At 34.9% G+C, this 118,579-nt stretch overlaps 12 protein-coding genes across 16 annotated transcripts; 8 read left to right on the top strand and 4 right to left on the bottom strand.

Annotated features, from left to right (window-relative positions):
- The first annotated feature begins 4,569 nt into the window (after window positions 1–4,569).
- On the top strand, window positions 4,570–20,957 carry LOC113395242 (O-acyltransferase like protein-like). The gene is made up of 12 exons (XM_064218176.1): window positions 4,570–4,718; window positions 8,504–8,640; window positions 9,950–10,262; window positions 12,440–12,551; window positions 13,143–13,230; window positions 14,332–14,507; window positions 14,999–15,184; window positions 16,252–16,431; window positions 16,592–16,742; window positions 17,043–17,220; window positions 18,438–18,580; window positions 20,532–20,957. The coding sequence occupies exons 1-12, from the start codon at window positions 4,661–4,663 to the stop codon at window positions 20,640–20,642; spliced, it is 1,833 nt and encodes a 610-aa protein (XP_064074246.1). The 5' UTR covers window positions 4,570–4,660; the 3' UTR covers window positions 20,643–20,957.
- Window positions 20,958–23,065: 2,108 nt separating this feature from the next.
- LOC113395230 (uncharacterized) lies at window positions 23,066–35,052 on the top strand. 2 transcript variants are annotated; one of them, XM_064218179.1, is made up of 9 exons: window positions 23,066–23,396; window positions 30,880–30,942; window positions 31,823–31,989; window positions 32,169–32,289; window positions 32,480–32,601; window positions 32,690–33,160; window positions 33,248–33,419; window positions 33,547–33,633; window positions 34,126–35,050. In XM_064218179.1, the coding sequence occupies exons 1-9, from the start codon at window positions 23,220–23,222 to the stop codon at window positions 34,216–34,218; spliced, it is 1,473 nt and encodes a 490-aa protein (XP_064074249.1). In that variant the 5' UTR covers window positions 23,066–23,219; the 3' UTR covers window positions 34,219–35,050. The 2 variants fall into 2 exon arrangements, with proteins under 2 accessions (XP_064074249.1, XP_064074248.1); XM_064218178.1 differs by lacking the exon at window positions 23,066–23,396 and adding an exon at window positions 26,810–27,107 and having other exon boundaries at window positions 34,126–35,052.
- Window positions 35,053–38,745: 3,693 nt separating this feature from the next.
- On the top strand, window positions 38,746–43,950 carry LOC113395231 (peroxisome assembly protein 12). Of its 2 annotated transcripts, none has more exons than XM_064218292.1 (7): window positions 38,746–39,015; window positions 39,354–39,462; window positions 40,530–40,727; window positions 41,204–41,430; window positions 41,950–42,094; window positions 42,191–42,270; window positions 42,773–43,950. In XM_064218292.1, the coding sequence occupies exons 1-7, from the start codon at window positions 38,896–38,898 to the stop codon at window positions 42,932–42,934; spliced, it is 1,041 nt and encodes a 346-aa protein (XP_064074362.1). In that variant the 5' UTR covers window positions 38,746–38,895; the 3' UTR covers window positions 42,935–43,950. The 2 variants fall into 2 exon arrangements, with proteins under 2 accessions (XP_064074362.1, XP_026488585.2); XM_026632800.2 differs by having other exon boundaries at window positions 40,530–40,732; window positions 42,773–43,948.
- A 397-nt stretch (window positions 43,951–44,347) lies between these two features.
- LOC113395234 (poxin-like) lies at window positions 44,348–101,392 on the bottom strand. Its single transcript, XM_064218295.1, has 5 exons — window positions 101,381–101,392; window positions 47,933–48,085; window positions 45,670–45,783; window positions 45,129–45,320; window positions 44,348–45,011 (listed from the first exon to the last, which is right to left on the bottom strand). Exons 2-5 carry the CDS (start codon window positions 48,074–48,076, stop codon window positions 44,736–44,738), a joined length of 726 nt encoding a protein of 241 aa, XP_064074365.1. The 5' UTR covers window positions 48,077–48,085; window positions 101,381–101,392; the 3' UTR covers window positions 44,348–44,735.
- On the bottom strand, window positions 50,994–52,962 carry LOC113395236 (protein GUCD1). Its single transcript, XM_026632804.2, has 5 exons — window positions 52,823–52,962; window positions 52,382–52,574; window positions 51,665–51,749; window positions 51,369–51,556; window positions 50,994–51,202 (listed from the first exon to the last, which is right to left on the bottom strand). The coding sequence occupies exons 1-5, from the start codon at window positions 52,839–52,841 to the stop codon at window positions 51,013–51,015; spliced, it is 675 nt and encodes a 224-aa protein (XP_026488589.1). The 5' UTR covers window positions 52,842–52,962; the 3' UTR covers window positions 50,994–51,012.
- Window positions 53,353–55,897, top strand: LOC113395232 (2-methoxy-6-polyprenyl-1,4-benzoquinol methylase, mitochondrial). Its single transcript, XM_026632801.2, has 7 exons — window positions 53,353–53,665; window positions 53,807–53,956; window positions 54,092–54,221; window positions 54,369–54,504; window positions 54,677–54,765; window positions 55,367–55,478; window positions 55,719–55,897. The coding sequence occupies exons 1-7, from the start codon at window positions 53,494–53,496 to the stop codon at window positions 55,818–55,820; spliced, it is 891 nt and encodes a 296-aa protein (XP_026488586.2). The 5' UTR covers window positions 53,353–53,493; the 3' UTR covers window positions 55,821–55,897.
- On the bottom strand, window positions 55,862–60,873 carry Sf2 (Splicing factor 2). The gene is made up of 6 exons (XM_026632802.2): window positions 60,513–60,873; window positions 59,073–59,286; window positions 58,363–58,509; window positions 57,898–57,968; window positions 57,674–57,825; window positions 55,862–57,026 (listed from the first exon to the last, which is right to left on the bottom strand). The coding sequence occupies exons 1-5, from the start codon at window positions 60,689–60,691 to the stop codon at window positions 57,693–57,695; spliced, it is 744 nt and encodes a 247-aa protein (XP_026488587.1). The 5' UTR covers window positions 60,692–60,873; the 3' UTR covers window positions 55,862–57,026; window positions 57,674–57,692.
- LOC113395237 (dynein light chain 2, cytoplasmic) lies at window positions 61,194–63,312 on the top strand. 2 transcript variants are annotated; one of them, XM_026632805.2, is made up of 3 exons: window positions 61,194–61,352; window positions 62,148–62,268; window positions 62,579–63,312. In XM_026632805.2, exons 2-3 carry the CDS (start codon window positions 62,161–62,163, stop codon window positions 62,738–62,740), a joined length of 270 nt encoding a protein of 89 aa, XP_026488590.1. In that variant the 5' UTR covers window positions 61,194–61,352; window positions 62,148–62,160; the 3' UTR covers window positions 62,741–63,312. The 2 variants fall into 2 exon arrangements, with proteins under 2 accessions (XP_026488590.1, XP_064074315.1); XM_064218245.1 differs by lacking the exon at window positions 61,194–61,352 and adding an exon at window positions 61,894–62,076.
- Window positions 71,223–78,029, top strand: LOC113395229 (phenoloxidase subunit 1). Its single transcript, XM_026632797.2, has 14 exons — window positions 71,223–71,295; window positions 72,134–72,251; window positions 73,076–73,268; window positions 73,705–73,807; window positions 74,080–74,200; window positions 74,503–74,708; window positions 74,830–74,958; window positions 75,094–75,217; window positions 75,294–75,458; window positions 75,667–75,795; window positions 75,964–76,142; window positions 76,435–76,580; window positions 76,789–77,024; window positions 77,199–78,029. The coding sequence occupies exons 2-14, from the start codon at window positions 72,141–72,143 to the stop codon at window positions 77,409–77,411; spliced, it is 2,055 nt and encodes a 684-aa protein (XP_026488582.1). The 5' UTR covers window positions 71,223–71,295; window positions 72,134–72,140; the 3' UTR covers window positions 77,412–78,029.
- LOC113395244 (very long chain fatty acid elongase AAEL008004-like) lies at window positions 84,144–101,952 on the top strand. The gene is made up of 7 exons (XM_064218293.1): window positions 84,144–84,236; window positions 90,411–90,485; window positions 91,319–91,509; window positions 93,265–93,405; window positions 98,576–98,681; window positions 100,800–100,933; window positions 101,728–101,952. The coding sequence occupies exons 2-7, from the start codon at window positions 90,425–90,427 to the stop codon at window positions 101,890–101,892; spliced, it is 798 nt and encodes a 265-aa protein (XP_064074363.1). The 5' UTR covers window positions 84,144–84,236; window positions 90,411–90,424; the 3' UTR covers window positions 101,893–101,952.
- A 1,611-nt stretch (window positions 101,953–103,563) lies between these two features.
- LOC113395240 (splicing factor ESS-2 homolog) lies at window positions 103,564–106,213 on the top strand. Of its 2 annotated transcripts, XM_026632808.2 has the most exons (8): window positions 103,564–103,842; window positions 103,952–104,105; window positions 104,226–104,366; window positions 104,657–104,850; window positions 104,929–105,099; window positions 105,290–105,483; window positions 105,565–105,687; window positions 105,853–106,213. In XM_026632808.2, the coding sequence occupies exons 1-8, from the start codon at window positions 103,684–103,686 to the stop codon at window positions 106,175–106,177; spliced, it is 1,461 nt and encodes a 486-aa protein (XP_026488593.2). In that variant the 5' UTR covers window positions 103,564–103,683; the 3' UTR covers window positions 106,178–106,213. The 2 variants fall into 2 exon arrangements, with proteins under 2 accessions (XP_026488593.2, XP_064074386.1); XM_064218316.1 differs by lacking the exon at window positions 105,565–105,687.
- A 1,848-nt stretch (window positions 106,214–108,061) lies between these two features.
- Window positions 108,062–117,875, bottom strand: LOC113395222 (uncharacterized). The gene is made up of 6 exons (XM_026632789.2): window positions 117,685–117,875; window positions 114,644–114,764; window positions 111,712–111,918; window positions 110,654–110,890; window positions 108,953–109,239; window positions 108,062–108,712 (listed from the first exon to the last, which is right to left on the bottom strand). Exons 1-6 carry the CDS (start codon window positions 117,695–117,697, stop codon window positions 108,309–108,311), a joined length of 1,269 nt encoding a protein of 422 aa, XP_026488574.1. The 5' UTR covers window positions 117,698–117,875; the 3' UTR covers window positions 108,062–108,308.
- Between the last annotated feature and the right edge of the window lie 704 nt (window positions 117,876–118,579).

Below are 118,579 nucleotides of genomic sequence, written 5' to 3' on the forward strand. Positions count from 1 at the left end.
TTTTTACTGAGCATGTAGTTTTCGGTTAGCTTCATCATGTATTTTCAAGTCACCATGTGCGCACGCATCATAAAAATTCACTCTCAATATTTTATTTATTTGGGAAGCCAACATACAAGCCATATACAAAGTGTCTAATTCTACATATATATCCAGTCTTAAAAAATATTACCATGTAAGAAAACTCATAACTCATCATGTAAGACAAAAAACAAAAAAAAGTAAAGAAACAGACAAAAAATACTACTGTGCTTATTAAAGAACAAATAAATGACATAAAACAAAAATAAAAAAACTAATTAAAATTATAAAGTAAACGTCTAAGAAAAAAAATACATTATAGGAAAAAACAAAGAACAAATATAAATACCTCTTATAGCAAATACAACAGTGACATGAAAATAGTTATGGTTATGGTAAAAAATATTTCTTTAATTTATTTTTAAAATTCAATTCAGTGTTACCAAATGTATCAATATCGGCTATTTAAAAATGGAATTATAGGTTTTTATAGCCCTGTATAAAGGAGCAGATTTGCCTAAATTCGTTTTAGTATTCCTATATTGAAAAGTTTGTTTATGCTTATTTTAGGCTGTTGCATTTTTCCTCGGTACGGCCAACATGATTTAACTCAATAACGCAGAACAATCCATACGTCCGTTTAAAATTTATGTAATAGACAAAGGTCCATCATGTCTCTGCGATTGAATAGTGAAATCATCTTGTAAAAGTGTAACTGATCTTTGTAACTTTTAGTGCAATTAAATTATGATAAAATAAATTTAAATTATTTACCATAACACAAACACACTAAGTCGAGATATGAACCATTCGAGCAACAAAAAATACGATATAGTCTGATGTGCAGATTTAATTTATATATTATCTCTTATTGTTTTTTTGTCTTTAATTTTGGATTGGTTTGTTCTCTTTTTGTATCCGTTATCACAGGATATCTGATGGTTTTGTATATTATTTATTATTTTTTGCGAAATGTAAACTAATAAAAAAACTTCGTGAATTATCGTAAATATTATTTTTCTAATGAAACAGGAAAATGATACTTATAACAAATTTATATAACTAATTTAGGTTCGGTGCCACAGGCAAAAATTAAAATTAAATTATAAATCTTACAGACGCATAAGCCAAGAACGTAAATTTAAACGTAAATTTATTATAAATTTTATAAATAATGAACGTGAAAAATTTAATGCGTAGTAATTAATATTGGAAAAAAAATAATGTAATAATTAAACTTTAACTGCTAACCGTGACGCCGCCACTAGCTACGGCGTTGTAATCAATGTGACCTCGACAAAATTTCATCATCGCCAAAAACTTATGTTAAATATTTTCTCCTAAAATAGCGTTGCCTAATTTTGATTCAGCTTCACATTTATGGTCTTAACAACAGATTTGCCTAAAAAATATGTGTGATAAGACTGTAGGGATCAACTTTTTTCAATATGAGAAGTTACGGATTATACAAATATTCCAAGAGGATATCATTGGTAAAGTTAATTTCTGGAAAATAAAACTACAGCCTGATAAAAAAACATAATCTAAATAATACAAATATTAAGATTGAGACCAAAGGCAAGAACACAAAACAAAACGTCAATGACGAATTTATATTTAAAAATAATAATAATAGATGTACTTATTTCATGAAAGATGTGCAATTTCTTTGTTTCTTCAAATTATGATGATGCCGATATCCCCGTGACTGACTTCGGTCACAGCCATTCTCAACGCGAGGCAGATCTCGCAAGACGGTTGCATCTCTACTTGCAATGACCACGAAATCTTCTTTATTAGGCATCTCTCCACCCAATGTTGTCGCATTTGGCTTATTACAAGGTTGCAATCACTTTGTTCGAAATGTTTGATCTCGCTTGCTAAGCTCAATTATTGACCTTTTTAAGGAAAGCTTACAAAAACATACGAGTATTTAAATGATTTTATATGATTATTATAATTATAAAATTTATGGGTTACACTTATCAAAATGGCCTATCGCCGTAAGTCGATTGTCGCGTAAAATGTTCTCTCGTGCACATACAATGATTATCACTGATTTTATCAAAGTGATCAATGCTACTGTGAATATACATAATATTGTTGTAAATATACTGTGACGCAACAGTAAGTATTCCTACTTTGTTAAAACATCCCGAAGAGAGTCTCTAGCTCCAATGTTATAAATAGACCGGATTGCTCTCTTTTGTAAAATAAAAACAGATTCAATATCTGCAGCGTTACCCCACAGTAATATGCCATATGACATAATACTGTGACAATAACCAAAATATACCAGACGAGCGGTATCGATATCAGTTAGTTGTCTAACTTTTCTAACCGCGTATGCTGCGGAGCTGAGTCTTCCTATCACGGATGATAAATGAGGAATCCACTGAAGTTTGGAATCCAATGCTATTCCCAAAAAAACCGTAGTATCATATCATCAGGCTACATCAAGACGGCCACCATTTAAAGATATATTATAATTTTTCTTTCTAACATTGGGTAGGGTAAAAACTACACAGGTTGTTTTTTGAGCATTCAAAACTAAATTATTTACTGTAAACCAATCGTGTATCTGTGATAATGCACCGCATGTTCACATCGTCATCGTCATCGTGAATCGCACCAGCTTTACATACATATCAAAAGTTATATCGTCTATAAGTATCAGAGTGAGAATGGGCGTCAAATATAAATACTTTTTTTTTAATTTAAATTGATAGGCAGACTGGCAAATAGATAACTTATTTGTAAGCGGTCATAACCGCTTAATAATATTAACAATAATTAATAGGACGCACCAAACTATCTTTCTAAGCCTGAGAGGTATGTTATAATATTTGACTTTTGTTAAAGTTTTATTTAAATTGTAAGGTGGAGTGTACAAACTAAGTGATCTGATTGCGTAAATGGAATAAAAATTTTAAATTGATGTTTTGTATGTTGTTCTTAAGATTAATTTAATGATTTGAACATCATGAAAAAAACGATTACGTAGTTATTATTAAAAACAATAACAACAAAAACTGGAATACTTATTGTAAACCTCTTAATACAACTAATGATTCAATAAATGTAATTACAGCTATTTCTTATTTAACGTAATGCAAACTACTTCACAGTTAGAATATACTTAAAATGTTAAGAAAAAAAACCGAAAGTTATTGTGAAAATAATAACAAAAATTGTATAATAAATGTATATATTAATAATAAAATAAGATCAGCATAGATGCTCAATCACAGATCACCTCCACCTCATTTTGCTTGGGGGTGATCCGTAGTCTCGTCTCCCAGCTGAACGAAAGCCAGCCCCCCATGACATTTATGCTGCCGAGCCTGTTTTCTTGACTTTAAATTTTTTCAATTTAAACTAAATGATAAAAATATACAACTCCTTATTAAACTAAGTCAAAACAATCCCGGAAACCGATTCGTATTACATATGAAGCGAACTTGTTTAGTTTTTTCTGATACGCGTACGAAGGTACAAACGTACAATCATTAACAATTCTGTTCAGAAAATTCTTAATATAATAAAATAAAATAAAAAAGTTAAAATACAATTCCACTTGTCTCCGTTGTGTATAATGTATTAAATTAAAGAACAAGTATTTTAAAAATAATTTTGCCATTCGCAATGTCCGTTACACTCTGTAGGAAAGTACAATGTATCAGTTACGCTGAGTCCTTGCCCTCGACACCGGCATTTTTTAAATTCTATTACGAAGGTGGTATTTGTTTTGCTCTTTTATATTTTATTGTTGTTATGGTTGGTGAAATAATCACATTCTATTATAATTTAGTGTTTGATGATACTTATTTTACATTTCGCCGAACGTTTCGCCAGAATCGGGCCCGACGTGGTCACGAGCTGACCACGTTTAACACTACCACGTGATTGTTTGAATACGTAAGTATTCGATTTTTTTAGAATAGCACCTCAATCAAGTATTCATCGCTAATTGATAAAAATAAAAATAATAAATTTACCTTCACTCTACTGGATTCCTATGTCGTTTTTTGTCTAATTAGTTGAGCTGGACACTGGATGTAATTAAATAGATTTTATTAAAGCCTAATTATTTTTATTTATAAAATATAAATATTTTGATACATATAGTTTTAAAATATCACATTGTCGTGAATAAATAAAATCAACGCCTGAATCGAAAGATCGCGAAGATCTACGTTAATCTTAAAAGCCGGTCATTTGAGAGTGGCTCGCACGCGGAGGGTTCCTCACTATTATTTATTCTTTAGGAATTAACAGACATTTTGAACAAATCCCTGAATTCATAGTTATTTTAATGTTAGGCTTCGTATTATCAAAGATAGTGTTTAATTTTGGTATACTTTCTTAAATATATTTTAATATAATTTACATATTAAACTTCCTACCAACCACATATTAAATTTATTCAATTACGCTATATATCCGTGAGGTGGTTAACTGTGTTTGCATTTCAGTTTCAAACAGAGGCGATATTGTCAAGTTCCGTTTTGTCATCGTGTTTACGGAACCCTAATAAAGGATCGCAACTATATCATGGGCACAGGCTTATAACTTGAACACAATTATACTGTCACTAGTGTCTAGTAATCTGTCCGTGACTGTGGTCAGTGCCGGCGTGATGGTGTCGCGACTGTTGTGTTTCTTGTGCGTGCTGGTGGCAGTTACAGGGATCACAGGTAACATTACCTCATACCATCAATTGCACATTCACGTCAATAACACGTGATTAATTACTTTTTGTATCGCGTTCAAATTTGGATACTAAGTATATAGTTGTTACATTATAAGTGATAACTTAGTAAATCACCATAAAATCCATCAATTTAATCTTTCAGTAACAATTTTAATTACACGCGTGCAATCGTAGCAGTTTACAAATGCAATACTTTTATCGGAAAGTTTCCTCCAGAAGACGGCAGCACCGCTAAAGACGAATTAATGGGACGTATTTAGTATTTTTCATGAGCTGGGGTTTATCAACTGCTGCTGTTATTTAATTATCAATAATTACTATGATGATTGCTTTGTTTGTTTCGTCATCTTTGTAAGAAGTTCATTCTCGTGGGAAAAAAACTGCGATTGTTTTTATTAGTTACATTTCATCAATATCCAATCAATATTTTTGCACCAAAGCGTAACGGTTTCATCTTGGCAATCCAAAATCCATTACCGTTTCTGAAAGTAATATCTCAAACCTGCAAAGGTCCGGCGGGATTATTGTATTAGAACGTCGGCGTCGTAGATGCGCTCTTTTATTTCTATATTTCCACGAACACCTGTCGTATCATAAAATATTATTATTATTATAACAGAGGATAAATAAGTTTAATTTTATACGTTTTTTTTTAAGAGTTAGTTACCTTTTTGAGTTCCTTGACGATTCTTCTTGAATGGATCTACATATCGAACTAGCGGTAGCTTAAGGTACAGTGGTAGCTTCGTTTTTTTTCATTTAGGTAAGCGGACGGGATAATGGACCTGATGGTCGGATGGCGCTATAAAAATATTAACCATTCCATACATCGCCAATGTGCCATCAACTTCGGGAGTTAAGACGTTATATCCCTTGGTCCTCATAGTTAAACTGGCTCACTTACCATTCAAAGTGGAATACAACAGTGCTACGTATTGCTATTTGGGGGTAGAATATCTGACGTGGGTAATATCTGGGTATCTGGTATCTACCCAGGCAGGCGTAGACACAAAATCCTACCAGCTAACCTATCGAATTAAAATTAAGTTTAATTTCCTAAATCACTTCGACAGTCATCTGAATTGAATAATATACTATTGGCATTCTGAAATAAAATGTTATATTGTGACGTCACAAATGAATTGAAAAGATGAGAGACGATTGTGCAACCGCTCTTATTGTTCGTTTTTAAAAAACTTCCGATTACAAAAATCTGAGAATTGAAAGAACGTATGACGTCATTTATTAACAAAGTGTTATAATTGATTTATTTTACAAATTATAAGACTATTCGGAAGTGCTAGTGAGTACTTGAATAGAATAAATGTAAATGGATGTCATTAATACAAGAAATATTTAAATATAATAATATGATATGCGTATTGCAGCGTTCCGGCTGTGCGAGTGTCCGTGGACTCGTTTTTAATTTAAAAAAATATGTTTTTTTTTTTTATTATATTATTATGGAATAATATTAAAATATATTGAGTGTACAATAAATAAAAAAAAACAATGTACTCAATTCAATTCGTTGGATTTATTTTACATATAAATAAAAAAAGAAAGAAAACTATATTATTTAATTGAATCTGATAAAAACCTGTGGCTGGAATCTTGTACCGCTGCGTGATATGGTGCTCGGTTAATCTCGTGGATAGAGGCGCAATCGATTGCAAAGTTCTGCCTTATTAGATGTAATTAACGACGCGCATGGGATCAGTTTCTGTTGGAGCTCCAATATTCAAGAGTCAATACCGAGTGCTATCATTTCTACTTTCAAAAGATCGACACTTTAAAAATTTGCCAAAAACAGAAATAAGCATCAGTAATTTGTCTGATTTTCATCGAGGAAATGATGATGGTGGTGATGCTGTCGATGTTGTCACCCGATTTCGGCCACGACAGTCCATCTCGAGTGAGACCAGTCAGCTACGCAGGATATTTTATAGTGCACAAGTGTGTCATATTCCGATGGGACGGTAAACCCGACAGGACCGGAAATGGTTCCGGCGCAAGATCAATGGTTTTACGTGCTTTCCCAGTAAAAACACTCCCATCTTCTAGACTCCGGGCTGTAGCTGAGAATTTTTCGACAGAAAACCCCATTTTATTATTGTTTCCATCTGCTGCCCTATATCTAGCCGCCGAACCAATTTGACCGTGAACTAAGAAATACTGTTATTACACGAAGTTCTGGAACTACATTATAAAGGCCAGTATACAATATAAATACAATATAAACTATATTGTTACTGTTATTACAGCGGAGTCGAAAACATAACTCATTAAACGCACATATTTACTATCTGTGTACTATTGGTATGTGGTCGTGTTTTCACTGCACTGTATAGACGCTGAGAGCTATAATATTCCATCGTTGATGTTTATGTCATTAATATTATTCAGATATAATGATATGAATGACATAAACAAGTAAAATATTACCAATACATTATACAGCAACGTTAAGACGTCTACAAAATTACTGTGTTGAAGTTAGAAAGTTTGTCTATGAATATTCCAGAGCTCTACCTTTGTAAAGAAAGCTTAAAGCTTAATCGGTAAACTTAATTGTAATCGACACACACGCGAAACAATATTATAATAGATAATTATACATATAGATTTATTTTTATCGTCATATTCTCTGATATTATTCTCTAATAATGAGCGTAAAGGCAAATCAGCAAACATTTGTATAAATTTGGGCGCGATAATAGAATAACATAAGCTGCCTCGTAGCTGCAGATCATAAAGCCGCGGGTTCGAATGCCGTTTTTCTGTCAACATATTTTCAGTAGCAGCACGGCAATAGGAATCTTCCTGCCCCACTGAGTAGAGATTAAAGTCCGGTGTTTGCGCTCACACTGACATCACACCGCAGAACATCTCGTTGTTTACTCCCTCGAATGGCTGCCTTAGACGAATTTTTTTAGTTCATTCATTCAACCATTAGCTGTGTTAGTGCCGACTCAAAACTATTCCAACGATTATATCATACAGCCAAGCCAAACGAAATTTTTTATTATTGTATAAAAACAATAATAAATATATAATGCATAATAAATTGTAAAATATGGCATTAAAATAAACCCGCTCAGTTTTTTTCGCCGCTTGTTCTCAAGTCCGAGGTGTTTATTTCCGAACCGGTGGTAGATTTTTTACTAATAGTCAAAAATCGTAAGGAAGTGTAACGCTTCTATATTGAATAAAGATTTTTGACAACGTCTCTGAGGTCGTTTGTTAAAAAAATATTTTTAGGAAACAACTATTAATATTAAATATTCATATTTCACTAACACAATCGACTAATTATGTCAAGCATACAGGTAAACTCACAGATAAACCTGCAAAAATTATTATTTTTATATGGTGGTGGGTAATGGTCACTTGTCAGTAGATTTTTGCCCAAGCCCGCCTCGGCAGTTACCTCCCAATCATCACATACCCTGCCGCCAAGCAGATACGATGATAATAATACGATACGATTGGTGTTACGATTCGTACGATGAGTAAGCCCGTGTAACTGCAGACGCGTACGGGACATAATATCTTGGTTCCTAGCTATTTTCAATTTTGCTCTGTTTATACTTATTTAAGTCCGTTGTGTAAAACGTTCTTTTGTAATTTGAATAATGGACTGGTTTATTTATAAAGTGGTCTGAGGTACTGCGCCAAATTAAAATATATTAAGAAATATAACATCGATACCAAATTGCTAAGAAAATTTCCAATTGAATGTATTAAATCCTGGTTTATTCTTTACAGATGAGCAATACTACTCCATGCCACGGCTCTTCGAGCTGGACGACTACGATGAGTGTCAGGCCTCGCGCGGTGCCTTCTGTGTCGGCTCCTTCCACCTCTCCTCGCAGAAGTACAACCGCCTCCTCAATATGATACAGGTCATATAAGACCATACGTTATATACTTATATACTCTATTCCAAGAGCGAGAAACATAAATAAACGACTTTGATTTTGACTTGACATGACAGGTCGAGTTTTAAATACTGTATGGTATTCATTATGGATTAGTCAAAAAATGGCGTTTTGAAAGTCGGCGAACTTGTTAGATATTACCGGAACGTATATATGTAGCTAAGTAAAGTAGGAGCATGATTTTATGTAATAATATGTTAATCAAGAACTACTTGTTGAGCAAAATATACCACACGTTACCGCTTCTGCCATTGTGACATGTAATACATTTATTTTCTGCAGTGTTGGAATGTTATCATTGAAGCTTAGGGTAGGTTTACTTGTTGTAATAGTCAGTGCTTGTATTCGATAGTACGCAGTAACTTTGTTGAAGACGCGCTTACAATGTTGGATTTGACGGTGAAAGATGGTGTCACGACATGAGACGAAATCTGCATGTTTTTAGGAGAATTTATTATTCCAATTATATTATTATACTTAGTTCTAGTCGAAAAAACGTTGACGTAAATCGAAGGTTCTCGACCTTATATTTTATAAATAACTTTTATTATCTAATAAAAACCCTTATTAAAAATACCAAGCGTGACGGCGATGGAAACAGGTTCAATGTCGTTTTTTATTCTAATATCCTAATAATAACATAACATATTTATGTTTTATTTATCAAAAGCTGACCAACGCTGCTAAAGTACAATCATTAAAAAAAAATTGATCAAAGTTATCTTGCAAAGTCATATACAGAAATATTGTATGATCATTTTCTATCGGTCCGTCTTAACCCAGGGCGCAGGGGGGCAAACAAAAGAGCGCCGCGCATTGGGGCGCCTTGTCGATAATGGTCATAACTAGTAGTGATTTTAAAGTGTTTCTAGAAAACTAGTTGAAAGAAAAGAAATTCGTTATTGATAACATTTTATTTTAAGAAATCGTGTTTGATAAACTTTAATATAATATGTTAATGATCTGTATCTTCAAAACGCAATCTGTTAAGTCGAACATAAGAAATTTACGGACGGTATCAGAATTCACTATCGCGAAACAGTACTTAATACCTACTTTTCGCTGTAATCCGGCATGGCGGGTTATGTGGAGTACAGGTGCATAGCACCTAGATCTCGTACGTGATCTCGCCATTCACAGTGTAATGAAAGGTTAACACTTTAAGTTTCAAGTTGAAATCCGTTTAATTGTTACGCACAAACAAACGTGAAACGAGCCCGTAGCCTGTCCGTATACATGACGCTTTAATATTAAGAAAGGATCAATCTTACAGACCGTCTCTGAAGACAAGCACAAGTTCAACCACACGGTCATCCACCGTGGCTACTGCGTGACCAAGACGTGCGCTCACATCTCTGGCGAATTCCTCCCTGAGATTTTTGAAGAGTGTGTCCACAACCTCACGAAAACGAAATACAAGTTGGACGCGAAACTACTCAACTTGGACAACTGCAAGACCAGCACGAGTTCTCCTAAAATGCCTTTGGATGTATATGATCTCATATTCGCGAGTATCACTGGCCTCATATTAATAGCCAATTTAGTTGGGACAGCATATGAACTACTTCGTAGCTCGGATGATAAACGTATGTTTTTGTTTATATTTTTATATTTATAAGTAAAACCATTCTCACGTAACACTTTTAAAAAACAATCACTAACAAGGATAAATTACGTTATCTTCTGTATTGTTCACTATGATATTATGATATAAGCAAGTCAGTATTGTTATGAAGTACAGTGATATCGGATTCACCTAAATAAATTCATGTATTTTAGCAAACTTATTAATTATATGGTGGGGCGAAATTTCCTTCCTAAATTTAAAGTATTTAACACGTTCAGTGCCTTAAGGGATCACATAACACATTAGGGTCGTTAGCTGCAGTCTGAAATAACGTGTTCTGCAACAATCCCACGGTTTGAATCGACTTAACATTTAATTGACACTAAATATTCTAACAATTTTTTAATTTTTAATTTAAAAATATTTCAAGATATAATAATATATAAAAAAGTAAAGTCGAAAAAAAATTCTCTGAATGTATATATTTTTGTTATATTTCTGAAATAAACTCAAAGATTAACTCAATATGGTTAGGCCTAGAAAGAATGTTCACGATGTTTACTTTTTAAACCATGACATGTTCGGGTAATCCTGTCTCCGTCAGCCGACCCGCGAAAACACGGAAATGCAACGCATTTGAATGACTTCGTTACCTACATTACTTTGCTATTCGTGACTTGAATTAATTTAATTGAAATTAATGTTACATTTATGAAAATTAAAATGATAATAATATGTGATAATGGGATAATAAAGATTGTAAAAGAACTTATAGTTTTACTCAGCGGAATATTTTTTGTTCCTATTACATTTGAATAAAAGGTTATAATCACGATATTTTTTATATAAAAAAAAAACATATAAAAACAGACAATGCATTGAATGTACCTGATGTTTAACTGTTTATTTGTCGTTTTTATTTGTTACGTCAAGCTTACAACATCTGCTTAGTAATTATTAGCATTATGCGATCGTATTTTACTGTCAATTTATTGTTATTAATCCGAGAACACGCAACTGAAGCATGAAGATTGATCTCTACATTAATAATGATATGCATATTATTTTTTTCCTCTTACAATAACATAAAATAAACTTAAAGTTGAGACCATATTTTAAGTATGAAAACACTTGTGTGGAATTACTCGCTCCTCCATTACTCAAATTACAAAAATAATATTTAAAACTATAAGTATAGACTTTTTTTACACAATAACAATACAATGATGATCTAGGATGTTTGTTATTGTTTATTAAACTACACGATTACGAGTTTATGTATTTTTATATCTCACTGGCTGTATTCACAATTAAAAAAAAAATACTTCATATTTTCATTTGTAAATTTAAAAAAATATACAAATGTTGTACACAGTTGGCTACGTATTTAATTTAAGAATAAGTACTGAGTTTCTTGCCGATCTTCTCGGTAGAATCTATAACCCGACCTGGTGATACCAATTTCTTATAATATAGGTTCGCGGACGATCAACACCTGATGATAAGTGATCGCCACCACCCAAAGACATTTTCGCGAATGTATAACATTTTTTACATCGCCAATGCACCGCACATTGCTAAGATGTACACTGGCTCACTCGACTTTCCAAGTGTAAGACAACATATTAAGTATTGTTGTTTGGCAGTAGAGTATTACGCAGGCAAGAAAAAAAAACATTTTTCTCACGCTAGTATTATGCAGATATTAAGAAATAACTCGTACCTTGAAAAAAATTATATTTTTATGATAATAATCAGACTATAACATCATATCGTCGAGGAAGTGAGAATAATATTATGACTGCATCGATACCATCGCGACGAATGGTACTTGGCTTGGGCTCCGTCAGACGTCCGCGTTCAGTTATTTTTATTGTTGTAAGACTTTATATCATATAAACAAATACGCTGTTTACTTAAAAAAGGATCCAACGAAAGAGACTGAACGGGTTTAATGGCTAAATTTTTATACATTGATCGTGTGAGACATATTTTTCAATACTTTTGCTAATTAGATTAGATACTAAAATTGAATTGTGACGATTGCGTTTCACCAAAATATTTCAAACTAAATTCCATTTATTCATTAGTCATTATTACAGACCAGTTGAAGGTTGAACAACTGTATCGAGTGATCTTTATCTCTAATGCATTTTTTTTTGTTTGCTTAAAATACATTTCATTTAATTTTCATAGCAAATCGCTTCCTGATCGCGTGGTCGCTGATAAGTAACTGGAGGCGGCTGACGGCTAACTATGACAAGACAGACTCCCGGTTTGATGCGCTCACGCCGGTGCATGGAATGAAGTAAGACATGCCGTATTTATCTATAATAATGTCGTTATAACCGACTTGCACACGACAGCCAATCTCAAGGGAGACAAGCCAACTATGCAGGACATATTATAGTACGCAAATGTTACATAGGTGCGCCTCTATTTCCTTACTCTCATAATCCGCTGGGACCAACATCCGATACGACCGAGGAGTAGGACCAACTGTTTTACGTCCTTTCCGGAGCACGGGATTTTACACACCTGTAACTTCTCGACTCCCTAAATCTCGGATCCGATGACAATGCTAATAAATGACGGAAAAATACTTAAATGGGCATTACAGTTACCATGTGTTTTAGAATTAAAAAAAAATGCTGGGTAAATAAATTGTTACTGTATGGATGTGATCGCCTCTGGTACTTAACCAGTTATGGTTATTACGTTTTTATGAACAGAATGAGTTATAAAAGTAATCAAAATAACGGCTAAAACCCGAAGACGCAGTGCGCATCGAAGAAGGTTTTAGTATGTATATAATATTAGTGTGTACGCCTTTTATTTCATTAAAACTGATGGCTTTCAAGTTCTTGTAATGAATGTAATTATTTTGTTTTGTTTGCAGAGCGATCACACTCGTTTTTGTGATTCTAGCGCACTCAATCATAGCCCATCACATGACGTATATACACAACCCACGGTTCCTGGAAAAGGTAAGATATTGAGTGATAGCAACTTTATAATTAGATATTTAAGTACGTCATACTCGTATGTATGACGTATTTAAATATCAAATTAGCTTAAATAGCTGTATCTGAGGGTCAATGATAACATTTAAAATCCATTTTGAATACATCAGTCAATATCCTTCTTCTTTCTGAGTAATAAATAAAATTGAAGGTTCGTATTGTTTTCCCTCGCGTTCCTTAACCATTCGTCGGATCGTGATGAAGCTTTTGGTGAGGTATTCTGCGGACGCATGCCGAGGTTGATTTGTTCTTCGAAATAAACGTTTAATGTAGACCCTTATTCTACCCGAAGCCGACGGCACGGGCAGCTAGTTAAATATATATACAGACGACTGGGATTTATATCGTTAGTGGAAAGGGAAAAAGGCTAAAGCGCCAAAACTTTTGAATGAGTTTTAATGTTAAGTAAACAAACCTCATTTCTCAAACCTACTATTCTGGCTATTCTGCTTTGCCTCCACTGACGGTATGTATTATGAATACTTTCTATTCTATTACTTACTGAGAGCGAGTATTAAGATTTGAAGGAGTTATGAACCACTTAGAAAATAAAATCCAAACTCCTTGTCTTTTGGTGGTCAGTACCGGTGGTCGTGTCTGACTGCCACCCACCAGAATATGAGAGTAACGATAAATGCATGAAGATACGTTTATTCCATTTATTCTGTTCCACGGATCGTTTGCTCGTATTTTGTGTGATCCGTACCCATCTTCGCGAACGCGATAACTTATTGTCTTATCGTATGATAAGACAAAAAGTTATCGCGTTAAAAATCAGCATATTTAAACAAACGTTTTACATATAAATTACTCTTATAATCGTTATTATATTAATATTAATGTAAGCATTACTATGAGATTTTTTATACTTTTCCATCTCAGAAATATTTTAACTATTGTAATTTTAAATGTTATTACTAAAATGAATACCTACTAAATCATTATTAAAATGAAAATAAATCAATTTTTTTTAACCACTGGATCTTGTCCTTGTCAATTTAAATTTATAATTAATTTATAATGCTAACATGATTTTATAATTATTCAAGCATGTAAATTACACAGGGAATTACCCATCCCCTATCAATACTCCTTTACAACGGGACCACTGTGGTCCAGACCTTCATCATCCTGTCGTCCTTCCTGCTGGCCTATAATGTGATGCTATCGCTGGATACTGATCCCAAGAAGAAACTGAACATCCAAATATGGGGGCAGATGATACTCCACAGGATCGTGAGGTAGGACGCATTCAGTAAAATGTTGCATCAACAATTGCATAGATACACAGGTGTTATATTATTGTTCATTCTTTCATTTGTATCTTTGTTGTATATTCGTCAAATATATATAAAATAAAGAAGAGGATAAAACAAATACACATCAGTTACATTTTATAAATCTGAAAAACAATAATTAAAAGCATTACACCTGTATATCTCGTTCCGACTGTTGGGACTTCCTGACCTGACCTCCCGAAAGAGAAATTTTGGACACTTTGCCACCATGCATTTAAACTACGTACTGGTGTATAAATGTATTATCTTCACCGTCCTCTACGAGATGCCGTATAGAACGTAAAAGCTATGCCTGTCTGCGATTTACCCGTCTTTGGTTGCAGTCACCGTGTACTACCCAATAAGTCGTCTCTATTCCATCTAACAAATCTAATGATTGACAGTGTAAAAATCATATTACACTGCTTACATTTCAAAGATATTTTCTTTTCCAGGATAATGCCATTGAACATGTTCGTGATGGGTCTGACTGCAACGTGGTGGCGCTTCTCCAGCGACGGTCCGCTCTGGTCCTCGCTGGTGGAGGCGGAGAGCGCACGCTGCCGTCGCAAGTGGTGGACGAATGTACTCTTCATTAATAACCTCGTCGGCCCTGATGATAGATGCCTGATACAGACTTGGTGAGTTACAGACGTGTTAAATATATATGTGAGTTTAAAAGTATTCATCCTTTTTTACTAATAACTATTACTGATTATTCGTCCTCCATAAGAAGACGAAACGTCACACAAACTCAGAACATTGTAGTCATACTATGGTATGTTGGTAAAACCTGAGACTTTGCACACACGCTGCGAGTACCGATGAATTTGATGGTAGGAAATTAAACCAATCTCAACGGGAGTTGGGTTAAATAATATAAATGCGATGAACTGTTTCATACATTACACACATGAGATCACATTTTATACCTTTATTACTATACCAGGTATAAAGTAGGAGATTCTAAAATTATTATTATTATAAATTAAAATTGCGTTTACACAAAAAAACTTTTATTTTACCCTTAACAGGCCGGCGCGGCGTTAGACCGTTGTCTTGCCCGATGTTAACCATCGACACGGTCTACGATGTAGCACGCTTGCATGGGCTTAAAGTGTTATGTAATTATTCAATCCATTCCGAACCGGCTTTATATGTAATGTAGTAAAATCACCAAATAAAAGTGCTTGAAATAATCGTATCACGACTTTTTAAGTTTTTTTTTTTAATTCTAACTTATAATGAACTAGAGATTTTTTATGTTTAAACGAACTAATATAAGAAAGTATCAATTCTTTTTTTGAACCTATTTACGTTGCGTAGCCTAATTATTGAAGAAATTTATAGACAATTATATAACTTCGCACTTCAACCGTTTTAATGTTGTTTGTTTAATAACACATTGTAATACAACCTTGGGAACTATATAAGATGTTAACGTAGCGGCAGCGACACATACTGGAACACCACAATACTAAGTTTTAATGTTTGGCGGTAGTATATGATGAATAGCGATTGAGCTACTTTTAGGTTTGAGATCTCTAAGCGGACCTTTATTGTCCCAATCCTAGTTTGAACACTCCGGGGATTAGTCATTTAGGTTTTATCACAACAATTTTACAGTCCACAGACTAAAGTTTTAAAATAATCTGTGTTGAAACTGTGACGAGAAACTTTATCTTTATGTAGACTTTTTTGTTTTCAGGTTTCTAGCAGTTGACATGCAACTCTACGTAATAACCTCTCTGCTACTTATATTCTTGGCACGAAAACCGCAAATCGCGATAAAAATTCTGGCAAGCCTGTTTGTGATCGCTATAATTGCCAACTACTACTTGGCCTACTACTTGGATCTGAAGTCTATCCTCTTCATTGCTCGTCCCGAGTGAGTCAAATATCTGTTTATTTCAAATACCTTGGAAGTTGAAATGGTATATCCCTTGTGCTTGTAGTAACACTGGCTTTTCGTAATGATAAATCAATCAAATATATATAGCCAAGTTGTTTTAAACTTTTTTGATTAAGAAAATGTTATACGTATGTAGACTCATCCGAGCACAATACACCGGAGTGCCGTCGTTTAACTGGCAGTACGCGGCGGCGTGGGGGAGTCTGCCTGCCGCGCTGCTCGGCCTGCTGCTCGCGTTCCTGCACCGCGCTCTCACCACAAGTGGCTACCAACTCCAACAGAACAAAGTACGTATCCTCGCGAGCCGCTTCAACAAGCAACTGATGAAAGACGCTTGAGAAGAAAATCTGATCACCAGTAGTCTTGTAGAAAGAACTCTTTTAAACACCTTCTGATGATTTTTCGTTTTTTTTTCTATTAGCTATGTACAACATTTTTGTGCAAAATTAAGTGAATTTTTGGAATTTGATAAATAAAACGAGCCACTCAGGCGCTGACAAGCAGCAAAAACGATAAATACTTTTTTTGGAATATGTAAATTCACTATTGCAATGTGTTATCTGCTAATATAATAATTAACGTTGCAGTGCTACCGCGTGCTGTACCGCTTGTCTGTGCCGAGTATTCTGCTATGGATAATGTGCGGATACTTCGTCAGGGACTCATCTTCGAAGACCTTAGTCACGCTCTACACGGCGTTCGACCGGCCCGTCTTCTCCATCATCATGGTCATCGCCATGTTAGGATTCTTCTTAAAAATTGATCGTGAGTATACTCCTTTTAGCTATTTGTGCCTGACTTCAACTAGCCTTGTATAACCCGAACAGATTTTGTATTTCGAATTTCCTAAAATTCCTGTCAGAAATTCGTTTTATGGGGTCAACTCAAATTAAAGGACTAAAATGTTAATGTTCAATTAATTAAAAAGACTCAAAAGAAAAACTTAATGGAATTGTTTACATCTGATGTAGGTAGCTATTACTTACAAAATCATAACACAAACAATATTAAAGTTTATAACAACATTGTGTAACAAATGGATCAGGAAAATAAATAATTATACCGAGGTCAGATTCAGCGTTGCATGAGATGAATCAGAATGCACGATTTTAAATTAACGTAAGACATGTAAATCGGTTCCCAATCAACGAAGATATAGATGACCAATTGACCATATATACATAAACATAAAATTAAATTGATCTTTGTTTTCTTGCAATCGGTCAAAATTAGAATATTGCAAACTTTGATTCACTTATTAAACTACATCAAGTGTTTATAGTTACAATATATCTGATTCGATAACGATCTGAAACGATAAACAAAACGAGATACGCCGGTTTAAATTCCTAGTTAAACCGTCCGGTTAGCTTGTTTTTCAGTTTTTTTATCAACTATTAGTATACAATATAACTCACATACTGCTGCATTCCTTGTACACTGAATAATATGGGTATATAGTATATCACGAAAAAATCTTCTTTGAAATAAAATAAAGTTTTTAGAAAGTTTTGTATAATACGAATACAATAATCTCATAATTATTATAAAGACACGTTATGTCAATGCATTAATCGTTATCGAGATCAATTTCTGTATTTTCCACTTAATAAAAGTCCAAGGATTTTATACGAACTCATTAATATTTTGCGGTTTGATTGCGTGCACCTGATCCAACGTCATCGGCTAGATATGATTCATGAGATTCCACAAATTAGCACAGGAAAATTCAGCGCTATCCAAGCTCCATTGCAATCGTCGGTTGATATACATAGATGTTCATCTCGGCTAGACAGGAATAAGAAATACAGAACATCATTTTTAAGCTTGTTTAGTTTATTTAAATATCACCTTCGTTCGTAGACACTGAAACTGTAAGCAAATAAACAAACTCGCCATCCATTGCTCTGAGATGTAATGTCACTTCTGTAATAACACTGGTCCAAACAGCAGACAACAACACATTCAACTTTATTTTCTAGGTATTTACTGGCAGGTGTTGACTTGGCGGATATGGCAGATCCTTAGCCGAATGTCGCTGTCCGTATTCCTCGTGCACTGGTGTTACAACCTGACATTCCTCGCTATCAAGACGAACCTCGCTCGTGTATCGGTGTTCGAAATTGTAAGTATAAATGTTTTATTTATAAAAGTAATTAACGAAAATATTAAAAAGACAACTAAATCATTTTCAGAGATAGCGTCTTTGTATATACTCAAACAAAACCTTTCGTATTAAGAAGATTAAACTTGAGCCACGACTGCTGATGCAGACCCGTCAATGTAGAAAAATTAAACGTTGGCCTAGAACAGTAGAATTCGGGAAGCGGGGGGAACTTTCGCTCCTCTCAAGAACTTTTGCATTTAGATTCCCAACGACATAAACTAAAATAAAATTGGCCTCTAAGCCTCATCGACTACTAACGAACATTGAGATTAATTAATCTGACATTGATCAACGTAACAGTAACCAAAGCTAGTTCAATTTGTTAATCCTTTTTCTCGGCCGCCGTTGATTGTTTTGCTGTGATTGTTATTTAATGCAGTTTTCCTAAGCATGTTTTCCCTGCCGAATACGAGATAAATTGAGTGAAGCATTCTATCTCCTAGATCGTTGAGTTTTTGCAAATTTCAGTAGAATTTTATCTGCATTGAAATAGTAATAAAATATTCTTGTACCCTTATATCCTTCACTCCTTTTAAGATTACCTACAGCATCGCATATTTTCATTGAAAGACTAAAGTCGTTGTATACTATGTGCTCTAAAGAAATAATATCAGTGGTGATGTCGCCACAAATCCTTCAGATTATTTTTACGAGTCCTACTTACATAATTTATCAAAATCAGCTGAGTCGTTGAGGTTCGTAATATTCGTGCAAATATAGTAAATTAGCCTTGACGATGCCATAGTTGGACAAACGTTTGTCCAAAATTTAATCCTTTATAAATAAAAATTACTATGACTCAAATAATTTTTGAAATGTTTAATAGATGTTTTTCTATTAACATCTTAAGAAGAATATTAGTACTAAATGAATCGATGGTGTTCATAAAAATATTATTCAGCCTTTTATTATTTGTACTTTATGTATTTACGAGTATGCTCCTCTATTTATTTTAAAATAGTGTTCACATTTTTTTTTATATGTTGAACCTTATGATTTTCTGGAAGAAAGCTGTATTAAGCGACAAAGCCGCTTTATTGCACCATTACCCAAAAATGGAGTGTAATATTATCTGATGACAACATTATGATAAAGTAACTGACAGATAGTCTTTCAGTCAGTTTGTTTATCCCGCAATAAATTTTGAATGACTGAATACATTTGGGTGTATGGGGTATTGTTAGAATCTTTACAACACCCTGAGTGACACTGGTCATGAATACATTAATATATTCGTTCATTCCGGGCAGGCGTGTTTTTTAATATTTAAAGTCAAAAATAATAATTTTACAATTCATCTTTTATATGTGTGTAGAATTTAATGAGAAATATCCATATATTTCCTATATTATAATTTGATTTTACACGTGCTGTAAGAATTGACTATAAAGTTCCGCGACATATTCTAGCCCCATTGTCGCGTACTGAGCAATACTAACAAATGCGTTGAATGCGACTGTAGTATTTTCGATGCGATTATTAAAAGCTTTTATTTAACTTCAGGTGTTAGTATGTGTATATCAAATCTTTTAACTGAATTTTAAGCCACTGCCACACAACCGCACCTGAAATTGTGTGTGTGTGTATAAATCTAGTTATATAATATTTTTTGTACTAGGATAGATACAAATAAACTCTTGTATTATAAATAATTTAATAGATATACATATTTTATACGGGACTATAGTTGACACTGTTGCGTACTTTACTAGTACATTCTATAGCGATATTAATCTTATTTTAAAATATTAAACACTACGAGAGGATTAAACCAAATCGTCAGTAACAACATGCATCGAATGTAATTGAGCCACGTGCGTTTGATCCGCAAAAACCGCAGTAGCAGCGTGGTGGAATGGAGCTGCAAACCCTATGTAACCGTGTAAAGTTAATTATTTCTCTGTTTCAGGGCGGACATATCTTCACTTCAATAGTTATGACGTACGTCACGTCTCTGCCACTCTACCTCATGGTGGAAATCCCGGCACAGAAGGTATTACAGACGCTATATACTTCATAGCGTTCATGTAGAACTGCAAGTAGTGATGATAGGATACACCAGCGTAATAATGTTTGTTTTCATAATATTAGTATAAGAGATAAATATGCTGAACAACGACTATAATAATTGTAAATATGTTTTATATAACAGTCTTTAGTTACCGCCCTCTTATCACCGCCAAACGTCAATTTGCATTGCTGTGTAAGGGTGAGTGAGCCAGTGTAATTACAGGCACGAGAGACCTAACATCTTAGTTCCTATGTTTGGTAGCGAGTGTCGATGTAAGTAATATTTTATATTCGTTCGTTGCCGCCTGTGGAAGATTTCAAACTATTCATCTCCCTTTTGACTGTCACTAATCAGTTTTGTAAAATTTTGTTATATAGTTTTATTTTTAAATAATCCTAGTGCATGAACTATGAACTGAGATTTTACTGTATAAATTTACAAATATTTATAATGTATTCGTATATATGTACATAGCTTAAGAATGAATAAAATTAGCAATATATCGAAACCCATCAGACATAAATAGAAATAACAGCATATGAACATTAAATTATAATGTAAAAGTCAAACTTTAAAATATGTTTTATGATAAAAAAACTATATTTTTTGTCACAAGTAAGTATATTTCTTGTGTTTGTCGTCTCATTTTGTTTCATTCATGTTATTAATATTTAATTGTATCAAAAAATAAATAATCGGGCCCATAATAGTTTGACAAAGTACCCGTGATAATGCCGTAAATTGTATCAACTATTTATTATTTTGTTAAAATATAATTTGCCAATGCAACTGTTGTCTGGGTATCTCAATGAAGTATATAATATTAAAGTATTTGTTATTATATTTATACAAGTAGTATTTATTTGTATATTATAAATTTAAAAATCGTTAATGAATTGCAATCCTGTGGCAAAATAGACTTGCCTCATAAATCATAACGTATATAACGTATATAACGTATAGAACGTGTATAAATTAACCTAATTTTGTTTTTTTTTAATTCAACAGCATAAACATTGTGCGATTGATATATTAATTGACGAACTCCGTGGTCGAGTAGTGTGTACACCGGTTTTCATGGGTACGCCACTCCGAGGTCCCGGGTTCGATTCTAATGAAATTTTTCTACATCGACTCGATGTAGAAAAATTTCATTAGTTTTCTATGTTGTCTTGGGTCTGGGTGTTTGTGGTACCGTCATTACTTCTGATTTTCCATAATACAAGTGCTTTATCTACTTACATTGGTATCAGAGTAATGTATGTGATGTTGTCTACTATTTATATTTATATTAATATATTAATGGTGATATTATGGCGTATATTAATAAAAACACGTTAAATAAAGAGCAGTTAGGTTATCATAATTATAGACATAAAATATTATGTAAAACATGAAATATTCTCAGACTGTGATACTATATTTTAGTGTCTAATAAAGTATATCATCGAATATATAATTAAACCATGGTTCTTTGTGTTTCCTTTTTATAATTACAGACGAATAAACCCAAACGACCGATAAAATTTTTGTACCGATTCGCTAACCTAAAATTCATCGTTTTATTATTAGGTAGGTATATCAAAAAATAAAACGATGTAGGTATTATTAGGTAGGTATACCTAATAATATAACCTATATAAAAAATATATTATAGCAAAGTAAGTTTGCATTGGACGGTAGACAGACGGAAATTTTAAACGTCGTAAGTATGGCGTAGGCCTTTGGTTGTATGACTAGTACACTAAATAACAGATTACTTTTTTTTCGATCTATCGATCTTTAAAATTATTTAAAATGAATGATTTGTACCATAAAATGTACCAAAAATAGTTTTATAAGCACTTCTGATTCATCCCGTCCAAAACGTAATGTACGTTTCACACTAATAAAAAGAATAAAAAATTCAGTAGCTATTCTTGTTCAATTATCAAATTACATACAACTATAATTGTAAATTCTGTACGAGTAAAAGTTATGAGAAAAAGAGCCGATTATTATTATCGAATTCAGTCAAGTAACGCCATCTATAATGGATTGCAGAAATACTCTATATAATACTGATCTATATCGTTCCCTTTGTGTTCAAGAGATGTCGTTTTAAGAAATATATATAACAAATCTCTAAGAAATCTATTAATCATCGATTTCTGTACCTCCTATTTTACATTCATATTTTTTTATTATGTTGTACTTTTCTCACTCGGTTTCTAATAAACTTTTCTCTATATTATTAATTTTTGTTTTTAAATTTTAACGAAATTCCCTCATTAATAGAGGACACATTTGACATTTGTTTTAAAGGATTTACCCATATATTTTTTTTCTTTGAAAAGTTTGCTTTGACATTTCTGCTGGGTAACAGATAAAATAGATGTCAGTAAAGTGACCCAGCTGTTTAAGCTGTCATATGATGATACATCGACAAATTGACGTTTGACAATTGACACATCAATCTTGAGCATTTTATCTGTAAATCATTTACCGATTGCACAAATCTGAAAGTGTGTTTTTAATGTCTATAAATATTTAAAAAAAAAACCTCGACAGCTGTCGTCTATTGTGTCAAAAGTGTTTTAGTGAATAATGGGTAATCATAATACGCATGAAAAAAGCGGGACGGAAGGTGGTGGTAGTGGTACTAGTACCCCTAGAGGGTCTACTAGAGGAACTCGATCAGGGTCTAGTGGTGAATTGCAAGGCCAGCAGGAAAAGACTGAGAGCCAGACGACGTCTTTAGTGCCCGTGGAAAAACTCGGCAAGGTAAACACATTCATAATTCATAAAAAAACATCGAATGGAATATTTAATGTTGGTTTTGTTTGACCTTGAATAGTGGTTACGATTTTCGTCAGCGCGAATGATAAGAAAAACAAGCAATTATGGTTTCTAAAATTATAAGTAAGGCACTGTATAAAATGGTCATTATTTTCTATAAAGCGATTCGAGATATTAGCAAATAGGTCTAACAGTACACATCTTATTTACACGAGATTAAAGATACAAAACATTATTTTATAGATAAGATATATCAAGATAATGTATTGTATTAAGTGTGCTGAATATTAAAGGCAAAGAATCCACTAAAACTACATCATAATTGTAAGATTATATATCATTTCCACATGTCAAGACAGTTGACTTACTAATTATGCATTAACATAATATGAAACCTGTAAATTAACCTTATACTTGCATTTAAGTGAAATGTAGCCCTCATTACTAGGCTGATAAAAAAAAAGGTTTGACAACAGTAGACAAACTAATCAATTAGTCAATTGAATGTGGGACATACTGCAAAAGATGAGTGCAGGGTCCTTCTCTTAACTTAATAATCTGATGGGATGTCTTACCTGAAACAATAATATTATATATAATTTTTATTATTATATTCAAAGAACAAAATGAACAAAAGTATAAAGTTTATTTATAATGTATGTTGTCGCTATATGTAAGGAAATAGAATTCTTAAACTTAGTCAAAACATGAACAGTGACTTCAGGAAGGAAATTTATGTTGTTAATGTCATTGCTAATAGCAAAGTGGTTGAATACAATGAACTCATTGAGGTTGGGAAAAAAATCAATGCTGAATAAGGCAATTAGATTATATTTTAATGTATCTTATTTTTATTTTAATATGATATAATGAATTAAATTATTAAACATAATTAATTTCAATTATTTATTCCCTTTGTTTATTAAAAGAATCATGAAAAATATTCATACAAAATCAGATTCAATGTTTTAAATTATTTATTGAAAAACAAATCCCACTGAATTTTCACCGGTTCTTCTTAAGGTATAAGAGGTATCTGTACAAACCTGCAATCAATATTTGAAAATCAATAAGCAAGTGTAAATGCTTCTTTATTGAATAAATATTTTTACTTTGACAGCATTCCAAGAATGGATTAATAAAACTAAGTTAAAATATGCTTTTATACTTTATGTTAACAAGGAATAACTCAAGATCAATGTGCTTGTTCGAGACAGATTCAGAAATGCGGATTGTTCAGTCAATTAGCACACTGTAATACATACAGCCGCTGAGCTGCTAATATAATTATTCACGATGACTGATTTCAATGGCTTACTACATTATTATTAATAAAATCTTATTTTTAAACTTAACACTTATTCACTGGATGTGCAAATCACAGACAGTGTCAGTTTGTTAATGTAACCTATTTTTAGTTAATATGCTATTGCAAGTTACAAAAACAACCATGATTTTAATTTTTCTGTTTACAATGGGTAAAAATTACGAATTGTAAGTAAGTGGATTATAATAGACTATTTCAAATGTTTAAATATTGATGATTCAAAAACTCTTCATTGTGATGTTTACTTGAATAAACTACATTTGATTTGATTTGCACCATTAAGTATTTCATGATAATCTATTAATTATAGCAAATGTTATAGCAAGTTAGAGTTTTTGCATATTTTTTCACTACTATTTTAATTATTTATAGGTAGGTAAATAAATTCACTAGAAACTTATATTCAGGGTAATACGACACATTCTTCATGAGAGGTTTAAGAATAGCATATTTGCAGCCAATATGATGATACCTATTATTCCATTTATTTATAAGTTTATTGCGGGCATAACTATGAAACAGTATTAATACATAAATAATAATAATACATATTATAGATTTATATAATAATTAAATATTTCCTAAATTACAAATTCGTTGAAATAAACTCATGACTAAGACGCCACTGTCTGTCTGTCACCAGGCTGTATCGCTTGAACCGAGATAGTTAGACAGAAAATACTAAGAAACAGAATTAAATCTTATTTTAGGGAACTCCCATACAACAGAAATGTTTTTTTGCAGTTTTAATAGATGGTACGGAAGCCTTCGCGCGCGAGTCCCACTCGCACTTATTTTATTTTATTATTATTATTACTCCTACGCCCGTATATAAAATAAATACAAACCACATATAAAAATAAATGTATTATTCAATATATAATAGTAAAGGAGACGTACGAATGGGCCAACTAATGTTAAGTGGTCATTATCGCTTATAAACATTGACATTGTAAGAGGTATAAACCGTTCCTTATGTAACCGCCGCGATCCGGCGAGTGAGAAATTACACCGGCTAGCGGCTCTCGCATCCTTCAGACAGTAGCACGGGAATACATATAACATTTGTCTGTACAATAATTACTGCGTGGTATCCCGACTAATAGCAAACAAAACGTTTCAGATGTTTGACATTGCTGTCTTAAATCGTGTTAATAACCCGTCATAATCTTTATAGCTTAATTATAGCGTTATTACGTCAATGCGGCTACATTTCTCTGCTCGAGTATATATAAGGCTGTATCTTCATGAGCATAGGCCTACGTAATGTGTAAATATTCTCGATTTTAGAGACGGATATTCTTAATGCTTAAGTTCCGTATCATCTCATATCATGTCTAAGAAATTGGATTCGAAATTCACCTTGAATTCTTATACGAAATGTTTTTAACTAAACCGACCATAACTCCGTTTTTAGCATAAACGAAGCAAACATCTCAGAAGTAAAGGTTCTGAAGGTACTGTCCAGTACCAATTTCGAAGAAGCGAATTTAAGTTCAGCTCGGATTCTTATGCGAAATGTTTTTTAACTAACTAATCGTTACATGTGTATAATGTCTACAAAGTAAAGTATAATCTAAGTAGAGTACTGACTGAATTTCTTTACAGTTTTGTGCAGCATCTAACTGAGTATCTAACTGAACTTGAAAATAGTATTTTATATACAACGTAACCACTTAAAATGACGTTAGAAAATGCTTGTATTATATTACATTTTGATATTGTAATACATTTAAAAATATATATGGAGTTTTTTAAAAATTGATCTACTTCTAGAGTATTTATATAAACTTCTAGACTCTATGATATGACATGCTACTTATAGAATAATTTTAAATGGGGTAGTCTAATTACTTATTAACTTATCAACCTTCGTGAGAGCACAATTTGTTTCTTGACTTAAATTAACTGCTGTTTATTTATTTCTACTTGAAACTGGCACGCTTAAATATTGTGCAGTTTATAGTGCTGCCTAGCATCTGTCACCCGCTGGACAGTCGGCCTCATAAAGGTACGTTGATAAACACATCTCACATGACTACATGCACAATACTTTCAATCAAAACCAATTCAGTGCATTTCGAATCTCATCGTCACACAAAATGTTATCTTTGCACAGTTTAGCGTGTAATTTAGTATCGCTTCGGCTTCAATCTTATCTGAAATCTGGACTTAAGTCTATTTCGATTCGTGTTCATTTGATTGCTGATTATCGAACGTGTGTCGCGTCTATTTGTTGTGGTAAATTTATTCTCATCGAAATGGATCGTTTCGTAGTCGTCGCTAAAGATTTGAGCTGCACGTTAGTTGGTATAAAAGTGAGGCGACAGAAACCTAAGAAGACTTTAAAAATTAAAACTACTTGTAAGGTAATGTAAATTTTCAACATTTCAAAGAAGTACTTGTTAAGTGAATATTAGATTAATACAATATACGTCCCATAATTACACAAAGGATAAGGATGACGAGTTTATTCCTCAGTATTGCCTTAACGCGGATGGCCTTTATTGAATCTTTATAATTAAAATTAAATAGAAAAAAATATAATACACACGGGTTATTCACGAGGATCTCCTTTACACCTGATCATGTGATTTAATGCAAACACATATGTAATACTTGAAATACTCGCCGGGTTAAACCGTGTACCTACAGCTCTACTTAAAATCTAAGTGCTTATGAACAACGCAATAAGTATTATGTTACCGTAATTTTTAGGAATATTATAATAAAAGTTAAAAAAATAATTGATTCAATTCATGTACTTAACTTTAACAAGTTATTTTCTTTCACCATTAACAATAGTGGTATTTGTTCTAGTCGAAGTTAACTAAAATTTTATAAAATTGAATACCAATAGTAATAACAAGGAATAACATTTCATGGTAAGACCTAACAAAATACAATCAATAAATACCCGATACAATGTCACTGTCACAGTCACAGTCAGTCGTATCATTACGAACGTACGAATTTGGTCGCTGAAGGTTAAGACAATAGAGTGACCATGTTTGATAAACGATAGAATTTGTATTTATGGTCAGCTGGATTTGCATTAATTCAAGGTACACGTAGAAAACGTTTTACAAAAAATTACATTTATCCTATGTATCTGTGATCTGACAAATAAACCTGAATCAAGGATACACTCTTGAAAATATTAATACAGTTATAAAAGAACCTTTTGTTATAATTATTGAATCTTTTTTTAATAATAATTTAAATGAATTTAAATATTCATTTAAATTATTATAACAAAGTAACATCCCGTAAATACGCTACTCCTACCTAAACCTTTACGGATCGACTACTATCGGCTGTGTTTGCAGCGCCCTCTACTAAAATAAGTGTTACCAACAACAAGTATTATTAAAATGTATTTAAAATTAATCTTACTACAAATGATCTATTTGTTAATTATTAATTTTTATAATGTATGTATGGAATAAATAAAGCTTTATTAAACCTAAACCTACAAAAACCTCTGAAAAATAAGTTTTGGAACTGATTTCACTACGCTATTCCTCGTATGCACACACACACATGTGTTACAGAATGACGTCATTGCCGATAGGTTGCTAAGTGTTGGTTTTCCATTATTTACGTATGAATTTGTTTTATTCATAAATATTTTTATTTATGTAGTTTGTAGTTATAAAGTATAAACAAAAAAGATAACCCATTTAGCTGAACACAAAAGCCGAAATAAACAAAAGATTATTTTGTGAAAAATATAAAAACTGATAATATACACAAATGCTAAATATGACGCTGATGTAACATTTTATCTGTAAGTATGCTGTAGAGGGAAATCACTTTGAAATCTAGTCCACTCTAAAGCCTTAATTCTCCGTTTTATGACCACAATATGATAAACTAACTTATAAAGTGTTATCACACGAATCAAACAAATGATACATTGTTTGAAGGCAGGTATATAATAGTATATTTACTACATTTTAATTGCTTAATGTTATGACCGATCTTGGTTGGTTTGCTTTGTTCGTAAACATAATTATCCGAATACGACAAGCTAAACCCAGCAGACGTTGCTCTAAAAATGTGTTAAATTTAAATATGTATTATATTTATCACGCTATCAAACATCGGCGAAATGATTTAGACGAAAGCAAAGCTCGAAATCAATTCGACAATTATTGTCGAATGCATTGTCGAGTCCCCCTGTATTACAATCGTCACAGCGATTGGGTGACCGGTATAGAAGTTGAGCTGCAGCGCTATCTAGCGGTGACTTACAACGAAGTGTATTAATATATATTATATCTATAAATGTTATCATTTTTATTATTAATATAATTATAAAAACCTTCTACATGAAGAATAACACTTTTTCACGCTCTATTACGAAGTTTATTTATATCAAACAAATATACATAAGATCATAGTTTTACAGCATTGGAACTTGTACGTTATTAATCTACGACTAACCTTCGATTACACTCGCATCTAAGCCGTATTTAAAAAGTAATATGCAGGTTGTATTTGTTCATTGTTCGCAATTTTTCGATGACAATTTTCTTATGTCGTCACTCTACTTGACCTTGGCGACATAATCTGTAGCCGGTTCGCACAGCTAAGAATTTAACTGAGTACATTTTTGTAAGTTGAAAAAAAAATGTAAATAGATTGTCCTGGTACTCCGGAAACGAATGCTTATCCTACATTCATCAATCAGGATTTCAGATAGTGGAATCATTTTGTTTTTAATTATTATCGGTCAATTCCGAAGTAGCGATTATGTAAACTCGTAAACGTAGTCGTCTTTGTAATGCTATTGTTTTGCCACCTAAACTAGACTTGCCCGTAAATGTTCCACTGCTGGGCACCGGCTTATTAAAAACGTAGAGGAGCTCGGCTTGTGGGTGAATAGATCTATGCGAGAAGCTTTTATTGCAATATATGTAAAAACTACACGTTTAAAATATGTTCAAAGAAATGCCGGTTGAAATACTTGAATGACGTCAAGTACAAAAAATCACATTTCGTCGAATATCCAAGGACGAGTGAAGATGTTACATCAGCGACGAGACCTACAGATCTTACTAATATTATTTATGCGAACGCGTGACTGTTGGTTTGTGTTCACTTTATGCGAGAGATTTTATGTATAGAGGAAGTTTGTGACCGTAGGTGGGATATTCTATTTAATTCTACATCCCAGTAGGAAGCCGCAGTTTACACCTATTTCTTGATACTAAACCATTTCCTATATTTAAATGAATCGTTATTGTAGAAAAGTAACCGATTATTTTTAAACTACGTCTTCCAAGCCATTAAAGTCGTTCCCGTAAGTATTTTCGTTGCAAAACTATGAAACGTTTTTTATAAGAACGCTTTAGAATTAGACATACGCCTCGGCAATTTTTCTGGCATCCGAAAACAAAACAAATCGTTTCTTAAATGTAGTAACCTCACATTAATGATCATTCATTAGTCATTAGTTAGGCATAATTATCACAATTGGTTTGATCATGTGAAATCAGTAATGTTTTTGTACCATTAATTACTTTGTTATCTAGTTTCTTCTAAAACGTTATGATAATTTATGGTTTATTAAACGTAATCAAAACCAAGCAGATCGAGTACCGTCGATCAGTTGAACAACATGGCGCCGTAGTTCTGTCTGTGTGAAGTATGTTAAAGCACACAGCTACGTATAACTATAATATATTAAAATATTGGTTTCCGTCCACGGTTTTGCCAGAGTCCGGTATTAGGTACCCAATGTCCGTTTCCGTAACCCAGACCCGTGAATATCATGATGGTGGGCCGAATACATAAGACATGAAGGCGTAATAAATAAACATACAAACTAACTTCTGCATTTACTATATTAGTTGGGATGTCATAACTTTTACAAAAGGTCAATAAACTCGGAAATAAATCGAAAATAAAGAAAGCGTTGGAAACGTCAATTCAATTATTGCCCCAAGAGTGTCTGATTAAGTTTGGAATTATTTTGAAGATAGTTACTGAAGTAAGATTTGAATAATAATATTTTTTCGTTGTTACCTATTACCAGTACTGCTCTATGCAAGGTCCCGATGTGACGCACATCGTATGACTACACTGAACTATTTAAATACATTCGCCATAACGAATCTTAATCTTTGTCCGCAGCTCCTCGCACATCGCTCACAGAAAGAAGATGGCATCAACGGCGTCACGGAAAAATCATTTACCGTAAGTACTAAGGTTGCTAGAGAGGATTAAACGTTATTTCTGATTTATGATTTTGTAACCTAATCCTCTGCGGTGCTCCATTACGAATTCGTACTGGATAGAAAAAGATCTCACGATGTTTTTTCAACACATAACGAGAAATGAATTACGTACACGAGTTAAGAGCCACGTGCTGTATCCATTGCACAATCTCAGCACCTGCTCGTATTAAGTCTGAGTCTATGGAAATCTAAACTAACTATCAATATGGTTTCCGAAATCTTCCAAATTACATTTTTATAGCACATCTATATAAGTAAACATAGCTCAAGGACGAGAAACCATTAATTCGAGTGAGTCTCCGACTCGTGACGCTTTGACTAATCGTTTAGACGAACGCCGACCAATTACTTCGCAATCACAAACAATGTTATGTTTCCTCTCGCGCTGAATTTCGCTCGCTCAGCCTAAATGACTTGTAAATTTTTATCTGCATTCAAAACTAAAAGAATAATTTTTGAAGTCCTTCAGCTGGCAGAAAGCTAAATCGGTACAAATGTATGTAGGCCAATTTTTTGTCTAAATTTATCAACCCGAGTGTCGATCCGTATTGCGAATAAGACAGTCTCTTAATATTATCAAAACAAAATTTATAGCTTCTCGTTAAAAAAATAAAAATGTTTAATTAAACATTTCATTTACTTTTATTTAAATATGACTTAAACTTAAAAATATTTCAATAACTATTTGTAAAATTTCGAACGTCCTTAGCAAGAACTTTTTTTTGAATGATTTCGATTTTCGTCTAAGATCACAACAGAAGTTAAGTCAAGTTGTAAGACTTATTTTCTAGTTAATTAAATTTGAATTGAAAATTCTAAAATAATTTCGTCCTCTGCAGAAATACTTATTTCCAAAATACCCGGACCTCGCGCGACAGTTCTACAATTATATCCACGGGAGTGGGAAATGTAAGAACAAGCACGTGCCGCTGTCCACGTTCAGACAGCAGTGCGAGAAGATACTGGCCATGTTGGACGACAGCGTTATCATCGAAACTTATGTTCGGTAAGATTTGCGTCATTTCATTGCTCGAGGGCCAAAGACGGGCGCCGGTCAGCCGCCTATATAAGTATATATATAATATATGTGTCTAAGTTCGGGTAAAATATATTTCTATTAGACTAATATTTATCATGTCTCGAATATGTTATATAAGTTTATACACGTAATGATATCGATTGCAGAATGTTCAGTGTAGACGCGGACGAAGGTACCGTGACGCCGGATGACCTCAGAAGTCTCCTATACATCAGCTACAAACTCTCGATGGACCACTACCCTGAGGGACCGCAGACTTGCTTTATGGTAAATTATAAGACAAAACATACATACATAATATATTCTTAATATGTTGATATTTCAAGAAAATTTTGTGATTGTGTGAAACACGATATGGTTGGAAAGAATGTAACTTATGATACGAGATCAGACGGAGAAATATGGAAGAAGACATGCTGCGCCGACCGCAAATAAAACCTTTCAATGTCTCGATCAGGTCAACAAAACGTTGACGGCGGTGCTCAGAGGCTGCTTCAACAACAAGGACTCCCACAGCGTCGGCTTCGTAGTGCGCTGGCTCGAGGAGCACTGCCACAGGCTCATATTCCCCGTTCACAGGTAAGCTGTCGTCGGTGAGGTAGGAGCCATTCCAATCCACACAACCCACACGATCCACACAAGTATCGATACCACTGCCGCCGCGCAGGTACTGCGTGCACGTGCTGGCCACGCGGCACCGCGACGTGGAGACGCTGGCGGCGCGCGCGGACGGCGGCGCGCTGGAGCTGGGCACGCCCGTGCTGGAGCGCAGCGCGTGGGGCTCGCCCGCGCTGCCCGTGTCGGCGGCGTGGCTGCTGGCCGCCACCGCGCCGCCGCTCTACAGCCGCCCGCTGCGCGCGCCGCCGCCGCCCGCCGGCTCGGCCGCCGCCTGGCTGGCGCGCCTCGTGTGCGCGCTGCCCTCGCACTGGGCGCCGCTCTACGCGTCGCGCGAGCACGGCCTGGGCGCCAACCGCTTCCTGCACCACACGCTGGCCTACCGCGGGCCCACGCTGGTCGTGCTGGAGGGCGGCTCCGGCCCCGACGCGCTCACGCTAGTGGTGTGCGCGGCGCAGGAGTGGCGCGACACGCACCAGTACTGGGGCACGCCCGACTGCGCGCTCGTGCAGCTCTACCCCACGTGAGTACGGCCGGCCGCCGGCCCCCGGGCCCTCGCGGCCCCGCGCGCCCCGCGCCGCCCGGACGCTCACCGCCCGCCCGTGTGCAGATACGCGCTGGTGGAGCAGGCGCCCAAGATGCTGTACCTGAACTCGTGTATCCGCGGGTACCCGAAGGGCCTGCGCGCGGGGTCGGACCCGCGCAAGCCGCTGCTCGTCGTCAACGAGGGCTTCGACTCGTTCACTTTCAAGGGCGTGCCCTACTCGCTCGCCGCTATCGAGGTGAGTACTGACAGACTACTTATATTATTCAGCACGACGAGACCTATTCACGACGACGTCTCCGCCCACTTCTTAACATTAATCACATAAAGACACTTACGTGTGTGAAATATTTTGGCTCCATCAGGTGTGGGGTTGCGGTGAGCAGTCCCTGAGAGACGCCCAAATCGAAGTTAAAAAATGGCAAGTACGAGAAGCGGAGAGACAACGTCAGGTAAACTACTACAACTTATATCCCCTTTCACGAACGGATAATAAATATTTTAATGATGTCTTGGCATGACTTGTAGTAAAGATAAATAAATAATCTTGAATTATTTATTCATCTTTACTTCTGCTATTGGAGTCAGCTGTATCTAGTTTTTATATAGACATATAGGACTGGCAAATGGTCACCTGATGGTAAGTGGTCACCCCTGCCCCAAGACATTGGGATTGTAAGAAATATGAATCACTCACTCTTTTCAACCTTCAAACCCGAACACAACAATATCAAGTATTGTTGTTTAGCAGTAGAATATCTGATGAGTGGGTGGTGTGTACACAGAGAGGAAATAAGGCCTACCACCTTATGTATATTTTCTAACTCACATTGTAGAAGTGTTGTGGAATAAACTAATCTTTGCCCTCATAAGGATAAAACTCTTGAACTGGCAAATGTTTGATGTCAAATTTCCATTATAAATATTTGAATATAAATTTCCAGGTAAAGATATCTGCGGCAGATTGGATCGAACACCCCGACCGGTATCTCCTGGAGCTAGCTGGCCGACCGCAGTACAACAACTCCTCCAGCTAGGACCTAGTGTGGAACAAAGTATAATACATGTTAACAAGACTTATAATTTTCTTGGAACTTTTTATTTGATTTTGATAAAATATTAGAAATAAAAAGTTCCACGGAACCTTTTGAATTTGAGTGATCTTTAGTGAAGTTTTTTGGTTTTCAAGTAGTTTTATATGAACTAGATTGAGCCAAGCTAACACAAACTTAGAAATATTTATCAAATACTAGGAAATAATTTATTTTAAATATCAAGGCTTATGTGAACTGCTTGGAAGGATATAGAGATTGATTTATATGTGAGTAAATAAAAAAATAAAGGTAATCATCACACTATGTGTAAAATATTCAACATCTACGTAGTAAAATAAGTTTAACAACAAGCTTCTATTTCTAATACATGTACTAAAATATATTTACAAAAGTGATGTTGTTGATCAAGGACAAAATTAAAAATATTTTATAGATCAATTACTAGCAGGTCATTGAACCATCCTGGGATGTAATCAAACCTCTCACTCGGAGTTATCGGATGACACCCAAAGTATATCCTGGGAAAATTATATTATAAGTAGCATAAGGTCTTATCAGTTATGTGGAATTGGTTAATAAGTCAGCTGCAATATTCTCCCTGCACATAATAATAGCTGAACTTAAATAAAAGATTATAATAACAACTTGTAATACATTCGGTGGTACTTAATTTGAGTCAAATTTTTATTATATTCATTAATAGTATTTGTTTTTCTTACCGTTCTTATAATAGATTATTTTGATTTTGCAAATTATGATTAATATCATTCCATGGTGCTAAGAGGGTCAATATCAAAAAACTTTTGGTAATCAGAGTAGAAATAAAGAATTAAAGCCATTGGTCATGCGCCTGAACTCTTTCCGGTCGCGTCGGATTTGCTATTATATTATTTGATAAATTTATTATATTTTAATATTATTTGGTAAATGGCAGAATGTGGTTTACCTTAAACTCAAAAATTGTCTTCCTGTTTAGCACCAGGTCATCGCGTTGTATTCACATTCTTTTAGTATTTAATTATATAAGATCTGTTTACAATGGGTTGGGTCAAATGTGACTTTATGTTTTAATTTTACTCTAGTCCACGAAATAAAACTCTTATATCTTAAAAGAAAGATATGACTTTTCTGCGTTTGACTTCTAATTAAAATTTAAGTTGCTCAAGTGAAACTCGGACTTTGAAATTATTTGTAAGTGAAGTCATTTGTATCAAAGACAAATATGATGAGACTAAGCCTTTAAATATACTTAAATGCAACTTGCACAAAGTTGATAAAAACATGTCAAACTTTATGTTAAATTGTCAACTACAATTTAAATTATAATCTGTGATTGTTATGTCAATGGCGTAACAAAATCAAGAACAGTAATCGAAATGGTATTTAATAGTCTAATGGTTTACTTGATTATTAAAAAAAGCGCCTTTTTCGCGCCAAAAATAACTTACGCGCCTACTAACTTTTACTCATTGTAATAAACGTTAGTAAGGAAAAAGAGTTTTGTTCCTACAGTGTTTTTAGCCATAATGAAAAGTCACTAAAATTTAAATATTTTTATACTTTATATTAGATAGTTAAAGACAATTAATATTACATGTAAAGATCGGCTACACTGGAGACGTATTGATGGGACAGTGCAACTTTAAAAAGTGTGTCTGATTATAAAATATCAAATAAGTAAATATAAAACGACCACCAATATTTCCAGAACAGGTTATTTCTGAAATTTATATTCAAATCATGCAAATGGATTGAACATGTTACATATTCGTATACGTTAAAAAGAAAATATATATGTATTAATTACATAGGATCATAATGATTGTATATTAATTAAATATCTCAGTTTAAAGTATATATTATATGATGATGAATCGTATTAGCTGTTTATTGACTCTGATATGGACTTCAGTAGGAATATAATTATCAAACTCCAAAAGGCATGGGCGAAGTTGCGTTACTAAATTGAATTATATTTATATAGTTACTACGTGTAGCCGGTTCTTAACAATTGTTTTTTTCTTTGAAGAAAAATTTTTGGAATGACTTAAACCATAAATAAGTTTATTTTTTACTGATTTACGAGGAAGAGATTTACAAAATATTAATATTAAAAAAAAAATCAATCATAAACAACCTTAAAATAATTCACATAGCGTCACATATATATTTTAAATGTAGTAACGCAAGCATACACATTTTTTTTTAAATATAATTGTATAATGTGAAATAATAAAAAAATATATATAATTTTTAAAGATGTATGTTTACTTCTGAGGACCAATTTTGTTCTTGTGAAAATTTTCTCTTCATTTTTATTGCTTCTGCACCTTTTTTTAATTTCAACTGTTGCTTTATATTAAGGAGAATAAAAAAAACTGTCAAAATATTAATCCAATTAAAAATATATAATTTGCTTGTTAATTAATAACGCTCGAAGGACTGCAAACTTTGAGTAAAGTTTTTTAAGGAGATTTTGTAAGGTGTCTTATACTTGGGTAATTTAAGAAACACGTTTTGCTTACGGATACTACGGATAGCAGTATTTTCTAGTTGTAGTTGTGAGGCCGACGTATAAGAATCGGAAGGCCGTGAATAGCTTATAGTACCCTCCTATCCATAATTAATGTAGAGTTAAAAATGTATAGAGATGACAAATGCTAGTCAATATTGAACATGTCAATAAAATTATTCAATTCTACTATCCGTAAACAAAACTGGTCATTTCTTGAATATGGAACCCGGGCTTCACAAGAAATGAAGTTAATGGATTGATGCTTTCATTATATCTGTCAATACGATTGCTTTTTACATTAATTTCGACATTTATCTGCAATGTTTCATCCCTTTCATCTGCCTGTATCTCTCTTTTTGTCGTCTAAATAAAAAAGAACACGTAATGTGGTATATTTGCCCAAATAAAAGTGATATTTTGCCTTATATTGCGATATGCTATACACATGTATGATAATGTAAAAATAGTCGTTAAACATATTAAAGTATTTTAATTAAAGTTTAATCTTTTATTACACCTTAGTATTTTAGCATGTTTTTTCCACAATTTAGTGTCTCGTAGATACTGCAGTACGATTCGCATGCAATTGTAATTTTATTAGCATGCACAAGATATAAATTTCCATTTCTATACTCAAAAATAGCTATGTTTTATAATTCTACTTTAGTTCAAGTTTTAGGGTTAACAAAAGTTTACAAAAGGTTATTTTAGGAAATACATCAATGCTTATTCATGAGGTTTATTTAATTCAAACTCAAACTCAAATTCCTTTATTCAATATAGAAGCATTACACTTACTTATTGATAGTCAAATTAAACTCTACCACCGGTTCGGAAAAGAAAATACCCTGACCTGAGAAGAACCGGCGTAAGAAACTCAGCGGGTCTTTTTCATTTGATTATTTACACAATTTAATATAAACAGAAATAGCCAGGAGGGGATCGTTTCATTCCCAAGGTGAGGTATCAGTCATAAATTCTCTAATTGTATAATAACCTTTCGCACAGAAGCGTTCCTTAACATTTTTTTTTAATTTGGCAACAGAGGCATTTGGCATTTGGACGCTTTCTGGGATCCTGTTGTAAAAACGTATATATTGTCCCACAAAGGAGTTACTGACTCTATGCAGTCGAGTAACAGGAGTGATAAGTTTGTGTTTGTTCCTTGTACCAATGCTTTGAATATCACATTTTCTCATAAAATCATTAATATTTTTCCGTTGAACTTTGACAGCTGATTGCGGCCATGTTGTTTGAGTGACAGCTGTCAAATGCAGTGTGTTACATTCATTCCGTCCTCCCAAACCACCATGGCAGGTTACAGTGTCGAGCAGCACGTGCAAATCATAAAATTGTTTTATGAAAATGGGTCTTCAGTTCGAGCAACGTTCCGCGCACATCGCCCGTTTTACGGTCGCGATGATCGTCCTGCCGAGTCGACTATCCGTCGATTGGTGGACAAATTCGAGTCAACCGGGTCAGTTAACAATCAGCCGGTTCCCGTGCGTCAACGTAACGCGAGATCTGCCGAGAATATCGCCGCTGTGCGCCGCGACAGTGTCCTCGAAAACCCGCGGCAGTCAATTCCGCGTCGCGCACAGAAGCAAAATGTTAAGAAGCAACAAATGAAAAAATGAAAATACATAATTATATGTCGACTCCCTTTACTTAACATTTCAAAAATTATCAAAGCTGACTTTTCGTATTTTGCCGTTTGGAATCAGTAAAAGTACCACAAAAAAATTACAGTTTCATTATTTTGGGGGTGCCGGTTAAATGCCCCGTGTGTCTTTATTGTAAGCACCGTAGTTTGCATCCGTTACTATAGGTGGCCATTTAGGATTTTTAATTAGATAGGGTACGACTTGTCCGTTGAAGCAGGTATCAAAATGAATATGACAATTTACAATATTATGTCTCTTTCAATTTCGGCAACGCGCATACAGATCCTCGTCGGATATATTATCATACAACTGTCAAAACTCCAACGTCAAACTATCAAGTTTTGAGTTTTTGGTTGACAGTTAAGCTGATAAGAATAATAAAAGAGTATATTTAGCACATATTGAGGAAAACTTAAATGAATAATGGAAACATGACTTATCTTATAGATATTTATCCAATGTTGTGTTAGAATAACCAATATGGCTGTGTACGCGGCTCACTTAACGCGAACTTTACAAGGCACCCCATCAGTGTTCCAAGTAGTTGCTCAGGAGGCCCTTGGAGGAACAGTTAAACCAGCTTTACGGAAACTAGTGGAGGTTAAATTAAAATAGTATCATTACTTATAAGCTTATAATAATCGTTTCGTAATTTTCTATAATATAAATGCAATCCTTAATCCAAACAAGAATAGTAAAAGACTTTCTCAAAAATTAAAACAAAACTCAAAAGTCTCTGTTAATATGGCTATGTAGAATTGAATTACCCAATTTTAATTTGTCTTGTCAAAGTCGCTTAAACAAATAATTGTAAAGTATACCCATCAATTGAGTATTTAAACACTTCAATTATGTGTAGGGCAAACTACCAAAAAAATACCTAAGAAAAGGCAGATTGGGGGACATAAATTTTACGTAATATTTATTTATTTTTGTAGTATGTGGCGGCTGTGTATCCAAATAAATGTGGGTGGTGTGAGAGATGGTATGATGAGCTATACTTGTTATTGGACTGCACCCTGCAATACCACTACCTCAAACATTATGGTAAGAATATAACTACTTTTAATTAAACTTTCATGGGTATATTTTTATTATAAGTGAAAGTGAAATTCAGACTGAATTATATTCTTTTACACAGTGAAGCTTCAGTAGAAACCAGTGACTATAGATAAATCAACTCACAAGACACTAAAGATATAGATCTATTTTTACTGAAATTAGAATCATAAACTTGTAATATGTAATAATGAATTTAAAAGCTATAACATTACTAGAATAATCAATCAATTTTGTACTAACATATAATATTAAATAATATCTAATGATTTTATGGGAGCAAGAAAAAGATGTATATATTTTTGTTTGCAAAAGTTCTTATTTTGAATTAAAAATACTCTCAATTCCAATCTTATATTTGTTTATTTTACTGTGAGAGCTCCTACACTGAATAAGTTTACCAGCCTTAATACCTTGAAACCAATATTAAACAGTAATTTATGCCCAACATATCTATAGGTCTGTATATATGATAGTTCCTGGTTGGTTATTAATGTTCCAATTCTATAACCTAATGCTGTGTCAACTAACAACAGAAATTCTTAGTGGTATTTTGTATTGCATGTTGCACACTTAAGATTATCTTTAATAATAATATATAAGTAATCCTAAAGTGTGAGCCGAGATGGCCCAGTGGATAGAACATGTGCATCTTAACGGATGATTTCGGGTTTAAACCCAGGCAAGCACCACTGCATTTCATGTGCCTTATTTGTGTTTATAATTCATCTTGTGCTCGGCGGTGAAGGAAAACATAGTGAGGAAACCGGCATGTGTCTAATTTCAACGAAATTCTGCCACATGTGTATTTCACCAACCCGCATTGGAGCAGTGTGGTGGAATATGCTCCAAACCTTCTCCTCAAAGGGAGAGGAGAAATTTACAGGCTGCTAATGTAATGTAATGTAAAGTGTAACCCAAGAACACCCAAGAATCCAAACACATATAGAAGTTGGTAATGGTTTTAGTTGCATGCCTATTGCCCACCCTTTATAAAAAAAACCAAAGCTACTCAGCTTTTTGACTTCTAAAAATTGATTTTCTTTTATTTACAGCTGCATCATTCTCAGAATGCTTCTATGGTTTGTTCCGAGTGCCAATATCCCCCAGCACTGAGTTCAGTTCAGGACCTCGACTACCCCAGAACCTCGAGCGAGGGTCACTAGCACTGCTCGTGCTGGTGCCATATATCCGGGAGAAAGTTGAGAAGATTGTGGATAAGTGGAGAGAAGATTTGGAAGATGGAAGATTGGGTAAGGTGGGTTTTGTATTTAATTTCATTATTTTTTTTTCTTTAAATGCCCACCACTCGCATGAGTTACCCCGAAGGCAGCAGTTGTGGCTACACACATTCAAGCTCCTGAAGAACTTAGTTTAGAGTGGGATACACACACCAGACTGAATACGGTCGGTCGGCGTTCTATATACACCTCGACAACAAAACATACCTTGAGAATGAAACGATCAGCTCCGGGCCAATTAAAGTACAAATATGCATATTTGCATTGTAAACAAACCTGGACCTTTCTATTTTTATATAAAAAACATCAAGTTTTCCTTCGCCACTTCTTCTCGAGTCTGAGGTGCATCAATCGGAACCGGTAGTATATATTTTTTTGGCAGTAAGTGAGAAGTATTGAACGAGGCTTTTTAGTTCTGACTTGACCATTCGAGATAGGGACGCAAGTCTGCCGAGTGGTGCATTTAAAACGTATGCCACTCCCTCTAGAGCAGAGCCGACGGCGCCCGCAGAGCCGCCGTCCGCGTGTGGAGCGCCGTGCACTTCGCGAGCGCGGCGGGCCGGCTGGCGCTGCTGGCGCGCTACGTCAGCGGCCGCGCCCGCGCGCCGACGCCCGCGCTGCTGCTGCTCGGCCTCGCGCTGCGGGACGCGCCCGCCGACCCGCCCGACGACACCTGGGCCGACTTCTCCCGGGCCCTCTCGGCCGGCCACTTCGCGTGAGTCTGGCGCACTCGGCTGACGCTCTGTACTCGATACGTGTCGAATGAATTCAAATCGAAATATTCTTTATTCGAGTAGGCTCACAAGAGCTCTTTTGAATCGTCATGTTACGGTGTTGAATTAAACGTAAACGTTTGGAAATTCTACTGAGAAGAACCGACAACAAACTCAATAGTTACCCTTTTCAACCATTCCTATTACAGGGTATGTAAATAAAGTACAATTAAATAATCGCTAAAATCGTAATGTCCATGAGCGGTGGCAATCAATTTCCATCAAGTGCGCCTCCTGCCACCTGCACCATAGAAAAGACCTAAGTTGCAATTTCGGGCTATTTGATAGATATGGATGATACAAAACGAATAATATTTGAGAGTTACAACCAGTAACTAATCGAGCTTTTCATGAGCCATCGCGAGCCAATCGAGAGATGTATATATTTACACCAAATATGAAACCGATAACAGTGTGTTGAAAGTGTCCCTGGATATATAATGTGCGTCGCGTGGTGTCAGGGGCGCGGTGGTCACGTTCCCCATGCTGTGGCGCGCGTGCAGCGCCCTCGCGCAGCACGGGGCCTTCGCCGTGCAGCTGCTGCGCTGGTGGGACGCGCGCCGCCCGCTCGCACTCTCCCACCTGCCCGTGCCGCCGCCGCCGCAGGTACGAACCCACGCCTCCCCCCCCCCCCACACATGCACACACGCACACGCACGCTAACACACGCGCGCACATACTGTAAGTGACGTTGTCGTGCAGCGCGCGGAGGCCGCGGCGCCCAACGTGTGTCCGCTGTGCCGCCAGCGTTGGCGCGTGCCCGCCGTGCTGCCGGTCTCCGGGTGAGTCCTTATCTTTGCTAAAAGAATAGCAGTACTCTCGTGCTGGCAATATATGCTTGTAATATTTTTTTCTGTAATTGCATCACCCTGAGTGGTCAATAAAATGAGTTCTCCACCTTTTCATTGGAAGAGAATAAACAGTTAAAGTAACAAACGTGGAGATGAGATGAGGAACTACAATGAGACTGGTCGACCGCACCGACTGCTGTTAAACGGTTACACGACACATCAGCACTACGTAGCCGACCTCGGGATCTGAGTTATCATACTAAACAAAAAATATACAAAACAGCTATAAGTATAATTTTGGTGCAGTACTCGACCCCCAAATCGAGAGATGGTTTTTATAACCGAAATCTCCATACGACGTTTAGGTTTATTCTTTAAAGTGAAAGGGATAAAGTAGGGATGAATAGGAACACCCCCTCCTAAGACTGAGACCTCTCGGGGCCCGGTCCGGGAGTGCGCGGGCTCCGAGAGGTCTCAGGTGCGGCGCCCGCAGCTACGTGTTCTGCTACGCGTGCGCGCGGCGGCACGTGCGCGCGGCGGGCGCGTGCCCCGTGACGCGCGCGCCCGCCGCGCCCGCCGACCTGCGCCGCCTCTACGTCGCCGCGTAGGCGCACGGCGCATTCGAGCGGAAACTTTCATCCAGAAAATCGACTGACTCTATTGACGTGAACTAAAATCGCTCTGTGAGTCTTCTCTCCGAATCGTCGGCGAGATGTAAGAGACTAGTGATGCCATCTAGTGATAATTTGGCACGACTGAGCCATCAAACTAAGAATTTAATTGAACTTTTCAAATAATAAAAAAATAGATTTTGTAATTAAAATATGTACCAAAGTAATCAATCCTTATTTCCAAAGTGTGCAAAAGTTCAGCTGGATCGGATGAGATAAAATTCAGCTACAAGATTTGACACGAATATAAAACTAGAAACGATAATTAAACGTATATTTTTTTATTTATTATATCTCAGATTATAAAAAAGATGGATGGATGGAGCGCGCAGAACATAAAGGGAAACAACAAAACCGAATAAATTAATACGTCAAATGCTGTCAATGTCAATTTTATTATTAACTTGATTGATTGGATTTTAGTATTAACCAGCATTGCATAACTATCGATAGTTGACCTCGAAAACTATTACTAGTAGTGTCGTAGTATCGTTTTGATCGATACTGTAACACCTTAACTATCGACAGCGGACTATCGATATGCAACGTTAGTATTATCAATACGTGTCTTTTTGCAGTGCTGGGGATATTTCTTATGCTCTTTTAATTGTGTATTTGCCTTTGTTGCTTAGTTACAATGTTCCACGCGCTCCAACTACTCATTGTTGTATAATCAATGTTTTATAAAAATATAAGGTGTATATGCCTTCGAAGCTTTATTTATACAAACCTACTGTTATATTAACACAAAATTCCTGGTCATTGACTTTAAAAACTTTCATAGATTCATTTAGTTATATAATAAAAGGTGACAGATTTTTTTTTATGTAAATATTTTATTATATTAAAATATAATTTACACATGTCTGTAAATATGTTTATTTATATTTCGGGGTATTTATGGAAAAGACGAACTAAAAATATAATGTGTTCCAAGAGGGCTGTGGTCTTGAATGTTTAATGGTTTATAAATGTTGTTATTAAACATGTTAAAATAAAACAATTCTTTTATTTTTATTCATATATTCCATTACACTTTAATATAAAAAATGTACCGGTGTACCAACAACACGTGTGTGATTATAAATTACAAAATATTGCAATATAATAGAACAGAGAAATTGTTCAATTAAAGTAAAAACATTATATATTATGTACGTTTACGTTTTAATTTTTCTATGTACATTAAAAGCAGTCTAAGTTTGCCGGTGTGAAGTTAGCCACAGTCGCGCATGTTGAACAACGAAAAATAAGTGCACTCGTGACTAGTATTGGTCTGGTGTCCGTTTGACTCAGATACGATTCGCCTGCCGCGTTAGGATTCGCGATGTTTCATCTAAAACCGATCTCCTTTCAGTGGTTGTTGATTAAGAGATATTTAGTTTAAATTTGATTTATCTCTTATCGTTGATTTGACATTCGAAAGAAGTAGACAGCACTTTAACTATTCACCCGCTCAACAACAGTTTGGGTAAAGCCACTAAATAAAGCTAAAGTGTACTTACGAAACAGACGGATTTTGCCAGTTATTTGAAATAGAAGAATTTTGGTAAAAGATCCGAAGTTATTTATGAAGTAAGTAAACTAATCGTGATTATCGAAAGTTATCGTGACGGGAGTTTTAATTTTTATTGTAAATGTGTGAACGATTATTATTATGATTTATTGTATTATTATATTTACATGAATTGAAATGAAAACATGAATACGATTACTACAGTGTGGTATCAGAAGCGTCTGTACAACAAGCAACGCTTTCGCCTTTGAATTGTGTAATATAAAACCTTACAAATATTCAACATCGTTAGCCAAAACCCCGCACAAGTAATGGTGGGAGAGCTGCCTTCCATTCTCCGCCATCAGTACTACCCTAGGAGTCTTGCCTCTCAGCAGAATGGGCCTCGGAGGAGAGGTCGAATTAACCTCTGCGGGAGGAAGGTTTTCCAAATAGTGGGTCAGTTGTTCCCTGGTGTCGAAGCCTTTATCTCCATAGTAGAACTTGCCCTCCTCGATGTCCACCGTCTCCCAGGGCTTAGAGGTCTCAAAGTAACCGCTGTCGCCCTACAATTATAAAAATATACATTTTATCCTCTACGGTGTTACCACGAATGAGTGACATATAGCTCTAGATTGTCGATCTGCGAGCGTCAGTACGCGTGCGGGAAACAATGGGATCACCTCGAAGGCGGACACGGCGTAGTGGTGTCCGAGGCGCGCCGTGAGCACGGAGGCCAGCGCGCCGGCGCGCGTGACGAGCGGCGCGCCGCCCACGTAGCGGTTGGCCGACTCGAAGCTGGGCGCGCTGCGCCACTGCGCCAGCCGCCCGTCGCTCGACACCAGTAGGATGCGCTTGCTGCGGTTCAGGAACACCTGCGCCGCCGCAGTACAGGTAGCGTGTTCGTATTTTCGGTATGCATTCATTTGCTTATATAAAAAATTGAACGACGACGAAGCCGGTATGCTTCTAAGTTTCGAGTTCAAATAAAGTTTATAAGGAAAATTCAATGTTAATAAATATTATATATTCTGATATGGGCACTGGGACATTAATATCTTGCTCGGGCTTAACGACGCTTCAAACCTAGCCACAGCAATTTGAAGTATTGCTATTTGACGGTAAAATAATAATTGATGATGGATGACGTTAGACATTTTCGTCCCCATGTAATTCGCCTATAATTGAACTTGTGTTATATGGGGCTATGTCATGTGTCTGTACCTTCTCGGCGGTGTTTTCGTCGAGGCGCACGAAGGCGAGGTCGTCGAGCGGCGCGAGCAGGTCCGGTGTGAACACGTCGCAATAGTGGTGCGTGTTCCGCGACATCTGCTCTACCTGTGCACGTTTGTTGCTCATTACGATACAAGGTCCTAACGACGGTCATGACGTTAATGTTTAGACTTCGGCTACGGATACGGATTTCGGCTACGGCTTCACTTTGATTGTTACTATCAATCCCTCTCGTTTCTATTATCGGGAAGCCGTCAGCCGCGTCTGTTTGTATTTTGTGCCAATTTCGGAGCGGGTCATGTTTACTTTTATTTTTACTGATAGAGATGGTAGTTGTACAAAAAGTCTAGATATATTACCGTTGCTGAATCATTATTAAAAAACAATGTGGAAGAATGTAATATTAGTTTTAAATTTAATACAGTAAGTGTAAGTGATGTAATAAGTTTCTTCAGATCACTAGATATTAAGAAAACGGCCAATCTGTGGGGGATCTCTGTTAAGGTAGTCAATTCAATAATTGATGTAATCGCACCCTACCTTGTCACTATATTTAATAAGTGTGTCCTTAGTGGCGTGTTTCCTGACCTCATGAAACATAGTAGAGTATTACCAATATTTATGTCAGGTAGTACATCAGACCCCAACAACTATAGGCCCATCTCTGTACTACCAACTCTTAGCAAGATCTTTGAAAAGTTATTACTAAATCAAATGCTAGTACATTTTACCAATAACAAGTTGCTACACAAGAAACAATTTGGATTTACAAGGGGTCGCTCGACAACTGACGCTGGTGTTGAGTTCGTTAAAAATATTTTCAAGGCCTGGGAGGAGTCACAGGATGCCTTAAGGATATTTTGTGATTTATCTAAGGCCTTTGATTGTGTGCAACACGAAACTTTGGTCAGGAAGCTACGTCATTATGGAATTAGGGACACTGCACTCAGTCTTCTGATTTCGTATCTGAGCAATAGGATTCAGAGGGTTGATGTAAATGGAAAGAGATCTCCCGGGTCTCCAGTTACTGTGGGGGTTTCTCAAGGATCAATTCTTGGACTATTTCTCTTCCTTGTTTATATAAATGACCTGCCACATCTCCTAGGTGATAAACTCGAGATAGTATTGTTTGCTGATGATACTTCTTTAATTTTTAAAATGAAAAGACGTCTTTCAATATATGACGATCTGAACAATGCTCTCTCTGAAATAGTAAATTGGTTTAGTGTTAATAATTTAATGTTAAATAGTAAGAAGACAAAATGTATTAAATTCACTACTCCCAATGTAAGATGTACGAAACGAGTGTACTTTTAAACGGGGAAGCATTAGATGTTTTAGAATCAACAGAGTTCCTTGGTATGACAATAGACTCTAAGCTCCAACGGGGCCCCCATATAAATAAATTGGCGAATAGACTCAGCTCTGCAGCCTATGCGGTAAAAAAAAATAGACTTGACTGATGTGGATACGGCTCGCCTTGTGTATTTCAGTTATTTCCACAGTATAATGTCGTATGGTATCCTACTCTGGGGTAATGCAGCTGACATTAATACCATTTTTGTACTGCAGAAGAAGGCTATTCGTGCAATTTATAACCTGGGCCCAAAAGATTCGTTAAGAGGTCAATTTAAAGAAATTAAAATAATGACTGTCGCTTCTCAATTTGTTTTTGATAATGTTATGTATGTACGCAAAACATAAATGATTTTCCCAGAAATTGTGACGTACATTCTATTAACACTAGGAACAAGAATAAACTTGTTACTCTAAGTACCCGATTACACAGGGTTAATAACTCTTTTTTGGAGCAATGTATACGTTTTTACAACAGGATCCCAGAAAACGTTCAAAATTATTCAATTATAAAATTCAAAAGAATCCTTAAAGGGTGTTTGTGTGCTAAAGGATATTACAACACTAATGACTTTTTAGTTGACTGCACACCTTGGAAATGAAATGATCGCCTTCAGGCTGTTTCAAATAACTAAAATATAATTATTATTGTACATGCAAAATGAAAAAAAAAATATATCCCGCTGAGTTTCTTTCGCCGGTTCTTCTCAGGTCCGAGGGGTTAAATTCCGAACCGGTGGTAGATTTTTGACTATCAATAAGTAAGTGTAAACACTTCTATATTGAATAAAGATTTTTGACTGTGACTATATAAGTAGAGAATGTTTTGTTGCTCCACCCCCCCCTCCGCCTCATACATAACTGAAAATAAATTCTTACGCCGGTCGCCGATACTGACCTGTTCTGGCGTGGCACAGTGAATAGGAAGTACAGAGCCGAAGCTAGCAAACTTCTTGCCATCTCGCTCATGCAGATCAGCAGGTATGTGCATTTCTTCCACCAATCCCTTGTACACCTCGTTTAGAACTGTCCTTTTCGTCATCGTACTCCTCTGAAATAAAAAGAAAACTTTGTAAAAATTTTCATACAAGTAAAGTGAAGTCGTAAAGTTTTAATTTAATCGAGCCGAGAACTGTGGTTAGAAGAAACGCAATTTTTATAAAGTCAAATATGAATATTAAAAAGATACTTTACTTAGATAAAGTATATCTCGTTCGCTCTTTACCCTCACCCTAGGAAACATTGTATTCCGTAATATTATTATTATTATGTATATTGTGCAGTGGAGGATTTACACATTTTCCAGATACTGCTGAATTTTCCAAGCCCCAATTTTATTCGTTTATGTTAGTATAAAATTTGACATTACGTAATAAAGCCTAAATTGTATATCTTCATGGAATTATCGTCAAGATCTTCTTATCTTATATATATAGTACATATATAATATATATATTAAATATGTACTTAGGTAAACATTGATATGATATTGTTTCATTATCAAAAATTTCTCGCGTCCCGATAAAACCAAACAAATTACCTTTTAAATTATGATAAATACAAATTACAATGATTACTGGAGAATATTAGACTCGGCGAGTAGTTAGGGCCTCAGGGCGTGACTTTTTAAATAAATTATATACGCGTCTAAATCTTTTATACCAAAATGAGTTATTGTATTTGCAAGTATTCACGTAACATTCATCTAATTAAGTTATTTATACAGTCACTGATGGTCCTTAAACGTTCCGGGTTTAGTCTGCAACCGTCCATCGGCGTGCAAAAGATAGCACGCGAATCGTATATAGTAACCGTCATGAGAAGCTATAAATTTTGTAAACAAGTGTTCAGGAGTTCACAACATTTGGACCAACAAAAAAAATGAATTTGTTTAAGATTTAATAAATTATTAATTAACATATATTATTTAAGAATAATTATTCGTTTTTTTCATGGCGAATCTATTTCCTTAGATGTACTGGCTACTGGCTCCATTATACGTAATAACAAATAAAATTAACGCAACAATTACAACAACAATAAAAAAATGATAACGAAACAATAACAAAATTAACAATAACAACCAGATCCGCGATATATGCAAAGCAATGAAACAAACTCGTACGCATTCGAAACTCGAATGACGCGTTTATTTCAAAATGGCGTCCCGATAATTTACAATCCCTGCGACGGACGCGTTCCGGTACCAAAAAACACAAACGATAGCGCTTTGCGTCGTTAAAATATGATCCGACTAAATTAAATAGGTTGTTACTTTCATATAACCCGTCTATATTTCATGTCGATTGAATATGGTCAATTTATTATTATCTCGCAGTATAAAATGTTTACTTAGTAACAGATGTTTGTTTACATAATTTATAGCTTCTCATGACGGGTACTATAGTATAATTATTTACAAAAATTAAATAGGCATTACAGTGTGCGACGCACGCTGTGTATAAGCTACCTTATAATATAATTTTATACATATACTTATACTAAATCAACACCGATAAACTTACCAATTTATGTTTGGATTTTTTTATATGATACTTCAGAGTCAAATGTATTATTTAATAGAGCAGCATCTACCCTCTTGCACACGCCCAACACGACAGTTCCAGGCTTATTTTTTCTATAACATTTTTATGGATTTTTTTTAAGATAACCCATTTATCAAAAGGCAAAATATCTGTCTTAAAAACAACATAGAAATATAAATACAATCTTACTTACAGCTGCGAGAATATTTATGTAACGATGTCTTTAACACACAATCAACAGAGGCACTGATGAGGATTAAAGACTACGAATTATTGTGCAGATAACGTCTTGCGATATCAGTTTTTGACTCAATGTCTTAATTTCATTAAAGCAACGTTAACGATTTCAGTGTGATCCAAACGTCGATCACCACGCGATCACCCAATAAAATATCCAGCCACCACGGCGTGCGAAGTAGATGGATGCTTACACAGACACACACCGCGTACAAGATATTTTCAATTTCGCGCACAATATGTATTTAATCCTTTTATAAGATATAAGGGGAAGAAGAAATATTTAGGTTTTAATATTTATTTTATTGCTGTACTTAGTAAAGATCAGCAGGTTCTGTCTGAATGATATTATGCTCATATTTTAAAAATCCACGATACATTAAAGCTAATAACGTCGGGTTATTTCTTTTAAATTAGACTTTTAGTATTAAATTTAGTCGCACGAATCTACAATACAATTATACTATTATTCTCAGGAGTTGGGATCCCTTGACATGATATAACACATAGTTTTTTAAAAACAATGACAAAGATTGAATATATAAAAGTAATTTAAATATTTCTTGTGACGTAATGACACAGATAAATATCTCGATAGGGGATTCCTGAACTATAGACAAGCTTTTTAATTTTATATGAAAATAATAACTTATTTAAACCAGTTTTAAATAAACGTCGTCAAGTATGATTATTTTCTTAAATTATATTATAAATATTTTATTACTAGGCTAGGCGTTCACAATTGTGTGTAGGTACGTTTTTAATGGGTATACACTATACATATCAGTGTATGTTACGAAGTTTGTTTTTCTTTTTTTATATAAAATATGTTTTCTTAAATTATATTATAAATATTTTATTACTAGGCTAGGCGTTCACAATTGTGTGTAGGTACGTTTTTAATGGGTATACACTATACATATCAGTGTATGTTACGAAGTTTGTTTTTCTTTTTTTATATAAAATATGTTTTCTTAAATTATATTATAAATATTTTATTACTAGGCTAGGCGTTCACAATTGTGTGTGTAGGTACGTTTTTAATGGGTATACACTATACATATCAGTGTATGTTACGAAGTTTGTTTTTCTTTTTTTATATAAAATATGTATATAACATAAGACTATACTTTAAATATATAACAAATAAAATAAGAATAAAATTAATAAGTATTATATTTATTAATTCGAATTATCATCTGTAATCACAATAGATTAAAATAATATCACGATCCGTGGCCGGAGCCAGTCTTGAGTTCTGCAGTCGTGCGGGTACGGTGGCACAGAGCGGAGCCGGTCGTGCGGGGTCGAGGTACAGCAGCTTGCCACCCGACCATCCGACAACCACGATATAGTGCCCACGATACGATCCACCCAGTATGCGTCTAAAAGGATAAACATTCTAATACTTAATTTCAGGTTTCTTCCTATATTATGGTAAAGAAATGGGTGTTATTTTAGGTCGGACTATATTATTTTCAGACCTGGTGATAATTGTTACTCTGACTTTATTTAACGTTGAATAAATTAATTTTAAATTTAACGATTTACCTAAACTCTGATGTAAGCTTGTTATGTTTACAAAGATCACAGGATAATAAAGCAGCATCCACGAGTACAATGGCGGGTCCCTTGCTAGTTACGTGAGATAATATATCTTTTGTAGAGAGAACAGCGTCAACAACCTTAATTCCATCAATGGACGCGTTGGCAAATCTTTTACATATTCGAACTGCTGTCTGGAACAAATGAATCGCATTAAGCTTACCCGGCTATTAATCTTGATTTTTGTTTAGGTGAAATGAAATGAAAAAAGGTAAATAAAGTAATTATTAAATTTGACTAACCTTACTTACAGTATTACTAAAAGTTCTAAGTGTTCGTTTATTAGGTAACTGACTTATTGTGTACATGCAATGCTCAATATTATATCTGAAAATTATGAATGCATTTATTTAAAAAACAGAATTGTTACAGCTCGTAGTGAAATAAAGATACCAGAGATTTCGTGAAATCCCTATGGACACATAACGTCACGAAATATGTCGAATATTCTTTTACGTCTTAATATATTCTAGCTTATTCTTTATTCTATTATATTCTATATTCTATCTTATTATTTATTCAAGTGGGCTCTTAAAAATACAATTAGAATCGTCATGCTTTGTCATGCTACCACAACTAATAATATATTTTTTTCCTTTTTATTTTAATAATAGCAGGAATACATGTACACTCTAGCCAAACGAATGTACTGTGTTGCTTTAAAGGTTTTGAATAATTTCGATAAATAAAATGAATGTAAAGAAATCACTCATATTGGTAAAACTTTTCTTATACAATGACTTCGCTTTACATTTAATGTGTACACTACTTACCTACTGGTTTTCAGTAGACAAAAACTAAATATTTACCTACTTCTCTAGATCAGTTGTAACGTTACCATGTTGTCATAGTTGATATAAATATTATTGATGTACCTAATTACATGCTTCGTTAAGACTAATCAAAATTAACGTTACAAAAAGGTAAAAATAAAGTAATAATCAAATAATAATAATTACCGTTTTAGTAAATGGCAGAGATCAATAGTACACGTAGTTTGTCCAAAACCCTCTTCTTCACATATTTTTGAAAAGTTTGTCAGAAAGTCGTTTCTGTCATCTTCAGGGAGTACCATGAGGACGCAAGTCACCCCACAATCCCAGTTGTATCGTTGTTGGATGTGAGGGATACTTTTTTGGATTAGCGTTAATTCTGCCAAACCGTGTTTTTTTATTTAGTTATATTTTGAAATGATGTTAAACAAAACAGCCTCAAATCAATTTTAATAATAAAATTTATTGTTTTTCTCAATTTTAACTACTTAGGTACAAAATTGCTCATAGCATCATGATATATTTTCTCAAACTTATTTTTACCGATGTATAATTGTTATGTGATCTCTATTATAATTACTAAAATTTACATTGTTTATGTAGTTGAAAATATGCACGCATACATACCTTTATTCACTGTGGCCATGGTGTATTCCTAACATTATTATAATGTAATGTTAAGCTTTTTTACATACTATCAACTTATCGCGCATGTTTATCAGTATTTTATCATACGTTATCTATCACTTAAATATAATAATATTTATTAAAAAGAATTTAAATAATATTATATATGATTCAAATAATAGACCTTATTCATTAATGTAATAAAACAATGTTAGACACATAATCGAGTCCCATTTGTATCCCGTTTTGACATAAAGGTAACTTTTCATTTTAATTTTATGTGTGCTCCACATTCGCGACCACTTGTGATAAGCATATGCGAATGTAGATTGTTTCGAAACAATTTTTTTTTTAAAACTGAACGCTACTCTCGTAAATAATTAGACGTTTGCATTGCAGAGGATGAAAATTGAAGCGGTGAAGAAATTAGAGTATCGAAAATACGGCGTAATACGTATACTAAAACAACTGATAAAAAAACTGATATTTGTAACTCCTTTACTTAAAACTGATATTTGACATTGACAGTTTGATGATATTTGGAAGATCCTTAGACCGTATGATATTATGTTCATATTATTTTGAATTTTTTAAAGTTCTGTTGAGCTAATTATCTCATGTACTGTAAGAATTAAGTACAATCTTATTTAAGTTAAAAGTATACAAAGACAATGGCATTACAAAGGAGACTTTTACAATTTATTAATATTACGAAACCATGTCAGAAGCTTTGCGGAGTACAGAGCTATAGCGCACAAGCGGCATCGCAAAGTGATAATGAAGAGAAACGAAAAACGCATTTTGGTTTTGAAACAGTTGATGAAGATGAAAAAACCAAAAAAGGTTACACAAATAATACACCCTTGCTCAAATTAGTATGAACATAGGTTCATCAACACCTATATAAGTTCATATGTTTTTGATCCTAAGAGTTAAACCTTGTCCTGTTTTGTTTAAAATAGCTCTATTTATTTCTCCATCCAGTTCACCAAGTATTTGAAACAGTAGCAGATAAATATGATACAATGAATGATATGATGTCGTTTGGCGTACATAGAGTATGGAAAGATATTTTTATGATGAGATTCGCTCCTACTCCTGGAACTAAACTTTTGGACATGGCCGGTGGTACAGGTATGTTGGTTTTAACATTCTTTATAATAATTTAAAACATTATTATTGATATTATATTATGTGATTAACTAGCCAGATTGAATACATTTAACATAGTATTCGTTTAATATAATCATATTATGTTAAAATTTTCAGGTGATATTACATTTAGGTATATAAATTATTTAAGAAATCAAGCAAACCCAGACACAGAGAAGCGTAGCAGTGTGACTGTTAGTGATATCAACCAGAGTATGCTAAATGTGGGAAAAGCTCGAGCTGAAAAGTAAATATTCTAAGATAGTATGAATTAGATATATTGTATTTAATTATGTAACTCTTTGAATGGCTTTTTGCTGTTTTAGAACCATTTAATTTTATTTGGTAATGTTTTTAAATATATATATATAATAGGAGAAAAAAATCTTTCTAGACAAGGCTATTTAAAAAATTCACCAGTGGATGTGGATTGGCTGTGTGCAGATGCAGAGCAGCTCCCTTTACCTGATGAGTGTTATAATGCATACACAATTGCATTTGGCATTAGGAATTGTACTCATATTGATAAGGTGAGATACGTGTACACTTTAAAACTTTTAAAATAATGTCTTTTTATATGAAGTGTATTTTATTGTGTACATTATTTTAATTAGAAGCTAATTAAATTTTTATCATAAAACTGAGGCAAACGCTGTCAACACCTGTATAATGTAATCAATTGTTTTATCAATATTTTCACAGGTATTGGAAGAGGCTTACCGAGTCTTGCAGCCCGGAGGACGTTTCATGTGTCTGGAGTTCAGTCAGCTACCTAATTCTACTATGCAATGGTGACTTTATTAACATGTTTGAATTTTAAGTATCTATGAATTGAAATGAAATTGTCTAACCTAAGTGACCTAACTTAATACCATTGATTAGAAAAAATCTTTTGATTTGAATTTAGTGTAATTTTAATGTTTATTTTTTTAATTTACTTGTTTTAATTTATATTTGTCAATTTAATATTTTGTTTTTATGTGCATAATTATCTTTAACATGAAATAACAGTGATGTTTAATGAAACATTTTAAAAAACATGATTGTTGACTAAACTTGGGTTAAAAAGTCGGAAGAACAATCCGAAGTGAATTACTAAAATGGAGTGGCCATTCAGGATGTACAGATAAATTCGCGTTTCCGAATATCCACTTGTGGATAAGGAACAAGCCAGTAGTTATATTGACATCTCAGTGTGCATTATGTACTAATAATGTATAATTGTGTTGACTCAGGGCACCAACTTTAGATTCAAATATGGATATCCAGTGATTTATATAGTATACAATACATTAATATTTATTAGAAATGTTATTTCTCTTTTGTTGATCACTATAATAATGCACCGATTGAAAATATTTAGATTAATTCTCAACCTTGTTTATATTTTAGGTTGTATGATCAATACTCATTTCAAATGATCCCAGTGATGGGACAGTTAGTGGCTGGTCAGTGGAAGCCCTATCAATACCTTGTTGAAAGTATACGCCAGTTCCCAGATCAGGTAAATGTTTTAGATATACTTTAGTTTTCACTTGCAGCATCGCCTGCATTTTAGAATGGGTGAGAGAATTAAATAGTCAGGTATAGAAGAATGTCCTTTCTTGGGGTTCAGGTTTATTCCATGCAATTCGGTTCAGTGGTCAACTGTGAAAAGGTACCAGACTACCAGAGTTACTTTCGTATTTATTATGTTAGTATTAAATGTTAATCCATTACAGTTACCCATATCATTTCTTTTCAGGAAAAATTCAAATTGATGATTGAAGAGGCTGGCTTCCGACAAGTAACTTATGAAAATTTAACTTTCGGAGTGTGTGCTATACATTCAGGATTTAAACTCTAGTGAATTAGTTCTATGTTAATAAGGATGAATAAAACAAATGATAATTTCCATTGAATTTATTAAAGTCCATCAAACTCTGTCGGTCTTTGGAATGCAGATCCAGTACCTAAATTACAATCGAACATTTACACTACAATATCGAATAATCGACACGATCGGTCGCATCAAATTAAAATACAACGCTTTAAATCTAATGTTTAATTTCACGTGGATAGACACTCGGAATAACAGGAATACATCGCCACTATCCTCTCGTTCGATCGCCACACTCATCCTCGATCACTCCAGTCGCTCCAACCACTACAACCAGTCGGGCACAGGCCGATACAAGCTCGACAAGCATGCTACGAATGACATCAACTGTTAGGTGAGACTAATGAGCAAAGCCAGAGCCCGTCGCCTCGCCGGCCTACGTCTAGTAACGCAGACATCGAGAAGCGGATAGTGTTAAGGGTATGTCAAACAAACATTAATTTTTCCGGTACGGAGCGTGCACTCGACGTAAGTTATTTGGCAAAAATTTCAAAATCATACCCTGAGAATCCGTACGTTCCGCGATCCCGGCGTCCGGCGACCGCGGGACGATCCGATCTGATCCGTTCGGTTCCGTTCCGATCCGGTCCGGTCCGGTCCGGTCCCTCCGATCCGAAAGTTTAAAGTGTAAAGCAAGAGAGGCAGATCCCGGACGTGCAGTCCTCAGTGAGTGCGCGCTCTAGCCCCCTACAGCCCCTACAGAACCCTCACTGCACAGTTCCACACCTCCAGCCAAGCACATCCATCGAGTCCAATCCACAGTGGATGAAACAAAAGAAAATTCTTTAATTACAACTGATCTCAACCGCTCGATATAAATCTATACATCTACGGGCGCGCTCCGACCCGCCGGATTCTCATAATATTATAAAATATTTAATCGTCATGTGTGGGTAAAATAAAACAAATATATAATATGAACATTTGTGACTACTTCATTAAATATAATATATTAATCTTCGATCGCCTGAAGCCGGCGGCTCGGAGCGAACGAAGGGCGCCCTCGCTTAAGTCAAATATATAACTAACAAGTTTCGACAATATTCGGTGTATACTCTCGAAATTGATACAATTCGTCACGATTACTAAGTTAGCTATTGGATGCCAATAGTCAGCTGGTGCGCTAGTGAGGGAGCGGAGCCTCGTCCGCCGTCGCCGCCGTCGCCGCGCCCGCTGTAGAACAACACCACCTTCAGTCACCCTCCACAACACAACACTCCCCATCTACACACCTCTCCCGTTAGCTCAGTGTCCGCTACTGTCCGGGCGGGAGGCGTTAATCGTTCCTATGATCTTATCGTTCGAGACCTCTCGACGAATCTCGTTATTCCAATGTCTTTTTCCTAGATGCGTGGCCGGTATGAAATTCGACATCGATACTTCATTATAAAAATTAAAGCTTTTTTTGGGTCACGATCGACCATTGATCCATTATAAAAAAAGTATCCAAAATATGTTTTACTTTTCAAAATTAATCTATAATCATTCAATATAAATCTGTCCGTAGGCCGCGCGGTACGGTCACGGTCCACTTAAATTCCAAACGATATTATATAAAGATTACATCGCTGATACTGTGTAATATTTTGTCCCGATCCGGCGTCAGTGTCCCTCTAGTGCGTACGATCCGATCCGAGAATCCAACGATAAAATATAGTCCAAGTTTCCTTATCCATGAAAGTAACTGTGAAAGTCTCGTAAAAAGTATTAGTAGCAACGGGACAAAATAATGTAATATAATGAAATAATCATAAAATAAATAAAACGTCCCCAGCGCCGGTCAGAGCTCGCGAGGCGAGGCGAGGCGAGGCGAGGCGTACCTGTGGGCGGCGGCGGCGGCTAGTAGGCGCGGCGCGGCGCGGGCGCGGGCGACGCGGAGCGCGAGCGCGAGTAGGAGCGCCGCACGGGCGAGTAGGTGGGCGAGCCGCGGCGCCGCGCGTACGACGGCGAGCGCGGCGAGTACGAGCGCGACCTGCGCACACGGGCTCGTGAGACTCGCGAGCGACTCGCCGGGCCGGGCGCCGCCGCGTCGCGCTGCACTCACCTGTCTCGGTCGCCGCCGCCGCCGCCGCCGCTGCCGTAGTCCTCCTTCACGCGAATGTATGACACCTCTCCCTGCGACCGATGACGATTTCGTTTAATGCTTAGCTCCGAACTATTTATTTATGTTCTGTTATATTACAATTGATAATACAATTGATATATACATTAGTTCCAAAAAAAATTTCTCTGATCTAAGTAGAGATCAATTTATACGCTATTCCAGCCATAAGATGAAAAGAGTCAAATAAACAACATTTGACAACACATCGACGCGGTATCATTGGTCGAGAGCTCGAATAATCTATGAAATTCACTATGAATTTGCGAAAACACTGATATATTAGCAAATCGCATGAAATACGTAAATCTAAGGTTCGTTTATCTTCTTTCCTACTTCCATTGGAATAGGTTATACCGTTATATATGTTTATGTTGTGAAGACAAATAAAAAGAAAAAGTAACTTACCTCGTGACTTCTAAAACGAGAGTCGTCAAGTTTTTTCACTGCATACTTCATGTCCTCGTGTCGCAGGAACTCGACGACGCCCGTGCCGTCCTTGAACGTGTCCGCGAAGCAGACGTCGCCCGCTTCACGCATGTGATCCTTTAGGTCCTGAAATTAGTTTTAAATACTGTCAGAATTATAGACTTACTATATTCTATTCTAGCCATAACAGGAGAAAAGTCAAATAAACAACATTTTACAGCAAATTGGCGCGATATCATTGGTGAGCTTGATTAATTATATTTCCTATAGATTTGGGAAAAAATGGCGTTTTGAACGTCGACGAAATTGTTATCGGAATTTTGGTACTCAAATTAAAGTAGAAGAACTAATTAAGTGTAATAGGGTATACAATGTTGTTAAAGAATTGTAGTGGTAGGAGTTTACATTTAAAAATGATCTTTATACGACATATAATTTTCAAATGTTAGAATCGGTAATTGTACATTATTATTTCAAACATTCATAAAAATGATTTGTAACACATGGTCACCTTGAAATCGATTTATGTAGAATGACCTAGAGATTAAACACACTGTAACTTGAAATATATAGTATCCAATTATACAATGTGACTTATCTACCTACGTTATAGTTTTGTACGTATCAAGTAAATTTTGTAGCAATTTTTGCAATTTCTATACAATAAGTCGGTATCGGTGACCACTCACCTGCCAGGAGCCCGAAGGTGGCAGGCCGGTGACGAGCACGCGGTACTCGGAGCGCCGGGCGGGCGGGCCTCGCGCTGCCGGTCGCGGGCCGAAGCGGTCCGGCTGCGAGCGGCCGCCGCGCGCGCCTCCGCCGCCGCCGCGCGGGAACTCTACGCGCAGCCGGTACCCGTCGTAGTCGTAGCCGTCGCGCGCGCGGACCGCGTCGTCGGCGTCACTACGAGTATACCACTACTCCGTCAATGGCAAAACAGTTCGTAGAATGTGGACGAAGATTCTTACGGTTTTCTACCTTCTCAACATTTTTCTATTTATTAATTCATCATAACTTGCAAACTTTGTTTCGATTACAAGCAGCAGTTAAAAATCATACAATTAAACAAATCTTCAAGTTTCGGTAATTTGATAACCTTATACACAATCAAAACTTATACTTAACACAATCAAAATATGTATTGAGAAATATTATTATCATTTATGTTCAGTATAGTAAATCAAAATCAAAATATTCTGTATTCAACTGGGCTCATAAAAACATTTTAATTGTTGTGTTATTGTTGAATTAACCATCACTACCACCTGTTTAGAAAGTACATTCTATCGAGAAGAACGAAACTCAGTAGTTACTCTTTTCCACCATCTTAATTATAGTGTATATCAATAAGCAACAATTATTTTTTTATATATCCCTAAGTGTCAATAAATACTAAGTCAATATCATAATTGACTGATTTTGAAGGAACACTTGCATGTCACTTATACCCAATTAGTTAACTAGTCATTCTTATTGCATATATTGAAATTTATAATTTAAAAAACAAATTAACTCATAGTGTTATAATGTACATCTACCTATAATAATAATTATTTAATTGAATGGCTTATTAATAATGTCAAATTACTAGTGTTTTATATATAATTCATAGAATTTGTTATTTATTTATTAATTATGAAAAGATAGAACAGTGAGATACTGCAGTGGACAGATATTTTCAGTCTAAGAAAATGACTAGGAAATTAAGTGAGCCAATGAGTACAAAATGATAAGATTCATTTCCAATTGTTTCATGGTCTATAATAGTAGTACATATGGTTTAACATAGTTGTTAAGCCATTGTTCATAAACAAAATAAGTCGTCTTATTGATTACGCACATATTTAATAAGATACTATATATACATAGTGTGTAAAATATATATTTAAATTTCAATATTAATACATTTTCAGTCGGCGAATGAAATTTTAGGAAATTTATTATTTGTTTTTGTTGCTCAACGTTATAGTAAATATTATATATAATAACAACGACAGAACTTGTAAAATGAACACAGATTAGTATTTATTTTTGTGCATTAAAATTATATTAGCGGTGAGCCTATATAATTACTGAGTAACATGCTCAATCATGGCGTTAAGGGATACGTATTACTACTAAGCACTTACCGAGGATCTTCAAATTCAACGAAAGCGAATGGTGGTCCCTTTCTGTTTTTCAAATCAACAAAAGTTACTTTGCCGAATTTGTAAAAAAGATCTTGGATATCCTTTGTCCTGATATCAGGGGGCAGATTACCAACGTATATTCTGCATTCATTTCTGCTACCACCACTACCTCCAGACATTTTGTGATTAATTGTTAAATATAAAACTACAAAATATAAAGGATTTATTGATTTTACTACTATATTTCAGGTACACACTATACTAACTAACTTGCTTACGAAATAACGAATGGTCGGCGGCCTTTTTAACAAATTAAATATGGCGACCGAGGTAAGTAGTTAAGTACGTAGACTTGGTTTTAGTTGGTGAAAAGCGTTGTAAGTTCGGATACTTGTATACTCTGTATTTTTATTGTAAGAATCAAATAATTCGTTCATTGATCAATAAATACTTAAAAGTAATACATATAATACATAGATAATTAAAATATTTGAATTAGATTTTATGGTCATAATTATCTCATTTTAAACAAAACATTTGCAAAACCATTTTTCTTATTTTAAAAAATTAATCAAACCACACTAACAATAAAACTTGTATAAAACTGCTAGTGAAATATTTTTTGTAAATTTTAAATTTGATGGCTGTAAATAATTTATGAAACAGTAAATATACAATTTTTTTTGATTTTCGAACGATTTTAAATTAAGAACGCCCTCTAGCGCAACACGAGGCATTCTCCGCTGAAAGAAGCCTTTGAAAGAATCCTCTAGAAAGTAGGCAAGGAATCTCCGGTATCAAAATCATTTCGTGAGAATTTGTTCATATTTCGACGTAAAAGTAAGTAATAAACAAATGTGTTCAGTGTATTTATTAATTAACTACTTTATTTTATATTTAAATATAATTTAACATCATTTGATCTATTTATTTACGTATAAATTGTGTACAAAACTCTCAGTGGCTTAATAATTCGCTAACATTAGCAAAAAAATGGTACTAAAGTACTTTTATTGATTTAATTTTTAAGTTTCTATGGTGATAACCCTCATGGTATTGGAATAAAATTATCTTTAATCCGCGGAACGTGAACAACTTATAAGTTTAGTTTTAATATTTTGATGACGGGTATTAAAGCGAGTGCTACAGTTAAAATAACTACAAAAAAACCCTTACAAGCATTGGGCGATATCAGGTATTTTTTAAACGTAAAATTGTTCATATTTTTTCTATTAAAAATCTTTACATCAAAGATAGGGGATAGGAAATTCATAAAGGGCGCGCGGGGGATAGATTCGCGCCTGACCTTTAGAAGTTATTTATAGCGTCCGCTATTGAATATAAACAATCGATGGCGTGGTCCACGCATGTGGAAAACTAATAAAGTCAGAGGTGCTTAGTTTTCGATAACCTTTACGCTGCGCCGAGGGTTTTATATGCAAGTAATATCGTGCCTACGTACTCGACTTATTTGGCGCGCGTCAAGTGTTGGCGATGTCACGAAGTCGTCCGTGGAATATGAAACGAATTGCTAAGTGTTAAAGTCGTATTTAGATTTTTTTTCGTAAGGTCGAGTGCCTACCCTATTTTTCTAGATGTCAAAGGCTTCACGTTGATTTAAAGGTGTTTTCACAGCTATACAGACAAGATGTGTGACCGCAAAGCGGTGATAAAAAATGCTGACATGAGCGAGGAGATGCAGCAGGATGCTGTGGACTGCGCGACGCAGGCACTCGAAAAGTTCAACATTGAGAAGGTTAGTCTTGACTTTCTTTCGATAGGATTATTTGTTTAATGCTGTTATTTTGTTACATACATCTATGTACGCATATAATAGCCCTTTGTTGATATTTACATAATATAAAAGTGATTTCAATAATTGTGGTGTCTTAAATGAGGAAGTATAGTTTGAGCATACATTTTTTTTTGAATTGCTATATTTATAAATTTGATTATTTAGAATTAAAATAGGTTTTTTACATATTTGTATATGTTATTTATTATAAAACTACTAGTTCAGGTTGACAATTATTTTCCTAACACCACCTACCATTGGACGATTGCAGGATATAGCTGCCTTCATCAAGAAGGAATTTGACAAGAAGTACAACCCAACATGGCATTGCATCGTTGGAAGGAACTTTGGCTCGTATGTGACGCACGAGACGCGTCATTTCATCTACTTCTATCTGGGCCAAGTTGCGATACTCCTCTTCAAGAGCGGTTAGGCCGCCTCCCCGTTCCGTCTAAATTTTATGTTGTTAGTGGCAGACTCGGACCGTGGCTTCATCCTGACCGCTCACCCGCAGTGCTGGGAACGGTTGGGAGGCCTGTGTGTGTGATTGCTCATCTCTGACGCACCTCACTCGTACGTTTGTACCGTTAGCTACTCTTAAGAAGTTCACTCGGGTAACATTCACTTCTAGTGTATTTATGTATTTATATTTGAGGGAAATTTTAGTTAATTACTAGACTGTACCTAGCATAGCATAAAGTCATATGTTAGTACTTACCTAAATTTATTGTTTAATTTTTCTTTGTTACTTCTTCACTGGAGATATTTTCGAAACTTCTATTATTATTAAACTTTCTTAATAACTGGTTGTTTTCATTTGTTTATGATTATATCGAGTTGTATTGAAAGTAGACTTAAGCTGTCTCCATCTGAACTGTTAATTGTCTATAATCGTATAAATAACCCAATGTGATTTGGAAAAATATGTAAAAATTATACTACAATATAATATGTAGTTATGTGAATACCTTAATTATTTGCATTTATTAAAAACTATTTAGTTTTTATCGCGCTTTTATTGCCATAACGTGTCCTATTATTAACACAATATGCTTTGGTTAAGTTTTCTGCTAGTTAAGTTTTCTATGGGACTGAAGTGTTTGGAATCTGGCTATACATTGAAAAGTTGTTACCTACAGCGGAAGGCACCTAGCTTACATTGGTAGTTAGAATACCTATGTAGCCTTTATTGTGAACAAAGTAACCAAATTTGAAATTGATTATCAAGGCCTACTGATATTCAAAATGACATCATTCTTACCTGTGTAACTCATGTTCACTGAAGGCCACTGGTTCAGGACCATGAGAGTTACAGTACTGTTGGCATAAATACATTATACCACAGGTATTATAATAAAAACCAAAGGTATCAAATATATACATAAAGGTATTATAGAATGACTACAAAAAAAAGTTCAGCTTTTTAGACTGCCAGCTTTTAGTACCTATTTAGTACTTTTTAATACCTTTGTTTAAATATTCAGTGTTACTGGTTCAAACCTTCTCACTATTTTAATAAAGAGAATGAGTCTCCGAATCCGACATTAATGAATAAACAAATGTTAGACTAGCCCTAGCCTGCAGTACGGTGTGACGTCATAGGATGTCATAATTAAATATATCACATATAACGGTTATAATCGAAGCTATTTATATTACATTATAATGTACTTGTACAATTAATTGTTTAATAATTTGTTAAACTTTAATTAGTACTATTTTATTTGGCACTATTTAAGACTGGCACAAATACATACACATACATATTTTTTTTAAATTGATTGAGCTGTCACAAGGAAAACAATTGGATGATTGTGAGGGATTGTAAAGGAACAGAGAGGAATAATTTTATTTTGCCATCCCGAACTACTCAAATTACACAAAGCATATCAACATGCAGAAAAATGGTTGCAATGGCGTACAATTTTGATTATAATTTAAGACTCGATTGCTTTTGAACCAAGATTGATAAAAATGTTTATTTTTGATTTGCCAAGAAAGGTGACGTGTAAAGGTACCGATTAGACAAGAAGAGAGTTAGGCTAGAAGTTTCTTCTGTGCGCATTTTATTCTGTATGCATATGACACTACACATGCGATATTTGTAATTAAAAAAGAAATGTTTTCAATGTAAGTACCAAATAATTAAACAAAGATATTAATTAGTACTAAATAGGTACGAAATACAGGCAGTATTTTAAAGTAGATCTGTCACTTTGTACGGACGGTCATTCTGATGCACGCCAACCAAGTGTAATCTGTCTGTGGTACTAAACCGAAAAGTAGTGCGCTATTTGTAATATTGTTTGCAACGACATAAATGTACCAACGAGGAATTCTGCGTTCCGACAATTAAAGAATATGAACACTAATCTATTACTAATATTATAAACGCGAAAATAATTATGTCTGTTACCTCTTCATAGTAATTTGTCAAATTAAGGTTTAGAAGAATGCCATTGCTGTCGACCATATGGTCGTTGAAACTATCTGCAGTTTAGCTAACAGTGCCGGTGGTCCGCTGGGCAGGCTTTTTAACTAGCATGTTAATTTGTAAATTACGCTTTGTGTAAATTGCTCAAATTGTTTCGTCAGTAAAGGCCGTATTATTTATGCAGCTTAATGTAAATTAAATATACGAAAACGTTTTCTGGAATTCCGTTTGGCTTTTGTAGATGTGGAGTTCATATTATGGACTCATGCGGTCTCTGCTATCAGGGAATATTAATTATTTATTTTAATATCTAAGCGTGTCGGGGTAAGATCGTGCTGATCTATTCAGTCGGAAATTCGATCAATTCGATCCTACACTATTCCGGATCTGACACCAACGCACTTTATAACGTGTAAATAGTTAGATGTAAAAACTAACTAAGCTATTTCTTTATCAATCACCAAGCTATTTTCATTCCAAAAAGACAAAGCAGCTAGTCCCCAGGTGTTGCAGATGTCCATGGGCGGTGGTAGTCACTTGCCATCAAATGAGCCTCCTGCTCGTGTGCATCTGTCATAAAAACTAGTAGGTGCTAAGTATAAAACACTCCATTTTTGTGTTTCATAAAGATAGGGTTTTCATAAAAATTGTGTACAGTGTAGATTTACAGGTAACTTCATAAAAACGATTACATTATGAGATGAGCAGAAAATAGGTAGACGGAGTGGAACACTCAAATCACCGCAGTGAATAGAGGAGCGGACGAGAAGTTTGTCGATTTAGATTTAAAACTGGCGAATTTGGTTAGCGGGAGTGTAAATAAAAATAAATTACTTTTTAATGAAAGTAAGTTGTTTTAATACACTTAAAAATTTAAAGTATCTAATAGCACCTATCGTGGGAAAGATTTATAATTATAAATATATCTGCTGATATGTCGCAGTATTTTAGTTCTATTAAGTCTTATTACATGAACGTCTAATCGTTTATAGGTACATAATTCATGAAGACTCCGTGAGTTACAGGATACAAAAAAATATAATAAAACTAAAGTCAGGGGTATTTTCTTATAGAACAAAATCAAATTATGAAAATATAAATGTTTTGTTCTGTTAAAAACCAAAGCCCAAGCTCAGTTTGCATGTAGGTCAACAAGTCAAGGACGCCATGGAAACGAGATTGCAGGTAAAGTGCCACAAAACAACGCTATAACAATTTATATGAAATGAACTTGTGCACGCGATTGTGTGGACTCGTACTTATATGGAAATTATTGTACATTTTATGGGATAGTTGACCTTGGCAAGGTTATATGAGTACATACTTAAATAAAAAGAAAAGAAAGCACTCGTCAAGCGGACCTTGGGTGGGGCAGATATTATATTATGATTTTTTTTTTTTATATAAATATTGGACAACATCACATACATTACTCTGATCCCAATGTAGGTAGCTAAAGCACTTGTGTAATGGAAAATCAGAAGTAACGACGGTACCACAAACACCCAGACCCAAGACAACATATAAAATTAATGAACTTTTTCTACATCGACTCGGCCGGGAATCGAACCCGGGACCTCAGAGTAGCGTACCCATGAAAACCGGTGTACACACTACTCGACCACGGAGGTTGTCATATTATCGCTGTCCCGCCATGCTCAGTAGCGAGAGGTGCTGGAAAGAGCAATTTCTTTGAGGTGAGGAGCATGAGGATATTACCTTCGTTGGCCCGCCCGCCGAAGAATACCGAAAGTCGACATGTCAGGGTATGATGCGCTAGCGATTCTGTGACGTCCCCGAAAAGACGGAGTGGATACGGCTGGTTTTTTATTAGGTAAATTGGAAATAAAGTCACCTATGGTCCAGGCTAGACCATCATCGGCGAGGCGAAGTCGCGGGTTGAAACCAGACCAGACTGGCCATAAACGAAGCAAATTGCTTTTTTATGATTGATTTTATAGGTAGTCGTTAGTCGGTTGTCATTCTTATAGTTACACTGGTTCACTCGGCCTTCAAACCGGAGCGACGATGAGGAGCTAATTTAAAACTACCTTCAAAAAATGTATAAAAAATGATTATACTGATACATCCGCAATATCAGCGCCTCAGTCTCATTTGAAAGATTTGTTTTTCTTTTTCTAAAACCGTTTTCGAAATGTACAATACCAGACGATAGATCTTTTAGGTCTAGATTGGATGACAAAACTGAACTTAATTCAAACCTACTTTCATGTATTTATCGCTAGCACCGTCACAGATTCCTAATGTTCAATTCTTATCATATTCCGTACTAGCATCCGCTATTTCAGATGACTTGGCCCGTCGTCAGCACTAAAAACGTTTGCTACTATAAACAATTTAGTAACAGAAATGCTGAAAAGTTACTCTATCAAGTATGCATCTGATGAGTTTATCTGAACGATTTAGCAAGCGACGGATGATTTACCTATTAGCAAGCCAGTCCAAATATCAATTGCAAGAAGATATATACCGAAAGGTCTTGTAATTACAAGACTGGACAATCAATTACAGCAAATCAGTGCTGATTCCAATTTTGATTGTGGGTCACAAAACGCAACGCAGAGTTCTTGTCGGAGTCGAAGAGTCTAACGCTACACAATGCACTTCGATGGCAGCTTCAAAAATACATTTGGTCCCCCAAACAATATTAAACGCCAATGAGGACATTGGACATTGAACTTTGCAATATTCGTGATTCGAAGAGCTCAGCTTCGCTGTCGATCACTGCAAATTTTCAGTCGACAGTTGCCAAAGAGCCATCCCTACCGTCAAGTAAATATTGCTCGGCCTGTGCACGAGGCGATAAAATGGTGGTATGCGAATGTAGGGAATTTGATGTTATTTACACGGTGAAGATGCCCTGACCGATTTCGATCACGGCACCTTATCTCAAGGGCAAGCAAAATAAGCAGGGCTTATACAGGGCTATATTCCACATTTCATTTCCAGTGCGCAAACACAGGCGTACTGTCTACTCCCTCGCTCTTATATTCCGTCCGCACAACTGGAAAGAATATGAACACTAAATCGTAAAGGTAGTAAACGTTCAGGCGCAGGTAGTGCATGCATTAATATAGGCGAGATCAGAACAACACCCACCACAAGTTCGGCGCTTGCACTTGGAAACATAGCTTATTATGGATGGCAAGATTTATTAAAATAGTGGAGTCAAGTGCGGAGATTACTGTTGTCAAGCTGGTGAAGTTCCACAATCTACTCTTTCAAACCATTATAGCAGGTATAATGGTTTGAAAGCATGTAAGACTTGGTGTGAGTCAATTTAATTATAAATATCCTAGTGCTGAACCAGTTGCTCTTTACCTAGCACATTTACTCTGTGATAATGTGATAATAACAGTTTTAATACAAAAATCTGTACATCTGGACGTTTACCCATTTAAATTCTAATAATTCTTTAAAATATATAAAACATATGCTTAAAAATATATCTGTTATACATTATGCATAGCCTGGTTGGAGGCTTGAAGAACACCCTGATAAAAACTTTATGTTCCTGTTTTGATAAGAAAATTGTTTTTAAGATGTAAATAAAATATCAATCAATTTCATAAACTTGCATCTAGAATAATAATTGTTGATTAAAAACTCTTGTAATTGATGCTAATATCGAGGCAGCTCCAGTGCTAGTATGAGAGCAGTGGCATCCCTTAATTACATAAAAAAATCTATAAACCGTATTCAACTTGCAACTAGTAATTGGTTTTTGTACTAGTAATTGGTAATTGCAAAATTACTACCAAAGAGTAAAGCTCACTATATCTAAACTCCTTTGAATGTAATTTATTTTACTTAGACATTCTCAATTTTACACAGTATGGCGTCAATAAAATAACACTTTATTAGCACCATGTATAACGAAAACTTAACTCAAGATGGATTCCGGATATTGATGAAAAAATAATAGGCAAGTCTTATTATTATTAAAACCCTCTATTATTATTAAGTTTTAAAAGCTTAACTGTTATTCACCAGATACGGAAAACGTATAACACTTCACCTTATTGCCTCCACTGGTGACAGGAGGGCTGGTTCGTTTATAGCCCAGAGGATCGGAATTGCGATTCAACGGGGAAATGCTGCTAGCATTCTTGCCACCATTCAAAGCGGTCAAGATTTATACAGTATTTTTAATTCATAATTGTATATATTTAAGCACTTAATGTTATCAATTCTTATGTTAATAAAATTATTTTAACTGATACGGAATGATTATGATTATGACAGTTATTCGGCTTAAGCGCTAAACTCTGTAATGCCTTAAACTCAAACTCAAATTCCTTTATTCACTATAGAAGCATTACACTTACTTATTGATCGTCAAATTAAACACTACCACCGTATTAAATAAATCAGATCTAAACGTAGATAATTTCACTACTTTTTTCTTTTTATTTGTTATAATATATTTCTAGCAGGTACCCATCCAGGCGCGCTTGTGCAAAGCACTTCAACCAAGCCAATGTTTGGAATGTTTATTCTACCGGGAAGAAGCGACAATATTTTTATTTATTATACATTAGTATATTAAAGAGAAGTCATTGTTTTATAACTTTTTTATCTTTTGCCTCGTTTATCAAGGTTTTATAATAAATTTAAATGCTATTTAAATTAATTATTATTCAACCTTAAAAATATCTGCGGAAAAATGGTATGGAAATAATTATATTATACGTACATGTAGTTATTGTAGGTAAATAAAGGGGTGTAATCTTTACTTATTTTATGTAGATAAGTTCGATCAATTTTCTATTTTTATACATAGCTAGTTATCGCCCACGTTCTAGGGGTTGGCCGTCAGGTGTAGGTAAGGCGTAAAAAGCCTATATCCTACCTTGGAGTTTAAGCTTGCTTCGTAACAAATTTCATCAAATTCGGTTTAGCAGTTTGGTCATAAATGAGCAACAGACAGATCGAAAGACATAATTTTTATTTTTATAAATGCGTGTTCTTTTTAAAATAAAACATACAATACCATTCGGATGTTCCTGTTACAATTTACTCCCAGTGTTAAAACTTTTGTTATAATTACATTTAGTTAAGTCAATACACTGAATGATTTATTTAGAAGTTTAAATATAACGGGTGATGTTAACGCTACTCCGCATGTAGAAATAAAACATATACTTAGGTATTTATTAGTACGTTTAAAAAATAGTCACTACGGTCCAAATGTTTATGAGTAAGTATAAGTTACAGGGAATAACATTTCCCAGCCTGAATGTCACAAAGTTATTTATAGGTCAACCTTGATCAGTATAAACGCGTATATTTATATAATAAGTTAATTTTGTCTGTGATTATCCTCTCCTATTGAGGAGAATGTTTGGAATAAATTCCTCCACGCTGCTCCAATGCAGTTTGGTGGAAATACATGTGGCAGTCTTTCATCAGACATCTATAGGTTTCATTGCGATGTTTTCACCGCTGAACACGAGACGAATTATAACCATACATTTTATCGAGCTTAAACTAAGCGGCGGTAGTGGTGCCCGGGTTTGAACCCGCAATCCTCGGTTAAGATTTACGCTTTCTAACCACTGTGTAACAGCTCGTGTGCTCTTTTCAGTCTCCGACCGTTAAGTCAATGAACCGGATAGAAAACAAAAGCGTTCGTCTTTATTCTAAATTAGTCTGTCCCGAGTTCATACGGACAACATTAAAGGACTCACCCCGTGATATATTTTCAAATAAGGCTATTTCATATAAGGTTCAGCGGTCGCGAATACGTAGGTGACAGATAGGTGTTATTAGTTAAGAAAATTACTTTAAATTAGACATTAATTTTATTTATTATAATAAAATTTAAAATGAATCTACCTATATATAATATTTACTATAAATTTTATTTCAGCTACCTATTCGTTGAACCTCAGCGACAACAGAAATAATAATTCATTTCCTGATATGTCATTTGCGATGAGTTTCGAGTTTGCTCTAACATAATAGTTCAACGGGATAGTAATGATCCATAAGATATTTTTATCGAGATTATTGAAATCTCTTTCGTTAATTTTACTTAAATATTTTATAATATCTCTAAAATTAAGTATTTAAGCAAACTGCTGATAAGAGTTCATTTTGTATGAAAAATAAAATGGCCTGATGTTTCAGTTTATATATTTATTAATTGGTAGGGATTTGTGCAAGTCCGGTAGTAGCCATTGGGTTGGTACCGTATCGTGGGTAGGTAACCACCCACTCATCATAGAATATTAAGATATCTTCTTTACAAAGAATGGGAGCTGCTTTTGTAATGATAATTATCAGGTATGTATTTGCCTAACTTGTGTTATCAGTAGTGTAGCCGCGACCGAACATCCTCGTGATAAGCAACCACAGGTCAGTTGTTTACAGGATTGCACACGATCATAGCACAGAGTTTCGTGTGAAACTGTCATATATAAGGCATGAATCACTTCAATTGGTCACAGTCAGCCGTGAGATTCACGGCTAACGGTATACCTATATTGACATTTAATTAGTTTGTTGTTTTTTTAATTCTATTAAAAAAGGTAAGTGATTTTGAATTCTATTAAATTTGCATTTGCAAGCTTTTTGTTTGCGTTCTTACACGTAACTATATAAAACTTGAAAAGAAATACGTTCAGTGCCGTTTTCTCAACTGTTTGACAACCGACTTTCTCAACAAGAGTAGAAACTTTTTTCTAAGCTTCAAAACATGCATGTAGAAATATTTTTTTATCTTTAAATTTTTAATAGTTATTATGGTCGAATTTTGACGGCTATGCGTACAGTAGGAGGAATACTACATTACTATTTTTTTATTCTCCCTTTGAATGATTTTTATACAGCATCATTATATAACAAAAAATAAAAAAAAAATTTTTTTTTATATATTATTATATATATTTAATTTTTTTTTTTTTTATTATGAATAATTTATATTGTTTTTTATATTTATTGACACAATCAAGGTGTACCCGGTAGCATGCGAATACAATGTAATGTTTACAAATAACTATTTTCTGCGGTTTTCCTGAGTGAGAGACAACAACGATCCACCGCGTACGCTGTGCGTTAAATAATTATAAATATTTCGTGATATGTATTGCTAGCTGCAGTACATATCACGAAATATTTGTGTTTAGTGTAAAACGAAGCTACACAAATATTTGTGTTCTTGTTTTAAATTACTTTATTAAATATACCTATACTAAAATATATCTATTTGTTGTAGTACCAGTGGTAGCCTCACTTAATGTAGTTTGTAAAATGACGATTCAAAAGTGCTTGTAAAAGCCTACTCGAATAAAGTATATTTTGATTTGTTCATCTATCATGAATATACTATACGCCATTGAGTTTAAATTAAATGTGTGTTATTTTTAGTAACAAAATGTCGGACGCCAAGAAGAATCTCTTGCTGTTCTTCGACCGGCCGACGGAGCCCTGCTTCATGCAGAAGGGCGAAGAGAAGACATTCTTCCGGATGCCAACGAACTACTATGTAAGTATCAATTGTACGCGCAAGAGTTTATAAAAACAAGCCAAATGTATAAAAAAAATATATTTACTAGTTTAGAATTTACTATAAACCTAATATAATACCATACTTATATTAAGATTTTAGTCACTACATATTGACAGTAACTTATATATTGTGTCCATGTTTAATATTACGTCTAATTTATTCATTAAAAATAGTAATAGAAGGAAAATTGAATAATATGAGGATAAAGTTGCTCGCGGTTCTAGTTTTAATGTTTTTTCCAATGTGTTTATTTGCCTTCGTAGTTTCCTTTAGAAGTTCCATTTGTAAAACTTCAATGACTATAGTCTTGCTGATTCCCATTCGAAAAAGTTTATAATGTTAACAATATTTTACTCTATTGTTATCGTGGTATACCATCTATTATAATTATAATAAACGAAATATTTCCAAATCTAAAATAATAAGAATTAAATAGAAAAAGTACGCTTTTGTCAGATCCGCACTTCAGAAGCAGATTATAAAATTTGATTGAAAATTTAATTAAATTAAAAGGGGACATATCAAGGAAAATAGTTCCCAACATTGGTGGCGCGTTAGCGATGTATGGGATGGTTTCTTAGAACGCCAATATGTGGGCGGGTGGTGGTGCAGATGTCCATGGGCGGTGGTAATCACTTTCCATCAGGTGAGCCTCCTGCTCGTTTGCCCCCTACAACGTAATAAAAGACTACCTAAATTTTATTCAGGCGATTTAAATTGTTTCCGATAGCAGCTGATTAAATATAATCGCCTCGTGTGCGCAGTCCTGGTCAGTTTGTAATTTTTTTTCTCGTGTTCAGCCCGATAAGTACAAGTCGGCGAGCAATGTCCTCGAGAACAGATTCAGCGACGGCGCGTCTCGCACCATCGAGGTGCGCAACATCGCGCTGCCCAACCTGTCTCTCCCCATGGAGCTGCCCTACAACGACCAGTTCTCGCTGTTCGTGCCCAAGCACAGGCGGATGGCCGGCAAGCTGATCGACATTTTTATGAGTAATTATTATAACTTTCCTATCTATCAGATACATTTTCAATATTATTCGCTCAGCGTCAAAAATGTTTTGCAACATAAGCTTATAATAAAAAAAAACCTTTTAGAAACATTTGAAAGATTTTGCTCTAGTTGTATTTACCTGTGCTCAAATGTTTGGTTATTTTTATGATTCACACGTTGCGATGAGTGCAGACATTTCTGTAACAACGATGTTGCTCATTATTATAAGTGATGATTTTTACCGATTTTTCTCTCTGATCTCAGAGGTATTTACCAATTTTGTTTAACCTTTGGTTAAGGTCACTGGGGTTTAAGGACTAAACTATTGCATTTTGACATTTTGCTTAATTGATATAATAAAAAATGGCTTAACTTAAAACTAGTATATTTTTTCTGTTTTGCTCAATTCATCATATTTGTCTTAATTTTTTAAAGATATGCGTGATTTGGAGGACCTGCAATCCGTCTGCTCTTTCTGCCAGATGAGGATCAACCCGTACATGTTTAACTACTGTCTGTCCGTCGCTATATTACACAGGTGAGAACAACCGTTTCATAGATATAACTTACAATATGCTCAAATTTTGTTAAATGTGTTATTTATGTCAAATATGTCTGAAACGCGGTCAACACATAGTCTAATCTTAACAATATGTATCTTTTACTGATTCTGAGATTTACTGCTGGTGGAAAAAAACTATCTATTATAAATTAAATAACAGCAAATTTAAGTTCATTATTATTAAAAAGCGACTCATTGTGAATTAAAAAGTAATCTCCTTTCATATTGAAATCATCGCTTAATTTCAGAGATGATACCAAGGGTCTGACCATCCCCACCTTCGCAGAGACCTTCCCCGACAAGTTCATGGACCCCAAGGTGTTCAGACGCGCTCGGGAAGTGAGCACTGTTCTGAATGCTGGAGATAGGGTACGTTGAGTATTCATTATTTACATAATTCCAGGGACTGTAGCCGACATTTTGTGAGAAAAGGCTTTCATTACAAGTTAATTTTATTAGTATCGGAACATGATAGATATCATGCTGACCCCTTGTTATTACACTATACCTGTTACAGTAAACACCATGGAGGCGCTCTGATGTGATCCTCTAAGATAGGCATACCTAGATAGAGCAGACGTTTGTTATTTATAAAAAATCCGCAATGTTTTTGACAACTAGTGTAATATAGCACATTCTCAAATAATTGTATATGACTCGTCCCCGCGCAGCTGCCGGTGCTGATCCCGCAGAACTACACGGCGGCGGAGTCGGAGCCCGAGCAGCGCGTAGCGTACTTCCGCGAGGACATCGGCATCAACCTGCACCACTGGCACTGGCATCTCGTCTACCCCTTCGATGCTGAGAACAGAGCCATCGTCGACAAGGACCGGCGCGGGGAGCTCTTCTACTACATGCACCAGCAGATCATAGCCAGGTACTGCCTCCTCGGGTCGTGGCAGAGGATAGTACCCGCTTACTGTGCCTTACTGCTTTAAACACACGAAAATATTAAACTTTGTGAATCCAAATTAAATCAAGTTGTTATAATTGAACAGATACAGCGTAGAGCGAATGTGCAACGACTTGGGCCGGCCTCGTCGCTACAATGACTTCAGGCAGCCCATCGAGGAAGGATACTTCCCTAAACTGGACTCCCAAGTCGCCAGCAGAGCCTGGCCGCCCAGGTAATACATACATTGGATTTTATTCTTATTTAAAAAAGCGCCATTTTATTTAGATGATATTTTCCTATTTAAATAAGTGTCTGATTACATTTTGAAAAAGTTTTTAGTAAAATGATGAACGATGAACCGTTTCAGGTTCGCGGGTTCCACGATCCGTGACTTGGATCGACCTGTAGACCAGATTCGAAGTGATGTTTCCCAACTGGAGACCTGGAGGGACCGCTTTTTGGAGGCCATCGAGAACATGGCTATCATTCTGGTTGGTGCTTATTTTTGACATTCAATTCTTGTGATATCAGAACGAATCTTATATTTTCTCAATTTCCTCCCCTCAGCCGAACGGTCGCCAAATGCCGCTGAACGAAGAGACCGGCATCGACATACTCGGTAACTTGATGGAGTCGTCCATCATCAGTCGCAACCGCGGCTACTACGGAGACATGCACAACATGGGACACGTCTTCATCTCCTACTCGCACGACCCTGACCACAGGAATTTGGTGAGTTTTCTGCTTGAAGGGAGTTTTTACATTTTGCGAACAATAATGATTGTTTTTTAAAATTTTACTATATGAAAATAAAGCGTCACGAAAATAAGCAAATAACATCAGTACAAGAGTTAACAAAACTAATAATTATTTAAGAACATTACGGTGACAGACACCGGGACGAGAGGCAGAGAGTGAATTGTTGGAATGGATGTTGTAGGAACAATTCGGCGTCATGGGAGACTCCGCCACGGCCATGCGGGACCCGATCTTCTATCGCTGGCACGCCTACATCGACGACATATTCCACCTCTACAAGGCCAAGTTGCCGCCCTACGCACAGGAGAAGGTAGGATATTCTCGAAAATGATCTCGCCTGAAGCGCTCGAGCGTATGAGTGCCAGCTGGTATTTTATTTTTCCTCAAACGATTGTGATTCTGCCCTTCGAAGAATCTCAATATAATTTCTATCGCGCTCTGAAACGTACATCGGTAATAGCGAGAGTCCGCCCCGCAGCTGGACTTCCCCGGCATCCGCGTGTCGGGCGTGGGCGTGGAGGGCGCGGGCGGCGCCAACGAGCTGCGCACGCAGTGGGAGCAGAGCACGGTGGAGCTCGGCCGCGGCCTCGACTTCACGCCGCGCGGCAGCGTGCTCGCCAGCTTCACGCACCTGCAGCACGACGACTTCAGCTACGTGTGAGTGCCTCGTTATCGTATACGTAGCCGGGCCGGCCGGGAGCGAATGAGTCACCTGGTGGTGAGTGGTCATCACCACCCGTAGGAATAGAGTGCTTTAAGAAATATTAACCATTCCTTATATCGCCATCGTGCCACCAACCTTGGGAGCTGTTTGGCGGCAGAACATCTCGCCCCGACGGTCTCACGAAGAGACCACCGATTCTCCTCGTGGCACGATGATGTCGCATTGAAATCCAAGTAATATGTAAACATGTATGAATATGTCGTATAACGCGATGGTGTCGCGCAGCATCTCCGTGAACAACACGAGCGGCTCGGGCGTCATGGGCACGGTGCGGCTGTTCGCGGCGCCGGCGCTGGACGAGGGCGGCCGCCCGCTCGCCTTCGATGAGCAGCGCCGACTCATGATCGAGCTCGACAAGTTCACGCAAGCCAGTGAGTAACACGCCACCTGTCTGAGCACAGCCACACGCAATACGATTTGATCAACCGTAGTTTAAACTTCGGGATAATGATCTTTCGATGCCGACTGAATATTTTTTAATACAAAAATATACGTAACATAGACAATGTACTCGTATATGACACCGTTAAATTAATACCAGAAGGTGGTGCGTTAACTTGATCCGTTTCCATTTTACAGTCCCCGCTGGCTCGAGCACTATCCGCCGCAACAGTTTGGACTCGTCGGTGACCATCCCCTACGAGAGAACCTTCCGCAACCAGAGCAACCGTCCCGGAGACCCGGGCTCCGCGGAGGCCGCCGAGTTCGACTTCTGCGGTTGCGGCTGGCCGCATCACATGCTGATACCTAAGGGCACGCAGCGGGGATACCCCATGGTGCTCTTCTGCATGATCTCCAACTGGAATGAAGATAGGGTTTGTTCACCATTTTGAGTCTCTAGCTCTAAGTACATCGTTGTGTTTTCGATTTTGATGGGTAAAGAAGTTTTGTATTAACAGGGACATTGTGAGTAGCGTCAGCTGGACTGGCAGTGCATTGACGAAAAAAACTGTTAATATTTTTTTTACGATATGGAATTTCGGGCGCAGGTGATGCAAGACCTGGTGGGCGCCTGCAACGACGCGGCGTCGTACTGCGGCATTCGCGACCGCAAGTACCCCGACCGCCGGCCCATGGGCTTCCCCTTCGACCGGCCCACCGCCGCCAACAGCCTGGCTGACTTCCTCACGCCCAACATGGCCGTCGCCGACTGCACCATCCGCTTCACCGACGCCACGCGCCAGCGCGCTGCGCGACGGTAAGCGCGCAGGGGGGGGGGGGAGATACTGGGGGGAGGATACTGAACTGATTGCGTTATAATCGAAGCTATGGAATTATTGATCTGTTTACTGTACGTGTAATGATAATCTGTATTGAACATCTTCTGCTTACGACCGAGTTCGACGGTTAGTTTCGATTTGTTGATTTTAAAATATGAATCTCGTTTATAGTGTTATACAAAGAATATTCTACGAGTCCCTCCCCTAGTAGTCCCCTGTGTTTCCCAACAATAGTCCAGTAACGACAGTCAACAGCTGAGCTATTGAATTGTAGATCTAATGAAGGAAAGCGCGTCAAGCGATCCTGCGGGTGCTCGGACTATGGACCAGGAGACATTGATGCTCTCATTCGGAAACCATATTATTATATCAAATGCGATCAAAAAAATCATATATTTTAGACCGAGCGGAATATTTGACTTAACAGCTCATTCATTTTGAAAAATGGTTGTTGTTACTTGGCAGACTTAGCAAGGAAAATGGATCTTGGATTGGTTTAGGTTTAAGTTTTGGGTCACTTATTATAGTTTGTTAGATCTAAGCTGTACAAATGTAAATACTTTTTAATTCATAAGACTGAATAAATTAGCCTTTCACCAATTTCTTTGTTTTATTTTTGAATATAAATGATCAATTGAATTTGAATGAAAATGTATATACATATATGATTTGAAGGATACAATGTCTATATGATATAGTTTAATTTGATTATAAAGCGACCATTTATTATTTTATATTTAAAAGGAAAAGGAAATCTTTTGTCTTCACGTATAAATACATGATTATGTAACGGACAGTGATAATTACAATTACTTAATACGAAAACATAACGAACGTACCCAAGCATTAGTCATCTGTTAAGACAGAACTCAGTTATTACGTAGCTTGTAAAATACTGTAAATGCGTGTTCTAGTGATAGACACGGGCGTATCGTAAATACGCCACTGGTGATATATTTTTTATTTTTTTATAATAGATGTAGGCCAACGAGCAAATGGTGACCTGATGGTAAGTGGTCACCCCCAGCCCATAGACAATGGCGCTGTAAGAAATATTAACCATCTCTTACATCGCCAATGCACCACCAACCTTGGGAACTAAGATGTTTTGTCCCTTGTACCTGTAGTAGCACTGGCTCACTCACCCTTCAAACCAGAACAAAACAATATTGAGTACTACTGATTGGCGGTAGAATATCTGATGAGTGGGTGGTAACTACCCAGACGGGCTTGAACAAAGTACTCATATGTTCACAAACAATTACATTGGAATAAGTTCCAAACCTCCTCAAAGGGAGAGGAAGCCCTAGTCTAGCAGTGGGACACTCGCGTGTATCCTCCCATCCGCGCTCGTATCCAACATAACAACTAACATACACTACCTCCACTCACACATACGCTTCATACAATCGTGCATATTTTTATGGACACTTAGTATAGTTCTATTATTGTCTAGACTTTAGTTACTAAATTGTAATTCACTTTTGGCCTTATTGACAAATTCAGATTTCAAACGGCATTTCCGTTGTATCGAGGCTAATAATTTTCAAATAAATAATACGATGTAGTTTGTGTCTGCTACTTACTTCATATTGTAAAAAAAATATTTTAAAAGAAAAGTTAATGGGATAATCATTTCGATTATTATTAACAAACGTTGTTGGCACCAAGTTTTGAATTAATAGACGTGATGTAAAGATAAATGTCATTTAGCTTCACACGGGAATAAGGATTCAGATGAAACTCTATGTTTATGTCGAGGAATAAATATACGAGGAAAAACACCAGTGTTTTTGCACCAAACAAATTTTAATCATTATCGATTGAATGACTATGGAACGTCTAGAGGACAAACGTACTGAGAAATATTTGTATTTATTAAGAAGAAGGTGGATAATTTAGATATCATCATCGCGTCGGAAGAAAGATCTGGGTAAGTGTGGCAGCGTGTACGCGGACTTTCCTCGAGGTTTTGCGCGTCAGCAATTACAGCCACTCAAATGATAACATTGATTTTCTGAGGCATACTATTCTAGTTTTTACTTGATTCCATGAGACGAGGGCCGTGATATGTCCAACAGTTCCGCGTATTGAGTGTCTCCGTCACTTAAATAATTTCAATATTTGATAGGTTCATATATTTTTAGTAACAAAAAAATACATTTTAATTAATCGTACGTGATCTAATGTTATTCGCAATCAACCATGAATCAAAAAAGCTGGTGAGTGTTTAACTTAACATTTATTATGTATAAGCATTATACACACGTGTATTTGAACTTCTCCAAAACGAATTTATAATTAGAATATAGTTTTATTTCAACCGGACGAAGTCGAGATGGGCACCGACATTGTACATGAAAATGTGTTTGGGCCGGAGTATTTTTAAATTACAAATAATAACATAACTATGAATTCATAGTACAAGTAACAAATAAACTTGTTACCTCTGTTACCCAACTACACGGAGTAAGTAATTAGTTTGGGGAACAATATAACAACAAGATTACACTTTTAAACGACAAGATCCCAAAAACATTGAAGTTGCCAATAATTAAGTTTAAACGTTGCTGAACTTTATTATAAATGAAATGACTACATAAATGATAACACACCTTGGGAATTAAATGATCGCCTGCAGGCCGTTTCGTTTAATAAAAATAAATATTGTAACAAAAATCTAGCTAAACAAATAGATAATAACACTGGATTATTTATTTCGCCTTCTCAGGTCTGGGGTGTTCATTTCCAAATAGGTGTTGTTAGGTTTTAGGTAATCAATAAGAAAGTTATGTTATAAAAGCTTCCTTTTTCTAATAATTTTTAATTCACAATATAAAGCAGTTCGATTAGGGTCTATGCCAGGCGACTCTGTAGGTTGTAGTAATAATTCGTTGGTATATGGTGAAAATTATACAAAACTATGAACAAGAAGAATATGAACGTTGCATATCAATCGGCGTTGTAGTTTTTTTTAAGTCAGAGTGTTTGTTTGATATAAATTAAACAAGAGGCGAGTTTACGTAAAACACTTTATTGGTTTTCTGATAGATACACAATTAAGAAAATAACATAATAATTATACCTATTTTATTTAATATACTAATCTAAATCAAGTTATTCAATATCAATTCTGAGTCAAATCAAAGCTGCGATTATTTCAAATTATACCTACACAGTACACATACAAAATACATCAGCGTTAAATTGCGACAGGCCTCCGACTCCTCGGAGATTCAACATTTTATTTATTGGTACGAAGAAATGATATTGTGAGTTCTAAGAAAGTTTTCGGATCTTCCACGTGTATATTGTGACCGACTTGTGGCACGTATGTGATGACGGCCCGCGGGAACATTTCGCGGATTCCGACCAGATCGTCGGGGCTGAAAGAACACAGAAGGTCACAATCTTAAAAGTATATCGAAACACAATAACGAGCACCAAGATAAGGTATATATTTATAGTTGAGTATATTGTTATCCGTTTCACTTGTTGGTAGGGGGCACGTCTGGGTAGGTATTCGCTCATCATATGTTCTAATGCCAAACAGGAATATTTAGTTAGTTGTGTTCCAGTTTAGGTTGGCGGCGCATTGATGATGTATGGGGTGATTAATATTTCTTGCAGCGCCAATGTCTACAGGGCGTTGGTGACCAATTACAGATACTTGGTGGTGGTTGGTGGCGGTCTGGCTTTACAAAGAAAATCCGATAAAGAAACGAGTCACATTGGCTCAGTGGTCAGAACGCGTGAATCTTAACCTATGATTGTGGGCTCAATCACGGATAAGTACTACTAAATTTTGGCGATGCAAGAAATCGTGTCAGCGTACTGCGGGTATTGAATAAAAGTAAACCACATGTATAACCACCGATCCACATTAGAACAGCATAGTGGAATAAGCTTCAGACGCCAGAAGAAATAAATCATTTAAATAATTCTACAGGGTTACCACTGTATATAAACATTAGTAATTAAATCAAAGTAAGATGTACAAGCGGTACATTCACAACACAATCTATCACGGTTTTAAGAAGGCAAATACCGTTACGAATGTAAATTGTACATCCACACGAGTACGGCCACGCGCCAATTCAATCAAACAATTAATTAATCTATATTCTATACTTATTTCTTAGCCTCTGGAACGAAGAGCATTAATCTGGAACTAAGAAATTATCCTGTTCTATGAAACGGCGCCGTTTAATATATGTCTAGAGCCTTCTGTTTTTGCCTTTGATACCGTGGTGTAGTTTTTAATATTTAACATCATGCTAAGGCCCGCGGTGAACCGCGCGGAGCGGCTAGTGTTATATTAAAAAAATGATAATGCGAGAATTAGATTCAAACAAACGTAATTAATGCGTAAAATATTTGTTAGCGTGTAACCGACCCCGCAACCTACGAACTACAGAACGAGTTGAATGACCTTAACCATGTGAATTTCAGCGTCAAAGTTACAATCTTTGAATTAATTACATTTATATTATAAAACTAACTGCATAACGTGGTTTGACTCGCGTTAAACGTTACTGCTACCATTCCTAAGTAATGATGTTTGGCGGTAGAATTTGATGAGTGAGCTACCTACATACATGTGGTCTTGCACAAAGCCTTACCTCCGAGTAAATATGTGTATAAGGTATATTGGTGTGTATAAGTATCATAAACCTTCTTGAGTGATTATAAACAGTGGCCCGAGAGTCGTATAGGAGAATTATTTCAAAAAATCAAAGAAAGATTCCTCCTCCAGACCTTTAAATCCAACTCTGGTAAAAATCTGTGACAAAGCACAAATTGTGTGAAATATAAAGAAACTATTTGATGTGTATTTTTTACACGTATTCTAAAATACTAAATTATTTCTGGTATTACATGAGAGGGATTACGTACGTTTCAATCAACTCGCAAGGTTGCAGCGAATTATTTGTAATTAGTATACTCACAACACCGTGATTACCGCGATACTAATTATTTAAAAATATAAATTATTCCTTACGGCAGATACTCCGACAACTGTCCACCCATAAAGAGAGTTGGGCCGTAATAACTTTTTTTCAACACGTTCTCCGGAAATGATGTTATGTAGTTAAAGTGTTTGATTAATATGTCCACGTTGCAGGCCCAGCCGATCGTGTGGTCCGGTTTCATTTTCACGTTAGACAGCACAGCCCTCATCAAAATGTCGTCTTTGATGATATTTTCTAATTGTTTCTTAGCCTTTTGTTTAGCGGTACTGACTTTTTTCTGTTTCTTAAAATCCACTCCTCTCATCGCTTCTAGGACACGAGGATAGTAGTCTGTAAGATGCGTCGAGTTCGAAATTGGTGAGATGTCCACGACCAATAGACCAGCCACTGTCTCTGGCTGAAAATGTCAAGGAATATTTTGAAGCAAAAAAAGAAGTTACGTTGGAATTCGAAAACAACGATTCCTTTAAACGGTTTGAGAAAATATGTTATAATATTAATCTAATCTACTAGCTATTTTACGCAAATAATATTGTATATAGATTGTATATAGATGTATTAGATTTCTTTTAATTAGTCCTATTTTTATTTTTATTTTATAGCACTGGTAAGCAGAATGGGCCACCTGCTGGTTAGTTATCACCACTGCCCTTAGATAATGGCGTCATAAGAAATATTAAACATTCCTTACATCACCAATCTGTCACCAACCACGGGAACTAAGACTTTTTGTTCTTCGTACGTGTAATTACGCTGGCTCACTCACCCTTCAACAGTTTGAACGACAATACTAAGTATTGTTGCTTGAGTGTAGAATATATGACGAGTGGGTGGTGACTGTCTAGACGGAATTGTACAAAGCTCTGCCACCAAGTAAAAGTTAAAATTGTCTTTGGATAAACGGAAGATTTTGAGATTGCAATATCCAGAGATACAACGTGACATACCTACCGCCATCAGCGAGACAGTCATTGCGGCTCTACCACCCATACTATGCCCTACGAAGCTTGCTCTAGTGATGGACAGCTTGTCCAATAGCTTCAATATATCTTCAGCGAGATCCTCATACTTGTGAGAGTTCGTGTGCGGGCTGTCGCCGTGGTTCCTCAAGTCCACAGAAACCACAGCCCTCTTTGTTACGTTTAATATTGTCTTTCCAATACTATCCCAATGTTTTTTAGAACTTAAAAGACCATGAAATAATAATATTGTCGGTTCGTCAGAATGCGCCTCTCCGTATATCTTATATGATAAATTAGCAGCCGTTTTAAATGAAAATCTCGCAATCGTTTTAATATTTTCTTTTCGTCGGAGTTTCGTCGCGAACATTGATTCAATTTTAATAAATATTGCATTTTTGTAAAAATTATTTTTTAACATGTTTTGACATAATAGAACGTCATATTTTTTCAAAATGGTTGTCCGTAATATTATTTTATCTGTAATCAGTACATAAGGAAAGAAACTATCGTATTTAAAGTACAACATTCCAATTTATTACTGTGACAGTAATAGTAACAATTATTCGCCCCTAATATGTTAATCTACTTAGAAATACTTTAATGACTTGGTAGAAATTATTCATTTCTACAGCTGCTAAATATAGCAACATGCAAGTTGCTTTAAATATTATCATATGACAAATCATATCATAAGTAGGTTTTTTTCTCGTCCACTTTAAATATTCACCTTGTTTTTACGGTAATAACTTTAATATAAGGAGTGATGGATACATTTGTTTACAATAAACGCGGCGGTCTGCGAGTGCGCACGTAACGAGCGCGCGTCGTTCAATCGTCAACGCTGAGCGGTCAACGGCGAGTACGGGGTGCAGGTATTTATGTTTTTATTTTTTAATATCACTTTGAAAACATATAGTTTAAAATACGTAGGAGATATACTATATATTTTAATATGTGACTAATATATATACAATGTAAATAAAATTATGGTGGTTCATTTTACAAGTCTTAATATTTTATTCATATACATAATGTGATAGAAATGTAAATAAAAAACCGATCCGCGGTATATAAAAAGCATTTAAATTTATTTCTTAGGTTATCGTTTACTTACTATTGATTACTAAAAATTAATTTATTTTCATACAAACGTAAATGAAATTAAATTATTTAGAATTTGCGGTTGTAGTTAAATTATTCAGATGTCCGGAAGTGAAGAAAAAATTAATTAGTATAAAATTCCATTATACGAAAGCGTACGTAAACAAAACATTTATGTCGCGTCCAATATTCATCATTCGTGTAAAAAGTTTTATAAGATATATAAAAAAAAATTAAAACACTGTTTATATATTTGTTTGTTTGATACGATGACAATATAATTTTAAATGTTTTACAGGCTACGCATATTCGCTTTATTAACATAAAACACTTACTACACACGAACAACAGTTGTTGAGAGATCGTGGTGCAAATACGAAAATGTAAATAAAAATATCGCCTCAACTCTTGCTGAAAGTAAATATGGGAAAGTAAATACATTATTTATTTAATCATTGCTGATTTATCTCGCGTTCTTTCCTTCCGACTCACATATATTTACTTAATAAAATAGTAAATTAGTACTTTATTTTTAATCTGCGTAATTTTTTAATTATATCTATTAATATTGAACTTTAATTATTATTTTATATTTATTTGATCTATACATATTATAATTATAATTTTATGTTAATTTATCTTACGTCGTTACCCATATATACTCACAATCTGTCACAGCTACAAAGGGTACCGTAAAAAACAGTTTTCAGTTTTAGGAACCGAATTGAATTTAGAAACTGTTTAAAATTTTTTTTTTTTTTAAGTTACTTTTTGTCTATTTTTAAGTATATGTATTAAAATATTCGGGTCTCAAATAAACTTTTTGTTATTATTAAATTATGTGTCGTATGTGTAAAGAATCAAATCAAATCAAATCAAATCAAAAAGAACGTCGTAAAGAGAACGTCGTATGTCGTTAGAGGTGATAGAGGCTAGTAATAAGTTTTGAACGTATAAAATTTAAAATATTCAGAATAAATAATTTCTGAATGTGGCCGTTTCTTCTCTATGGTAGAACGTATGTTTTTTTTTATCTATAATAATACATATATGACATTTTAGAGGCCCAAGAGCTAGAGCCATCTTGCCTTCCCTTAAATCCGGCCCTAGACAAAATAAAGCTCTTTAGGTTAGGTTAGCTCTTTATGTTATATATATAAGTGGTGTCTTGTAATTACATGTACAAATGACATTGTATCTGAAGCCCCAAGCCGCCCATTGGTTATTTAAGAAATGCTTAACATTTTATTCGGCTCCAATGTTTATGGCCAGTGGACCATCACGTGGCCTATTTTCCCGGCCGCCTACCGATGCCATATAAAAAAAGGGTTTAACAAAATCAAAAAACATAAATACTTAGATAATTATGCAGCGTTAATTAATATATCGTTTTATCTTATAAATAATCCACACACATATACATAATTTAATGAATTAAAATATATACGCACTAGCTATTACCCGCGGCCTCGCTCGCGTAGAATAAATAAATAAATAATAAATATTGGATAACATCACATACATTACTCTGATCCCAAGGTAAGTAGCTAAAGCACTTGTGTTATGGAAAATCAGAAATAAAGACGGTACCACATACTACCAGGCCCAAGACAACATAGAAGACTAATGATCTTTTTCTACATCGACTCGGCCGGGAATCGAACCCGGGACCTCGGAGTGGCGTATCCATGAAAACCGGTGTACACATTACCCGACCATGGAGGTCGTCATCGTAGACTATGAATATATTTACAAATGAACTTAAAATATTACGTTAATGTAAGACCACTTTGTATACCACATTGGTGTGTATTTCGGCCCTTAGAGTAGAATATCCAGAAACGCTTAAATTCGAATAAAGTCCCTTTTCATCGGTAGCCCAAAAATAAAATTTCGAGCTTCTAACTTCAAAATGACGGACTTCCAGATTATCCTATATACGAAATGTCAACCCAATTTCTCTCCTTAGGCGTAAAATATTCAGAAACGCTTAGATGCGAATCAACTCATTTTTAATCGTTAGCCCAAAAATAAAGTTTAATGTTTCTATCTTAAAAAATGACCGACTTCAATACAAAGTTCAATAGTGGGTATCATGATATGTTAGTTTATAAGTGTACAGCCTAAAATATAAGTTTTATGCTTATAGTTCCAAAAAAGACAATACTTTCAACAACTACAACAACCTTTCATCCCCCTTTTCAACCCTTTACAGAACTTTTTTCCAAATAAAAAGTAAAGTAAAGTTGTTCTTTCTCAGGCTCTAGACTATTTGTGTATCAAATGTCATCTAAATCGGTCCAGTAGTTTTGGCGTGAAAGCGAGACAGACAGACAGACAGAGTTACTTTCGCATTTATAATATTAGTATGGATTAATCACCACGTAAGCCATTATTTAAATTGTATGAAGCAATTATTATTATTTAAAAAAAAAGAAGTTTTATGCTATCATTCCTAGACAAAGAGCTATTGTATTGTAATAAAAGATCAATTAAGAACAGGCCGTATGTAGCAATGCCTTTGCCTTTCCTGCGAGGAATTAATTATTAAGAATAAAGTCATCGTCATAAATTTTAAATACATTAATGAATTAAAGACTGTAATCAATAGACGTATCATGTGTGTAGGTCCGTTCTAAAGAGGATCAAACAAATAAAATGTGTTTTATTTTATAAATATCTTTTTAAATTTTCCGAATAAAAATTGCAATTTATTTCATCTGAGGAAATGATAATGACCTTATGAATCTATAGGACAAGTATTGAATAAATTAAAATAATCTTAACAAGCTCAATCTTATTATAAATTTTTTATCTACCAAATACATTTAAATATATGTATATATATTGAGGTAAAAAGTTATTTCGGGTCATATTCTACTGTCTTTACGTTGCTATTTCTTGACCCAAAAAGTTAGTTGAAATCGTGAGGTTCATTTAATTAAATATATATATTTTGTAGGGTGTTGGTTAGTGGTTAATCTTGCGACACTGTTAATGATGTAATGTAATTATTTTTTTATTTCTATCTCTTTCTAACGGATTGAAGGTAAGAAGAAATTCAAAAACTCTCATTTAAGCTTGAAATTAACATTTCAATTGACTCAACTGAAGGAGGTTTCACTTCAAAATATATTAATTACATTAATTAGTTTATTATCTTGCGATAAATTATATTTACGCAGTTGTATAAGTATGTATGTATTATTCCTAAAAAACCGACTACTACGATTGTCCTGAATGTTCGATTTCAATTAAAAACTTAACAATGCCCAACCTCAATGACATTAAGATTTAGCGTAAAGAATATTCAAAATGGACTCGTAAATAATAAATATACAGACGAATTCAGTGCTGCTTCCATTTTGTAGTCGAATATAAAAAAGAGAATAAATTTAAATAAATAAATACTTTAAATAGATAAGTGTGTAATTTTATAATTGTAAAGTAATCTATCGCAACACTCGGATACGAGCGAATGTAAATATTGATAAATAGTTTAGAAACAAACTACGTTTAATTATTAAACTTTTGTAAAAATATTTAGTGGTTATTTTAGGGCAAAGGATGTAAAATGAATATTTGTCAACCCTAACAATATAAAATATTACAAAATGAACTAACTATAAAATTTCGTATGGGAAGGAGGCCGTTCACAGGGTACAAGGCTTCCTAAGCTCTTAAGGGGAAATATTGTAGCTTATTCCACAAAGCAAGCTTTAACCCAAGGTAGGACAAAGGCTACTTTTTTATACATACCTGTCACTGCATTTAATCTGGACACAAAGTCACACAAAAACAAATGTTTTTGTAATAAATAGTAAAAATAATAAATTGTAAAAACAAAGGAGCAATTAAAAAGAGAAAAATATAATAATACACACACTTAATTTAAACATTTACAAAACCAAATAAATAAAAATACAAGAAATGGAGTAAAAACATGTTTCGTTACTAAATTAAATATATTTTTTAAATTCCTGCACGGAGCGGGGGCATGATGGCATACGAGAGTATTATGCCGTTTGCCGTCACGGCATACGAGTTGGTCTTACCCCAGGACGCCCAGATACATATATGCTATATATATAACAGAAAAAATACTATGAATTCCTAGTAAATTTCACATTTTACCTTCAAACTGTATTCTGTGAATCCAATTAATTCGTAATACTTCCCTTCGTCGATATCGTGTTTGTGTTACACAAGTGATTTCGATAACGCTGTCTATGCTACGCGGTCAGCAGGTGTGTATTTGCCAATGAGAATGCTAAATACATCCTCTAACAATAACACAACGAAGTCAAAACACGAATATATCCATTTCTTTGAATTATTAAAAAAATTAGACTGCCTTATTTCTAATTTCGGATGGAAAAACGTTACTGGCCGGATGGAGAGCACTATGGCTATATAACAAAAAAAAAAATGAAAAATGTAAAGAAAATTAAAGTAAATTGTTTTCGACAAACTCCAAATCTAATGGAACTGATGTGTTTTGCATTACTATTTGACATTAAAAATTTCATTTAAATAAGGTTTCATAATTTTGGCGCCTAATGTAGATGAGTGACTTGCAGTTTAAAATGAAATGAAATCTAAATAAAACCTTTCATACGTTTCAAAATTCCTAAAAAATCTTTTAAATAAACGCGAAGTTCCGCGGGAGACCCACGAGTTATTATTAATTAGAGCATCAACATAATATGTTCTAAGCACAGTTTTTGTAATATTAGGATAAAGAAAATGGGAGAGAACTTTGAATAATAATGAATTATTGGCAATTATCCATACACAATATTCCCGCTTAAGCAAAATCTGAGAGGAAAGGACAAACCAACGGACGGAAAAGGGAGAATTGGCGGAATTTGGAGCCGCCAAAGAAAGTGAAGACAGTTCTATCTGTTGGTGGATCATGGCGCCATTTTTTTAGGATGGGCGTGGGATCATTTTTATTCATCTTCTTCAACATGGAAACGATAAACGACGAATATTATGCGAATTTATTGCAGTATTTAAGTGATGAAATCAAGAAAAATTGTTGTGTTGTTACACCAAGACAATGGATCAGGTCACACGTCCTTTATCGCGATGAGCGAAATCAATGAGATGAAGTTCGAATTTACTTTACACATAACTTTTTGAATGACCTAAGTTTCGATCGAATAAATATGAAAGGAATTAACGACTCCATAATATTGTACTTCCACTATTAATACATAAATTTAAGATTATATTGAAAACAAAATGAGGTTTTGAGTATAAATCTAGAATAAATCTAAGTTGACGCTTAATTTTATTATCTGGTAGATATATATTATCTATTGTAAACTTATTTTTACGTTTGAAATTCTTTCGAAACATCGAACGTTATCGTTTTTAAACTTCACGTATACATGTATAGTTGTGTGCGTAGTGTGTGAAGCGGGAAGAAATAACAATGTCCACAACCTGATAGTAACTCGTATAATACGCACACAATGAACGCAGAAAGAAAAAGTCAGAAGGTAACAGAGAGAACGGAAGAAGAAAGCAACAGTTCCGATAGAATCGATAACACATATAAAGCACTAAAACTAAATACGAAAACTATTTGATATTAAAGGCTGGTAGACGAATCGCATCGAGCGTGAGAGATCGACTAACTAATCAGCTTTGCACTCTTTGGCGACTTACGACATTACGCGGCGGCGGGTAGACGCGGAACAAAAGCGTCGCTCGGCCATCGGTTTCGCCCGAGTATGCTTATGTGTATTAATATTTTGTGTATGTATATTATATTATTACATAAATAATAAATAAATATTAAGTAGAATATTGAGTAATTGTATAGTGTAATAAATAAATATCATAAATTAATAAACTCATTATATACACAATAATAATTCACCTACACATTTTATATACTTTCTAAACAGACTAAATATATTTTAGACTTTTTTCAGATAAAACAACCAATATGGGGACGATACTGGATAACGTGACACGTTACTACCGCTACATAAATGATGACCTGGCCGGTAAGAATGAATTGAATAACAATAGTTTCAGCTCAAAGATTACAGTTTTAATGTATTCAACACATTTATGAATATGCGTTTCGCTCAAAGAAAATATAGTTGAGAACATTTTATTAATATTTTAAAAAATATTTTCTGCAACTTAATGCGTGAGAACCTTTGGTGTTTGGACCTTGGGATCTGAACTAGTTTGATCATCATGAATAAAATATTTTGTTAAGTATATTTATTTTGGCAATTGTGGCAATTAAAATATAAACGATAAAAAATACCTAATTATTTCTAAGATAGTTATCCTGTGTGTTTTACGATATCCCTGAATACACCCATATATATGACACCAAAAAAGTTGACAATACTTATGAGAAAGAAAGGAGATTTTTCATGACGTCTATACTCTATTCTCCGTGAGACTCACCAAGGGTTCCTTATTCTTTGAAAGGTCCTAATTACAAATATTGATCGCTCATTGCTTGCATCACCTGCCATCGACCAATGACAATTTAGGTCAAAACCAAAGTAAAGCTGACTGTGATCAACGTTTGTGAATATGAAGACCAGATTTATACTATGTTGAAGAAAATTTAAAAATTTCTTAAATTGAGATTAGAAGATTCAAATAGAGCATTCGGTCACCTCGTCGTAAACGCACTCCACCGCCGTTGAGACGGCGTAAGACTAATATAAGCCATTAATTAATTGATTTTTGACTTTTTAAGTTTTTATTAAAAGAAGGCAATTCTTTAAACTGTGTTTTTATTTTGAATACAAAATATTCTTTTAGTTGAAGTGCCGCTTATGTTGTTTGCTTTAATTTGATAATATGGTTCTAGATACACGGACGAACAGCTTCTGGTTGGTGTTCAATCCGATACCAATATGTATAATAATGTTCCTGTACCACCGTTTCGTTCACTCCTGGGGGCCGCAGCTCATGGCGGATCGTCCGGCTTACAAGTTGAAAAATACCATCATAGTGTATAACATAGTCCAGATCTTCTTATCGGGACTCATGACCGTTAAGGCAAGTGATGAACATGTATCACTTATAATATGTTGGGTTTCACCAAAAGCGTCAATAGTCTAACGTTGTACGTGTAATGTGTGGCAACGTATAAGGCGCAGAATCGATTCTGATCATTGAAGATATTTGTAGTGTACTTAGGAAACGGGCACTTTAAGTTACCTGGAGGGAAAAGTGGTGTACTAGTAATACTTTTAAAACATATATAATGTATGTAAGAATTTAAATTAAATTGGTTATTTTTATCACCAACAGTATTTAAAACGGGATATTTACCATGTTTTTATCAAAGTCATTAAGGCTATCACAAATCAATCTAACTTCTCATTAAAATTTTCTTTTGAGTAAAGATTAAATAATTGACCTTACCATAAAATATAATAAACAAATTAGTGCAAAGTAAAGAAAGGACTCCCAAATGTGAGACAGCAGATTTCCGCACATTCCGTACCGTTCCCTAACGTTGAATGGTATGGTGCCCGCAAATGTCACCATGCAGAATTCCATAAAATCTGTCCAATGGCGAATGGGATGAAGCTCTATCTCTGTCATACTATCACCAAGGAGGTATAGACTGACCTACACTCTTCAATCTTTATATTAACGAGCCCCTTGATGTTCTCAGTAGCCCGCGTTTTGGATGTCATATTGATGAAGTTTGTTATTAATATCAGTTACCTCGATGATACGAATGTGCCTTAGTTTATGATCCTAAAAAATATTAGGAATCTTGGATAATTACTGACCACGAACCTAAAGGTCGATGATGATTGGCGCGCTCGTTAAGGACTGCCAAGATCACATTATTCCGCACTTTCCGTATGACATTTTACTCATGTAGTTTGTGGGTGGTTGGTTTAATATTAATGTACAATATATTAAGATCCTACATAAATAAATTATTACACTAAATTATAACTTTGGATGAATTTAACCCGTACGAAGTCGGGATGGACAACCAGCAATATAATATTTTCGATATTTTTGAAATTGAATGGTCACAGCAAGTAAATTAATTAAAATGTAATTCTTATTATTCATTATATTTAAATGTATAATTCGGAAACTGTACCTTAGCCTTTGATAAAAGCATTTTGAAACGTTCCCTACCCACTGGATACGTATAGGGCTATCAATGGAATCTCAAATGAATGATATTACTAGTTTCCGCCCGTGGGTTACCTCGCATATGAGGGGTGGAGTGTCAGACATGTAAAATGGCTTATCTGATAATCAGGGTCTAGTAAAAAGGCATACTTCATCCTTTTAAGTCGAATGACTCGTTGTGACTCAGGATGTTCGTGTAATGTTTACATGGAATTGTAAAAATTTACATTAGACGTATATATATTTTTAATATTTAATCTTGAAATTAAATAAATATTTATATTTCAAAACTTAACGCATTAATATTTACTGTAATTAAACATTTTTTTATTGAGAATAAGTATTAATATTATATAGTTTAAAATACCTCCATATGAGTCTTAATTATATAGATATTTCAACTAGGTTTTCTGATGTATCTACTCACTAGAGAAAAATTGCGGAAAATGTCTTAGGTAATACAACATACCTAGCATTTAGAGAAGTAATATACATGTCAGAGCTCATCAATGTCCGGATTATAGTTGAAATATAAAAGGAGCGATATAATACTCAATTTTTCTTAATCATAGATTTTTATTTTAAATCTTAATCATAAATTATATTGAATATTTTTTGAATAAATTGATGTTATACTTTTGTCGACAGTGCATAACATGGCTGTACCTACCAGGCTACTACAATATTTGGTGTCAGAAAATAAACTACGAGGACACCGAAGTCGAGAGGATGGTCATTGACTACGTGTGGCTGTACTACGTCATCAAGATCATCGACTTACTTGACACGGTGAGGATTACACGAGGCTTACAATTGTATGCACTTGTTACCATTTGAATTAACAATAAAAAGTTCGACGGTTGGTGGTCAGGTACGCATTAACAACGTCACCTCCCTTCACTTTTCCTAACATCCTTAATTATTATAATTCATTCCACTACAACTAAATTTTATTCAGAATTATGATATTTTTTTACTATATAACCTTCCTAAAGTTATCCAAGAAGGTTATCGGTTATGGTCAAATTTTGAAGAGCTTCAGCCGTATGTGCAGAAAATTAAACAGGATTCTTGATTGAAATTTACTAAATTGTTACGATTTAACAAATAATTAATTTTAGAGAGCGGTTAAAAGTTACTGGCCGGGTAGAAAGCGGCGCCATGACTGTATAAAAAAAAATGTTACACGTGCGGAACAGACGTCGTCAGTTTACAAGGGAATTAAATGAAAATAAAACCTGACATAGTTTCTAGTTTGGAAATTCCTAAAAATCTGTTGAATAAACGCGAATCGTCGCGGGTGACCCACTTGTTCTAATAAGGTTTTAAGTTTAATCAACAATTAATTACAATTTATGGGCTGTCTAGGGATCAATATTCGATGCAGCTCTAGTAGGATAACATTTCAATGGTGAAATGTTATATTGACTGAACATTTTCTAGAGGACGCAATATTATTTATGGGGCATGTAGGGGGGTTTAATACAATACAATACATAATTTGTAGCAAATAGTTGTGGCTACTATTATGTATATGTGATAGATATACTTTTTACCATAAAAGTTACATAGGCGGGGGGGACAAGGGCGCCAACCCCAAAAATTTGGGGTTAAGGTTGTATTGACCATGTCCCACAAATAAAATCGCGTCGTCTAGGAAATGTTCAGTTTGGTCCTAAAATTGTAACATTTCAATGGACTATAGGCCTATTAATGAATAATCCGACCCCGTTGGCGTCTGTGGCTTTACCCGTGCGATTGATAAAACTTTATCGGTATAAGCGTGAAGAGGTAACAGACAGAGTTACTTTCGCATTCATAATAATAGTATAGCTTTATTAGCGCGCACGAGTCACGTCATTTTATAAGTCACGCAGACCCCCAGCGTTATTTTTCTTTCGAGAGATCGCTTTCTTAACGACACGACCGCCGCTTGTACAGCCAGAGTAAGAAAACCTTCGTCAGTTTTCAAATTCATTCCTCTATTAAGTCGTAAACTCTTAGTACATTTTGAAACTAAAGCATTAAACAGAAAACTGCACATAAAATTAAACTAACATAGTATGGCAACTAGGTTAAAAATAGTGTACATTGCGACGCAATATGTCAAACTCAATCGGTAAAGCAGGTTATCGCGCATACTGAGCACACGAAAATAGATCTTAAGGTGACGAACCTTTTCTTACCCCGACTGTACATCTTTGTAAACTTCATTATTATAGTATTGTACGGTATTACATTATATATGAATTAAGTGTTAGTGATCACACCGCACGGTTTTTTGTTCGAGGTTGCAAATTCGTCGCTGTGTTGTGGTTTGATGATAAGGACGTACTTTGAAATGACTCGAATTTAAATATGTGTCTGAGTCTATGTTCTATTTTAAACAATTAGGCAAACACACAGTCAAAATTTACGGCGTTATATAAAAATAGTTTATTTCTTTCATGCAAATAATTATTTTCAATTAAATAATAATAATTGTTATTATTTTGTCCCCACTTTAAATTTGTAATAAAATTAATATTGTAAAATAAGATAAGAGGTGACATTGTCTGTCTGTCTGTTTAGAGCGGCTTGACAGTTAACGTCACCCTGTGCGCGCGCATCGTCAAAATTCACTCTCATCATTTATCGCACCAAGAGAAGTATAACATCAAATGTATACTGACTAATACGTACTATATGTTCCTAAACGCCTAATTAGCGGTAACACGTACATCTAGAATATGTCCTTTGACCCAATGTACCTTGCAATACTTCGTATATAAGCCAATTGTTAAAATTTGTACTATTTACTCGCTTTGAAGATATTCACGGACAAAATACAGAGTTATTTTCGATTTGGAATCTTTTAAATATGGCATTATAAATTTTCCTTCACTTGGAAAAAAAAGTTTGAAATCACAGACAGACATTTTAACTTTATTTTACCTTTATGATGAATATATTTGAAGTAGTAAATTATTTACCTAAAGGTGTTGAGGTTAATAGTATGATGCGATAAGACCGAATATTTTCGTTAATAGAACAAATATATTAATTTTCAATATCTTGCAAGGAGTTAAAGGAAAATATCGAAACCTGCATAAAAATCTGCCACACATGTATCCACGAATCCGAATTTAAAATAATATATAACATTAAAAAAACAGTCAGTGTGGGCCACATCTTTAAAGAAGGACGACGAGCTCAAACTCCAGCGAAAATCTGCTGATGTTTACTAAATAAGAACAATTGTACCCCACGCACCTACCTAAAACTAAATAGTTAAAAAGGATGTAGTGTAACTTTAAAAAAAAACCTGCATCGGAACAGAGTGTAGGAATAGGCTCTTCTCCTTCTCGTCAATGGGCGAAGAGATCTTATAGGATATTTAAAGGTTTTTGATGACATGACGTTACGGTAATGATGTCGTTTTAGTTAGGGCGGTTTCTCTTTTGTTCGTCTGTTACATAATTTTTTTTTTTTCATTATTGGTTTTCAAATATCATCATGATACATCTCTTTATAGGCATATAATTTAATTCAACACACGAATAAACAGCGAGCCGTTGAACGGGCTCGGAAATGTTACTATGAAATATTCAATACCGGATATGGGTTCGAGGTTCACTTCATAAAACCGTTGTAAAATAATGTATTCGATGGTAATAAATCCAGTTGTTCTAAACATTTATTTATTTTACAATAGCACATTTGTGACACCACTGGCCATTAACATAATGTATGATTATAATTTCGCCCATAGAATTTATATTTACTTACTTATACTTTGAATTAAAAAAAGACGTTGTCATTCGTACGCACGATAATTTTTTTAGGTAAATTAATAATTTAATTAAAATGTATGTTTTGGATAAAACGTGTCACGAGATTCGTGTCAAGTATAAATTGTTATTTTTAGTAGGAAGATGATACAGCTGTAATTGTTTCAATGCGGGGTCTGTTCCCTAGCGGGTTAGGGTGGGTTAGGATTGGGGGTTGCAATCGATGGGAATCCGGTCAGTTAAATACTATTTGATAAATCTAATGAGTGGCACAATTACCACAGTAATGAGTTTGTATTATAAATAAAAAAATTTAGTTTCAACAACTTACGGTAAAAAAAATTGAATTAGGTTTTTAGCGGCAATCCAAAGTAAGGCGTTAATCTTTACCTGTTTCGTCTGTCACATACGTTTTAAAATAAATAAATATTGGACAACATCACATACATTACTCTGATCCCAGTGTAAGTAGCTAAAGCACTTGTGTTATGGAAAATCAGAAGTAACGACGGTACCACAAACACCCAGACCCAAGACAACATAGAAAACTAATGAACTTTTTCTACATCGACTCGGCCGGGAATCGAACCCGAGACCTCGGAGTGGCGTACCCATGAAAACCGGTGTACACACTACTCGACCACGGAGGTCGTCGTAACGTTTGCAGTCACATATCGTTTTTAGTAGACAATATTTTGAAAAGCTTTACCACTTTTCGCACTTATTGAAGAAACTCATTGTATCTAAGAATTACTTCTGTCTTAGAAAGATAAGGATGACGAGGATCAGTTATTGTAAATGTAACTCCTTGTTCATCATCATTCGTTGTGTCTTCGTCATCTGTATCTGATTCATTTGATGTTGTTGGCGTTGTTGCCAGGCGGTCATCTGCCTTCTCTTCATTATTTTTATATAAAATATCGACCATAGCTAATCATAGCTAATGTGCGAAGCATAGCTGTTCATAACAATTCATAAGCTTACCTACTTTGACCATGGCTCTTGCTCATGCCAATAATATCAGTTCAGTATCAAAACCGAAGTTTTTATGCAGTTCTGAATAGTATGTTCTGCAGTACATTAACGATGTAATTTAATCAAGCCTAGATTAAAGAGTTTTTAACAATTAAGTGCATTTAAAGTGTCTACTCATGCAACAGTTCTATAATTTTGCCAAAATTGCTAGCACCGGATCCGGTCCCCGGATCCGGTATATTGGTACCGAATCCGGTAAACGTATAATGATGACGGATCCGCCGGATTACCGGATGCGTTTTTCCGGATTGCAATCCCTAGTTAGGATAGAGTTACGCTAGCATGAACGAGCGTTCCCGTGACGTCCGCCGAAGAGACGGCTGATTTTTAGTTGGTATTCCGGTGTGCGAGGGTTCACTACGCCTAATAGGCAACGACGAGTCCTACGTACCTACGTTTCCCCCGCTCATGATGGTAAAACGAGTAACACGTTTTTCCAACTGGATAAAAAAAAATAGGATTGAGTTTCGGACCGTCCTTGTATCCCAGGAAATGTCCTGGTTTTCGTCCTTGTATATTCTGGGTAGTTTTTAAGCAGCGTCTTGAGGTCAAATATACATGATATTAGAATTGGCGAGCCTCTTATGCAATCCTCACGTTACGGCTCGCGAGTGTTCGCGCTGCCCGGACCCAAACAGAATTATTAATATTACTTGAATTTAATTTAACCTATTTACGCTAAAATTAATTTAACTACAAGACTCACTACCTATTTTTATGCGTTTATAAACTGAATTGTCCTAGATTTACCTCTTCAAATCCGCTATTTTTCATTTATGATTGATTTGTTTGATTTCATTTTACCCTTCCTTGCACATCATTTACTAGCGAAACACAAATTTTTGTATTGTCTCCTCATGACGACCAGCACGATAAACTGCGCAGCGCATCTTAGTGGCGAGATAGAACAAAATGGATAACATATAAACCTTGTCCATAAAATAATGCATTAATCTCAATTTTTATTATATATCCATTTCCACACATATATAGAGTTTAATGATTATAAAATTAATTCATGCCTCAATAATATCAATGAAAGTTTAAACTTACACCTTGTTAACAAAACAAAAAATAATACGCAATTAATTATATAACTACTTTATATTAAAAATCCATAAATGAATAGATCGATTTTTCTTGTATATTTGCAGGTATTTTTCGTGCTACGAAAGAAGTTTAATCAAGTAACGTTTCTCCACGTGTATCATCACTTGGGCATGTGTCTGCTGGGCTTCATCGGGACGAAATTTGTGCCGGGTGAGTATGGAAAACATTTACCAAAACTCAACCCCTACAAACTTTCTTAGGGATGTACATAGTGGTCGGGTATAATGATGACACCTGATGGCAAGTGGCAATGGCAAGATCTAAGATGTTACATCCTCAACAATACCTGTAGTTTGAAGACTTTTTTACGCTTGCAACCGGAACACAACAATACTAAGTATTATATTTGCGGTACAATATGTGATGAGTGGGTGGTACGTACCCAGAGGAACTTGCGCAAAGCCCTCCGCCAAGTAAAGGTTTAACCAAAAACAGAGTAGTTGTTGTGGCAGAATCGAATAATTGGTTGCTCAAGATTGTGTTTTACACAATCTTGAGCAACCAATTATTCGATTATTTGTTAATCAATCATCAACCGTATATATATAATTATAATTCACAAGTAATTGGTAATCGCATCAGGTTTCTTTGAAAGCCTTCCTGGGTGTTGGCCTCTAGGTTTGCCTCTTTACCCGGTCACATCTACAAAGGCAACGTGGGCCAGGTCACTTGATTTGATTCAAAGGTCATAGGTTCAGTGATTGCGGTCATGGGCGGTTAAAGAAAGTTCAAAAACGGCGCCAGGCGTCCTTATAATTAACGAGGACCGATAACGTAAAATTTACGTTCATTTAATAAATAAAGTTTAACCTTGTTCCCAGATATATAAGGTCAAATAATAAATATCCCGCAATAGTTGAACGCTTAAGGGCGCTTATAGGGATGTGAAGTAGTAGGATTGAACCTGATTATCTTAGGGTTATTCACATACGCACTCTTGACTCAACAAGGAACAAGGTACTATGGATACAATTTTTACGCTTTAGGCCTTTACCTGTAAGGAAATCCGTCGCTGATATAACAGAACAAAAACTAGTAAATCAGAGTTCGTAAAATTTTGCGAGTCATGGGCATTCCATAAATCGTCCTTATACTTCATACGTTCTTGAACTCAGTTTAAATAATTATGACAATATTATTGCCTTAATATTACCTTATGCATAAAGTTTACCTAACAAGGAACGGATTATAGTTTTGCGATCATTGTCATACGTTATTTTAAAACTTCATTTGGTGGTAGGGCTTTGTGTCAGCCCGCCTGCGTAGCTCCGAACCACTCATTATATATTCTATCATAAAAAAGCAATACTTAGCATTGTTGTGTTCCGGTTGAAGGGTGAGTGAAGACAAAATGGGCATAGTAGCTTATTTCTACGTGTTAGCGCCCATTTGCCAGTTCGCCTTCGGAAACATGTAAAAACATGTAAAAAATCTGATGTTACAATTCGATAAATATATATTTAACTTAACTTTAAATTCAAGTCCCTTTAAATTTTGTATTTAAGAAAATCGACATTAGAAAGATGTTATAAGCACGACAAAGTAAATACATATACCTACCTCCAGGATTACTGTCTGCTATTCCCGTTTAGAAGTTGTAATACTCCAAGTGTCAATGTTTTTTTTTTATTATAATTTCGAGAAAAATGTCCGATGAGTCAGGAGTTAAAGGCCAATAAATGAGACCTTTAGACCTGACCTCGTGCCCATGACACTTTGTTTTTATTGGGTTAGTTTAAAATGATATGCGATAACCATTTTTGGAACTGCTCTTTAAATACTACCTATATCTTACGACCTATCGCTAATTTACGTTTTTGTTTTGAGAATTTTCTTAAACAATTTGGTTATTTGAAGTCTTATGGGTATATTAGTTAGTGGCTTTTCGCTATCACATTAGGTCAAGAATATTTATATCGATACCACAATGCAATAGACAACGCGTTTTGTTTTTTTAAAAACTTATGTCTGCTTTACACATTAGTTACACACTCACAACATGTCTTAGTGTGTGTTAGATAACTAATATGTAAAAATAAAAACAGTGAAAACAAAGGAAATTTGATTAAATTAAGCAAAGGTGGCAATAATGATCAACCTTACCTGTTTGCAATTTTAAAATAGTGAACGAAGCTTGCTTATGTTTCAATTGAAACGATAGTCATACATGTAGCAACGCTGGAAAAATCTGACTCATAATTGTCCTGAAAATATCCTTACAGTATCACTTATGATTGAATTATTAATAATGATAATATTTATTTTCAGGTGGTCACGGCATTATGCTGGGGTTCATTAATTCGATTGTTCATTCTGTAATGTATACCTACTACTTGATATCAATTGTCAGACGGGAGTGGGTCAGGATATGGTGGAAGAAATACATAACTCAGTTGCAAATAGTAAGTTTTTGTAACTCAATGTAAAAACGGGCAAGCGAACGATGGTAACGAGTGATGACGATTAAATAATTTTTAATGGACATAAGAAACAAAACGCTTGATTTCTGATAACGTAATTAAGTTTGAATATCATTGCAAAGAAAAGAGTGATATGGTTGACCAAGTGTATAAGTCCTTATTTTATTAATGTAAATAATTCTACTAACTTTTGCGAGGCAATTGACTCTGGTCTAAACCGAGAGAAAGACAATTAAAATCAAGTAACAACTCTATCGGGTGAAATTAATAATAATTAGTCAATCTAATTTTAAATCTGACATAACAATCCATGTTCATTATTGAAAATTTTGTCTTCGTACCGTATTTAATGAATGTCGGATTGAAGAAGATTATTTTTGTAAGAAATTTTAATATACGTCTGTCAATTACCTATCGTTCGATTTTTACTATAAAAATAACTAATAATGGCACAACTAAAAGCCATTAAACTAAGAATTGAATTGAATAACTAATAAACTTAAAATATATCATAACATTATTTTAATGTGGACGATATGAGAATGGTGGTTTCATTTATTATAATATTTTAATATTAACTGTCGCCATCTTGAATATTGCATAAATATTTAATGGACAAAGAATGCCTAGATGGCGCTTAGTTCATCTTTTGTCCCATTCAACTGCAATTGGACAATGAAGCTTCATTAATCAAATAAGTCAGGCATAGCATTACTAAGATTTAGATTACAGGTTGTACATTTTTTAAGTTATATTAAAACGATTTTTTTTTACAGTTGCAATTCTTGCTGCTGATTCTGCACTTTGGCCATGTGATCTTCGAACCCTCCTGCGCGTACCCGAAGTGGGTGTCGTTTGTATTTTTACCCCACAATATATTTATATTGATTTTGTTCACGGACTTTTATATCAAAGAGTACATTTATAAAAAGAAAAAATAAGTGAATGTAATCATTAGTAATCCTATTTAGTTTGTAAAGCAATAAAGCAATTATTTATTACATTTCGTTATTATTACATTATTTATATACCTAATTATTTTAATGACGTTACTTAACCGACATGTCGAATTATAAATCGAATACTTCCCGATTTTTTGTCTCATGTTACGTTAATAATGAAATTTAGAAAAAAATATGTCTCATCCTAAAGAAAAACTGAAAACGACAATGTGTTAACGCATTTATTAAACTTCTATGTAACATTTCAATATTTTAAAACAATAAATATTCTTCTATATAAACACTAATATTGCGCGTTCAACCAAATAATTAAACTGAAGTTTATTTTTGTAAGGAATAGTTGAAGTTGGGTCGGTTACGTATCATTTAAAATCAGGACCGTATCATAACCCATATCCCTTATATGATAGTTGAATTGGCCCACCGAACGTCATAATTCTTTAAATTAGAAAACCTTAAACTGTCATATATATTTGACATACTAATCTAATGCTAGTTTTTTTTTTAAATTAAGGTAGTCATAGATTGTCTTTTAATACATACGCCTGACATCTGTCATTATTCACTTTTTTTTAAAGTGCCGTTAACGTTTGATCAAAAGAGTGATGACATTATTTATTTTTCAACCTCCACTTAGGCTAAATTTACTCTCCTCCTTATGTTTTATATTATTAATGCAATTAAGCTATTTTTGTACAAAATGTCTTAGGTTTATTTAATTTTTAAAAAGGTATTTACTATAATTTTGACAATCGCCTTGGAGTTAAAAGTTTATTGGATACACCACTATTATCTCTATAGCAACCGAGCTAGAGGAGCAAGAGATAGCAAAGATATCTTTAAAAGTAAATGAGTATATTTTGGTCTCATTTAACATATCTGTATTCAATATATTCATAATATGTTTCTTATGACTTTTTTAAATTTGACAATTGTTTAAAAAATCAATACAGTTAGCATAGCTTCACTTAATATAGTTTGTTAAATGACAATTTAAAAGTGCTTGTAAAAGTCTACTCGAATAAAGTATATTTTGATTTTGATTCTTGCTACCATTCCACGCGTTTAAGATTTATACAGTAATTATTTTAAATTCATATTTGTATATACTTAATATTAATAATTCATATTATAATAATCGATTGCATCCTATATTCATAATTTCGTGCATAATACCTATCCACGATTATTAATCGTTAAAAATAATGATTTTTAAACATATTTCCGCAAAATTCGTATAATCGAGATAATTCGATATTAAACGGGCGGCCATATTTGATGTTTACGGGTACATTCAGAAGGTGTGTTTTAAATAATATTTTCGTGCTCCTGTACGGTACTTAGTATATTTAATTATTTATATTTGCTTAGTTTTATTTATTTTAAACGAGCGAAGGCTGGTTTACATATAGTACAAAAAAAAATTGCATCATTGTTAGTTTTTTTAGTATTTCCATGTGGTGGTAGGTAAGAAGCTAAAACCTTAACAAAATTAATTATAAACATTTGCAAAATAACACAAAATAATAAAACTTTAGTGCTGGCCTTATTAGATGCGCAAGTGTCTATTACTATACAGCCTAACTAGCTGTAGTTTATAATCTGTATAAAATGACAACATTTAAACATGTCGATTTTCATATGTGTCAATGTCATTATGTGTAGTAAAATACAGTGCATGTACCTTTGATTTGTTAAAAGTTATTATTATTACTACCTACTAATGTTATAATATTATGTGTAAGATACATTAAATAGAATATAATCAAAATGACACAGGAAAATAGGACACCAAGACCGGGGGAAGCGGCGTTGCAAAATATGCAATTGCTTAAGAAAGAGAGTTCCGTTTTCAAAGTTCCCAAAGTGCCCCCCAAAAAGAAAACAACAAAACAGTCTAATATTTTAGACGAAGAAGTTTACGTTGAGGTAAATTAAATTCAGTATATTTGTATTGACTTATTTTAGTAATATCAAAGTCTCGTAGACTTCGTTTTGTTTTATTATTTGTTATTGTGCAATGTGTGTTTTGTTTCAGGGCATAGCAAGGATAATTCAAAGAGATTTTTTCCCTGATTTAGAGAAATTAAAAGCACAGAATGATTATTTAGAGGCAACAGAAAATAAAGACTATGCAAGGCTCAGAGAAATAGCGCGCAAATACAGTGGAAGTAGACCTCCTACAGAACCATGTAAGCAGATTTGGTATTCCAGCGACATACAAATTGTTACAATTAAAATATTATTAACGTTTTTAAATAAAATGTGAATGTCAACTTTTGTGTGTAAATATATTTTTTATTTATTTGTAGATAATACTCCGGCAACATTTGACACACCAACTGTTGGCAGACCCTATTCACCGTCCAATACAGAGTCTCCAGCAGTTTCAACAAAGTCCACTGATAGTGATACAGAAAAACCAAAGGACTTATTAGAAAAATATTCTTTGGGTAAGACTACAACATTATACACAACAAACATAGACATTAATCAGCAGTCACATCAAAAAGTTTTTATTTGTATTCAAAAGTGCTTATAAAAGCCTACTTAAATAAATATAATTTGAATTTTGACATTGAGTGGAATCCTTAATTTTTATCATTCCTCGGAGGAAGACAATGTTACAGTTAAGAGCAAGCAAATGATTGTTTTAATGCTAAATTTAATCTGTGGAATGCTTCTATTATACAATTTGTATGATATTTCAGGAACTGACAAATCAATTTTATTCTTCCTTTAGATTCATTTCTCGCAATGCACACCAGCGAAGACAATGCCAGCTACGATCGTGTGATTGCACTCGAAGATAAGAAACGCGCGTCAAAGTTCGCATCACAGATGGAGGCAGAAGTAACGTCAGCGGCTCTCGCAGACGCCGCGCTCACCCTGCCGTCTATAGAGCGGCAAGCCGACCAGAGCGAGCGGCCACAAGAGGTACTAGTGTGTTCATTTCCAAAGATACAATTATTATCTTAAATATAAAATCGCGCTCAATACGTACCGTGTGCGCAGCTGGACACGTGGCGGTACCGCGCCAAGAACTTCATAATGTACGTCCCGGAGGGGCGCGCGGCGGGCGGCGCGCGCGCGGCCGCGCTGCAGCACCGCAACACGCGCCTGCACCGCCAGCCCTTCGACCCCGCGCGGAACAAGGAGGCCATCACCGCGCTGGCCCGGAGCCAGGTGAGCCCGTTTAACCTCGATCCTTATGTACCAACAAAAAATGTATAACAAAATAGGGACCGAAGGTGAGAAGTACTGTGACCGTCCGTATCTAATGCCACATGGAGTCAATTCATGAAAAATATAATTGCATTAATTTTTCTTTTTTTGTTTATAAAAAAAAGTGATCTATTAAATTTTTTCTTATCAGGATGCCACGGTTAAAGGGAAGATCGGAGTGGACGGCGTCAGCATAGTACAAGAGAAGCCCACGGCCGAGTACTCGTTCGTGGCGACCCCGTCGCCCCGCCCCGGGGACGGACCCGACCGGTCCCCTCTGATGACGTGGGGGGAGATCGAGGGGACCCCCTTCAGACTGGACGGCGGCGATACGCCTCTGCCGGCGTGAGTGAACCAAATTTTTTAGTATAAGAGATAGCCCATAACTCCCAGATGTGTAATAAAGAGCCTTACGACGGCCCGCAGAGCCGGCGCGGGCGCGGCCTACCGCATGCTGGAGTGCGGCGCGCGCGAGCGCCTGGCGCTGCAGCTGTCGGAGCGCGGCGCGCGCGGCCGCCGCACGCACTCGCCGCGCGCGCCGCCGCACAGGTACGTGCCCCGACCTCTAGCTCACCCCCTCGACCCCACAGGTAGTGCCCCCCGCCCTAAAGCAGCTTCCGCGTAACTGAGCATGCCCTCGCCGGGCCTATGAATTCGTATAAATTAAATGAATACATTAAAATTATTTCAGTTATTAGAAACTGTTTTTTATAGTTTCAGAACGAACACCGAGAGACTGGCGAGCATGTCGCCGGCGGCCAGGAAATTAGCCGCGAAACATTTGCTCTCCCCGCGTCTGAAGTTGACCCCTAATGATGTGGGAATTCTCTCACACACCCCCAAGCGGAATCGGACCCCGAGGACGCCTCTCGTGACGACGCCGAGCGCGTCGACTTCCTCCAAAAATGTCTCAGCCGCACCGTCTACTTCCGGAAGTGACAGTGCCGGCGTTACGACAGATAACAATATCACAGATAATCTTTTACAGATTAATGTAGCGAAGAGGACGAGATTAAAAGCTCAGGACTTCTTTAATTAAGTCTAGTTTACAAGAATTATATTAAGTGTGCATTAAGAGAGAGTTTTATTTCCCTGATTAGACGTCAATAGTATGATATTACGATTATGTTTGAACCTAGATATACGGGCACAGATAATAACGAAATAACATTCATAATTATCCTGGGAAATTAGATTGTTTTATTATTATTTATTAACTGCAGTAGCTGTAATATAATGCTTTTTTATGGAGATTAATTTTTATTAAAATTTCGCACCAAATTAAAATTTCGCAATATTTAGTATGGTGTGTCGTTTCCGGTCTGTCTTTGTGTTCTTAAACAAATTTAAAGTCAAACAAGCATCTTAATCACTTTTTGTTATATTTAAACTTATTTTTCTTTTACCTTTAACACTCTTTTTAGCTTGTTTTTTACAGTTTTCAAGTTTCAGTTGTATGGTTTAGTCCCATTGCAAATTTCAGTAATTTGTTAAGAATATGTCGAATTAAGTAATAAAAGTAGTTATTCTCTATGGGATCATTTTACTATCTATGATTAAATTTCTCTATATTCGACGATACGCCAGGTGTTAGGGTGGTAGGGTCGATATCGAATGAATTTACATTAAAAATATTTTATATAACACAGATAGACACATAACCGAGACTCATGACAGTAGAGTTTAAATTATTTCCTTTCTGACAATTGCACTATTATGCTACTTTCAAACAATGTGCTATCATTAGCCATATTGAAATGGACGTTGATTCGTAACGTAGTTTGTTTATATAAGAAAAACAAACCGTCACAAGCTACAGGAATTTGTTAAAACAAATGAATATTATAATTAAATATAATTATTCTATTTTTTTAATAACATAAGCTTATTGTTTTATTTTATAAAATAAAAATGGAAAAAGGAGTAATTAAAACTTGATTATCTTTTTGTTTAAAATGTTTTATTTACATATTTTTTTATGCATTCTAAATACATACAACAATGTTCAATAATAATTTATAAAAAATATTTATTAATATTTTAACGTCATTGGTTATTTCAGTAAAAAAAAAACAAAAATACTTTTTTTTTTAAAATATAAATCGTAGACCAATAGTCTAATTAGGCATAGACTAGAGCCTCACATTTTACGGGCTGATGAAATTCCAAATCCGATGGATTGTCCGTCAACTGTGATACAAAAAAATCATTTAGATTGAACAATAATTCAAAAATATTTAATAATATTATATAAATTCAAGAAATATTTCCTTGTGTCAGATGGTAAATTTGCTTACGAGGCGTGAATCAAAATCAACCAAATAAAAAAACGTTTCGAAACAACTCGTATTTGTCACTCAATACTGATAACTAGAAAAATATGTCCTCTTATCGAATCGTGCTTGGGAAGTCCTTTTCATTGCGCAATCTTACTTCAATTGCCTTTTGACGTCGGAAACACAATATTTGAACATAAAAATAGTTGCCATTACAAACTATACACAATCGATACGCAACTGGAAATTAAATGCAGCTGTAGTCGACATGGACGTTAGATTCAATATTATCCATATTGACGTCGTACGTTATGTGACAATTTTAACAATGTACATAATTTGAGATGAGAATTGGATATTAGATATCGGATGAATATGGACGAATAAATGCACATTATCTGTGCTTATTGTCAATCTTGTAACATTACAGTAATTAATTTCGTACGTTATATTGGTACACTGTCTGTACGAAGACATAGACGAGATTATGAAGCTAGAAGTCGATCAAACCTGCGTCTCGTAATCTATTACATATCTGTACTATGTACTAATTTAAAATACTATTGAATAAAAGTAATCACCGCACGCGATCGGGTCGTTCGTCCTCGTAAATCCGCACGTAACGCTTCCGACTGCTGGCTGGCAGATTATATCTTGCATTTAAAAATACTCTTTACAACGTCATAATACATTTCGATTTAAATAAATATTTACAATTTAAACTTACACTAGTTACGTTAAAGCATTTCATATATCGTATTCGTTACATTGTTGTATAAAAGTAAACTATTTAATTTTACCCGAAAATGGGAATGTTCGCGGTTAAAACCCGAATGAAATATATAAAATGCGAATTTAACATGTAACAATAAATGCATTACATAAACATGGATATCACCACAGCAACGACAATAACTCTTTGTAGAGCGGCAGCGGCGGCCGCTCCTTGTAATATTCGGCATTGGGCTTGGGCTCCTCGTCGTCGGTCGGGTCCTCGCTGAATATTCTGACGTACGACGCCAGCACGCCGAATCTGAAGAACGCCACGTATGGGAAATATTTCATCAGCAGCAAGCTGAATCTGAAGTTCAAGTTGAGGTAGAGCCGGCCGACGTACGAGCCGTAGAAGACCGCGATGATCGCGTTGAGGGCCATTTTGTATCTGGCGGCGAGCGGCAGCTTTTTGTACACAGGAATCGTGTCGATGCTGTCGTAGTCGCGCAGGTAGAGCAGACGTGGTGGCGCTTTCGGTAGCTCGATCAGTGGCTCCGCGGTCAGGAGTGACGTTGTATCTACACCTGTGGAGTTGCCAGTCTAATCACTTTACTCATATATCTAATGTATGCGGGGGGGGGGGGGGGGGTATGTCAATACTAATCAAAGGAAAATAGACAATGTTTGCCTTTTAAAATCAAAATACACATTACATCGACACGTATCGGGACGACCACGGATACCATCACGCCTCGCATTCTTCAACAACGCAAGTGAAAAGTTCGTCGAGTACCTACATCTCCTAGAACACCGACTCAACTCACCGATGTCGTCCGAGTTTCCGTTCGACTTCTCCCTGATCCGCCTCTGCAAGTCGATCCGGTCGGACTCCGTGTAGACGAACCCCGGCACCTCGCACAGGTACCTGGTCCAGTAGAGCATGGCGTCGACGTGCACGGTGGGGTTGACGCTCCACATGCCGTCCAGCATGACGCGCGCCATGTGCTCGAAGTGCTCGGGCACGCGCTCCAGGCTCGGCGCGTACACGCGCTCGAGCAGCGCGCGGCACACGCGCCGCGTCTGCTGCACGTCCGCGCGGCAGATGTTGTACCTGACGGAGGGATCGCCACACGAGCTCGGCGCAAGTCTTATAACGCATGAGAGCATACGATCCGATGCGGTAAACAATCAGGATATATGCTAGTTAGATAGCGTTTTGAAAACGTGATATAATTAATTCGATACGATAGAAAAAATTCACCTCTAAAAATCTTTTAACGAATAAAAACTATACTTATATACATGCAATAATTCTGATTTTTTGTCAGATTATTCTACAAGCAATTTACTAGCGTAATAGTGTTTCACTTTTTTAGTCCAATCAATAGTTTTTTTTTAAATCAGATATTCTTAATTTCGAACGAAGTACGTACGTTATGGGAAATAAAGCGAAAGCCGCGAGGAAGACTAAAAAACGTTCATATAAATTAAACGCCGAATATATGTTGATGATATTAAGAGGTAAGAATATTTTTTATTAGTAAATATATATACTTTTAATAAATATTGGAAACGTCTATTAGAAAAAAGTTCCACTAGTTTGCATATAGTCAGGTTTTTGCCTAGATTCCATCCCCAGGAATGCGACGGTGCAGTATATTTTTTATTTAAAGTAGTATATATTATTATAAAATATTTTATAATGACTAAAATATAGTTGTTAACATATATTTATTTTTTAACGAAGGAAGAAAGAAAGTCGAACACATCACGGCAGCTGTTTCTATTGCGCGAGATTTTGTTTATCATACATAGGAATTATAGCTACGTATGAATGAACTTTAATAATACAAATAAAGTAAAAGATTAGATAAAATAAAAAATGCCTATCTATAATTACCAAAGAACTAATATTAAGAATTGGCATTTGTATGTAATTTAAAATCTTTTGTTTTTCTTTAGATTGAAGTAATTATAAATTAAAAAGATATGAAAGAAAAATTGACAAAACTCTATTTCGATTTGAGATACTTTATCCTCGAACGTCGAAAAATATGAAAATTCGTTAACATATAATACATTAAAAATAAAGATGGTCATATAGAAAATAGTGAAAACGAAGCCAAAAACGAAAATATAGATTCACAGGAAATGCCAACCTCCACAGGTCACTTGGATTTTACTCAATTTTTTGAAGACAAATAACTGAACATTTTATAACAAATAAATTTGGTATAAGCGTGAATCCGAAAAGAGCTTAATCATTAGTTTTACAGAGTTCGCCCTTTCCAACTAATTCATATAGAAGCTAACCAAACCAAACTAAATAGATCCAGCCTAAGCTGAACCCTATTTAATATTTCTGACTACATCAATAAGAGCTCAGCTTATACATTGATAATTTCTGAATCTTCAACGTTAGCATTGATTTTTAATGGTTTCTATTTAATTACGATCAATAAATGATAATAATCCGATAACCGCAACAGTAACATTCTAGAATCAGTAATGACTCTACAACATACCTGTCTTCTATGCCGATGGCGTGCCCGATAACTCTCCAGAAATGATTGTAGGCTTCCCAGTCGCCGTCCTCCATTTGTCTGATTCCAAATGAATCTGTTTTCAATAATGACAAGCCGATGAAACCAAACTGCGTGAGAGCCAAGTCGCGTTGGGAAACTATCCCCTGTCCTTTTACATTGGCCGCTAAGCTGGCTCTCACGTGTCGGTTGCGGACTGCCAACAGAGACTTCCAGGAACTGAAAATAAATATTTCTATGAGAAATACATCCGTGTTTAAGAAGCGAGTTTCTTTACATACATGTTATAAATGATAATAATAATAACGTCTCGCCAACAGAACTTTGAGACGCGGCTGTTATTTGAGTCAGAGTCAGTGTAACTGACTCTGACTAAAACATACTCCGTTCGGTATTTTCTATCGCCTCACTGTCGAAGTCCACTGAAACGGAAAATGCAGTTGCAGAGCGAACAAGTCAATGGATTCAGACGATTTCCGACGAACGGGATCGTATTACTGTCAGTTCCTGGATCTAAGATACCAGTGAGAATATATTGATCAACAACACGATAACATTTTTTACTTATGAATTGCCTCAACTTTCATATAAGTAAGTACAGTTTTGACTATTGACAATTTCAAAGACGAGGCGGTTCCAATGGATTTAAGTGTTTCAATAAAGGTTTCGTTTGTTTAGGAAATAAAACAATATAAAAGATATAAGATCCCTAATGGTTTTTGTTAAGTTATTTTTCACATATAATTATGTAACATTTAAAACATATATTAAGACACGTTCTCTTCTCTAATATGACTTATTTCCGAACCGATGGCGAATTTTTAATAATGAACATTTTTAATGCATTCGTATTAAATAAAGTTTTTAATTCGACTTTGACAATTGTATATAAAGTTATCTATGGACAGGATAAAGATTGTACAATCACTTTACAATCCATTAACTAGATAAGATACTTAATATATGTTCTGAAAGTACTCTTAAATGTCTGGAAAAAACACAAGATAATAACAAATTTGTTGATAAATAATTATACTTACGTGCTGCCGGGTTTAAGTTCATTCTCGAACCAAGAGACGGTATGCAATAGGGTGGAGAGGTAGCGTTTGTACGCGGTGTAGGTGGAGGAGGACCGTCTGGAGCCGACGAGCACTCGCAATATTGAAGGTATCGCGAACACCGCGACGAGACCCAAGAGCATCGATGACGTGAATTGGAAGCAGTTGTCCCAGTAGAAGCGCCGTGCTCTAAAATGTTCATATTAAACTTATAAATTAAAATGAATCTATCGAAGCGTTATATGGTTTTTTTTTCAAATGCTGTTTGCAAGATTGCTGGACGCAATAAGTCCACCTATAAACACTTATTTTCTATCATCTATCAAAACTTGGTTCCAACTCGATTTGACATCGAATAGCTCTGCTGATATATGCGATTGAGATGACATCATAAAATTTCGGTAACGGTGTATATCTGACGGAGATAGTAGAACTCTTCGCTGGTGACTATGCTTGCATTGGACTCTTCGATCTTCAACGGCTATAATCTTGATTAAAATTAGACAAGAAGTAAATCTTAAAAATAATAAGAATCTTTATGCTTCGAGTCAATAGGAATATTGTTTGAGCTAAATGTTTAGTAATAGTAGGGCTTTGTGCGAAGTCGTCTGAGTCTTGGTACCATCCGTTGATCAGATATTATTCTGTCGAAAAACAGCAATACTTAGCAGTGATTGTTCGTTTGAATCACGATTTAGTCCAAACAACAGGCACGAGGAAGATAACATCATAGTTCCCAAGTTTGGTGGTGAAATTTTCGGGATGGGTGATATTTTATAAAATGTCTGACCCCATAAATCAGTCTACATATTTATGAACGCCATTTGCATTAATTTATTTATTTTATCAATTTCTAATTTATTAATAATAAAATAATAATAATTATAACAATGGTAATTTAGTCTGTTATCAACGCGACTGTAACACACAAAATTTAATTTTAAAATAAGAGAAGGCGTGATGGTGTGCCATAGATTGACATTCTATATTAAGTTTGAGGAAAAACCGGATAATATTTATAGAACCTTTATGGTTGTTAATGACCAAAATAATCATTTGAGAAATTTTACAATACAATACAAGTCTACGAATATCGATAGACATTCGATACACAAACATCTTAAAACCAAACGCGACAGTAGAAATGACTACTACATTCATTTATTAATATTTATCTATCTTTTTATTCATCTAAATATGACGTCCCCCGACTTACTTCCTTACTAACTACGCAGCACATATAGTACACAACTGTACGCTCAAACGCAGGTGTAGTCTTTTCTATCAACTCTCATCCGGTGGCAATCCGACACGAGCGGAAAAAGCTTTGGCTTTACGTTTTCAGAAGTATTTTTCAGTAGAATTTTTCACCTGGAGTTTGAACACAGGACGTCCCAGTCTAAGGCCTTATATCTTGTCAAAAGACCAACGAGGCAACTTTAATATATATCTAAAACGTACGACGTATTCGCAAACATCTTAGGATGAGAGAATACTCGGACATTAAGTTACATGTTTTAATAATAAAGTTTTAAGTATCAATAAAGTGTCAAGTCTTTCAAAATAGACAACTCGACAACCTTATCTTATTTTATTAAAAAAATAAATTTTGAATTTTAAAATTTGTTGGCGAGTGTTAAGTAGCTGTAGCAATCACAGAAAAAATGTCATTTCTAATATATAAAAATTATTATTTTAATATATATATATATATTTTTTTTTTATTATTTTATAGTATGTAATTATTTTCATACAATTGAAAAATATTTTTAATTACACAGAGGAAGTAGAACGTTCCAGACGCGTACATAAAATAGTACATACCGATTAGTTTTATAATATAGCCACTAGCCCAAGGGGCAATAGAGCATGTGTTTAAACACATATACATATTTTTGTTGGCAGCCGCGCAAATGGGCCACCTGATGGTAAGTGGCCATCACCACCCATAGACAAGGCGTTGTATGAAATATTAACCATTCGTTACATCGCCAATGGGCCACCGACCTCGGGAACTAAGATGTTATGACCCTCGTGTCTGTAGTTACACTGGCTCACTCGATATTATCATCCAAATGTTAAGATAGGCTCTTTTGGAATGGAGCACGGATGCAAAAACAGAATTCAAAAGCCGGTAAGTACCGTTAGCAACGTTATCGAGGTTGAGCAGTCGTGTTCGGGAAATGCTTATGAGACTAACATAATGTACCGTTACTGTATAAAATAAAAACGTAATATTAAATCATAAAGTAAAAGAGCCTGTTGACGTCCCACCGATAGGATTTAACTCCAATCTAAGTTTGGAGCTTACCGAGCAAGCACTAACGTATCTCCATGGGCCTTATCTATGTTTATAATTTATCGCGCTCGATGGTAAAGAAAATCGAGACGAAACCTCAGCTCAAAATGTATTATTACATGTTAAATGTTTTGTTTATACATCTAATAAAACATGGAGTGTCCGTTTGTAATATTAAAATAACCGCTTTTTACTAAATGAATATGTATGTATATACGGTACATATTATACCAAAATAACATTTTTTAAATTTTTTATCTGTCTGTCTGTTTGTTCCGGCTAATCTCTGGAACGACAAGACCCATTTTAACGGGAACTTTCACTGGCATATAGCTGTTATAAGGAGTAACTTAGACTACAACAATATAATATCTAAATAATCTGTTTTGTTGTTATTTTAATCGGTGATTGTTTTAAATTGTGATAACAAATCAAAACAACATCCGTAATGTACGTATGAGTATTAACATATTTTAGATAATATTTATATTATAAAAATAAGTAGGGGAATGAAGGGCTCGTCGCAGATCGCACGAGAACAGTTATCGCAATAAAATAAGGGGGGTAAACGTAAGCTAATTTCGTGCGCAGACTAACTTGAATAAAAACACTCACTGATTAAACTGTTTTTCGTCAAACCACTCAGGTATTCTCATTTCCAGATCCTCTGGCTTCTTCGTGTCGGAGGGCTGCTCGAAAGCCTCTTTGGAGAACAGACCCTCGATGAATTCGTCGACTGAAAGAAAAACATAACTAATAGTTTATATTCTTTATAATCATACTGACATTATAGTATTAAGTTTCGTTTGTTTGTCGTCTTTCGGACGTAGACGGAAAATTGTCGGTTAGACTGACTTAAATTACTACAGCAAAGTCAATTACAGTATATTTATATCAAACCTTTACAGGCGATGAGAATTATATTTAAAAAAAAGGGGAAAATATCGACAATGGTAGTTTAGTTTAACACAACAATACGAAGCAGTAAAAAATGAGCTAAGTAGACTACCCTACCAATAAAATTTAGTTAGCTTTTATTTAACTGGATTACGTCCCATCGGATTTTGAGTGACTGTGTTTTTGCAACACACCGTGAATAATAAAATCTTTAGTGCAGCTATTGGCCATCTTTTTGTATTAGCCCTGCGGTCGACTTAATCAAGTGTATGCAAAGAATTTTGCACTTAGAACTACGGTCCAATACAACTGCGTTTGACATAAAGTACCTACTACGTTTGACATATATGTCAAAATGAAATGAAAATGATCAGACACCACAATGATAATTTAGTCTACTTTTTTATTTGAAATGTAAATTTCACAATGAACACAGGAACAATTTTTTTTATTTATTTATTTTCCGTCAAATTTAGAAAAGTTGTAAGTAATAAATCCGGTTGAAATAAGTAATTTTTATTGCAAATATTCTCATTGTCGACGATCCTATAACATTTTAAGTATAATTGTATAAACTTTTTAATTGCTTAACTAGGTATACAAGAAATGACAATTTAAATTACGTTTAATATTTTGCGGAGGGAATAGTCAGCCGAGTATAACTAATGAGAATGTGTTTTGACGTGCTCGATGAATATTAATATAATTAGTAGTTAATAGCTGTTATACGTTGTATAATACCGTATAAGTATAAATGAATAAGTATGTCAGAAGCAGTCAGTGCTCAGGTGCTTGTGTATTTAATATTATAATAAACTAATTAAATCTAAATTTTTGTTAAAATAACTTTTTCGTAAAAATAATTGTGACTGTGGTTTCGGTGTTACTTTCATGTATTTTTCCTTTAACAAGAGTTCATTGACCCTTTCACTTCCACTTTGAATATTCGAGGTACTTGTTGATTTCCACGCAAGATATATTACATGCATATGTATGTAATTGTATTTAACTAACATGACTTTTTATTTTTATGAAATGATAAACTACCGAGTTTCTTGGCGGTTCTTCTGGCGGTAGAATCTGCATTCCGAACCGGTGGTAGCTTCACTTAATATATTTTGTTAAATGACGATTCAAAAGTGCTCGTAAAAGCTATTACCATTACAAATATATTACCATTCATCCAATTACCATCAATGGATCTACTGTTGTACGTATTACCGTATTACTACAAGATTCTGATTCGATTTGTTCTCAAGTCCTATCTCATTTACGAGAAAACTGGTAAGAATCACGAGGATTTAAAGTTTTGGATGCATGGGAGGATTCTATTGGGATTGCCCTACGTACTTAGCAAAGTGTTGTAAATTATTAGTTTATCTAATATTTCCTTCACAGCAAAATAAGATATTATAAACAATTATAGACCCTATTCTATTCTGCCGGTATCCAGTATACTTTTCGAATCACTTTAATGTCTAGAACGCAATAGTAAAATGTCAGAAAGTTAAATGCAACGTTAAAAATAATTATAATATTTAATGCAGACAAAATAGCGTATCACCGTGAATCGACTTACAACATTTTACGAGTGTTATACGAATTGAGTTCCAGAATAGCACTGCTGTCTTCTATTTTCAAATGCATATAAAACGGCTTTTGTTTCCGCAACAACATACATCTGTAGCGGCCATTAAATCTTGATAGTTTTCAGTTATTTACATTAATAAAGTCAGGTAGCAAACTGTATAATTTGTAAGTGAATTTCGTTGCGTCGTAATTTTTAAAATGTATATAATTCAACTCTTAATTTAAGTCTTATTTTATGTGTGTTGTGTATGCGTATGTTTTGTAGTTTGTATTAAATAAATAAAGGATTAAATAAGGGTTGAAAATTCAAGGATTCGTCACTTGTTTCACTTCGTCAAAGGCGAGGCAGATCTATAGCACCACCGATTCCAAAACCTGGTTATCTATGTGTTATAATTATTAAAATAACAACAGTTAATTTTATAAATATTGTCTATAAAAACTAATTCTCAGCGTAAATTATTATTTATGGAATTTTACTATTAATAATTAATTAAACTTAAGTTTTTAATGAACAGGTATCTAGGTTATTTTTAACGTTATTTGTTTTTTTCTCATCTCTTTATTAGGAAAACGTGCTAAAATATTTATAAAAATATATTTATCATGTCGTAGTGACATATACTTATACTGTAAGTTTATTTATAATACCCTGCAATATCATTCAATAGCGTAGCTATAGACTTTTTAATAGCTTTGTATATACGATGACCTTGTTACTCTATAGAATTTATAGTATTGTATGTATTCGCCTTCCAAAATTAAGTTTCACTAAAGTTTATAAGCATAATATTTCGTCTTATTATTAAGAAAAACTTCAGTACAGATTATGTTAAAAAAATATTGGAAAATAATATTTTATTAATTTTAAAATAATATATATATAGGCCCCTAATTTATTTTTGTAAGTCTAATTTTATTCGAATTGTTCTAAAAATAAATCGCAATGATTTAATTTGGCGATCTATATCTTTTAACATACCTACGCAGTGTGTAAAACAATAATCGTATAATTTAAAAACATCAACAACAAACGGTGAAAGTGTTAAATAAGGTAGTTTAGGTACCGCAGCCGCATTTTTGAGGACATGCGTTTGATTGCGAATAAAAAACAAATCGATATTCAAATTTAGAAGAAATAAAGTTATTTCAAACATGTATTAACTTACCGCTTAAATCCATAATAAATTTGTTTTATTTACAACTGCATTGAATCAGATAATACACAGTAAATCGTAATTGGAACACTCAACACAGTTCCGAGTACACCGTACGCGCGCTCTCTCGCACGTCGCGTTGATCTCACTATGCCATTTGGACAGTTCGCTACACACAGAAAATACAAGCTGTCGCACAGATAACAAAATCAGCTAATGTCAATGCTCTTTTTTATAACAGCTGATGGGCCTAGGTTTTTTATTCGTATTTATTTTTTGTATGATTTATAATATGTTTACGAGTAATAAATGTAGGTTAAAAAAAGGCTTTTTAATATATAAATGAATAGAAAAAAATTAATAGACATCGACATTTTAATTGTTTTAAAACACATATCAATTGAGGAAACGTAATTATTGTGATGATCGATTATCATATAGTTATTATGTAAGTTTGTACATTTATAAAAGAGTAACTACTCAATTCTTCTGGTCGGTTCTTTAATAATATGTTATAATAGTATATTTCCCTGTCAAATAAACATTGTAAAGCGTAATTATACTATAATTAAGCAATACTTTGTCTTTTCTTTGTCCTTCTAGTATCAACGTAATTTTATTTTATTCATTATTTATCGAAATACATGAAATATTAATAAATATAAAATATCACTATGTTGAAATTAAATATTAACAATGTACTTATTACTTCGAATTATATACCAGTTATCGTACGAATGTTATATAAATCTATTCCTATATATGTTTACTCCATTTTATTTATTGGACTTACACTAAAATTAATATAACAGGTATTTATTTAGTTTTGCCAGCAGGTTCGGCTTTGTGCAGGCCCTTAGTCGAAAATATTACTTTATCACTATAATGAATATTAACGTAACTTTAA

This window comes from Vanessa tameamea, chromosome 21 (assembly GCF_037043105.1).
Source record: "Vanessa tameamea isolate UH-Manoa-2023 chromosome 21, ilVanTame1 primary haplotype, whole genome shotgun sequence".
Taxonomy (NCBI): domain Eukaryota; kingdom Metazoa; phylum Arthropoda; class Insecta; order Lepidoptera; family Nymphalidae; genus Vanessa; species Vanessa tameamea.

Excerpts from the sequence above, each read along its gene's own strand:
- Sf2 (XM_026632802.2), bottom strand. The coding sequence starts at position 60,691 with ATGTCTGGAGGTAGTGGTGGTAGCAGAAATGAATGCAGAATATACGTT. Across the intron at positions 59,287-60,512 it reads GTTGAATTTGAAGATCCTCG|TGACGCCGACGACGCGGTCC; the intron begins GTAAGTGCTTAG and ends GTATACTCGTAG. Across the intron at positions 57,969-58,362 it reads CTCGTTTTAGAAGTCACGAG|GGAGAGGTGTCATACATTCG; the intron begins GTAAGTTACTTT and ends CATCGGTCGCAG.
- LOC113395232 (XM_026632801.2), top strand. The coding sequence starts at position 53,494 with ATGGCATTACAAAGGAGACTTTTACAATTTATTAATATTACGAAACCA. Across the intron at positions 53,666-53,806 it reads AGATGAAAAAACCAAAAAAG|TTCACCAAGTATTTGAAACA; the intron begins GTTACACAAATA and ends TTCTCCATCCAG. Across the intron at positions 54,222-54,368 it reads GGAAAAGCTCGAGCTGAAAA|ACAAGGCTATTTAAAAAATT; the intron begins GTAAATATTCTA and ends AAATCTTTCTAG.
- LOC113395234 (XM_064218295.1), bottom strand. The coding sequence starts at position 48,076 with ATGACGAAAAGGACAGTTCTAAACGAGGTGTACAAGGGATTGGTGGAA. Across the intron at positions 45,784-47,932 it reads ACTGTGCCACGCCAGAACAG|GTAGAGCAGATGTCGCGGAA; the intron begins GTCAGTATCGGC and ends AAACGTGCACAG. Across the intron at positions 45,321-45,669 it reads ACGAAAACACCGCCGAGAAG|GTGTTCCTGAACCGCAGCAA; the intron begins GTACAGACACAT and ends GCGGCGGCGCAG.
- LOC113395230 (XM_064218178.1), top strand. The coding sequence starts at position 26,841 with ATGTTATCTTTGCACAGTTTAGCGTGTAATTTAGTATCGCTTCGGCTT. Across the intron at positions 31,990-32,168 it reads ATCATCGAAACTTATGTTCG|AATGTTCAGTGTAGACGCGG; the intron begins GTAAGATTTGCG and ends TATCGATTGCAG. Across the intron at positions 33,634-34,125 it reads AAGCGGAGAGACAACGTCAG|GTAAAGATATCTGCGGCAGA; the intron begins GTAAACTACTAC and ends ATAAATTTCCAG.
- LOC113395231 (XM_064218292.1), top strand. The coding sequence starts at position 38,896 with ATGGCTGTGTACGCGGCTCACTTAACGCGAACTTTACAAGGCACCCCA. Across the intron at positions 40,728-41,203 it reads TTTGGAAGATGGAAGATTGG|AGCAGAGCCGACGGCGCCCG; the intron begins GTAAGGTGGGTT and ends CACTCCCTCTAG. Across the intron at positions 41,431-41,949 it reads CTCTCGGCCGGCCACTTCGC|GGGCGCGGTGGTCACGTTCC; the intron begins GTGAGTCTGGCG and ends GCGTGGTGTCAG.
- LOC113395237 (XM_026632805.2), top strand. The coding sequence starts at position 62,161 with ATGTGTGACCGCAAAGCGGTGATAAAAAATGCTGACATGAGCGAGGAG. Across the intron at positions 62,269-62,578 it reads AAAAGTTCAACATTGAGAAG|GATATAGCTGCCTTCATCAA; the intron begins GTTAGTCTTGAC and ends GGACGATTGCAG.
- LOC113395222 (XM_026632789.2), bottom strand. Across the intron at positions 110,891-111,711 it reads GAACTTAAACCCGGCAGCAC|TTCCTGGAAGTCTCTGTTGG; the intron begins GTAAGTATAATT and ends ATTTATTTTCAG. Across the intron at positions 108,713-108,952 it reads CGGAAACTCGGACGACATCG|GTGTAGATACAACGTCACTC; the intron begins GTGAGTTGAGTC and ends GCAACTCCACAG.
- LOC113395229 (XM_026632797.2), top strand. The coding sequence starts at position 72,141 with ATGTCGGACGCCAAGAAGAATCTCTTGCTGTTCTTCGACCGGCCGACG. Across the intron at positions 76,581-76,788 it reads CGACAAGTTCACGCAAGCCA|TCCCCGCTGGCTCGAGCACT; the intron begins GTGAGTAACACG and ends TCCATTTTACAG. Across the intron at positions 77,025-77,198 it reads CCAACTGGAATGAAGATAGG|GTGATGCAAGACCTGGTGGG; the intron begins GTTTGTTCACCA and ends TTTCGGGCGCAG.
- LOC113395244 (XM_064218293.1), top strand. The coding sequence starts at position 90,425 with ATGGGGACGATACTGGATAACGTGACACGTTACTACCGCTACATAAAT. Across the intron at positions 90,486-91,318 it reads CATAAATGATGACCTGGCCG|ATACACGGACGAACAGCTTC; the intron begins GTAAGAATGAAT and ends ATATGGTTCTAG. Across the intron at positions 98,682-100,799 it reads CGGGACGAAATTTGTGCCGG|GTGGTCACGGCATTATGCTG; the intron begins GTGAGTATGGAA and ends ATTTATTTTCAG.
- LOC113395236 (XM_026632804.2), bottom strand. Across the intron at positions 51,750-52,381 it reads CTCTGCCATTTACTAAAACG|ATATAATATTGAGCATTGCA; the intron begins GTAATTATTATT and ends CATAATTTTCAG. Across the intron at positions 51,557-51,664 it reads TTAGTAATACTGTAAGTAAG|ACAGCAGTTCGAATATGTAA; the intron begins GTTAGTCAAATT and ends CATTTGTTCCAG.
- LOC113395240 (XM_026632808.2), top strand. The coding sequence starts at position 103,684 with ATGACACAGGAAAATAGGACACCAAGACCGGGGGAAGCGGCGTTGCAA. Across the intron at positions 104,106-104,225 it reads TAGACCTCCTACAGAACCAT|ATAATACTCCGGCAACATTT; the intron begins GTAAGCAGATTT and ends ATTTATTTGTAG. Across the intron at positions 105,484-105,564 it reads GGCGATACGCCTCTGCCGGC|AGCCGGCGCGGGCGCGGCCT; the intron begins GTGAGTGAACCA and ends GACGGCCCGCAG.
- LOC113395242 (XM_064218176.1), top strand. The coding sequence starts at position 4,661 with ATGGTGTCGCGACTGTTGTGTTTCTTGTGCGTGCTGGTGGCAGTTACA. Across the intron at positions 10,263-12,439 it reads TCGTAGCTCGGATGATAAAC|CAAATCGCTTCCTGATCGCG; the intron begins GTATGTTTTTGT and ends TAATTTTCATAG. Across the intron at positions 16,432-16,591 it reads CTCTTCATTGCTCGTCCCGA|ACTCATCCGAGCACAATACA; the intron begins GTGAGTCAAATA and ends ATACGTATGTAG.